A 115719-nucleotide genomic window follows, 5' to 3' on the forward strand; every position below is an offset into this window, starting at 1 on the left:
ACACTGATCATGCCATAACCACCATTTTGTTTTTTGTCCAAGCTGACATGTTCTTCTTAAACTAAGCTCCAACCAAACCTCAGTCCAAACAACCCTGAAAAACTTGCATAAAAACGTTCCTTTAAAATCTGCCAATTTTTTTTCCAAACGAGGCCAAAACCAATCCACAACCTAAATTTAACCTTAACCATCTCAAAGGGAGGCCTTAACCTTTACTTTAACCTTAACCCCAATCTTAACCCAAACCGCTATTGCTCAATTTTCCTGGCCAAAACGGCCATTTTGTCTCTTGACCAAACTGCTAGGTGGTTTGGTGGGGGTGACTGGGTAAGCAGTGTGCAATGGCGTCTCAACGAATGCCCTTTGTGCATATCGCCGCACATCTCTTATATAGGTGTAGGGGAGGCTAATTTTCGTTTCCCAGGAATGTGATGGAATTTCACAAAGGAAAAATGCTAATTTTGGCGTATTGGTTAAGGTTAGAGTTAGGGTGTGAGGTGGAAGAGAAAGAATAATTCTGGAGTGAGTTGGATAACATGGTGGAGAGTGTACCCAAGGAGGAGAGAGTGGTGATTGGAGCGGACTTCAGTGGACATGTTGGTGAAGGGAACAGAGGTGATGAGGAGGTGATGGATAGGTATGGTGTCAAGGAGAGAAATGTGGAAGGACGGATTGTGGTGGATTTTGTGAAAAGGATGGAAATGGCTGTGGTGAATACATATTTCAAGAAGAGGGAAAAACACAGAGTGATGTACAAGAGTGGAGGAAAGTGCACACAGATGGACTATATCTTATGTAGGAGGCACAATCTAAAAGGGATTGGAGACTGCAAGGTTGTGACAGGGGAGAACATAGCTAGGCAGCATCGGATGGTGGTCTGTAGGATGACTTTGGAGACCAAGAAGAGGAAGCAAGTGAAGGCAGAGCCGAAGATCAAATGGTGGAAGTTGAAGAAGGAAGACTTGTGTGGAGTTCAGGGTGGAGTTAAGACAGGCGCTGGGTGGTAGTGAAGAATTGCCGTATGGCTGGGCAGGCACTGCAGAAATAGTGAGGGAGACAGCTAGGAAGGTACTTGGTGTGTCATCAGGACAGAGGAAGAAAGACAAGGAGACTTGGTGGTGGAATGAGGAAGTACATCAAATTATACAGAGGAAGAGGTTGGCAAAGAAGAAGTGGCATAGACAGAGAGATGAAGAAAGTAGACAGGAGTACAAGGAGATACAGCGTGAAGCGAAGAGAGAGGTGGCAAAGGAAAAGGCGTATGGTGAGTTGTATGACAGGTTAGGCACTAAGGAAGGAGAAAAATACTTGTGCCGATTGGCTAAACAGAGAGACCGAGCTGGAAAGGATGTGCAGCAAGTTAGGGCGATCACGGATCGAGATGAAAATGTGCTGACAAGCGAGGACTGTGCTGAGAAGGTGGAAGGAGTACTTTGAGGGGTTGATGAATGAAGAAAATGAGAGAGAGAGAGAAGGTTAGATGGTGTGGGGATAGTGAATCAGGAAGTGCAGTGGATTAGCAAGGAGGAAGTGAGGGAAGCTATGAAGAGGATGAAGAGTGTAAAGGCAGTTGGACCTGATGACATACCTGTGGAGGCATGGATATGTTTAGGAGAGATGGCAGTGGGGTTTTTAACTAGATTGTTTAACACAATCTTGGAAAGCGAGAGGATACCTGAGGAGTGGATAAGAAGCATACTGATACCAATTTTTAAGAACAAGGGCGATGTGCAGAACTGTAGCAAGTACAGAGGTATAAAGTTGATCAACCACAGCATGAAGATATGGGAAGAGTAATAGAATCTAGGTTTAGAGGACAGGTAACAATTAGCGAGCAGCAGTATGATTTCATGCCACGAAAGAGCACCACAGATGCAATGTTTGCTTTGAGAATGTTGATTGAGAAGTATGGCCGAGACTGACGACGACTCCCAGAACTCCGGCAGCTTGAGAGAAACTGCATTAGTCATCATGTTCACGAAGAGTTGCCTCTGGAAACGTACAGTAGACAAATGTCGGGGTCACCAATGTAGGAACTGCAGAAAAGCAGAGACAGACAATTTCTCTCATTGACTACACGAACGCTTGTCTTTTGCTGTGTCCCAATTCAGGGTCTGCATCCTTCGGAGGGTGCATTCTTCGGCCGATTAAGTCATGGCGCTGCGCGAAGGCTGTCCCAATTCGCAGGCTCCGTCAGATGCAGCCCACAAATACGGCCTTCTTTTCCCTCTTTTCGAAGGATGCACCGCTACTATCCTTCGCGGACTTCCATATCCCAAGATTCTTTGCGCGCCGCTGCTCCGTCCGTTCTCCCCAAAAAAACAAAAAAAATGGACGGTGGACAAATGTCTATTCAAAGCACCGAGCAAGATTTCACTTATAAATCTAAGTATTGGGTTTCTACTCATTTGAACATCTAACACCAGATATGTTAAACTTCAGGGGACCTTAAAACCTCAAAATTTCTGTTAAAATACGTGGCGTTAGATGGAGAGGCTCTTCTCCCTGCTGTTGGATGGAGAGGCTCTTCTCCCTGCTCGAGAGGATGATAGAGAGGCGTTGATTTATCTTTGTGTGTGTATTAATTGTTATGAATAAGTTTATTGTGCAAAATGTTAGATGTTTTATAAATTAAAATATTGTTACTTTGTTATATGTGTTATCTATTCTTTTTACTATTTACAACTAAAGTACAACCATTTATAAAAGGGTTAACACACATTTCACAGACAGCAAAGGACTGATTTATTTTATTTTATTTTAATTAACAATTAAGCGACAGTCTTAAAATTTCCAACTATTTACAAATTAGAGAAAAAATTGCTATTTACAAATTAAATATTTAAAATTACATATAATTAACATGATTAGCTGAGCAGGAGTCCCTGGCGGTGCTGCTGGGCTGGATGGAATGCCACAAGAAAGACCCTGGTGTCTTCTGGCTGCCAGTGGGACTCATCAAGGGCGGTCCCCAGAGTTTGTTTGGTGGTGCATATCTCCACTGTCCACCACATCATCCATCTACCTATCTAATAATAACATTACCGTAGGTTAAAATAATAGGCTTACCTCTCCTTGGTCCTCTTGCAGCCGGATATAAATCAGCTGCTGGCTACGACGGCGGCACATCTCCTCTTCCTCCAGCATGAGGTAAATTTAAAAAAAAAAACACAAAAGCGGCAGCTCTGGCTCCATAATTTTTCAGTAGTAACTTCCAAGAGTAATCGTGACCTAAGGATAAGGTGACGCAACCGGGAAATCCACCGAAGTCTAGACCATCCCATTTAACAACCGTTGACGCGGTATACGGAGGAGCCTCCGGAGGATTCGGCTTCATAGACCGCGAAGGCTGCACCCTCTAAAGGATGCAGACCCTGAATTGGGACACAGCATTTTATTCTCCATATACAAAACCAACAGCCCGAGCAACATGGCGCTGCCTCAACCAATCATCGTCGTAGCTCACCCTGTCAACCCGGAAAAACTTGCTTAAAGCGACCAGAACCGTTTATGGTGAATTATTTTCAGAGTCCGCTACACGTTACTCATAAACTGTATTCCTGTCTAGATACGTCGGTAGGTAATTGCAAAAGTCAGTAAATATTGTATATTTCCTGTATGTAACTTGTATATAACTTTTGTGCAGAGAAGATAACGTTCAGAGACTGTTGTAACCAGCTACCTAATAACATTGGCAACATATTTTGACATCAATTTACACGCGGAACCGGTTTTACTGTATGATGGTATATATTATTTTAATTAAATGCAGGCAAATATTCTTTATGTTGCTTTTTAGTTGATAGTTTACCATTTACACTGTTCACCTCCATGGGTGCAGCCATTGTTGTGTGACATCAGACAACTGCTTCTCCGCGAAGTCGGGGTAGATGGATTTGCCTCGAGTTTACAAGTAGGAACTCTGACTTTGAGTGGCGTTCCATTGTATTTTTTGTAGTAGGAGGTCGGAAAATCTCGATTTCTGAGTTGTATGGAACGCAGCGTTAGACTGCAGTTGCAAATTCTGACCAGGGTGCCACTACTAAGTTATCACGTGGACTTTTAACATCCAGGTGTGCTCTCAAACTTTCCTTGAGCAAGTCAGCACACCCCCATGCCCAGAACTCATTGGAATTTGCTGTGAGTGAGGGTGTCATTAGAAATGCCTGAAATTCTAAATACGTGGGATGTGAATATGAATAACAGCTGAGTTTCACTGACTGCGATGTGTCACTCCGCAGGCTCAGAGAGTACCTGCCTCTAAAAGTTGTGCAAGGAGGATTGCAAGACCAGGAGGTAAGTAACACACCTGTTCTCTTTTAGACCTGTGAAACCTACTGTGTGTCTCTGTGACCTAATGCACTATGTCTTCATTCTGGTGTGGCTTTTTTTTCTTTTTTCAATCCTCGGCACTGGTTCTCAAAGAGACTCCGGTGAAATGGACGCCCCAGAGAGTCCCGGTTACCAGGACCCAGCCAATGTCGTCTCTGACCAGCACACATGTATGTCTATATCTAAATGTTGTCTAGGTTTAAAGACCTAGGGCTGTTGATTGATTAAAAAAAAAGCAACAAAAAACCCACACAATTTGCTATGATCAGTCGCGATTAATCGCTTTTTTTCTTTTTAAGACTGAAGCTTGTACTAATGGATATTTAAATATAAAATCGCGGAATTAATGTTGAATCACCACGAAGTATATTCAAATTCAAATACTATTGTTTAATAGCATCTTTTTAACTTTGAACACATATTCTCTTCTGTGATCTACAGATTTCCAGTAAAACCATCAAGGCCATCAAAATTGACTGTCAGGTTGAAATTTCTTAGATGCACTGACAAAAATAATAACAAAACCCAGGCCTATATGTTAAAGTACCTGTTGAATTTCGAAACCATCAAGACCATTAACATTAGATATCAGCTTAGAGGGCTATACTTCATTGTATGTGCTAATATAAATGGTAATTAACAACAAAAATGTGTTCCATGTTCAAGTGCCAGTTGAATTTAAAGTGTCATTAATTCACGACATTCATTATGTGTTCATCACAGAACCCCATAAAAGGCCCCAATGGCACAGCATAGTAGAATATCTAATATTCTCCATGAGGGGATGAGGGCTGGAAACAAATAAAAGCTTGGACATACTTCCTGTGTTCTGCATCCGCAGAAAGCTGCGGACTTGTATCGGTTGTGTGGACGCGCATGCAGTTCCATTCATACTACAATTGAGGGTCCATATCGGTCTGGCATTCTATGCGTGCACATTTCCTGATCCACACCCCAGCCAGGAGCACAGTAGGGGAAAAAGAAAGCTCTCCCTGCGCCGACAAGCAGGAGGGAGAGTGCACAACCGAAGCCCCTGATATCAAGAACACTCAGTACAGAGTGAGTCATGGAAAAACGGGAGACATCCCGCAAGTGAAAACGAATGAAAGAACAGGAAGAAGACCAAGAAGACCCAGTGCAAATGTCTTCCACTGTCATTGCTGCGTGCAAAGCCCTGGAAGATGAAACTCTTCTCGTGACATGCGCTCTGATTCACTCTGGGGATCCATCCCGAAAGAGAGATATGCCTGTGACACTGCCTCACACAGCTGCCACAGGAAGTAAACAAAATGTAGCTGTTAATTGAGTTTTGTTTTTTGTTACTTTTTAAATATTTCAAATTAATCGCAAAAATTAACATGTTAATTTTGACAGCACTATTAAAGTCCATGTAAAGCAATAATAAATATGTATTGTGGGTTTGTTACACCACAGATAAATATGTTATTAACCACTCAGCCAAATTTGAATGATTAAAAAAATTGTCAGATAAAATTAGCTTTCAAAATCAGGGAAAAAAGCAGTATTCTGTGCTCTGAAATGCTGTGGGTGTGTCAGCTGAAGGTGCAGGAAGGCTTTCTGCCAGAAAGCCTCAGGGCTTTCTGGCCTTTCTGCACTGAAGGCAAACTTCTCCCACAAACCCACCTGACAATGTGTGAAGCGGGTTTGGCTCATGCTGTGGCTGGGGGAGCAGTTGCCTGCCTTTCTCCGCCACTGGAAAATATGTTCCGCGGCCCATCTCACAGGACCCGCTTCCATCTGCGGCGCGGCAATCAGGGCATCTTCGTAGGGTGGTATCTAACATCATGCCAGAAGGCGGGCTGATGGAGGGGACTAGGTATGGTGTGCAGCAGCGACTCTGTAGGCACACTGGGCCCTTCTCGTGGATCTCCACACATCTCTTATGTAGTTGTAGGGGAGGGGTGCAGTGCATCATTCAGCCATGATTTTCAACCCTGCCCTAAAAATCTTAACAACAGTGGTGAAAAATTGGTCTAAATCCACTATCCAGTTCTACATAGTGCCCGGTCTTGTCACATGTTTTCATCAATTATTTTCCAACATTTATGGTTTTTAGAAACAGATCTCTGAATTTCCTTTACACATTCTTTAAAACAAGCTGTGCGTCTATTCTTAAATTTACAGTGCTATCTGGCCGACAGTGGCAATCACCCCTTTGTCTTTTTACACCTTTAGCAGGAGAGTCTTCTGGCCTCTGCACTCAGAATGCCTTACATCGCCAACTCCATGCAAATGGTACCTGAGGGCGGCAACACAGACCTACTGCCACCCAAGGAGGTGAGAAGAAAGAATGGGAGTGTTTATGATATGAAACAACCAACTGTATATAGGGTTTTCTATGGGATTTTCTGAAATATGATAGTCAGAATATTGATAATACACTGATATGATAATGCTGACAAATGATAATCCTACGGAAGTCTTGTCTTAATGCATATTCAATAATCCAGGTAAGAAAATCAAAGACAGTTGAATCAGTTCATCTGGATACGTTTATTGACGGATACATTTCGTCACTCAACTAAGTGACGACTAAGTCAAGTGACAACTAAGTCACTTAGTTGAGTGATGAAACATATCTGTCAATAAACGTTGTATCCAGATGAACTGATTCAAACTTCTTTGACTATTGAAGTCTTGCGTTAAGGGTCTACACAGCACTAAAACAACCTATTTTCATTGAATACTGATGTACTTGGACACATCCAGTGCAATCTATACGATCTATATGCACAGCAGTCAATTTCTGCTAAGTGCTGCTTCTGTGGTTATAACTGCATTATTACAACCATGGATTGTTATAGCCTTGACTATATGATGTGATACGAGTCACACAGCCCCAGCTACGCCCGTCCACCTTCTACTATAAACAAAAACAATTAAAATTCTTCCATTTAGGGGGGTGAGAGAGAGAGAGGATACATTTATCGAGAGAAACAGACCAAAGTTGCATATTTTTGTAGTTTGAGTTTCGATAGCTTTGTTTTGTTTTTGGATCCCCCCCCCCTTTTTTTTCCTTCCCAATTGTATTCGGCCAATTATCCTATTTTCCGAGCTGTCCTGGTCACTGCTCCACCCCCTCTGCCGAACCAGGGAGGGCTGCAGACTACCACATGCTTCCTCCGATACATGTGGAGTCACCAGCCGCTTCTTTTCACCCGACAATGAGGAGTTTCGCCAGGGGGACGTAGCACGTGGGAGGATCACGTCATTCCCCCCAATTCCCCCTCCCCCCTGAACAGGTGCCTTGAATGACCAGAGGAGGCGCTAGTGCAGCGACCAGGACACATACCCACATCCAGCTTCCCAACCGCAGACACGGCCAATTGTGTCTGTAAGGACGCCCAACCAAGCCTGAGGTAACATGGGGATTCGAACCGGCGATCCCAATGTTGGTAGGCAATGGAATAGACCGCTACGCTACCCGGACACCAATTTTCTATAGCTTTTGATAGATCGCTGATCAGTGCTGTCACTTCCCACCATGGTTGCTGTTGACTCGAATGTTGCCCAGAGTAGACTGAGCTTTTCTCAAGGGTAACAAAAAACCATGGGGCATGATTTGATAGAATAGAATAGAATAGAATAGAGCTTTATTTGTCATTGTAAAAATACAACGAAATTTGAAAGTGCAGTTCTTATCAGTGCAAAGATCAGTATAAAAAGATTTTTTATATTTTATTTTCAGTCTTTTGGTTTTATATTCAAGACACACACAAAATAAAACAAAACAAAACAAGACAAAAAATAACAGACAAAAAACAAAAACAACAAAAAGGAGGAAAAAAAGCTGCCAGACATATATAAGTATATAACTGTTCACTACAGTTTTCAAGAAATCACACAGGTATTACAAGAGTACAGGTAAAAGGTAAAGAGTATCGGGTTGCATCACTACAGACTGTAATTAAAAATTATTTTTCTTTTAGATAATCAATGAATGGACCCCATATGCTCAGAAACCTATTGGGTGCTTTAGATTTATGGAAGCGTATTCTCTCCATCTGTATGATTATTATAATTTCATTGAGCCATTTCTGAAAGCAGGGGGGCGTAGGTGATTTCCAATCTGTTAGGATCATTTTCTTGGCAGCTACCATGCAAACCATCAATGCCGATTGTTCCTCAGATGTATAGCTTAAAGCAGACTCCGAGCATCCAAAGAGTGCCAGCTCTGGATCAGGAGGAATGTCCCTTTCATAGACTCTGGAGAACCACTGGAATATTTCACACCCAAATTTGTATAAGTGAGGACAGAGCCAGAAAAGATGCGCGAGAGAACCTTCTTCAATTTTGCATCTATCACATAGTAGAGAAATGGACGGGTAAATTTTGTGTAGTTTGGTCTTTGAATAGTGGAGTCTATGGATGACTTTGAATTGGATCAGTTTATATCTGACATTGATCAAGCAAGTTTGGATTCTAGTCAAACCTTCATTCCAAATGTCGTCAGACACTTCAAGATTCAGCTCAGTGGACCAGGCTTCCTTCAGATGGTTAGTAGATATAGAGGTGGTAAACAGACACACAAAGCGAGATATCAGATGTTTGGAATCCGGAGGAAGCTGCAGGAGGTCATAGAATGGGCAACTCTCTGGCCTGTTTTCAAAATTTGGAATTTTGTCTGAAATAATGCCTAATTTGGCAATAACGAAAGAAGTGAGCGTTAGGGATGTTAAATTTTGTTTTCAGCTGATTAAGTGATGCAGACTTTTTATCTATATATAAATCTCTGAGGGTCGCAATACCCCTGTCTCTCCAGACAGTAAATGCCCCATCTGTCTGAGATGGCAAAAAGGAATGGTTATTACATATAGGAGTGTATATTGAGACATTAGGCAGTTTGTTAACACTTCTGATTTGATTCAGAATCCTAAGAGAGTTTCTTAGAATAAAATTATTACCAATCAATTTATCAGGGGATTCGGTCTTGGAAAAAAGTAGAGTACAAAGGGAAGACTACTACTGCTGTAGTTTCAGTGCTTATCCACAAGGGAGAGTTGTCTCCTTTCTGAGATGTCTTATCTGGGAATCCTCATTGCCAGTAAGTCAAAGCCCTTGCATTGGCTGCCCAATAATAGTTCTTAAATACAGGAAGGCCCAAGCCTCCCTCCTTTATTGGCTTTTGAAGATGTGCTTTAGCTATGCGATGAGCTTTGGATCCCCAAACAAATGGAAAGATAACAGAGTCCAGTTTCTTAAAAAATGATGACGTCAGAAAGATTGGCAGATTCTGAAATGGGTACAAAAATCTGGGGAGAGACACCATCTTAATTGCGCTAATACACCCCACCATAGACAATGGCAAAATCCTCCACTTCTCTTCTATGTTCAATTTGAGTTTTGTGAGCATATCGGCATAATTGAGTTTAAATAACAGTTTGGGATTTCGTTGTATTATAAGCCCTAGATATGTCACATGATCATATTTTAATTTAAATGGTAGAGTGTTAAGGAAATCTGAATCTATACTGTCCAATAGTGGCATGAACTCACTCTTACCCCAATTAATTGTGTAACCAGAGAGTTTGCCAAATAATTTAACAAGATCTAACAAGGGAGGAACAGAGGCTTCTGGGTCGGTGAGATATATCAATGTATCATCGGCATAAAGGCTCACACGGCTTTCCAGATCTCCTATCTGAATGCCTCTGATGCTGGAATGATTCCTAATTCCTATTGCAAGGGGCGCAAGGGCAACATCGAAAAGTAAGGGAGATAGAGGATCCCCCTGTCTGACCCCATGTTGTAGGTCAAAAGACCCAGATCTATCACTATTGTTGAGGATAGAGGATGATGGGCAGAGATACAGCATTTTGACCCATGCAAGAAAGGAATCCCCAAACCCAAATCTTTGAACTGTTTCAAACATGTAGGTCCACTCTATCTGTTCAAATGCCTTTTCGGCGTCGAGGGACAAGATAGCCGCTCCAGAGTCCCCGACCTGGTTGGTATATAAATTAGTCAGAACCCTATGAACATTGCAAAATGACAATTACCTGGGATAAACCCGGTTTGGTCAGGGTGTATAATTGATGAAATATGCCCCCCCAATGTGTTAGCTAGTATTTGCCTCGTATAGGGACTAAGGCAATCTGTTATTTTTAATGGAGTCGTTAATCATCCGGAGTAAAAGTTGGGCAAGTGTCTTATGAAATGCCTTGTAAAATTCACAACCAAACCCATCCGGGTCTGGCGCTTTACCAGAGGGAAACGCCTTAACTGCCTCTATTAATTTGCTCTCTGAAAAAGTTGAATCTAATTCTAACCTAGCTGACTCATCCAGTTTTGGCAAATTAAGAGTCGAAGAAGCCGGCAAAGTCTGCACTAATGGCCTGAGACTTAGCGGTGTATAATCCTGAATAAAATTCTTTAAATCGGTTGTTTATTTCTCTATGGTTAATTAACAAATCACCTGTTTTGGATTTAATTTTGTGAATTGCATGGCTCACCTGCACCCCCTTTAATTGTCTGGCCAACGGTCTCTCCGGTTTGTCGCCCAACTCAAAATGTCTCTGTCTGAGGTTGAGTAAGAGTTTGCTGATGTTTCCACTGAGAATACGGTTCCACTCATATTTTAACTTCAACATCTTATTGTAATCTTCTTGTAGAAGACAGTTCCTGTAGGACTGTTCAAACATTGGGAGTATATTTTCAGTCTCCACCAACCGATGACGCTGTTCCCTTTTTTTTTTTTTTTTGGAGGCTTCAAATGAAATTATATACCCCTCATTACTGCTTTGAGGGTCTCCCAGAGTATGGAATCTGACACCTCCGCAGTATCAGAATAAAAAGAATTTAAAACATAAAACACACACACATTCATTTCTTCATTCTACTGGACACCAACATATTGCACAAAAAGTGAGGAATCAAGACTTAGTAGTTTTTAGTGCGGTTATGGCTCGGGGATAGAAGCTGTTCTTTAGTCTGTTTGTCTGAGCTCTTATTGGCCTGTAACGTCTGCCCAAGGGCAGAAGTTCAAAAAGATGGTGTCCTGGGTGGGATGGGTCCTCGAGGATGCCATGGGCTTTTTTGGGACAGTGGGAACTGTATAGGTCTTCCAGGGAAGGGAGTGGGCATCCTATGATCTTCTGGGTGGTGGTGATTACCCTCTGGAGCGCTTTCCTCTCTGCTACTGTGCAGCTGGCAAACCAGACACAGATGCAGTAGGTCAGTATGCTCTCGATGGAGCAGCGGTAGAAGGACACAAGCAGTGAGGTGGTAAGGTGGTTCTTCCTGAGGATCCTCAGGAAGTAAAGTCTCTACTGTGCCTTCTTAACCAGCACTGTGGTGTTAATGCTCCAGGTCAAGCCCTCCTCTATGTGTATGCCCAGAAACAGGAAGTCCGAGACACTCCACACAGTCCCCGCCAATGAAAAGTGGATGATAGTCTGTTTTGTTCCTCCTGTAGTCTATAATCAGCTCCTTTGTCTTGGAAGTGTTGAGGATCAGGTTATTTTCCCTGCACCACACAGACAGCCGCTCCACCTCATCCCGGTATGCAGACTCATCCCCCCCAGAGACGAGCCCCACCACCGTAGTGTCGTCTGCAAACTTGACAATGGTGTTGCTGGAGTGAGCGGGGGTGCAGTTGTGTGTGTACAGGGTGTAGAGCAGGGGGCTCAGCACACAGCCCTGTGGGGAGCTGGTGCTGAGGCTGAGGACTGAGGAGATGTGGGGGCCTATTCTGACCCCCTGGGGGCACTCAGACAGGAAGTCCTTAATCCAGAGGCAGATGGAATAAGCAAGGCCCAGTTCTGTCAGTTTGGTCACCAGTATGTGGGGGAGGATGGTGTTGAATGCGGAGCTGAAGTCCACAAAGAGCAGCCTGGCGTAGCTTCCCTGCGGGTCCTCCCTATAGTCCCCGGGTCCTATAGTCCCCGGGTCCTATGTTCCCCGCTTTGTATGAGACCGGGGAATATCGGACCTTTTTGTATACAGAGGGCCCTATATTCCCCACTTTTCCCCAAAAGGGTCCTATGTTCCCCGTTTTGTATGTGCAGGGGAACATAGGACCTTTCTTTATAAAAAGGGTCCTATGTTCCCCTAGGGCACCCGGGGAACATAGGACCCTTTTTATAAAGAAAGGTCCTATGTTCCCCGGTCAGCAGGTTTGACGCTGTTTGGCGCAAAAAGTGCATTTTCAATAATGCATTATTTAGGGCAGATTATTAAGAAGACAATGAATCATACGATTTCTATTTTTATATCACAAAAACGAATTCACAAAGTCCAGGTTGGCTAAAGTATGTGGAAACTTTCGACACTACACCAATTTCAATTTATTAGGCTATAGCCTACATTTGGGCGCATAACCCACCCCGGTAGTTCTCTCATATTTATGCGCGAAATGTGTCACTTACCGAGGAAAATGCGCCTCGCCGAGTAGGTGAGCTGGCTCGTCTGTGTCTGAATGTAATATAGTAAGCCTGTGTTCCTTGGGCAATTGTACCCGGGCGTAGCTCAGTCGGTAGAGCTCTCGCCTATGGCTCGCAAGGTCGTGAGTTCGATCCCGGGTGCCGCCAACTCAGCGTATGAGTAGCACATTGTGCGAGAAGTGCTGGGAGCTGAGGATAAGTGTTGTGTTCCGTCCTTAGCAGTCCATCTCCCAGAGGTCTAGCGCATTGTACCAGGGATAGACTCCTGCAAAAGCTGGCTGATATCGACAATAGGCCAATTCCGACCCACTTCTATGTTCGCTAGAAAGCCGTCGTTCCCATCATAACCACACCAGCTTATTGGGAAAAGCATCTGACAGATATTAGATAGAAACCATCTGCTCAGTAAGGCCCTTTAAGCATCATAATTGTAATGATAATAATAATAACATAATAATAATGACAATAATAATGATAATAATAATAGCCTAATAATAATAATAGCCTAATAATAATAATAATAATGATGATGATGATGATGATGATAATGATAATAATAATAATAATAACAATATAGCCTTATATTAGAAATGCTAAAAATTGGATAATTGAAATATTTATAATTATAAAGTAGGCTAATATAGCATGGTAATAACAATAAAATAATAACAATATCTGCCTGGTCTCTTAAGATTCTAAGATGCTGTATGCTACAGAAATAACGGGACATAGGCCTAGGCTAATGAATACGCCTTTTTGACAAAATATGAATGAAAGGCTAATCAACAACGCTAAAGCTGAATCACAAAACACATATTGCTCGAAAAATAATTTATAAATAGCCAAATGCACACATGATTTCGAGTTTGGAAATATTTAAGACTTGTCGTGGATGTGTGGTCATCTGCACACAAGTTTCCTGGCGTTCTAAACCACATGATCAAAATTCACCAATGTCTAAACCGCCCGCCAACTTGCAACAATTTGCAACAATCGGTTGTTATCGGTGATAACTCGTGGACTCACTGTCATGTGCTTACTAGCCTACAAGAAGACAAACAATGGCGATAGTTATGGATGGTGATCGAGGGGGCAAAGTGTTGGTACATGAGAACTTCAGATATCAGAAGCACCGCACCAATCAAGACACCATTAGATGGAGGTGCTGGAGGTGGAACTGTAGAGTGCCACTGATCACAAATAGATTTGAAGTGGAGGACGTGGATGCTAACATTATTGTGCACGATGTTGGGGAACACGTGCATCCCCCTGATGGAGAAATGGTGCACCGTGCAGAATTCCGACAGGGGGTGGTTGCAGAAGTTGCGAGGGAGCCAACAGTCCCAATCAGAAGGATCTATAATGCGCAAAGGGTCCTGCAGTGTCGGCAATGTCAAATCCAGGGTTTTAGCCCCTCTTTGTTGAGTAGCCTAATGGACTAGGACTACTCATTTTGATTTTTTGAAGAAGAAAAAAGCCTTAACGTTAGCCTAGTTAGGCCTTGGAGATTTTTGTTTTAGACCATGCCTTTTCTGGGGGGCTTCTGCCATAGACCAACCCTTTTTCAGCCAAGCTTTTACTAGAAGCATTTTGTTATTAATAGCCTATTATCAGCATTACTATTGATAGTATTATGCCTGTAATTGTTATTTGTTATTAGGCCTCTTTTATAATTAGGCTATTATTATTATTATCATTATTATTATTAGGCTGTAATTATTATTATTATTATGTATTATTTCTTATTATTATTATTGATATTATTACTATTATTATTATTATTATTATTAAAGAAGAACATCAAAGGATGTAAGGTAGCACTCATCAAATGAAAAAAAAGACACAATTCTCTATTTTACCATTTCATTGTTTGGCATCAGTCATTAACTTGGCCGGGTGGTCTTCTTCAGAAACCTTAATGACTGATGCCAAACAATAAAATGGTGAAATAGAGGACTACCTCTGTTATTTTTTTACCATTTGGTGAGTGTTACCTTACATCCTTTGATGTTCGTCTTTGATTCATGTTTTTGGTTTAGCACCTCCACAAGCCTTTAGTTTTTTGAGAAGCACATATTATTATTATTAGGCAATTAGCCTATTGTGTAAGGTAGGCGGCCCCTGTTGATGGATACTTTGTGCTGGTCCTAAATTTCAAGTCCTGGTCTAAGTTCTCTGCCTAAAAAGTTCATCATTAAAGTCTTTTTGAAAGAAAGTCTGCCAAGTGATTTAATATGGAAAACAATGCAAAGTAACAAGAAAGTGGCTGAAGTGTCCAGTGCTGTGCAAATTGAACTTTGAGCGAAGGTGGAAATGGCTAGGTTATACTGGTAGGCGGGCCTACTGCAAGACAAACTTGCGTTGATTGCCGACTGTCCATGCTGAGCCGGAGAGCCAACTAACTAGGCCTACTGCAGTAAATATTGGTAAGAAATAACGATAAAGCAAATTACAGCCTCCTCTAGGCCCAATTTGGATACGCACTCAAGGTGGCCTGCGATATACAACAGCCAACAATGGTAATACGGCCTAATTTAATCAGCGGAGGAATAGATTGTCGTAGCCTACATCTCAGCCATGACCCCAGTTTTGATTATTTTGGACCCGTTAAGGAAATAATTTGCAAAAAGGGTTCTAAGTTCCCCGGTTTGTTCCTCGATTGGCAATAGCGGGAAATATAGGACCCTTTATTTGGAAAAAGGTCCTATGTTCCCCTGGAAACAGTGGGGAATATAGGACCCTTTTTCCAAAAGAGGGTCCTATGTTCCCCGGTGTCTATTGCAACGGGGATTATAGGACCTTTTTAGGGGAAAACGGGGAATATGGGACCCTTTTTTTCGAAAGGGTCCTATGTTCCCCGATCGGGGAACATAGGACCCGGGGAATATAGGACCCGGGGACTATAGGCACGGCCCCCTTCCCTGCTGCTCTAGGTGGGTCAGGGCGGTGTGGAGCAATGTGGCTAGAGCATCCTCTGTGGACCTATTTGCTCAATATTTCCCCCAGATTGTGGCATTTTTTTAAAATCTCAGTTGAGGTCTATCTAAACTGGGGTGTTTTGTTTACTTTTAAAGGATATTTCCATTTGTTGTTGTTGCTGTTTTTTTAAACAACCTAAGTTTTATTTTCATAGTTTTTGCCATTGTGCACATCAGTTGTATTTTTACCTGGCTTCAGTTTGAAGATTTTGGACACAGGACCACCGCTACACCAGCTTTACAACAAACGGCGTCTTATGAGGCAATTTGACATGAGCCTTAAATTTATCCTTTCAAAAACAAAAACAACAAAATTTTACTGCCTTCACCCATTATTTATGATGGCTCAATCCCCCCAAATAAAAAACAAACAAAAACAAAACAAAAAAACGGCAAATTCTGACTCAGTAATGGGGTGGTAACAAAATGATCATTAAGACCGAACACATTTGTTGTTTGTTTGTTTTTTTTACCTGAGGTAACCCAAAGTGAACATTAACCCTGAAACATAACACTGTTGTTATCATGTTCCACGCATTGAACCCATGAACATTTTGGATGCGATTTTTCTTGACTGATATCCCATTTTGTTTGTGTGCAGGCGATTGTACAGAGGCTATTTGATGAGCTGAGTACAAATGAGATGGCAAAAGACACTGGGACACAAGCCAAGCAGATCATTGACCACATCTCAACTGTATGATATCCTAGCCGATTTTTCCACCATTAAGAATCATGCCTAATGTTTATAGCACATTACTTAATGTGAATACTGTATGAAAGTGTCACACTATATGTAAATATTACCTATTTGTCTTGTTGTTTGCATTTTGTATCTAAAGATGTCTATCAGCTCTTACTTTCAATCAGCTAATTAGCCAGGCCAATAATCTTAGATAATATAAAAACTTTTCAGAGGTTGTTAAGACATATTTAGTTTTTATTTATTTATTTCTAAGTGTAATCATGTTTTGCGCCTCTCTGTCCAGCAAACCACCAAGACAAATTCCTAGTTTCATTCTAATTGTATTGCTCTTGAGACAGTTGGTGTGTTTACCAGTCCCTCTATTATTTTCAGTCCCAGCAGGTGTCTGTCAACAAGAGTCAACTAAAGGATGGACCCGCAACAGGTTAGCATGACAGCACCTTGTATGAAATATTTAAAATTATAACATAAGGCTAAGCTCTATTAAAGAGTAGGAGGAACAGAAATAGATAAATCTTTCCATTCAACTCTGTGCCCCCCACCATTCCCTCTGTGAAATGAAGAAGGGGATTACCATGAGTGCAAACGCATGCCTTGAATAACAACCAGAAAATGTTACTCAGTTTATATATTTAATTTTTACTAGCTGGCCAGTTGAGCAAGTTGATAATGGATTGACACCAATCATAAAAACTTGGAGGACATTATTCATTATCTGTAATCCTCCTGCTGCTGCCTTGATATTCTGCCGACAGGCTTTTTCAAAAATGTTTCTAATTGCTTGTCCTCAGATCTTCTACAAATTGTCAACACATCTCTTCTCTCAGGTCTCTTCCCACAGGCCCTGAAACCTGCAGTCATTAAGCCACTCTTAAAAAAAGAATAAACTAGACCAGGGGTCGGGAACCTTTTTGACTGGGAGAGCCATAAAAGCCAAATATTTCTAAATATATTTCATTGAGAGCCATATAGTATTTTTAACGTATAATAAATTAAATATGTCTTACTTTTAATGCGACTTCTGGTGCTGCATGGTTTTGCTGATGGCCTTGTAGTCTGGTTCATACGTGGTGAGGTTGAGCTTCATGCAGGCGTTGAGGCTTCCATCAGTTAAACGTGAGCGTAGGTTGGTCTTAATGTTCCTCATATGCGAGAAAGACTGTTCACATGCATATGTAGAGCCAAACATGGTCAATACGGCAATACTCACACGCTGCATTGTGTGGTATGTCACAGGAAGCTCGTTCCAAGTTTTAAGAATCAGCTGGTCTTCAGGTTGAAGATTTTTAATTTCTGTCCACTTGTGTTCCCTCGCCAGCTCTGCTCGCTGTCGCGCAAGACTTTCCAACTCTCCATTAAGTGACTTGAACTTACTCATCCACATGTCTGATGCCTTCAGGTCAGCAACTTCCAGCTCAAAGTCTCCGATAGAGACCCCGGGGATGCATGTCAGGTCGATTTTGTCCACTGCACACTCATGTGGATGAGTGATGAACTTGAAAAGACCAGTGCGCGCACGAAATTCTCCAAAACGTGCTTTGAATGACTGCAGGAGATTGAACGTAAAGCCAGCTAGCTGCTGGAGATCCAGATGTTGAGTGGAGTCACTTGCTAAGCATGCATCTCTAAATTGTTGCAGTCTTTCAAAGTGCAGAAGACGACCTGTTTCAATGTCCCTGAGAAAGACTTCCAGCTTGCTTTCAAATGCAAACACTGCTTGTTGAAGGGATGAGATTGTATTTCCAATACCTTGCATTTTCACATTGAGCTGGTTCAGATGGCCAGTTATGTCCACGAGATAGTGAAACTGCAGGAGCCAGTCAGTGTTGTCTAGCTCAGGATGCTTGACGCCTTTCATTTCAAGAAAAGTCCGGATTTCACTCAGGCAAGCTGCAAAACGGCTGAGCACCTTCCCCCTTGACAACCAACGCACGTTGCTGTGTAAAAGCAGACCGGGATAATGATTCCCAACTTCTTCTAACAGAGCTTTAAACTGGCAATCATTTAAAGCTCGGGCAACAATAAAGTTGACCACTCGAATGACCAGAGACATCACCTCGCCAAGCTCCTGGCCACACGTCTAAGCGCAAAGCGCCTCCTGGTGCAGGATGCAATGAAAACTTAGGATGGCTCTCTTTTCATGTTCACGGAGAAGCGCTACAAATCCTTTGTTCTTCCCCAACATACAGGGTGCACCATCAGTACAGACAGAAATAAGTTTATCCATCGGTAGTTTTTTTTCTTTAGCAAACTCCATGAAAGACATGAATAAATCCTCTCCTCTTGTTGTCCCTTTCATTGGCAAAACAGCCAAGCTTTCCTCACGCAGTGTGTCACCTGCAGCATACCTGGCAATGATACTGCACTGAGATAGATGGCTAACGTCTGTTGACTCATCTAACGCGAGAGAAAAGTATGTCCCGGCGTTTATGTCCTTAATTTGTGTTTCCTCGACTTGATTTGCCATCATGATGCTACGATCGTGCACAGTTCTTGCTGACAGGGGCATGTCTTTTATTCGTTTGATTATCTTGTCTTTATTTGGGAAGTCATCAAACAGTTCATTGGCCACATCAAGCATGAATGTTTTAGCATACTCGCCATCTGTGAATGACTTTCCATTCCTTACTATTGCCAAAGCCCCCGCAAAGCTAGCGGAATTCCCGTCACCTTGCTTGGTCCACACACGTAGTTGCTGCTGACTCGTCTGCACTCTCCGCTGTAGCTCCTCGCATGCCCTTTTCCTGCTGGCCCCCGCTGGATATTTCCATGCAAATGAAGCATGGTGCGTATCGAAGTGCCGCTTTATATTTGACCGTTTCATCGATGCGATTTTATCATTGCATATTAGACATACCGCAGATCCTGCTCTCTCCACAAATGCAAATTCCTCTGTCCACGCAGCCTGGAATGCACGGTAATCATCGTCTTTTTTTCTTTTCGCCATCTTTTCCGTTACAAGGGTTGAAGCGGATAAACTAGTTGGCTATCTGATAAAATTGATTTCTTCACCTTTACAATGACCCGGACATGCTCGCGAGCCATTGGTTCCCGACCCGACCCACGGGTGACCCGTGACCCGTGAAATTTATCTTCAAAACTAATTTCTGTTTACTTTAAAATGACACAGTATTATTAAGAAATATCACAAGTATTTTAAAATCAGTTCCAAACTGATTTTTTTGAAAAAAAATAATTTTCAACTCAAAATGGTCTGGGAGCCATAGGCCGTCACCGGAAGAGCCATATATGGCTCGCGAGCCATAGGTTCCCAACCGCTGATCTAGACAGTTCTCTAATGAACAATTATAGGCCCATATTAAAGCTCACATTTCTAAGTAAAATGACTGAAAAAGTGGTCCTGTGATGGCTAGTGCTGCAACTAACGACTATTTAGATAGTCGACTAGTCATCGATTATTGAAACAATTAATCAACTAGTCAGATAATGAATCGCACAAAACAATAGCTCATGTATTGACTCAGTGAGGGCAGTCGCTTGCTGCGGTGTACACATCTGCTTCTTTTGCATAAAGCCATCCATGGTACCTTTACTCTTCTTTGGAGTTGGACTGCATAAATTTGATTAAAAAAAGATATTTGTCAGGGAAAAGGGTAACATTACTCTTTTAAACTCTTAGAATCTTGCACGCAGGTATAGACGGAGTTGTATTGAATTTATCTTGATGTTAAAAGCCAAGACAGCTCCATTTATACTTAGCTAGCTAGCTAACAAGCTGACTGTCCGCATCATCCGGATGTCCAACGTGCCTACTCTTCACATGTTCATGCATTACTGAGGTGCTCCCATGGTAAGCAAGGTCCACCTTACAAATCTTGCATTTTGATCCTTTTCTTTGTCAAGTTGAGGGTGAAATGCTCCCAGACTTTAGATGTTTTAGGACACGATGGTGTTGCATCGGCCACCACCATTTTGCTGTTTTGTTTACCTGTCCTGTCGTTCTTCTCCTTATTATTATTATTGTTATTATTAATTATTATCCCATTATTATTCTTATTATATTATAATTATTCCTTGTCGCTTATTGTTGGGTCTCAGTGTTGCATTTGACACAGTTGACTACAACATATTACCTAACCGATTGGGAAAACTGGGTGGGACTTAATGGCACAGCACTAAACTGGTTTGAATCCTACTTAAAAAAGAACAGGGACTATTTCGCGTCTATAGGTAATTACAAATCTGACTGTACAAAAATGACCTGTGGAGGATTCATTTTGAGGCCACTCCTGCTTAACATCTATATGCTTCCACTAGTTCAGATTATGGAAAACAGCAAAATATGTTACCATAATTATGCAGACGACACACAAATTTACATAACCGTATCACCAGGGAACTATAATCCCATACAAGCACTGAGTAAGTGCGTTGAACAAATCAATGATTGAAGAAGTGAAGTAATTGTCTTTGAAGCCAAGGAAGAACGATTAAAAGTCAGCACTCAGCTACAATCGGTAATGTTAAAAACCACGATCAAGCCAGAAATCTTGGTGTAGTCATGGACTCGGACCTGAATTTAAATAGCCACTTTAAGATAGCCACATTAAGACAATTATAAAGTCAGCCTACTTCAGTCGACTCGACGACTGTAACGGTGTCTTTACAGGTTTTTCTAAAAAAAATGCATCAAACAGGTGCAGCTGATTCACAACACTGCTGCTGGAGTCCTTACTAAGACCAAAAAAGTGGATCACATCACTCCACTTCCGAGGTTGCTACACTGGCTTCCTGTCCGTCAAGGAATTGATTTTAAAACTCTGCTCTTGGTTTATAAAGCGCTGAATGGTTTAGGTCCAAAATACATTCCTGCTCTACTGCTATACTGTGAACCATCCAGACCGCTCAGATCCTCTGGGACAGGTCTGCTTTCAAGATCAAGATTCGAGATCAAGCTCCTTTATTGTTATGTCTCATTATACAAGTACAAGAGAGGAAAATTCTTGTGTTTCGGCTCCTCAACACTGCATCATCAATAGCAATAAAATAAAACAACAAAAAAAGTAGTAATAATAATAAATAGTGTGCAGTTTATTTAACGTGTTGTGTGTATGTAGGCTCTGTCTTAATAAATGTACATACTATGTGTGTGTAGTTGTTTGCATATTCGTGTGTTTGTGTATGCTGAGCTACATCTGCGTGTGTGTGTGTGCGTGCGTGCATGCGTGTGTGTGTGTGCGTGCGTGTGTGTGCGTGTGTGTTTGTAAGTAAACTGGCGATCCGCTGAAGACCAAAGGTCAGTACCAGTCAGTCCGGCAAAAGTCTTTAATGTTCTTTGTCCAAAAGCCTGGTTGCATGGTGGAAAAATCTGTTCCGGAGCCTACTAAGCACCCAGAGTCAAAACTAAACATTGAGAGGCAGCTTTCAGTTTTTATGCACCAAATATCTGGAACAAACTCCTGGAAAACTGCAGGTCTACTGCAACTCTTTTCCTGTTTGCTGCTACCTTTTATTAAATAAAACTTGAAGGTTTTGGTTTTCATCTTACACTGTAACTTTTACTCTTTTTGTTTTTAGATGTCTTTTTAGTGTCTTATGTATGTTGCTTTTCTTAACGTGTTTTATGCAAAGCACTTTGAATTGCCTTGATGCTGAAATGTGCTATACAATTAAATTTGCATTGCCTTGCCTTGCTTAGATGAGATGAGGAAAGAAACTAAAAGCTTAAACAGAAGTCAAACACAACGGATGCCAAACAACCCAAAATGCAGCTAACCTTCAGTGCTTACATGTCAAGAACAAACATTTCAGGCACTGATATTGTCTAATTTCCATCAGCTTTAGTTTTCATATTGTATCAGGCCAATTAGTAATAGATTAGAGATAATCACCCTAGCATGTTTCTTGTGTCAAATTAGTAATAACTGCTGTGGTCTGTTGTTGGTGTTGGTTATCGGTGTAATTGCTTTCACCTGCATAATTTTAGATGAACAACACCTAACTACTGGGATATTCACAGCGCCATGTGTTTTCTCTTTCTGCATTTCTTATAGAGTCATTGTATTTCTCTCCCAATCCCACTGCTCTGAGAAGCATCCTTCAGAATGAGGGGGTGAAGGCTGAAGGGGCCCTGGGGACCACAAGCCGCAGCTCAGTCTTTTCCTCAGGCAGAGGCACCTCCATCTACACAGTAACTAGAAATTAATTTTACTCATACATCTCTTCTTCCTTATATTTGCCATCATGTGACAAAAGGAGTGTGGGGTGCTTTTGTGGTTTGACAGTATGTCCCTCAATCAAAATGTCTCGAGTTCAATTTCCACCATAGCCAGTGTGGTCAATAACAGCCAGGGGTGCTCTCAAACAGATGGTGAGATAGGCACTGAGCCCCAATGCTCACAATTTATGGGATGTTGCTGTGAGTGGGACATTTGAAATGCCTAGAGTTATAAATACCTGGGATCTGAATATGAATAACAGCTGAGTTTCAATCACTGTGGTGCATCACCCCACAGGCTCGGCGAGTACCTGTCTCCAAAAGTTCTGCAGAGATGATTACAGGACCAGTGGGTAAGAAACCACACCTGTTGTGAAACTATGAAAACCCACTGCGTTGCTTAAGTCTTATCCGTTTGACTGACCCAATGCATTGATTATTCTTCACTCTGGAGTGACGTGTTTATTCTTTGTGTTTTTCTTTGGGGTTTTTCTCCCCCCCTTAGCAGTGCCTGTCAAAGAGAATCCAGTGAAATGGACCCCCCAGAGAGTTCCAGTCACCAGGAACCAGCCACTGTTGTCTGTAGCCAGGGCACATGTATGTCAAAGTGCTGTCTACATTTAGAAGTAGTATCTGCACATCTATTCTTTCGATTTACAGTGCTATCTGCCCAAAAAATGGCACTCACCCCTTTGTCTCACGATACTGCCGTTTGTAGAGGAATCCTCTGGCCTCTGCACACAGAACACCTTACACTGACAGTTTCCAGCAAAGAGCCTCCAAGGGCAGCTACACAGACCTGCTGCTACCCAAGGAGGTGAGAAGAAAAAAATTAGACTATGCTATGGAGACAAGCCATTGTATTTGTGGTTTTCTCTGTGATTTTCTGACATGGTGTTCTGAAGGCACTGATGATGAAGATGCTGACAAATGGTTCTCCTTTTGAAGTTGTGTGAAAAGTAAAGGGTTCTAAATAAGAATTTTGAAGCACACCTTGTTATACTGAGATAGGCCAAGAGCCAGGTCCAGCCCTCAGGAGGTTTTCTGCTACATTTTTTCTGCTATTATTTCCTGTTAGCCTATACCTCGGGCCATAAAAAGTTAATAATGAGCACCCCCAACTCTGGGCCATTTGGTCTCCAGGGGCTCAAAACCCCTTTTTTGGGGCATGTTTCTGGCGAAATGATGTAAATGAAAATATTAAGATACTACAGTTGCATAAATCATCATACAAGTATGAAATGTGGCAGGGAGTATCCTGAAACAAAAGGGAAAGTAGCAAAATAAGATTCTGGGGATTGCTGCCATTCTATTGTAAAATATTACCCACAACATCCCCAAAAAGACAACAAAAAAAAATTACTATCTGCTTGACAAATTCTGATCCATAATGATTATTTTCCAGCACTTTATTGTAAATATCACTGCCTCACTTGTATATCTAAAATTTTCCAAGTTCATAAGCTTCAATTTGAGCCCAAGAGGATCTTTCTATCTTGAAAATTACACTTGCTGTGGCCGAAATTCTTCACTATATCTTAAATCAGACAAAACAGAATTTTCAGTCACTACCCTTCCAGATGGGGTTAAGCATATTTCTTGCATTTAACAGTATATTCATATGTACTGCTACTACTGCTATCTGAAGGTGAAGAACATGAAAAGTTAATACTACAGTAGGAAAACAAATGCTTTTGAATGGTATTCAAAATATGTTGTATATGCACAGATAGCTTGTTCAAACCAATACATTCAAGTCGTGTGCAGTTACAATAGTCAGACTAGCTTGGTTTAGTCAGAAAGGCACGAACTGATGAAGCCTCTTGGATGAGAGGCGAAACGTCTTCACGGATATATAACCAAGTCCAGTTGCACTTGATTCAATTCCTTTGGATAACTATGACCTGGATGAATAAAAACATTCACAGACATATTGTAAATCAATGTGCACCTAAGTCAGGAAGAAATGGAAACGGATGATCCGCTGTGGCGACCCCTAATAGGAGCAGCCAAAAGTAGTAGTAGTAGAATGTGCACCCAAGTACTTAACATTTAACAGCAGACCTAGATAAACACTCTAAATACAGCCAAAGGGAGAAATAACAGAAAAAGCCAAGGGGGCATCAAAGTCCCTGGTGTACACTTTATAACCCCTTTAAAATCACCCTTTTTTCCATTTCATCATTGGCATACCCAAATAAAAAAGCTTTATATCAGAAGAACTGTAAGTTTGTGAAAATGTGCACATTTAGTATGGGGCTAAAACACAACCTACACGACAGTAGCTCAAACATGAAGAAAAAATAATTTTGGTTCTCATTTTCAGTAAGCTGTCTTTGAATAGCATTAACGAGGCTATGCTCAAAGTTACAACTGTGAAAAGCACCACATACCGTTTACATCGTGTCAACTACATTCTTGGAAAATGTTAGACCTGTGGGCCAAACTTTATGAGCGCTAGTGAGTTTTAAATTTGTGGTGTCACTGGCATCCCCAAAACTTAACCCTGATCTTCAGGCCCAATAATGTAATCAGTGATCTGAAAGCAGTAGCAAACCGTGATTCTTAAACCTTGGCCCTCTGACCACCCTTCCATCATCGGGGGGAAAAGAAAAAGCAAATTACCAGCCTAGCTTACAGTATCCCCTCTCCGATATTACTGCAAAAGTTACCTGTGATAATTCCAGCAGTGAAAAAAAATTTAAGATGCTAGTCCAGCCTTAGCAATGCACAAAGCAGTGGGAGTGAGAGTTATCACTAAAACAAAAAAGAGAGAGAGTGAGAGTTATCACCAAAGAGAGAGTACAGAGAGAGTGAGAGTTATCACCAAAACAAAATAAACCGCTAATTTCTAAAGCAAAATGCAAATCCTCACCCCCTCCTACCACAAAACCAACAAAATTTCATGTAAGCCTACATGTTTTGGATTGTAATTTAGTTTATTTATTTGTTTACTTATATTTTCCGTGTGTGTGTGTGTCTGTGTGTAAAGCACTTTGTAACTATGTTTTTTAAAAAGTGCTATATAAATAAAGCTTTTCTTACTTACATCATGACAGTGTGCACAACCAAGCAACCATTAGCAAGCGACTGGCCTCTCTGACATGAAATCCTGGATGTCCGAAAAATTTCTCAAATTTAATGATAATAAGTCTGAGGTCATTCTGTTCAGTCCTGAAAATTTCATCAGCCCTTTTGTTATTAATGTTGGTGGTCTGTCAGGTAGTCTTAAGCAGGCTGCTAGGAATCTTGGGATAATATTTGATGCTTATCTCAGTTTTGACAATCAAATCAAACATGTTGTTCTGTCATGCTTTCTCCAGCTCAAGCTAATCTCCAAAATTAGGTCATTATCATCAATTGCCAATCTGCAAAAAGTTGTACATGCTTTTATCTATTCTTGGCTTGACTATTGTAACCACTTTATTCTGGTATCAGCAAGGGCTCCCTCCAGCATCTGCAGTTGGTTCAAAACGCTGCTGCTCGGCTCATTACCGGGACAAAGAGGCATGACCATATCACTCCTGTGCTAGCCTCCCTACACTGGCTCCCAGTTATATTTCGAATTGATCCCCCCCCCCCTTTTCTCCCCAATTGTACCCGGCCAATTACCCCACTCTTCTGAGCCATCCCGGTCGCTGCTCCACCCCCTCTGCCAATCCAGGGAGGGCTGTAGACTACCACATGCCTCCGATACATGTGGAGTCGCCAGCTGTTTCTTTTCACCTGACAGTGAGGGATTTTGCCAGGGGGACGTAGTGCGTGGGAGGATTGCACTATTCCTCCCACTTCTCCCTCCCCGCTGAACAGGTGCCCCAACTGACCAGAGGAGGTGCTAGTGCAGCGACCAGGACACATACCCACATCCGGCTCCCACCCACAGACACCGTCACTTGTGTCTGTAGGGATGCCTGACCGAGCCGGAGGTAACACGTGGATTCGAACCAGTGATCCCTGTGTTGGTAGGCAATGGAATAGACCACTACACGACCCAGACGCCTGTTTCGAATTGATTTTAAAAAGTTCTGCAGCAGGTGGAACTTGTCATAAAGTTAGCAATAACAAAGCCCACCCATTTAGTGGGAAGATACGCTTGGTCAATTTTACTGTCATTTGAAATTACTCTCTCATTGCTTGGACCTCTGTAAAATGACAGCTGAACCACCAATTACAGAGCTGAGGCATAGCGTTTTCTTTCCAGCCACTGCAGAGGCAGCAAAGTTCTGATTGGTAGATGAAGGGGAGGGGGGCTTCTTTCATTTAACCCTTCATATTCAAACACAAACTGAATAGGAAGGTTTGAAGAGTTTACTTACTCAGAAACATTTTGTTTAGATGTTGATTATCAAATAATGAATTGATTAAATTAGAGCTGATGACTTTTTAAATATTATTTTTTAGAATATCTTGGGCACCTTCTAATGGCCTAGAGCAGTGTTTCTCAACCGGGGGTCCGCGGACCCCTAGTGGTCCGTGGTGTAATTGCAAGGGGTCCGTGAAAATAAAATATCTTTTAAAAAAAAGATCCTATGACATTTATAGAAATAGGATTATTTTACTCAAATGTGACTGAGACCTTTATCTACCTAAACTATAAAGGGTAACAGGACTTTTTTCTCTAATTACATCTGTTTCACAAGTGTAATTTATTGTATTTTAATAAGAGATCTTGCTCCCGTTTGCATTGTTAAAAGTTACTGCATAAAAATTCTGTTGTTACATATATCTGAAAGTTACTGAATACATATTCTGTTTTGTTACATATATCTGAAAGTTACTGCATAAGAATTCTGTTTTGTTAACTATATCTAAGTTACAACTGAAAGCTCTTATTTTTGCCCCAAAGAGTGAATAAATGCTATAATGCAATTTAAAATGCAGTTTCTACTGTTTCTACAAATTGCAACCCCCCTCCCCCAAGATCAGTTGGAGGGGTCCTCAGGGTAGATCAAAAATACACAGGGGGTCCAGGACCCCAAAAAGGTTGAGAACCACTGGCCTAGAGGACCCTGACGGTTCCCTTGTGGCTGAAAGTGAAGGCAAAGCCTGTCTCTTAAGGAAAACTGTAAACTATGCGGTGTTGATTTTCAATGTGATCAGCAGTACAAGCGATCCCTTTCACACTACAGGGAGTAATTTGATTCACTGTTAATTTCAGAAATAGCACTTAATGCAGCTTTAACATTTTTGCCGTAATTTTTTTCTTCTTTTTTTTTTTTTTTACTGATATCCCATTTTGTCTGTTGGCAGGAGATTGTCCAGAGGTTATTTGATGATCAAGAGGATGAGTCGAGTGAAATCCAAACAGAAAAACATGCGAGGACACAAGCTAAGTCGATCATGGACCACACCTCAATTGTATGATATCCTAGACAAACTTTTCACCCTTAAGAGTCTTGCCCTAATTTTGTTTAACATATTACTTAAAGTAAATACTGAATAGCAGATTCCCAATACATGCAGATGCTACTTTTTGTATTGTTAGTTATTGTTCTTTTGCACTCTGTATAGAAAGATACCCAACACTCCTTACTTGCAAATCACATATTTAGCCATTCTGCTAATCTTTGATAACATGGATACTTTTCTAGCCTGGGAACCAGATGCATTTGCAAATGCTAATTAGTCTGGCTCCTCTCAGTTCATTTTCGATTTCCAATGGGTGTTATCAACGGGTGCATATCAAAATGCCTTTGGACGCAATTGACCTTTTGCAAAGTCCTGCCCCCCTTAGTTACTGTTGCTATGCCCGTCAAGCATTTCAGAACTATCCAGGAAGTAGCTGGAAAACACCAAAACATGAAGGAAGAAATCAGCGCATTGTGTGGGTAAAAGTAACAGTAATAATACGTTAGCTGTATGAGCTATCAATAATAGCTAGTAGCAAGCTTAGCTTGGAGCAGACAGGTATTTTTGTTGATTTTTGGATGGATTAAGTTGGCCATGGGGTCTGCTATACTGCGAAATCTATTGCCGACATTGCGCTTCTTGCGTTCTGGGTTTCGGGAAGGGAAAGAAAATTACAACCCCCTCCAAACTTTTCAGATATCTAGTATCCGATTTGCAGATCCCATAAGCACACCGTTTCAGCATTTTGCTGTGTGTTTGAAAGCTTGACGGACCGTTGCTAAGGTAGGATTGGACAAGCACCGTTCTGGGGCGGTACTTTGCGAAAGGTCAATTGGATGGACCTACAACCAATCAGAGCAAAGAAAGATGTGGCGTAGCGCTAAAACTTTTACCAAATCCTGTCAGAAGTACAGCAAACACATCTTTGTTATCAACAAAAGCTTTAAGTGCAGTTGTTTGTTATTCTTTTAGAGAAAACATACCATCCAGTTTAGGGGCCTGCACAAACAATTTAGGGGGCAGGTGCTAAAGTGGAAAAAAAGGGCATCCCATAATTACTTATTTTAAAAAAATAACATTACAGTGGCACATCTTGGACTTAGATATTTATTTATTTCAATACCAATACACTCATGCAGATGTTTAAAACTCAGCAGGTTTCTACAAAATTACTGGATCAATTCACACAGACTATGGTCTTTAGCATCACAAAGACAGACATTGGCAACAACAAAGAAAACAATGCCACTGTGCAAACTTTAGTGGTCTGTAAAATAAATAACCATTCAAAAATCATCAACAACAGCGAACTTTTTTGTCTTGCAACAACTAGGCTAAGTGTGTTCTGTGTACTCAGATGAAGGCAGCAGGACCATTCTTCTGCTTTAAAGGAGCATCCTCCTCGGTGCCATGTATTGGAAGATTCTGATGACCTCACTATTGTTTATCTGGATGTCTTGCTCTATGGCAAGCAGGAGGAGGTCAGACAGCTGTTCTTGTCCACAGAGACCTCTCAGTTTGTTCTTGATAAGTTTCAGCTTTGAAAATGATCTCTCTACAGAAGCTGTTGACACCGGCAGTGTTGCATAGGTTATCATCTTCACTAAGGTTGGAAAGATGAGCTGGCCACTGTTTTCTCATTCAGTACGGCAAGGATTTCTTGCAGATCTTTTGAAGGAAAGCTGGAGTGGAAGACCTTTAGCTCTGTCTTCAGCTGGTCCTTATCTTCCTCATAGAAATCACAGAGAATGTGGACAGCGTCCTCTGCTTCTGAGTTTTGGGTGCTTACTCAGTTGACATGTACTGTTAAGGAGTGGAAGGATCATCAGTGGGACTTCCAGTGTTGCCCCCCTTGAATCTCCTGTTAAGCTCCTCAGTCATAGTATCCAGAAATGTGTAGTACACACTGCTCCTAAAGTATGCCTCTATAGACTCAAACTGATCACTGACTTGAGACACTGTTGGGCTGTGTTGGAAAGGCATTGGCACTTTCCATTTCCTCTCCTGACCGGGCACTAGTAGGTATTGGAATGTCAAGGCTCTCTGCCTTCTCTGATGTGCCTCTCCTCAAACTTCTCCTCAGACCTCGTTGTTTGCAATGTGTGAAGCAAGCCATCAATTACCTTGCAGGCAGTGGAGTGGTCCAGGCTTTCTTCCTGCAGAGAATATGATGCTAGAGCAGTGACTTGGAACACTGGGGTGGTGATTTCCAGGCAGAGAATAAATACAAAGTTGATCACATTTCTATACATCTTAGCATCCCCTTGGGCCAGGTCAGGTGGATCGCTTTCACTGATGTCATCAAGGAGCTTCATAACAGCTTTCAGAATCCTCTGAAGGGTTTTCAGCTTCTTGAGCTCCACAACACACTGTCCAGGATACGGAGACTGCTGCCATTTCACCAAAGGCAGCATGGCGCTTTGGGGAGCGAGTGCAAAAAGCATAGTTTCTCCACAAGATTGAAGAATGTCACAAAATGTTTGTTAGACTTTGAGGCTTCCACCAGGACCAGATTCAGACAGTGCACTTTGCAGTGCGCATAAAGGGCCTTCTCATTGTGTGCACGTATTCTGGCTTGAAGACCTTATACATGCCACTCATGTTGGCTACTCCATCGTAGCCTTGGCCACACACATTCTTCAGCTCTAGGTCATTCTTCTGCAGAAGGGAGAGCACAGTATTTTCCAGCTCCTGTCTTGTAGTTGTATCAACATTGCACATCTCAATGAAGCTCTCCTTTATTTGCATATCATGAAGATATCGCACAACAAATGACACTTGTTCTTGGTGTGAAACATCAGAGGTGTCATCCAGTAGGATGGAGTACATTTCAGCTGTTTTATATCACTTTGTATCTCCCTCCTGATGTAAGTACCCAGTGCTGCAATTATGTCATTTTGGCTTCTATTAGACAGCAATGACACCTGCGGCCTTGTCTTGGTGACTTTCACACTGGCAACTTTTTCTATATTCATCTTCAGCACACTGTCATAGCAGGAAAATACATCCACCAGTTCAAGGAAGTTACCACAGTTGTTACTGGAGTTGCTGTCATCTCTACCTTGGAATGCTTGTCCCTGTCGTGCAAGCTATACTGTCAGATCAATTAACCTGGTAAGGATTTGTCTGGCTTTCTCATGCTCTAACTTCTACCCCCTTACATCTGATACATTAAATGAAGACTGTAGTGCCTTTTTTTGGTAATTGGTCCATCTCACCATGCTTGTCATGTGCATCTCTGTGACTGAGTGTTGCTGGATTTTTTTTCAAGAGCAGTGTTCCGCTTTCTTGTGCCAATCCTCCATGCTTTTCTGCTTTTATACTTCTCTTCAGAGAGGAAAATACAACAACTAAAACAATGAATTGAATCAGCAGTAGGTGAGTACTCCAGCCACACATTTCCAGAGAATCATTGTTTTTGGAATGACCGCCCCTCAGCATTTTTGGGATATACCATATCTGGTTGACAGGGGCCTACACTGCAGCACATGGAAATGTAGCTGTCATTGCACCTGATGTGAAATGTCTCAACATGGGAAGGATCTGTAGGGTATTGCATAGTAGCTATGTTTGCGATTACTTCCTCTCTGTCATTAACAGCTGGTTCTTGCTCATACCCTTCCTGTGCTATAGAGGATCCTCCCTCCATCTCCCCTTCATCTTGATCATCAGAGTACATTGTTTTTGTAGCTGTCCCTGAACATGACTCTGCTCTGGACTCTGACATTTCTGCTTCATCTGTGATATGTTCTGGCAATACATCTCCCTCATCCTCCTTACTGGTAGGTGGCCTGTTGCAGGATGGCAGAGAGCTGCTTCCCTGGGCTGCCTGCTGTAGCTTCCTAGTATGATATGATGTTTACTTGGGTAAGACTATTTGGTGACAGAGTTGATGTATTACAACAGTAGGCTTCACTAGACCATAACTGGCATGGCCCAACTTAAATACCATACCACATAGCTACTTTTTCTGCAGACAATTGTAATGGGCTATTTGTCATTTGGCAGTGTTTTCATAATATTTAAGGTAAATACAAGATTACTGCAAGTGTTGTAATGCAGACCTAACATATAAGTTTAGTACAAAATAGCCTACTAATATTCAGCTAAAGTAGCTTCATGTCTGATTTAGAATTGCCAAACCACTTTGTGTAGTTAAAATACATTACGGACCTATAATAAGAGATTGCAATAAAATGAGACGAACAGTTAAACTTTCAAATCTGAGCTTGTAAAGGGACAGTTGTCCCTGAACATGACTCTGCTCTGAACTCTGACCTTTCTTCTTCATCTGTGATGATGGGTTCTGTATCAGGTGGCAATACATCTCCCTCATCCTCCTTGCTGGTAGATTGTCATGGTTGTGTTTGGGTTTCCTGTTATATTTTGAAGGCTCGCTGGTCTTGCCATTTCTTTTCCTGCCCCTGCCTTGCTCACCTGTTCCCCATTTCCCTGATTGGCTCCCCAGCCGTTCCATTTCCCCTGGTTACCCTGTGTCATTGTCGGATTGTTGAATGTTAACCTATGTTAGCTTATGTTGTCCAGGAGCTTCATGCCTTCCTTGCTGTTTCTACTTGCTGCTCCAGTTTTTGTAAGTTAATTTCTTTCATTAATGCATCACTCTATCCCAGCCTGTCTCCGCTGTCTGCATTTGGGTCCTTAGTTCCTGCTCCCAGCGTGACATAGATGGCCTGCTCCAGGATAGCAGAGAGCTGCTTCCCTGGGCTGCCTGCTGTAGCTCCCATTATTTTTGTTTCCTTACCGTCTTTTCTTGGCATTATGCCTGCTGCAATTGGTAAATGAGCAAAAATAAATGTTGTGCAAGATAATTAAGGGTTCCTCTCCCAAAAATAGACAGAGTATGATATGATGTTTATTTAGTTAAGACAGCTTGGTAAAGATTTTCGCCTATCAGTGCTCATGTTCATCAACTAAAACAACTCTTAATTTGTTAAATACTAAGCGTGTTGTAGTCAATTTTGTAACTAGTGTTAGCTAGCTTGCTAGCTGGCCCATTTCACTTAATGAACTTTTGCTAGCTAGCTTTCTAACTGGTTAAATATTAAGCGTGTTGCAGTCAGTAAGACTGCTTGGTGAGAGAGTCGATGCATTTCAACAGTAAGCCTCACCAGACTGTGACTGTCAGTGGCCCTCAGTTTCCCTCGCCAAAATTTAGCTCAACTTTGAAGCGTTATTTAGTCCCCTTCCCAACAAGCAAACATCACTGCGTTGATACCAATAAATGCCTTAGGTCTTCTAGTTTCATATGAGTATCATATCTTCACTCTAGCTTTAAAAATGAGCTCTACACCGGGTCTGCGGTGGTGTAGCGGTCTAAGCATCAGCTTTGTGTTGATTCAGTTGCCCACTGGGGACTGGGGTTCGTGCCCTGGTCTCGTCAGATCCGACTATGGCCAGACTCGATGAAGCAGCAATAATTGGCAATGCTGTTTTCGGGAGGGGGTGGAGTCGACTTGTGTTCGTCACATGAATGCGTCTCTGTGTGTGTCGGAAAAAGCAGTGGTTCGGCCTGGACTCGCCTTGTCACGAAAGTGGGGAGGCATGTCCTTTGAGACTGCCAGCCAGAGAGATGCAGTTGGCGAATGCATGTAGTACAAGGGTGGGTGTTTGGACTAAAATAGGGATCGATTGGCCACCAAATTGGGAGAAAAAAAGGGAAAAATCAGAAATAAATTAAAAAAAAGAGCTTTACATCTTCTGACAGTAATGTTACCTGGCTGGCTGTCATGTCACCAAAAGGCAGGGAGAAGTGGATGCTGCTTTTGTGGCACAGAGGGCGGTCTCGCAGAATTACTCAAATGCAATTTTCAGGCATTATTACATGCTTGTAATTGAGAATTGATGCCATGGGCCACTTTATGTATATATATATATATATATATATACATATATAATTTTGTTTTCAAAAAGGGCACTTATCTGGTCAGAGGGCAGAAGGGCAGGTGCTTTAGCACTACCTGGGGTCTATCTGTGCAGGTCCCTGATCCAGTTCATTTAATACTGTTGCGATAGTGGATTCGGCAGACCGTTCCACATCAGCAACAGCCAACGGTGCTCCTCTGTACGTCATTATTTTTTCCCACGCACATTCCGAGAAGACCCATCCCTACTCTGCCTCTGATTGGCTAACCCTAACCTTAACCAACCTAACCGATAGACTCAGTGAGTAATAGCCAATGTTGTTAGTGCTTCATTATTTTCCAAACCATACACTTTTCTTTTTTTTCCCGTTACCTCTCATCCTGCCCCACTACTCAACTTGCTTGACCAACAGTACCCTCTAGTAGCATGATGCCATAACCAGGCCATAACATCTACAGGCAAATTTACAATTTCACTTAGCAGACGCTTTTATCCAAAGCGATGTACATCTGAGAGTTAATACAACAAATAATAGTACAACCAATTAATACAATACAATACAATACAATAATTGTTATTAATTATATGATTATAATTATAATGTTAATACAACAAATGCAGTACAACACAATCTGAACACATCTCCCTCTTTCAATAAAGGTAACTTCCTACTTAACAGTAACATTCTCTATGTTGTACTTACCATAACACTATGTACTCTTGTTTACAACAGACAAATCAACCAGCCTAATTGAATTCAACAGTATGTGTGCTTTTTTATTTTTTTTTCCTAGAACAATACAATTACAATTTACAATTTCATTAAGCAGATGCTTTAATCCAAAGCGACATACATCTGAGAATTAATACGACACAAGCAAGGATCTAGTCAGGAGGCATAGTAAGTGCCAAAAAACTAGGTTCAAGTCTGATACGACATGGGTGTCAACAGGCAGTGCACAAAGGCGGTGCATAGAAGCGACATTTTTTATTTATTTATTTTTTAAATAATACCATCAGGCATGGAGGTGTTCAAGAAAGAGCTGGGTCTTTAGCATCTTCTTAAAGATGGAGAGGGACTCAGCGGATTGAATGGAGTTTGGTAACTTGTTCCACCACTGGTGGAGTCTGGCAAGTGACTTAGGAACCCGTTGTGGTGGAAGTGCCAGGCGCCTTTCATTGGCAGAGCGTAGTGAGCGGGACTGAGTGTAGACCTGAACGAGGGAGGGAGTTCAGACAGGTGAGAGCCGTTTTAGTTGCTGTCTTGTAAGCGACCATGAAATTTTGAATTTGATACGGGTGGCAACTGGGAGCCAGTAGAGGGATATGAACAGCAGAGTAACATGTGCTGTTTTGGGTTGGTTCAGGACCACATGCGCTGCCGCGTTTTGGATCATTTGCAGAGGTTTGAAAGTGCATGCAGGGAGACCTGCCTGTAAGGAGTTAAAGTAGTCAATGTGTGATATAACAAGAGCCTGTACCAGGAGTTGTGCTGCATGCTCAGACAGGTAGGGTCTAATTTTCCTGATGTTGTACGGGGCAAATCAACATGACCGAGCAATCGAGGTCACATGAACCTTAAAGGTTAGTTGGTCATCAATCATGACACCCAGGTTTCGGGCAGACTTTGTGGGCATGAGTTGGGTTGATCCGAGCTGGATATTGATCTGTTGTTGTAAAGATGGACTGGCTGTGATGACAAGGAGCTCAGTAGGTTAGGCTGAAGGTGGCATTCTTTCATCCATGCAGAGATATCAGCAAGGCGTGATGTATCCGTGCCAAGACTGTGAAGTCATTGGGCGGGAATGATAGGAGGAGCTGGGTATCGTCACCATAGCAATGGTATGAGAGGTGGTGTATATTGAGAGGAGAAGGGGACTAAGCACTGACCCTTGAGGTACCTCTGTGGATAAGCCATGCTTTTTGGACACGATTTAGCATCTGCTAAATCCAAGATACTCTGAAAGATCTTCCTGAGAGGTAGGACATGAACCAGCGGAGGGCAGATCCTAAGAAACCAAGCTCAGTGAGTGTGGAGAGGAGGATTTGTTGGTTAACCATGTCAAAGGTAGCTGACAGATCAGGCAGCAATAAAGCTGAGGACTGACCAGCAGCTCTAGCCAGATGCAGTGATTCTATTAACGACAGGAGTGCAGTCTCGGTAGAATGACCCTGCTTAAAGCCAGACTGATTTGGATCATACAGATTGTTCTCAGAAAGGAATTCAGGAATTCAGAGATTTGGTTAAAGACCATGCACTCAGGGAAGCCAGGTGGCGTGGTGGTCTATTCCGTTGCTAACCAACACGGGGATTGCTGGTTCTAATCCCCATGTTACCTCCGGCTTGGTTGGGCGCCCGTACAGACACAATTGGCCGTGTCTGCGGGTGGGAAGCCGGATGTGGATATGTGTCCTGGTCACTGCACTAGCGCCTCCTCTGGTCAGTCAGGCACCTGTTCGGGTGGGAGGGGGAAATGGGGAATAGCGTGAGCCTCCCACGCACTATGTCCCCCTGGCAAAACTCACTATCAGGTGAAAAGCAGCTGGTAACTTCACATGTATCGGAGAGGGCATGTGGTAGTCTACAGCCCTCCCCAGATCGGCAGAGGGGATGGAGCAGTGACCAGCACCACTCGGAAGAGTGGGATAATTGGCCGGATACAATTGGGAAGAAAAAAGGGGGGGGGGGGTCCAAAAAAAAAAAAAGACCATGCACTCAAGTATTTTTGAAAGAAAGGGTAGGCATGAGACTGGTCTGGAGTTTTCAACCTGGGCTGGGTTGAGTATAGGTTTTTTGAGTAGTAGGGTGACCTGAGGTTGCTTAAATGCGATGGAGAACACACCCGTTGTAAGCAAGGAGTTTATGATGTGTGTGACTGCGAGGTTAGGTGCAGGGGAAATGGTCTGCAGGCGATTGGATAGTATGGGGTCCAGCGGACAGGTAGTGGGACGAGAGTCCAGCAGAAGCTTGAAGACTTCCTCCCTGCTCAGGGGGGTAAATGTGAGTGTGGCACTGTTAGCTGGCAGCAGCAGACCGAGTTGGTCAGGTTCAGAGAACTGGTTACTGATGGCAGAAACCTTATCAATAAAAAATATGAGGCAAACATGTCAGGAGTGAGCAGAGTGGAGGTCAGAGGAGGAGGCGGATTGAGGAGTAAGTTAAAAGCAAAAAACATTTTTCAAGGCTCAGTGGCACCACTGATCTTGTTCTGATAGTAAGGGGTCTTAGCTGTTTTTAAGCTGGAGGAGAATAATGCTAGGTGACGCTGATAGTCACTGAGGTCAGGACCAACAATATGAGGTCAGGACTCGATGGTTTTATGCCATTTTCTCTCTGCCGCTCTGAGCCCCGCCCTTTGCTGTCTGATGACCTCAGTGAGCCTTGGACTAGGGGGGGCGTTACAAGCAGGTTTGGGTGCTAGAGGGCAGAGATTTTTAAGAGAGGAGGCTAGTGAGGAACAGTGTGTGTCTGTAGCCTCGTTGACAGGGAGTGAAGAGAATTCATTATGAGGAGGTATGGAAGCCAAGACCTCATTGGAGAGCTGGGTTGGTGTAAGGGACCGAAAATTTCGGCGGAAGGAGACCCTTCGTGGAGGACCATGAGGATGTTCCAGTAAGGAGGCTATAAATTGAATAAAGAAGTGGTCTGACAGATATAGGGAGGTGAAAGTCAGATTTGCTGTGGAGCAGTTCCGAGTCAAAATCGGATCAAGAGTATTACCCGCTTTGTGTGTGGAAGGGGTGGGGACCTGTCTGAGGTCAAAGGAAGACAGAAGAGACAGGAAATCAGGCGCTTGGGGGTTTTTTTCAGTAAGGATATTCATGTCTCCCATGACAATCAGGTGTGTCGGGAATGGCTGAGAGTAACATGTCTAGTTCGACTACAAAGTTCCCCAGTTGACACCCTGGTGGGCGGTATATGACAATCACAAATAGCTTAAAAGGAGCTATTTTAATACCATGATTGCATGGTATTCAAGGGGGGAGTTGTTGCCTAGCAGAGAAAGATAAGTGAATTTCCAGTCTTTGGAAATGAGGACACCTGTACCACCTCCACGCCCAACAGAATGGGGTGTGTGTAAGAAAGCAGAGTCAACAGAGAGTGCAGCCAGTGTGACAGTGTTTTCTGGAAGTATCCAGGTATTAGCCAGGGCTAGTACCTGAATGTCTGACAGATTAGCAAGTGCTTGGATAAATTCTGTTTAATTTGCAGCCGATTGGCAATTCCATAAGCTAAAAATAAAGGAGGAGTGAGTAGAGGCTTTCCTGAGTGAATAGAGGTTCTCAGGGTTGCATTGTCTGCGATTTTTTTTTTTTAGATAACCGTGAATGACAGGGATGTCTTTGTAGCACATGGTGGGTGAGGCAGGCAAAGGGAGAAATAGTAGAAATGGGAATTACCAGTCAGTGTCCTTGCTCAGTGGACTTGCACAGGTAGACTCGCTGGTCTTTACCCAATTCAGTCTTAACCATGGATGTATTATAGTAGAGGATGTCGGATCTAAAAATGGCGCCTGTTCATTCCTATGAGAATTGCTTGCCTGGCGCATTCACTGAAAAAGTTTCTGGCTTCCAGATTACTTCCGGGTACATGCAGCCCACTGAATATGCACACTAGTGTTAACTCCGATCATGCCTCTAGGCTATGAGAACGAGCGAACCACGTTCAGGATCCGGTGTGGGTTCCGTTTCTGCTCGAGTGGGTTCCATTTCTGCTCGGGTACAATATCGACTGAGGGTCCTTTGACTACATATGACGTCACGGATTATGTTGCTAGCTAGTGTTGTTTAACGCTAGCTTTATAGTTATTTAGCTGTGTGTTTTGTCCAATCCACGTTGACATAGAGTTGGTTAGTAAAGGTGCGAGTGCTGAAGGCCCGAGCTGCATCTAAGGAGCAAGGCCTCGGGCTCAGGACCCCCGAAGGGGGAGGGGGGTCCTGGACGAGTTAACGCGTGTGAGGGCTGAAGCCGCTTCTAACGTCAATCTACTGTTTCCCGCTGTTCCTAGCCTTTCAACTTTTCTATGAACACGGGGGTAGTATACAGATGATTTCAGGCACACAATTTCTCTTTGTTTGAGAAAGTCCTTGAACTCAGCAGAGGTAAACTGGGTTCCATTATCATTCACTACTTCTCTTGGATTTCCTTCTTGTGAGAAGATTGCTGTTAGGAACTGAATGATTGTTGCAGTATCAACATGTGTGACAAAAGCTACTTCTGGCCATTTGCTAAAGTAATCCACAAGTGTAATTGCAAACCTGCAGTCTCTTGGTGCAGTTTCAAAAGGACCAACAATAACAGTCAAGACCTTTTCCCATGCAGCAGCTGGTAATGGTACAGAATGGAGTGGAGCATTGTGAGTTACAATTGACATATTGTTTTGTCTACATGTAGTACAGTCCTTGATAAGCATTTCCACCTGTGTGTCCATTTTTTAGCCACCAGTACAGTTCTCTTTGGCGTTGTTTTGTGCTGACAATGCCCTGATGGGTCTCATAAGCAATGTCTGAGTCTTTTGCATTGACTCTGGTACAAGGAGTCGGAAAGTACCTCTGACAATAATAATAATATCACAATAGTTAGTAGTGACACAATTGTCTGTTCATCACGTATCAAGTAATATGGCTGTAAGTCAGGATCAACGGCCTTCTGTTTTGACCAGGGTTTTTGGATTTATGCACGGAGTTTGGTAAACACAGGGCAGGAGTGGCATTCAGCTTTGAAATCTGCCTTAGAGACTTCATTGTTCCGTCAGTTTTGTTGCAACTGATTCCACAGTCTCAGCATATTCCATGTCAGTTCCAGGGATTGGCAGCCTAGATAAGCAGTCAGCAACATAGGAACAGTGATCCAGATCTGTACTGAACATCATAGTCAAACTCCATGAGATGAATAGACCACCTGGCTACGCGAAGTTCAACACGGTTTTTCCCTTTGGTAGTCAGAAGTGTAATCATTGCTTGATGTGTGCAACAGAAATTTTCGTAACAGTAATTTTCTTCCCCAGAACTACACACGCCACTTTTAAATAGCTCAGACACATGCTAAAGTCTGTTTTTCCACGAAGGAGTATTTTCTCTCAGCATCAGATAAGCTGCAAGAGGCAAAAGCAACTGTGTTCTTCGCCAGCATCGTTCACTTGCGCTGAAATGGCTCCAAGTCCATATTCAGAGGCATCGGTTGAGACTGCTGTCAGTTTATTTGGATTGAACAGTGTCACTGCAAGGCTGTTGACAACGATGCTCTTGACTTCTTCAAAGCTCCCTGATGAGGCATCATTCCAATTGAATACATTGTTCTTCCACAACAGAGCCCTCATAGGTTCTACCACGCTTGCATCGTTAGGCATAAACTTGTTATACCAGGCACTTAGGCCCAGGAATGAGTGCACCAAATCTACATCAATAGGTGCAGAGGCATTCAGGATTACCATGACATGGACACCATTTGGCTCCAAGCCTTTAGGTGAGAGTCTGTTGCCCAGTAATTCAGTGTAGTCTGACGGAAAAGACATCTTTCCTTACTTCAGGCCTGCGTCCTGGATGCGGTGCAGAACTGCCTTCAGATTGATGTCATGATCGGTCTGTGAGGATCCATAGATGATGACATCATCCAGGTAACACTTGTATGCCTTGCAATCCACAGAGAATTTTTTTCATCATTTTTTTAAATGCAGTTCCAGCTGATAGTAGGCACTTTTCAAGTCCAAGGTGGAATACATTACAGATCCATGCAGTTCGGACAGTAAGTCTTCTATCAGTGGTAAGGTGATGGCTGTCAGTAACCACTGCCTTGTTAGGTTCCCTCATATCCACACACAGATATCTGTTTCTCCAACTGGTGACAACAATGGGGGACATCCATTCAGATGAATCAAATTTTTTCAATGATTCCCTGATCTTCCAGATCAGTCAGTTCTTTGGAGAAAGCATCTCACTCTGAAAGCAGCAAGTGGTGAAGCTTTTGTTGTACAGGTTTCACCTCTGGACAGATTTGTTGTACTATATGCACAAAGTTTTTAGCATGTCCAGTCTACTTTTCCATTTTGCTACCCATGGATGAGAGTGGAGGTTCTGGTTGAGAAATCACTACACATTCCATCGTAGGTTCAGGTGGAAGTTCCACCAACGTTCCTCCTTTAATTTTGATGTCAAGAGCTTTACACGGATCCAATCCAATCAGAGGTGTACCAGACTATGTTGAAAAATCCAGTGGTAGTCCTCTGTTGGTAAGTAATTTTGGCTTCAAGACGTCCAAGTACTCGCAGCTTATGTTTTGAGTCTGTCAGCAGCTGTACTGCAGGCAGACTTAGTTTGCTGGTCTTGAAGTGTTTCATGTATACTTTTTTTGGAAATGTTGAAACACCAGATCCTGTTTCAACTAGCATATCAGTGTTAGAGCTTTTTTTTTGTTTGTTGCATTTTCCATCTGTATCTGAAAGCGATAGAGAGAGACAGGAAAGACGGGGCATGGGCCTGATTCGAACCCAGGCCGCTGCAGTAAGGACTCGGCCTTATATGTGGTACGCGCTCCACTAGGTGAGCCACCGGGGCGCCACCCAGTGTTACAGCTTTGAGAAGGTGGTGTGGCAACAGTGAAGTTTCCTATTAGTTTCTCTTCAGCTGACTTTTTGCCAACACAGCACAGTCACCTCAGGTAAATCCACTTCATTCACTGATTTAGCCAATGATTTGCATACTCAGGAGAAATGCCCTATTTTCCCACATGTTTTGCATTTGCAGTCCTTAGCAGGGCAAGACTGGTCATTGACAATGTGACTTGAAGAACTACATCTGTAGCACTGTTGAAAAGCATCACTTTGTTTGTCCTCTGTTTGCTGTTGGGATTTTTTATTTCCTGACATCTCATTTCCTTGTCTGTACACTGCATTGACATGTTTTGTTTCACCATCCGTGAACGTCTTTACATCAGCCATTGCAGTTTCAATTCTTCTGGCTAAGATAAGAGTTTTATCAAGAGTTAACTGGTTATAGCAGAGGCATGCATGTTTTCTCAATGACTTGATCACGAAGCATTTCATTTTCCAAGATGTCGAAGTCACATGTCTTGAAGATCTCACATAGGGCTGCCAAATAGTGATCAGTTGACTCACCCACAGCTTGAGCGCGCTGCCTAAAACGGTACCTCTTGGCGACAATGTTGACTTTTGAATGGAGAAGGTATTCAAAGCCATGAATGTTAGGAAAACACTTTGTTCAAGATACCTGCTTTCAAGCCTGTTAAAGAGCTCTTGTCTTCATTGACATAACCCCATCTGATGTTCTTGTGATGAGAGAGTCTATCCACCAAACTGTTTTGCAGTCGGTCACATTTAGTTTCAGGTGCACAGCAGTGGAATGAGGGTGGGATGTACTCACTGTACTTACTCCTTCTCTTAATTGGCAGGAACCAACTGTTATTCATAACCTTCATATGCCAATAATTTGCCTTTAATGCCTCTTTATAAATCAACACAATGGGTGGTGTGCTGTAAAGGTAATACTTTCAGTTGCTTGGATGTGTTATTAACAAAGTGTATGGCTGTTTGTGCCATGCTTTAGTTTTGTGTTTTGATGATTCATATTTAGGTACACAATTGAACAATTGAAAGGGTCTTTCAATTTCTGCTTTTGTAATTTCCCCCCCATTCACTTCAACTTAAATGTCTGGACTGACCTTCCAACATTAGTCTCTATAATTTCTTGATATTTGGTGGTCAGGTGAATTGGCTGTACTAAATTGTCCCTAGTTGTGAATGTGTGCGTGTGTGTCAGCCCTGTGATGGCCTGGCGGCCTGTCCAGGTTGTCTCCCTACGTGCCACCCAATGACTGCTGGGATAGGCGCCAGCATCCCCGCGACTTTAAGCAGGATAAGCAGTTTGGATAATGGATGGATGGAAGGTATTCAAAGCCAGCAGGTATCCATCGTAAGTATCAGCAGTAAGCTGCAAAGTATTGTATATGTCTCTCTGTTCCCAAACAGTGAATTAGTGGAGCTCTTTTCCTCTCCAGAAAATCCATCCCCTCCGATAGCTAGCAAGTAGATGTCACAAAACTTTATCCAAGCGTCAAACGCTGTTTTCAGATTTCCCGGGCACTCCGGGAAAGCAGGAAGAGGTTGCAATGGAAGTAAATCCATCTTCTTTTCACTTATTTATCCTCGTCGCCACTTGTTTTATTAGTGCTTAGTAATTACCACCAACACAACTATGTTTTTAACAAGGCCTCTGTCTTCATTCTCCACACCGTACATGTTTTTTTTATACCTCTTGTCCTGCCCCACTACTCCACTCGCTTGACCAACAGCACCCTCTAGCAGCAGGATGCCATAACCAGGCCACAACGCCTACATGCAAATGCAGTACAACACAATCTGAACACAACACCAATCAGAGACACAATTCCTGGAATGTGGGTGGGAAAAAATAAGGCTGTATATCATGGTATCAAACCTGCCCCATATTAGATAAACAGTTGTGATTGGTCTGACCAGAAATCTGTCTGAATGGGAGAGTGGCCAGACATATATGCCAGAGCAAATGTAAAACATCAGCTTGCGGATTTGTCTGGTTCTCAGGCTAATACTTTTCATAGTTATGGTGAGATTTTCTTGTTCTTTTTGCTACTTTAAAATGTAATGTAATGTGATTTTATTTGACAATAATAATATTTTTTAAAAATAAATACAGGATAAGGGCTCCATGTACAAATTTCAGAAATTGTCAAGGATAACACAAGAAAGCTAGTATGCTTATTTCCATTGTGGTCTATGATGAAAGAACGTACAAGGATAGTCATCAGCAAATGACAAACTTGACAGCTCATGCATTTAAAAAAAACACTACATTCTATTCAACAAACACTTGACACAAGGGGAAAATGTTTTAATTATGTAATAAATACTCAAAATGGGTGGTTCCTGACACACACATCATGAGATAATTTAATTTAATCTGACCTGTTCCTAAATATTTTATAGCTGTTTTGAACCTACCCACTCTATCAATTTTCTTCATGACTTTGGGTACCCTTTTCCACAAAACAGCTGCTGAGTATAAAAATTTGCCTTGCCAGCAAGTGACATAACTGTGTGTGTCCCTAACCCGGAAAAAATGTTAATAAGATATTTGATCACATCACAACAATCCTCAGTACTGTACACAATATAATCTGATCCACCTGTCCTGTACCCTAAGCCAATTTACTCTCAAAATGAGAGGAAATTACATGAGTGTCCACTAGTAGCCTCAGAACAATTCTGACAAGCTTGTTCTGTGACGCCTGAAGTTTAATTGTGAATGCCTTTGGAATACCATCATACCAAGTACAAAAGGCGTAGTCAAAGTGACACTGAGGTAGAGCCCCAGCTAGTATTTTCACCGCCCCAAAGTCCAAAAATGTTGAGATCCTAGCCAAAAAAACGTATCCTATGGTTAACCTTTGTAAGTACCCTCAAAACCATGTCCTCTCCAGATAAATGATTATCCAGTACACAGCCAAGGTAATTAACTGTGGATTTCTCTACTATTGTGGTATCATCGACCTTGATTTTAAAGCCATCAGACTTTTTTAAATTACATCTAGAACTGAATAAAATGGACTCAGTTTTACTAAGATGGAGAGATAGTTTATTGTCACTTAGCCATCTACCAACTGATGTAAGCTCTGAGCTGAAGGTTTTTTCAATCACACTTTCATCTTTGTTGCAGCATAAGCAAGGCAGAATCGTCTGTATAAAGAAAGTGATCACATGAACATGCTGATTTTAAATCAGCTGCATGGTGGTTAGCACTGTTGCCTTACAGCAAGAAGGTCCTGGGTACGAACCCCAGGCCGTCCCAGGTCCTTTCTGTGCTGAGTTTGCATGTTCTCTCCGTGTCTGCATGGGTTTCCTCTGGGTGCTCCTGTTTCCTCCCACCATCAAAGAGATATGCATGTTAGGGTTATTACTCCTGCCTGTACCCCTGACCAAGGTGTAGGAATTATATTCCCTTCTCGAACAGCAAAGACCACAAAAACCGGATTATAAAACGAAGCTTCTTTATATGAAAATGGTTGCAGACATACATTCGACAAAGCTAATGGTAACGTTTTTCTTGCTAATCTCTGAGCGCACTGCTCTCGCACGAGTCTCGACTGTCAACCGAACCAACTTCCTGTTTCCTTGTCGCTAAGCCTGCTGGGAGTTTGAGTTTTACATTACAAAATACAGTAGGCTTTTCTAATATGAACTGTGCAATCTGAACATTCGATCTATTCTTTTTAACATCACAAATAATATTTCTGTAATCATGTATCACATATAGTATTCAATCATATCTCTAATCATGTATTCAATAGAATAATCAATTAATCAAATAAACAATATAATTCACTTGTTTTCATGAACTAATTATTGAACTACTATTCAACTCAATCATGTGACCAAATAAGTCACAACACAAGGCTATGGAAAGAAGAACTGGAGTTTGTCCCCGGGCACTGCAGCTGCCCACTGCTCCTATACATGGATTAAATGCAGAGAACAAATTTCATTGTAACCAAGACAACTTTATAATGACAAAATAAAGTAGCTTCTTCTTCTGGCTTCTTTGTTTATTTACAGCAGGAAAAAAGAGGCCCTAGGATGCTTCCCTGGGGAATGCCGCACTCAAGTATTTTGGGACTGGATAGTAGTCCATTAACATCCACTATTTGTACTCTGTCTTTGAGATAAGAAACTGCCCATTTGACTGTTTGTGTTTTTGAGTCTGTATGTCCAGCAACACTCCAAGAAATATATTAGTTTGAGGAAATTTACTTATGGCTGTTGGTAAACTTGAAGTTAACTGACGGTTCGTTAGCATAACATTGCTGTATGTCCTTTTGTGTCTTCCTCTTTCCCATCCAGAATGTCTCTCACTCTGGACAAAAGGAAGAGATTAATGGGAGCCGTGAGGAGGTGGGGGAGGTGAATAGGAAGGGGGAAGAAGAAGAGCAGGAGCAGAAGAATATAGGCTCACAGCTGTTCTTCCAAGCCCCACACAGGGAATCGGTGATTTTGTTCTCGACAGGCAAAAAGCTGTTTAAAGTTCCATGTTTTGAGACGGTGGAGAACTCTGTGCAGCAGGAGCAACGTAGCACTGTGTTGGCGGTCCAGAGGATGGAGCAACATGGCACTGTGTTGGCAGCCCAGAGGTTGCAGCTGCCAATAAATGAAGAGTACCCATCTGGGTCAGAACCAGCCTGGCAGGACAACCCCTCCATACTGAGTCTCCCAAGAGGTAGCGCTGAACTAACACTCATGTTACCAAAAGTTGTAGCTCATTGTGTTGGGTGTGCATAGTGCTAGACAGAGGTGGACAAAGTACTCAACTCCATTATTTAAGTCAAAGTAGAGATACTCCTGGTTAAATATTACTCCAGTACAAGTGAAAGTTTTTCAGTCAAATTTTTATTTGAGTTAAAGTATTGGAGTACGAGTGTCCGGGTGGAGTGGCGGTCTATTTCATTGCCTACCAACATGGGGATCGCCAGGTCGAATCCCCGTGTTACCTCTGGTTTGGTCAGGCGGCCCGACAGACACAATTGGCCGTGTCTGCGGGTGGGAAGCCGGATGTGGGTATGTGTCCTAGTCGCTGCACTAGTGCCTCCTCTGGTCGGTCTGGTCGCCTGTTCAGGGGGGAAGGGGAACTGGGGGGGAATAGCGTGATCCTCCCATGCGTTACATCCCCCTGGCAAAATTCCTCACTGTCAAGTGAAAAGAAGCAGCTGGCAACTCCACATGTATCGGAGGAATACATGTGGTTGTCTGCAGCCTTCCCAGAATCGGCACAGCAGGTGGAGCAGCGACCGGGAAAGCTCGGAAGAGTGAGGTAATTGGCCGGATACAATTGGGGAGAAAAAAGGGGGGAAATCCAAAACAAACAAAAAAAGTACAGGAGTACTTGCTTTTAAAAATACTTAAGTATTCAAACGTATGTTTTCTTTTTAATGTCAACGCATTGTTGTATTGTTGCCACAATTCATTTATAGAACCTAATCACTGTGAAACAACTACAGAATGCACTGACTTGCTTGTAGAACCTGAGGAAGAAAAAGCTTGTAGAATATGCTACAAAGCCTATAGAAATGCCTATAGAAACACAATTGAATTAACAAAAGGACAGCCATTATTGTTTTCGTTTTTTTATTTAACACAACAATAAAACAATTTAATAAAACAACCAACCTACCTTAAAATCCCAGTTATACACCTCTAGCTTTATAACTGCCTAACAGCGACACTACTTTAAGTGAGACAAAAAACAAAAACAAAAAAAACTCAATAAAGATTGTATTAATTCACAACCAAACAAAACTTTCAGACAATTAAGTATTGGTTAATTTTGAGGTAACATCCACAGCCAGTTTTGAAGTGCACTTCTGCTGCCAATACAAACAATTTGTTGTGGTTGACTTCTACTATACTGTCCATCTCACAGGTCTCTAGTGGTGACAGGTGAGAAAATTCTGTCTCATCAAACTTGAAGATGTTCTTTTTCAGCTTCAGTAGAAGCTAGTTTTCTAAGTTGTGGGAATGAATTCTTCCCCTTCTTGGGCTGAAGATCAATCCAGCTTCACTAAAAAGCCTTTCGCAGGCAGCAGAGACAGGCAGGGCTTTGTTTAGCTTGAGTGACAGGCTGGGTACAGCTGGGTAAGCTGTCAACATAGCCATGCCTTCAGCTGTACATGTCAGGTATGCATCCAGTTGTCTGGTCATGACCCATGTATATGCTTCATATTAGAAAAGAAATCCTCTTCATCAGAAGCACTTGAGGAGTTGTCAGCAGGCCGCAGCAGAGGTTCATCGTGGTCATGAAGATTTTCCTTGATGTAACTGAAGCCTAAATCAGAAACAATTATAGTTTTTTTATCCATCCATCCATTATCCAAACCGCTTATCCTACTCAGGGTCACGGGCCTGAGGAAGATAAGCGGATATCCATATATCCATGACATATATGGATATCCATATATGTCCTGGGGATATCCATATATATGGATAAATGGATATCCCCATGACAAATATGGATATCCATATATATGGCTATATGATAAAAAAAAATAGATAATTAATAAAAATAGATATATAGATAATAATACATAGATAGTATACATATATAGATAATTATCGTTTAATGCTTTTAACTGTTCCTTTAACTTATTGCTGTCGCCTTTACCCACATTGTTGGCATTACCCACACTGTTTCTCTTGGCCATGCCCCTGGGCATGTTGTTGCTGGTTTTGTTGTAGTAGGACAACAGTAGAGCAACACCTTTACTATGCTGTTAGTTGTTGCTAACTTGATTTGACTAACGCAGATTTGCATTTCTCAATCAATGTAATCGATTATCGGGTAAAAATCCATAATAGGCAAACTGTAAAATCAATTAAGATAATCCAAAGGTCTACGGGGTCCTTAAAAATAGTTAAAAGTTAAAAAGTAGGCAGAGCCTCAAACAAACAATCAAACTGTGTTTGTGTGTATATTTATATAAAATAGAATTATAAGATCCATGAAGAATATGATGAGGACGATGCCAAGCAGTGTCCAGGTGCCACCGGAACAGCCTTGGACCTGAGCCACGCGACCACAATCACTATGTGGACCCGACAGGAGAACAGACTACACATGCACACAGTGAAGAATCACATCCCACCATTCACATACATGGGAAAAGAGGCAAGAAAAAATACTAGTCAAACATCGGCATGAGAGAAGGATACATTGAAACAGGATAACAAAATTTATATGGATTTATAAGATATATAAAAAAATGTGATGAGGAAGATGCCAAGCAGTGTCCAGGTGGCAACCACCATGACCGTGGAGAACGTAACACCAAGTGTTTTGGCTGCCACACTTCCTTAAATCACAGAGTTGTCAGTTGTTATTGTTGCTTGATCAAATTGTTGTCTGTGTCTTGCAGGGCCAGCGACCAACATCTCAGTTTTATCTGAATTTAAAAGCAGGAAATTTAGCGACATCCAGTGTTTCACAGCAGTCAAGCAGGCCTCTAAATTAGTCATTTGAGTACGATCATCAGCCCTTATAGGCACATAAAGCTGAGTATCATCCGCATAACAATGGAAATTTATTCCATGACTGCATTTAATTTGGCCGAGTGGTGAAATATAGAGAACAGTAAAGGGCCAAGAACTGAGCCCTTGGGTATGCCATATGTTAACCAGTCAACTAAAGGATCGGACCCTTTAGTCAACCGGTTAGCGCATGTGTCCGTGGTGCAAGAGATCCAGGTTCATTTCCCGGCTGCCCTCTCAATTCGCTACATTGGTGTCAGAAGTGGGATGGTGAGACCTTGAGGCCATTGGAAGCACGTGCGCCCAGGAGCATGAGGGAGCTCATATGCTGAAGCGCGGGGACGCACTTCCCGGGGGGGTAGTGTAACAACCACGGATGTGTAGACTCGCTAGCCCTTGGCTAACAGTTCGGACTCGTTAGTCGACTGGTTAACATAGTTGCCCGTGGTGCGGGAGCCCCAGGTTTGTGTCCCAGCTGCAGTGGTTCCCGGCTACCCCCCCCCCCCGAATTTCACTACACGGGAATGCACCTGATTTGTGGGTTCACGCATATATTTGGCGATATAGTAATAGGCCTCCCTTTAAGAAAATACAGACATACAACTCCAAGATGAATATAGCAAAGAAGATGTAAATATAACATATAAATAAATATAAAATATATATTTATAATATTTATTAGTATATACATTTTTTTTAGAAAATTGATGCATCTCCTGGCAATACATTTGTAGCCCACCTCCTCAAAACTACGTTAGCAATGCCCACAAGCTGGCTGCAGCAAGTGACAGCGACATACAGTGATAAAGCCACTGCCAGTGTGAGCACAGGGTAACAGGAACGTTCATAGAAATGTAGTGGAATCAAAAGTTCAATATTTGTCTTTCTTTTTTTTTAATATATATTTTTTATTGGTGAAAAACAAGCAAACAACAAGCAATACTGGGACTACAAGTCACCATTTTTCCTATTTCCTTTTTCCACCCACCCCCACCCAACCCCTGCATCTCAACAAAAGCACACAATCCAAAGAAGAAAAAATATATATACGTGTATAAAAGGGGAAGACATTGATAACCATTGTCTCCCCCCTAATAGCTAACATCACAAACAACCACAACAACAGCAGTAATAATAATAATAAATGAGTGAATTAAATAAGCAAAGACAAAGTACAAAATACTTGTACATACATAAAACATACATAACCAAAAAAAAAAAAGGTATGGACAATTGGTAATACACCAAGTCAACATGACAATCTGCCCCCAAACACCGCCTGCACCCCGCGAGGCCACAGTCCAAGGTGTACGCACCCACACATTGTTATATTTGCACGCATACCCACCAACATAAACGCATTCCCAATGCACCTATATATACATTATATGTATGTGCATGCAAATGCATATCTCAGAACAGTACACCGTTGTCTAAACCAAATCACACATCCACTGCTTTATTCCAATGGGATAGAGCACATCGTTTCAAAGTGAGAGATAAGAGGCTGCCAGTGTTTGTAAAGTTTTTCAACTGAGCCCTGGACAGCAAATTTGATCTTTTCCAATTTCAGAAATGACATTAAGTCCCGTAGCCAGGACATGTTTGAGGGGGATGAGCGATTTTTCCATAGGAGGAGAATACGGCGACGGGCAATTAAAGAGGCAAAGGAGATTACATTTGTTTAGCAGTCATTTTAACTCCCTCCTCAGGGACACCAAAGATAGCAATTTGAGGCGATGAGTCCAGATTCGATTCCAAAATCTCCAACATAAGGTTAAAGAAGGACCTCCAGTATTCCGTCAAACTCGGGCATGACCAGAACATATGAGTCAAGTCTGCTGGTGCTTGAGAGCATCTGTGACAAACATCAGAGAGGTTTGGGTAAATTTTTGATAATTTTGCTTTGCTAAAATGGATCCTATGGAGGACTTTGAATTGAATGAGACTAAGCCTCGCACAAGAGGAGGATGAGTGTATTGCACGTACTGCAGTGCCCCACCAATCATCGGACAGAGTGATACCTAGTTCAGTCTCCCAGCTTGTCTTGATCTTATGCAGAGCAGGGGGAGTCGTTGCTGATAAAAGATTGTATATAAAAGAAATATGGCCTTTTGACAAGTCAGTAACTGCAAGAAGATGGTCAATGCCCGAAGCCGGCGGAGCCTATGGAAATGCTGGGGTGCTGGATTTGGCAAAGTTGCGAATTTGAAATTACCTAAACAGATCAGAGTGTTCTAGTTTGAATTTGGAACGTAATTGTGCAAAGCTAGCAAACAGGCTATCAACATAAAGATCACCAAGGCAGGATAGGCCTTGTCTGCGCCAGAAATCTCGAATCAATCTTGGCTGGTTGAAAGAGTTGATTGTTGCAGATAGGTGTAGCTAGGGGCAGAGAAGTCCAGCTGAGCTGTTGCCTAATTTGTTGCCAGATTTTCAAAGTGGTAATTACTATGGGGTTAGAGGAGTGCTGTTTAGTCTTAAATGGAAGACTGTTACACACCAATGCTTTTAGGGATGAGGAATGACAAGAGCTAGCTTCTAACTGAATCCAATTATCATCAGTGTCTGACATCCAGAGTGCAATTTTATGCATGTTAGCGGCCCAGTAATATAATTTAAAATTTGGTAGACCAAGTCCCCCTTGTGACCTCCCTCTCTGGAGCAAAGATTTACGAATTCGTGGGATTTTACCCCCCCATATAAAATTTTAAATTATTGAATCCAATTGACGAAAGAAATGTTTAGGTAAAAAATTGGTAAGCATTGAAATAAGTATAAGTATCTGGGGAGCACGTTCATTTTAATGGATTGTACTCTACCTGCTAGGGAGAGGGGTAGGCTGTTCCATCTCTTCAGATCAGTTTTGTCCTTTGCTGTTAGAGCTGTAAGATTTTCCTCACATAGAGAGTGGATGGAAGTTGTAATATTTATTCCTAAGTATTTAAGCCTGGTGCTAGATAATCTGAAGGGAATATTAGACTGGGGTATTTCCTGGGCCAATTGATTAATAGGAAAACATTCACTTTTCTGTATATTTAGTTTGTACCCAGAGAAGTTACTAAAGGATTGGAGAGTGGCTAAAATATGCGAAATGGAACTTATTGGATCACAAATGTAAAGGAGTAGGTCATCTGCATACAAAGATACTTTGTGCTCGGCACCACCTCTTTTGATACCTGAAAACAACTTATCACTCTTAAGAGCCATTGATAGAGGTTCAATAACAATGGCAAAAAGGAGGGGGGAAATCGGGCATCCTTGAGGTGTCCCGCGTGAGAGGGGAAAGAATTGTGATCGCTGATTGTTGGTACATATGCAGGCCTGTGGGGAAGCATACAGTAAGCGTATCCAAGATGTGAATTTCTCTCCGAACCCAAATTGCTTTAATGTGAAGAACAGATGGCTTCACTCAACTCGATCAAAAGCTTTTTCTGCATCGAGCGATATAACCACCTCAGGATTAGACAGGGGCTGGGGAGTGAATGATGTTAAGAAGTCTCCGTATGTTTGCGAAGGAGTGACGATTTTTAATAAATCCTGTTTGGTCAATTGAAATTATAGAGGGCAAAATAGTCTCGATTCTAGCTGCAAGGACTTTAGCAAGTAACTTTTCGTCAACATTAAGAAGCGAAATAGGTCGATAAGAAGAGCATAAATTGGGATCTTTGTCCTCTTTAAGGATCAGTGAAATAGGGGCTTGGGTAAGTGTTGGTGGTAGTGTGCCTTTTTGGAGAGAGTCCTCGAACATCTCCAAAAGCAGAGGTGCCAACTGATTGGAAAACTTCTTATAAAATTCAGCAGGATAGCTGTCCAGTCCCAGGGATTTCCCACTTTGCATTGACTTGATAGCATCCATTATTTCATTTAGATTCAGAGGTGTCTCCAGGTTTTTGTGTTGTTCCGGCGTTAATTTAGTAATATTGAGCCCATTAAAGAAATTTAACATGTCAGTATCATCAGGTGAGTCAGATTTGTATAAATCAGAATAATAGGCTCTGAAATTCTCATTAATTTCAGAGGGGTTAGATGTCAGTGAACCTGAGTTATTGGTTATTTGAGAAATTTGCTGTGAGGCCATCCTCCCTTTCAACTGATGTGCGAGAAGGCGCCCTGCCTTATCCCCATGTTCGTACAATGTTCCCCGAGCTTTAAGCAGCATCTTCTCTGCATCCTTTGTGGACAAACTATTGGATTCAGTTTGGAGAGCAAGTCTCTCCTTGAACAGTTCAGGAGATCGTGAAATGGAACATCGGCAGTCTGCTATTGCCTCTGTAAGCTCACGTTGTCGTCTCTTTTGTACCTTATTATGGTGAGCGGTATATGAAATTATCTCACCCCTAAAGAATGCCTTAAGGGTTTCCCATAGTAAAGATGGACTGGTATCATCAGTTTTGTTAGTCTCCACTAAGAGGTCAATAGACTGGGTGATAAGATTACAAAATTTAGCATCAGACAGAAACGTGGAATCGAATCTCCAGAAGTGACTCTCTCTATGATGGTTTTCAAGGCTCAAGACCAGTATCACAGGGGAGTGGTCAGAATTAACTATAGAGGAGTATTCAACTGAGGTTACTGCGGGAAGAAGCGTCTTATCTATAAAAAAAATAATCTATACGGGAGTAAGAATTATGGACATGTGAATAAAAAGAATAGTGCCTATCAGTTGGATTAGAGAATCTCCATGGGTCGACACAGCCGCACTGATCCATAAAGGCAGCCAGCGCTTGCAACATCTTGGAAGATGTAACTGTTCTCGAGCTAGATCTGTCTAGACTGGGATCCATCACACAATTAAGGTCTCCTCCAAATATTAGCTTGTGAGTGTGTAAATCGGGAAGCGACGATATAAGTTTCCTCATAAAATCTACATCATCCCAATTTGGGGCGTACACAGAGACAAGAACAACCGGAGTTTGATAAAGGGAGCCAGTTACTATAATATATCACCCGTTAGAGTCATCGACTATGTTAGAGGGAATAAAATTTACTTTTTTATTAATCAAGATGGCTGCTCCTCTCGTTTTAAGGTTGAATGTAGAGTGAAAAATATGACCTATCCAGGGTCTACTAAGTCGTTGGTGGTCTATTGTACTCAAGTGGGTTTCTTGTAAGAATGTGATGTCTGATTTCAAATGTTTCAGGTGAGAAAATACTCTAGCATGCTTCACAGGTCCATTCAGGCCCCCTACGTTCCACGAGATAATTTTGATGGAGCCTCTCACTCTCACCGAACTGCTTGGGTTATTCGTCATAACAATCTCTGAAAGTCAAATGATAATGGGATACGGTGACTTGGTTCAGTTGAAAAGTCGTCAGGCATACGTGCAAACCCAGTACGGTACTGCAGCAAGAAGAATGACAGACACATGCCAATCCGAATGCAAAAAACAGGTAATGGGCAAAAACAACCCCAAAACAAAACAAAAAACAAGCAAAACAAAAATATACCCCCCTGTACCTATGCTCATCTTCCCACCTATGATGAGCTGCAGGCAAAACTATTTATTAACTTCCGGAATAACTAAATGAAAGCACTATCCTTCTTATTCCTCTATCCTTACAACAGAGAGCACTACCGAGCTTGCATATGTACTGTAAACACACATCAACAGATTTAGAAATAAAACAGGAACTTACCAGAGTGGCACAAAAATGCCAGAAAAAAAACAACCTAATATACGTATGTACTATATGTGTGCACGCACGCCTACATCTACATACCCATACATACATATGCACATGCAACTGTATATACACACAAACGCACACATACACGTATGCACACGCAAACACACACAAACTCCACACCATTACCTTGAAGGGTCAAAGCCGTTTAAGAAGCAGGTTCTGATTTTGAGACGACTGCAGTTTGAAAAAAGAAAAGTCCGAAGTAGACTTCTATGTTCAGTGGGTGGCGTAGTTGTCCGAAGAGACTCCGTTTTTTGTTTACTTGGTTTGAGGAAGCCGATATCATGGCGATCGCGGCAGTGGTGGAAAAAGTCCAAATGGAGTGTCCAGAATTAATGTTTAGTCCACATGTCCATATTCCAATGGCAGAGGTCCACAATCCAAAATCAAACGTTAATGTTATAACGAGGAACTTTCGTCGGGTTGAAATGATCACATTTCAACAAAAAAAAAGGCCGAGGTGCACGGTAGCCAAATCAGCCGCCCACCGTGACACCTGGGATTATTTAATTGTTTATATAACTGATGCCTGGCCCGGACCGAATAGGAAAGCCTCAGCAGTATTTCAGGAGCCGTGTACGTTGCGAGCTTGTTTACTCGATATCAATTTGCCAGGTGTCGGTTGTAGAACATTTCAGCCTCTTCTGCGGTGTGAAACTTGTGCGCCACGCCCTGGTGTGTTAGTGTAAGTACAGCTGGATGGTGGAGTGTGAACTTAATACCGCTCTTGTAGAGTTTGGACTTGATTTGTTGATTGTGAGGAATGTGGCGCGCTTCTTGGCCAGCTCGCTGCTCATGTCTGGAAAAATACAGATCCCTCGACCCTGATATACAAGTTGCCCTCGTTTTCTCGCTAGGGCGAGTACCTGGTCCCTCTGTTTGTAGCGTAGAAAGCGAATTGTCACGGGTCGGGGCCGTTCTCCTTCCCCTGGTTTCGTTCTCAACGTGCGGTGTGCCATTTCAAGCTCTGGTGGTGAGGTGAACGACTCGTCTTGCAATATGTCAACGAAAAATTTAGACATAAAATCTGTGGCCGAACGTCCCTCGTAACCTTCGGGTAGTCCAACTACTCTGAAGTTGTTCCGACGAGAGCGATTTTCGAGGTCTTGTGTTTAAGATGAAGGTTTTCAGTTTGGGGGTTGTTTCAGCTGTGTTTCAATGCTGGTTAGCCTGTCGCTATGGTTGTAGAGGGCAGTATCCATTGTACTCATACGAGAGCCCAGATCTTCCACCTTGATTCGAACCGCATTTAAGGTCGCTTGAATAGGAGACAGTGAAGCTTGTATTTCGGCAGAAATCGCTGCTCTATTCTTCTCCAGTTCAACTATCAGGTCGGCGATGGTCCGAGCGGAGTTAGCTACTTCTGCGGTAGCCGTTGTTAGCTTAGGCTCTGGAGGTGTGGTAGGGCCCGTGGTCGTAGTTTTTCCTCTCTGGGCGCTGGTCTTATTTTTGCCAGACATTTTTTAAATTTATATTGTAGCCTGTTCCTGCAACACTGAATAAATTCAAGATTTACTGTTGATGTGAATAGTAAGGATTTACGAAATCGCTCGAGAGCTGCTCTCTCTACGTCTGCTTCACTCGATCGCCATACCAGAAGTCTCAATATTTGTCTTTCAAATGTTGTGGAGTAAAAGTCATGTTTCCAAAAAATATATACTCAAGTAACTAGCCTTGTTGAGCCATTTTCAGTTGAAATTTGTCCATTATAATTTTATATAGCTGACAACATCAACTGTTGTGTTTCAGACTTTTTCGTCCCGAAGAACTGTGCCCACAGCCCAGCCATGGCATTGCTACGCAAGCGTCTGCCCCCAGTAGAGGAGTTGCGTCTGGATGCGGAGGTGGCCACGTACGCCTCAAGACCTGCCCCTGCCCCTCCCACACTCCAACCCCCTCGGCCCCGCTGCGGAAACCCTCTGGCATTCATTCTGCACTTCCAGGAATCCACTGTAAGCTTAGTATTAATAATGTGGATGTATGGGATGTTTGTATGTCAAAAGAAAAAAAAAAGGATTAATTTTAGCCTATGAATCAAAGTCCAGAAAGTTAACCAGGATTTGAAAATACTACTTTATTGTGCTGCAATTAAGAATAGAACTATTAACACAATATAATATACAAGAAGAAGCAGATCAAAGAAAGTTGAATCAGTTCATCTGGACACAACGTTTGTTGAGAGAGAAACATTTCATCACTCATCGAAGTGACCTCATCAGTCTCAACTGACTGCAGGTATCCCCACCTATATAAACAATACAGTGGCATAACAACCGAAAACAACGATCAGTTTCATATGCAAATTGCTGTGAGCATTAACTAGAGATTCAATGGCAATGTGTACTATTCACAGAATATTTGGGAATGGATGCAATCAGCAATCACAGCACTGTAAGATGATGACAGATGTACTCTTAGCCCCCCCGGTGTTCAGGGATGGCCGTTCCCTGTTCACATAGATGGCCTCTTTGACTCCTCATTCAAACCAGCATTCCTGTCTATTAAGGATGTGCACATCCTTATCCTTGAAAGAGTGGCCACTGGCCTGCAGGTGGGTGTAGACTGCGGCGTCCTGGCCTGACGTGTTAGCTCTTCTTTGTCATGCAATCCTCTTGGCCAACGGCTTGTTTGGTTTCCACGACGTACAAGTCACAGCAATCCTCCCGGCACTTAACAGCGTACACCATATTCTGTTTGTGCCGAGGGACCGGATCCTTGGGGTGGACCAATTTCTGTCGCAGCGTACTTTGGGGTTTGAAAGCAACTGAGACGCGATGTTTGGAAAATGCACGCTCAATTGTTCTGACACTCCCGCCACATATGGAATCACCACTAGTTTACGCTTAGGTAGCTGTTGTCCTGCTCTTCTCTTTGATCAGCTGGTGCACTGTTTGGGCGTCTGCCTGGCTTTGACAAACGCCCAGTCAGGATAACCACACTTAACCAGGGCCTGTTTAATGTGGGATTTCTCCCCTTCCCCGGTCGCTGTGTCGGTGGGGACGTTGTCAGCTTGGTGGTACAGTATCCTGATGACTCCTAGTTAATGCTCCAGTGGATGATGAGAGTCAAACCTTAAGTACTGATCAGTATGAGTTGGTTTACGGTATACATCAACAATCAAATGTCCCCCATCACCAATTGCAGTAGTACTGCCCCCCTGTATGTGAAGTACATGGACTGAAGACACAGCTTCAGGAGCAGACACACTTGGTCAGTGTTAAGGGTGGTCCTATTGCTAAGGGTGGGATTGTTTTGTAATTTCATATGGACAACCTCCACTGCTTCATCAACAGGAACACGTGAAGAGAGTTAACATTATAAGAGACCATTGTTTCATCCCCCTCCATAATGATGTCCCTCACCTTATCCACAAAATCCATAGTGTTCTGAATGTGATGTTCATTACTGCCTACCAACGGGTTAAGAACAGATGCCAGAAACTTAGAGATGTTATAGGTCACTGAGTTAATCATACAAACAATAGACCGTAATGGCACATCCTGTATTATGTATCTTAGGTAAACCATACAGACTAGGTGTAGCTTCCCCTGGGTATAAGCTATGGTACAAAATTCTGTGAATAGCATTGTCCTGTTATAACAGCTTCACACAATCTGTCACCTTTTTCTTGTAACCACCGCCTGGATCTCGTGTCAGGGGCTCATAAGTATTCATGTTGCTAAGTTTAACTTTCTCATGTTAGTCTGTCTGGTTTAATACAACAGCGCATCTGCCTTTGTCTGCCAGGAAGATGATGATGTTATTGTCCTTATTAAGCATCATAACTGCATTCTTCTCATCTCTGCTAATGTTGGACAGCAGCACCAGCATTGTTGAGGCAGGCTGAAACTTTTGTCCGCAGTTGCTCCGCTTAATTTGCAGGCTCTTATGTATAATCCCGCTCTGTCTGCAACTAAGGCTGAATCTCAGGTGGTTCCTGTAGTCTGCCATCTTACGTGCTGTTTGCTAGTACTCAAGTACAAGTTTAAGGCAATCCTCGCCAAATTTTGCTGCCACGCTGGGGCAAATACTGCTAGTGAAACTGATCACAGCCACAGAATCAGCGATTCGTAAAAACATCGCAAGCCTGGAAGCTGTGATTGCAACCATCCCCAAATTCACTGTGAATAGTACACATTGCCATTGAAACTCTAGTTAATGCACACCGCAATTTGCGTATGAAACCGATCATTGTTTTCAGTTGTTATGCCACTTTATTGTTTATAAGAGGGGATACCTGCAGTCAGCTGAAACTGAAGAGGTCGCTTAGATGATTATTGAGTCACCTCGATTATTGAACATGCATAAAGACAATAAGAAGCAGAGATCAAATTCTCTTCTACCGATAGATTAATATGTGGATTGTCTTTTTTTATATGTGCATTGTCCTTATATTGTTCCTTTTGTCATTTAGACATTTGTGCCAATTGACTGCGGCCCTGCCTCCCCCAGCGCCTCTGCACTACCTGACAACATTTGCATGATGGGAAGTTTTTCCTAAGGCTGCCAGCTGAATTACATTGTTTCAGCCGTGAAGAGGATAACGGGAGTAATTACTCCTGTTAGTAGCAACTGTTAGTACTCCCAGTAGTGACAATATTTGGGAGCTTGGAGTAATGTGTATATACCGTTTTGTTGAGTTGGAAATGTTTGTTTGTTTATTTATGGACAAAATAAAATTGTATCTGATGGTGAAGATGGTGGTGTGTTTCATGTTTGCCGCGGCCTCACCCAGTAGGGGAGACCGGGGCATCTTGTCGCACTTTTCACACTCTTTTATATATCTTGGGATCAATATATCATATTGTTAAAAATTGCATACCAAATGAAAGAACAAAAGTCTCCGGCATATATTTTGTATTCATTTCATTTTCATATCTTGTTTCAGTACAAATGAAATTGAAATAGATCGGCATGAGGTGATTAGATTTACAGAATAGCTGATAATGGTTGATCTCCATGAAGTCCTGTTGAGGTTTTCACTCTCACACCATATTCAGTCTGATCCGCGCGTCATTGAGTCTTGTGCGGGTGATGATTTTATACTTTTGTTTTGTGTTAACTTTTTATTGTCTACCCTGCTTTCTTGTTTTTTAACTGTGCTCTGTAAGGTGTCCCTGAGTGCGCTGAATGGCACCCACAAATAAAATGTATTATTATTATAGACCCTTTTCTTCCACAGAGAAACATTTTTTCTACATCAAAAAAAGAAAAAAATCAAAATCTGAATTCATATTAAAGCTAAGTAAGAGGTGTCAGATGAGTCTGAGTTAATGTGTTTATGATCACAATAACGTTTTGGTTTTACATAGCATAAGTGTGTGTGCAGTGCAGGGTGGTGCAGTGGTTAGTGCGGTCGCCTCACAGCAAGAAGGTCCTGGGTTTGAGCCCCGGGGTATTTCAACCTTGGGGTTCGTCCCGGGTCGTCCTCTGCGTGTAGTTTGCATGTTATCCCCGTGTCTGCATGGGTTTCCTCCAGGTGCTCCAGTTTCCTCCCGCAGTCCAAAGACATGTAGATCAGGTGAATCAGCTGTACTAAATTGTCCCCAGGGTGTGTGCGCGTGTGTGTGTGCGTGCGTGCGCGCGCTCCCCCCCACCCCCGCAACCCCGTGATGGTCTGGCAGCCTGTCCAGGGTGTCTCCCCGCCTGCTGCCCAGTGACTGCTGAAATAGGCTCCAGCATCCCCATGACCCTGAGGAAGGATGAGCAGTTTGGATAATGATGAATTTTAGTACAGTTATAGGCATTTAAATAGTAAGTGTGCACATGTGACACATGGCCCCATCAGTAGGAAAGTTGTCATACTATGTGGGGTAAGATGTCACTGGATTTTGCAACAAATAAAACAAGAACCAATTCATTGTTGGTTTTTTTGTTTTTTTTTTACTTAAAATTCAAAATTAAATTCAGCTACAGAAAATAGATTGATTAATCATTGAACTTGAATCAATACTGGAACGTGGCCATTAAGTCCCAGCTACAACAACTGGAAAATCATTTAAAACAAACTTTCAAATAAAACGTCAAGGATTCAAACAAATTTCAAACCAGGTCTCAAACCTCATTAGTCAGACTCATCGTAGCATGTTCAACAAAATGATTAAAGAAATCTACAAGGTGTGTTTGTTTCCTTCATCCAGCCAGAGGGGTTTGCTCCTCCTTTGCTGCCAGGTGGTCCGTTGTTGAGGAAGTGATCAAGGAAGTTCACCTGAGGGAATATTAAGTAGGGGGGAATATTGTTCCCTGTTGCTGAGACTGCACATGCTAGCGTCACTAAAGGTACCCCTTTCACCAGATCTCAGTGACCCTACCTGTTTAAATCTGCACCTGGCTACCAATTGGTCTGGTTTCTGCACAGTTGTCACACCAGTTTCATCCATATTCCAGATGTCCCCTGGTCCCAGTGAATGTCGACCCAACACCTTCTCCAGATTTTCAAAGAGAGCCTTGACATTCTGCTTGTTAAAGGCACCTGCGCTGGCAAGGCAGTGCCACTGTTCAGTCCAGCCTGGTGGAAACTGCAGCTCCCGTGCCACTGCAAATGTGTACGCTACCTTTCTCACGTCAGTTGGTGACAAACCAAAATAGATGTCAGCTGATCTCATAAGGTACTGCTCAAGCTGCAGCTCCAAGTCTGGGCTAAAAACGTGCCGTGGAGATTTATACCCAACCACCATAGTTGGGATGGCTGTCTTGAGTTTATGTTTCAGCTGCAGTGAATATCTTACAATATTGAGCCAGCGTACGGGAGTTAATGTTGTAATCCTTCGCTGTACTCCTGATTGATTTATTTGCCAACCTAACCTGCCTCACTGCCCATTTTATTTTTTTATTTATTTATTTAACCTTTATTTGACCAGGAGGATCCCGTTGAGATTACAAACCTCTTTTTTCAAGGGAGACCTGGCCAAGATAGGCAGCGCAGTCACAAAATCACACAGTTGTGAAATTACACATTTTTTAGCATCAGGTCAGGTGGTGTGCTGCCATTTTCTCTTTTTCTTTTATAAATCCTGACCATCTCATCCGTCTCCCTTCCTTTTTTCCTCCCTTCCTTTCTTTCTTTAAAAACACATTCACAAAATTCAAAATTACATATGACAACAGTTGACAAGCAGACTCTGTGTCTATATAGACTGGCAATTTGTCTCAGTGATTTTGGAGCAAGTTGTCATGTGATAACTTACCCCAAAATTACTGAGACAGTTGCCCCCAAACTACCATGTTTTCTGATGTCTGCTATATCTGAAAGCTAGCTTAAAGCAAGACATTAGCAAAAGTATAGCAAGACACTTTATTCTTTCCTCTACCAAGTACAGATGTATAACTGTGAAGATTTTTAAATAGAAGATTAGGACAAAAAATGTCAAGTTCATTTTTTTTTTTTTTTTAGAATGTGAAAAATTGTATATCAGTGCTCACCTCTGTTATCAGTGTGCTTTAATTTTCCCAGACAGGATATGACATCAGATAAAGTAGACACAGAAAACTAGAATTCAGCTTTTATGGGTGTCCGGTTAGCGTAGTGCTATATTCTATTGCCTACCAACACGGGGATCGCTGGTTCGAATCCCCATGTTACCTCCGGCTTGGTCAGGCATCTCTGCAGGCACAATTGGCCCTGTCTGCGGATGAGAAGCCGGATGTGGATATGTGTCCTGGCCCTGCACTAGGACCTTCTCTGGTCACTCGGGGCGTCTGTTTGGGGGAGTAAACTGGGGGGGGAGCAGCGTGATCCTCCCGCACACTACATCCCCCTGGCGAAACGCCTCACTGTCAGGTTTTTTTGGGCCAGGTTTCCCTATTTGGTCTTTGAAGGATCCCTATTTGGGAATTGGGTCAGGTGAAAAGAAGCAGCTGGCGAAGTCTGCAGCCCTCCCCGGATCGGCAGAGGGGGTAGAGAAGCGACTAGGATGGCTTGGCCAGGTGCAATTGGAGAAAAAAAAAGGGGGGGGGGGAGTATTCGACTTTTATGTAGCATCATCTGATGGTGAAAATATTAACGATGTGACAAGAAGCCCCAGTCTCCCCTACCAGTGTGAGAAGATGGTGGCATGAATTCACATTTGCGGCGGCCTCACCCATTACCATCCATGCACTGTCTTTGTCCACATCTGTGTCTAAGTTTTGTCTTCGTCTGATGGCTGAGAGAGCTTGGTGTGCTGTATCTTGTGGGCCCAGGGACCACAGCCCTGCCCAGAGCTGTGCCCAGGGAGGTAACACCGAGGGTGGTCTGACAGGACACGGAAGAGGAAAAGGCTAATCTAACTGCTATCCCATGCAGATCAGCAGTTCTGATAACACTGAGGGCGGTCTGGTGGTGGCCTCGCCTGGCGTTGACTGTGGTGTTTTTTGGTGTCGTCGTGTGGAGTGCGAGGAGGTGTGTCGAGGGTGTCTGACTGGGAGAGCTGGCGTTAGATTGGCTGAAGGAGCCTGGTCTGCCGCGTCCGGTGGGCCCAAGGACCATGGCCCCTGCCCGGAGCTATGCCCGAAGAGGAAACACCAAGGGCGGTCTGACAGGACGCGGAAGCGGGGCAGGCTAAGCTAACTGCTAGCCCATGCAGACCGGCAGTTCCGACAGTCATCCTGGCTGGCGTTCGTTCCCTTGGACAGTAATTTTTTTTTGTTTAGTTTGGATATATGTGTTAGTCTTGATATGTGTGTTCTTGTAGTTCTTGTTAATTTTGGATATGTGTTTTTGTCTTTGTGTTGCACTGCTATGGGCTGGGGGAAACTATTTAATTTCATTTGTTGTACGCAATTACAAACCCCAATTCCAATGAAGTTGGGACGTTGTGTAAAATGTGAATAAAAACGCAATACAATGATTTGCAAATCCTTTTCGACCTATATTCAATTGAATACACTACAAAGACAAGATATTTAATGTTCAAACTGCAGGCATCAAATTCAAAATGCCTGAATATTTGCAAAAAAAACCAATAAAGTTTATCAATTTGAACATTAAATATCTTGTCTTTGTAGTGTATTCAATTGAATATAGGTCGAAAAGGATTTGCAAATCATTGTATTCTGTTTTTATTCACGTTTTACACAACATCCCAACTTCACTGGAATTTGGGTGTGTACATTAAGTCAAGTCAATTGTATTTGTATAGCCCAATATCACAAATTACAAAATTTGCCTCAAGGGGCTTTACAGCAGCATAACATCCTGTCGTTAGACCCTCGCATCGGATAAGGAACAACTCCCTAAAAAAAACCTTTAACAGGGAGAAAAAATAGGAAGAAACCTCAGGGAGAGCAACAGAAGGGATCTCTCTCCCAAGACGGACAACGTGCAATGGATGTTGTTTACACAATTTACAGAATACAGCATTGAAAGAGGATAACAGAATTATAATGGAATTATAAAATATATGAAGAATATGATGAGGAGGATGCCAAGCAGTGTCCATGAAATAAAATGACAAAGTGTTCCTGATTCCTGACTTCTTACATTAAAGACATTCAGATTGTTGTTACTGCTGTTTTAACGTCTTAACTGTCCCCACTATCATCATACATACCCTGGACAGTCAGTCTTGCATTCTCCAAATTGTCTTTAGGCCATGCCAAGAGTTGAAACCTTTTTCTGGAACCAAGTGCACATGTACTGTAAAAAGGGATATGTACACAAGTGACACCGTATCCAGTCTGGAGAGCAGTGGTGGGATCACAGATATCTTCCAACAGATATCTGAAATATAAACCCTGCTGCTGCTAGGCTCCAAATGGCACCACATTAAGGAATCATCACTCTTGGTTTCAGGCATTCATGAATTGTAGCTGATTTTATATGTGGTCCTTTTTTTTCATGCATACAAACCACCGAATTACCCAAAATATTCTGCGTTTGAGCTCATAAAATGTTTTCAGTTATAATGCTCACAGTACAGTTGACTAATTTTGCACGTGTTTATTCATTTTAAAGTCTGTGTTATCATTGTCCAACAGGTTACATTACTGGTGTGTACATTTTATGTAATCCCTGCTGTGTAACTGTCCAGTGCAGGTGGTTCCCGTGACTGTTGTATATTTAGTTGAGTTGTGCGTATGTGAGTATATGTGTGTGTGCTTATGCAAGTGGCGGAGTGTGTCTGGGGCGGGGGCTGGGGGCAGGATTAGGAACAGTGGTCTATAAAGCTTGCGCCTTCACCAGTTCCTCCCCTGAGAAGCAGATTGTATTGAGGAAGAGTAGAGGCACGCTTTCTTCTCCTTTTTCTTTTTCTTCCTCTGTCACCATTCTGTCTGGCTCCTCTGGAAACATGTCCAATGCTTCACAAGCAAACATGGACCCCAGCAAGATGGGGACTGGTCGCTCAATTGCTGTACTGACATCAGGAGGAGACGCCCAAGGTAAGTGGAGGACTTTCAGAAGGCACAGTAGTAGTATTGGACTAGCATCACAATGTAGATCACAAGTTTATGTCCAGCTAATAAAAAAAAAGACAATGGACATCCCTGGGAGTGTGGATTCAACGTAGAATGGAGCATGTTGACATCCAAAGTGCATTTAAGAGCCAAAGGCAGAGAACATGTTTCCATGATGCCAGAGTAACACATTTGAAGGCCGCATGTCAGGGGTTGAGTCACGTTTGGTTGTGAAGCCTGCTAGTTATGACACTGCTGTAATAGGAGCAGAATGGTTTCATGTGGTCACAACACAAACAACCTAAACACACACTGGAATATCTGTATTTTGAGTTCGCTGGCAGTTTCTTGTAAATGCTAGGACAAGCCTACAAACCCTCATAGTTGTGTTGAGTTTCCCTTGGATTTATTTCATTCTGTCTTTGCAATATCACTTTTTATCTGTTGTACCTTCAAGTCATTGTACCTGTGGACCATGTTTCCAGACTCTTACTCTACAACTATAGGTTTTATGATCAATGGGTAATGTGTCCTATCCATCCCTCTTTTATCATTACACAGCAGTTTCATCACTAAATAGTTCCAAATGCACCCCTAACCTTTTGCATGGAAACTTTATCTGCCCCTTGTCCCTTTGTGAGTCCCCTGTTTCACATCTTTGGGGCTAATTTTAGTGGCGGTGACCTTTTTCTGGAATGGTGAAAAGGTCCGCCCCTTTCCACAGCTGCTGTCTAGTGAAACAAGACCCCCTATATGTAGACTTGCAACAACACAACCCTCACACTTTGGACTTAAGTGTACCAAATATCTAGGGGCAAGCTAGTACATAGATATAATTCATGACATTAGTCTATATGTCAAGTCAAGTTTCTTCGCATAGCCCAAATTCACAAGGTAGTCCCGAAGGGCTTTACAATCCATACAATATACTACAGTATACCACATACAACACCCTCTATCCTTGGACCCTAAACCTCAGGAAGAGCAACAGAGTAAGGATCCCTCTTCCAGGATGGACAGACATGCAATCGATGTCAAATGCACAAAATACACAAATATAATGTAACCGGTTACTTTCTTGCCCGGTGCGGGATTCGATACGGGGTGTATTGCGCCACATGGCGACATCACTAACCGCTCGACTAAAGGGTCAGACACGTTAGCTAGGGGCTAATGTGTGTTATTAGTAGTTTACAATAACAATTATAATTTAGAATAATTTACGCAGAGCAAGGTAATTTAGAATACATAGTTAATGCATGAAATTTAGCAAATTTAAATTTGTTGAATAATAAACTTGTAAAGAGAGTGCAAGGCAAATTTAGTTGAATGTCCACCCAAGATAACGTCAGGAACCCTATAAACGCCCTCAAGAGCCTACAGGACCCCGCCCACCACCACCACCACAAACCCAGCTTGGCTCAGTAGGGCCCTGAAAAGAGAATAGACTTCACATACACACAAGAGGCAAGGCAGACTTCAACACAGCATTCACAAAGAGAGAAAGAAGATGAGAGAAGTGATGAGTGATGCCGATGTTGTCATAGCTAAAACAAATAGTACTGTAATGATCACGGATGAATAAGCTCGGTAGCCCCTGGCTAACGGATCAGAACTTTTAGTCGAGCGGTTAGCGATGTCTCCCACGGTGCAGGAGATACGGGTTTGCATCCCGGCTGCGGCGGTTCCTGCGGTTGACCCCCGAGTTCGCTAAAGTATAAAGACAATTTTAAACGAGAACAGCTCGAATGATAGTATAAATCTCCAGGAAGGTGGACTGTGACAGGAAGACAGGGCACATCACAAACAGGCTCCGAATTAATCAGGCGGTCGAAAGAGAGCGAGATGATCCATGGTCATCAGACAGTCCATAAAAGAAGGAAAATTGTCCTGGAAAGCGAGAAAGAGCGCGAACGGGACAGGGGTACCATATGGGCACATGTGCTCAGAGATACAACTAGAAGGTTAGAACAGTGCGATGCATTCAGGAAGTTTAGAAACATTCTCGTGGGCAGGGCAAAACCAAGAGATTACTGCTAAGCCCTACAGTTATACATACATTGAGACTTAAACCCTCCCAAAAGAGGATAGTTGTGAAAACGCTCAAAAGGAAGTCAAACTACTAAAGAAATAAGACTAGTTGAAAGCTAATGAGAACAGATCGATTTTAGTTTAGAATTGTAAGAGTCTATACTGTGAGATTCTCTGATGATGGTAGCTGGATGACTATTCCAAAGAAAGGGGGCGCGGTAAGAGAAGGCTCTGTAGCCTGCAGACTTCTTTTTAACTCTATAGACAGAGAGGAGGCCTGCACTTTGAGAACAGAGGGCACAAGAAGGCACATAAGGCTGTATAAGATCTGACATATATGAGGGGGCAAGTCCATTAAATATTTTATAGATTAAAAGTAGCACTTAAAAGTCAGATTTAGCATGACCGGAGCGCCAGTGAAGGAAGGCTAAAATCGGCGTCATATGGTCAAACTTCTTTGTTTTAGTTAGTATTCTAGCAGCAGCATTTTGAACCAGCTGAAGGTTTTTAGTGCTAGTGCATGGTAGGCCAGGGGGGAAAAAACAAGACATTGCAGTAATCTAAAGTTTCGTAGGTGGAAGAGGGGAGTCTTGATTATTTCTTTAATGTGAAATTCAAAAGATAGGGATTGATCAAAAATAACACCAGGATTTTTGAATGGGGAACTTTAGGAGATCACACAGTTGTCAAGAGATACCAGTTCTTTGTCATGAAGTTGACTTTGTCTTACAGGGCTGATAACCAGCATCTCAGTTTTTTTTTCCAGAATTAAGTTGAAATAAGTTATATGACATCCAATTTTTCAGTGCAGACACGCAAGCCTCTAGATTTTTGTTATGAGAATGATTGTCTGACTTGACAGGTACATAGAGTATCATCAGCGGAACAGTTGAATTTTATTCCATAGCTCCCTATAATATGGCCAAGATGAGAGATAAGGGACAAGGGAGAGTAGCAAAGGACCAAGAACTGAGCCCAGGGATACTCCATATTTCACTTCAAAGAAATCAGATATAACATTAACATGGAAGAACACCACTGTGTTCTTCAGATAACTAAGACTTCAGATAACTAAGACCTAGTGTATCCTTAAATATTTCTTGTTGCCTAGCTGTTTTGACTTAGTTATCCTTTTAGTTTATAAATATATTCCTTGGTAACTTGCTGTTTGCAGTTTTAATTGTATTGTGTGAGGTTTGATAGAGTTTTACATAAGTGACCGATTTCTGGGCAATAGACCTCTTTTCAGTGTACCTCTCTGGCCAATTGGGTGTTAAGTGGCCAGGGTTTGGACTGCACTCCTGGCAGACAATTAGCAATCAGTGTTCTTTAAATCACTGCTGCTACTTGGTCAGTTTCCAAGCGTCAGGCAAACAAGCCGAGGGCAAACAGATCTAGGCGAACGAATGCTAGAGTGAACCAAAGCAAGCCAAGACTTCGTCAAGCAAAGACTGCTCTTTTTATATCCGGTCAGTCATCTGTATTTTGTGTACCTAGTATAGACTATGTGTTTCCTTCGCATTCCTGTCCTTTCCTCTTCCTGAGGCTGGCATAGACGTTGGGTCACTTCTAGGCGCTACGACCCTACCAATCTCATCTATCCCACTCTCTCCACTCACGTTGAGCAGGTGGTGATGGGAGGGCTCTGGAATTGCCAGTCTGTGATGCCAAAAGCTGAGTTTATCTCAGGCTACGCATCCTTGCTCTCCCTCAACTTTCTTTCTAACTGAGACCTGGATCATGCCAGAAAACACTACCACACCCGCAGCTCTGTCTGATGTGTACTCTTTTTCTCACACTCCCAGAGCTGGGAGGCGAGGTGGTGGTACTGCCTTGCTAATCTCCCCGAAATGGAAACACTCTCTTGTTTCCATTCCACAATTTTCTCCACCCTCTGTTGAATTTCATGCTGTTACTGTCTCTTATTCAGTCAAACTCACCATTGTGGTTGTGTACCACCCACCATTCCCTCTTGGTGAGTTTCTGGAGGAGCTTGACACACTTGTCTTGCACTTTGCTATTGATGCCTTTGCACGTATCCTTCTCGGTGACATCAACATCCACACTGACAAACAAGATCCTCTTCTCTCTTTCCTCTTCACCTCTCACCCTCTCCTCCTACCCACAAGGCTGGCAACCAGCTGGACCTTATCTTTACCAGACACTGTCCTATTTCTAATCTCTCTGTTACACCCCACTTCTCAAGAAACCATCACTTAAACCCTCTGATGTCAAAAACTACAGACCGGTTTCCCTTCTATCCAAAACTTTCGAACGTGCTGTCTTTAACCAACTTTCTTTGCACCTCCACCAGAACAACCTCCTGGACCCCAACCAGTCTGGGTTCAGGGTGGGTCACTCGACAGAGACAGCCCTCCTTGTAGTGACAGAATCACTTCACTCTGCGAGAGCAAACTCTCTCTCCTCTGTCCTGATACTCCTGGACCTGTCAGCTGCGTTCGACACAGTGAACCATCAGATCCTTCTCTCTACCCTCGAGGGGCTGGGTGTCACAGGCTCTGCACTCTCAATGTCTGCATCCTACCTGACGGGTTGCTCCTACCAGGTGACAGGGAGGGGATCTGTGTCGGAGCCTTGCAAACTGACTACAGGCATTCCACAGGGTTCGGTTCTGGGTCCTCTACTTTTCTCCCTGTACACGACATCCCTGGGTTCTGTTATTCGCTGGCATAACTTCTCTTACCATTGTTATGCCGATGACATCCAGCTGATCTTGTCTTTTCCTCCATCCGACACACAAGTAGAGACACGCATTGCTGCGTGCTTGACTGACATCTCGGTGTGGATGGCGACACACCACCTGAAGCTCAATCTGGACAAGACGGAGCTGATGTTCCTCCCAGGGAAAGGTTGCCTGCACCGAGACCTGGCCATCACCATTGACAACACCATGGTGACGCCAGCTCGGACTGTGAGGAATCTGGGTGTGATCCTGGACGACCAACTGTCATTTGCTGCAAACGTTGCATCAGTTGCTCGCTCCTGCAGATTTCTTCTCTATAACATCAGGAGGTTTCACCCATTCCTCACCGACGAGACAGCACAGGAGCTCATCCAGGCTCTGGTCATCTCTCGGCTGGACTACGGCAACTCCCTCCTTGCTGGCGCCCCAGCGTCGGCCATCAGACCTCTGGAGTTTGTTCAGAAAGCTGCAGCTCGTCTGGTGTTCAACCGCCCTAAGTTCTCCCACACAACTCTCCTTCTCATGTCCCTACACTGGCTCACAGTAGCCGCTCGCATCCAGTTTAAGACTCTGGTGCTAGCCTATAGGGCAGTGAAAGTAACAGCTCCTTCCTATCTCCAGGCCATGGTCAAGCCATACAGCCCTGCCCGACCACTTCGCTCTGCTGCCTCAGGACGCCTTGTTTGCTCTGTCGCTCAGAGGCCCCTGCTGCTGATCGACCTGGTCACAGCTCTTTTCTGTCCTGGCCTCACAGTGGTGGAATGAACTCCCCACTGATGTCAGGACAGCGGAGTCGCTGCCCGTCTTTCGGCGCAGGTTGAAAACTCACCTCTTCAAGAGCTACTACCCTGTTACTTGTTCTTAACACTTATTGCATTCACTCATTTAAAAAAAAAACCTTTCTTGCGCTTTTATTTTAGCACTGGTTTTGCTCTTAGGTGCTTGTTTAGATGCACTTATAACCTCTGATGACTAGTAGTTCCCCTGTTTTCCTACATTAAATGCACTTATTGTAAGTCGCTTTGGATAAAAGCGTCGGCTAAATGGCTGTAATGTGATGTAACTTAAGCTAAGACAGAGTCATACCTGAAACACTTAGGTAATTCCCAAGGCTGTCCAAAGTATGCCATGATCAATGGTGTGAAAAGCTGCACTAAGATCAAGCAACAGTAGCACTGACATGGAATTGGAATCCATAGCAAGCAAAAGGTTGTTCACAGGTAGCGTAGCAGTCTATTCCATTGCCTACCAAGACAGGGATCGCCAGTTCGAATCCCCGTGTTACCTCCAACTTGGTCAGGGATCCCTACAGACTAATTGGCCGTGCCTGTGGTTGGGAAGCCGGATGTGGGTATGTGTCCTGGTCATTGCACTAGCACCTCCTCTGGTCGGTCAGGGTGCCTGTTCAGGGGGGAGGGGGAACTGGGGGGAATAGCGTGATCCTCCCACGTGCGACGTCCCCCTGGTGAAACTCCTCACTGTCAGGTGAAAAGAAGCAGCTGGTGACTCCACATGTATCGGAGGAGGCATGTGGTTGTCTGCAGCCCTCCCTGGATCGGCAGAGGGGGTGGAGCAGAGACCGGGACATCTCGGAAGAGTAGGGGTAATTGGCCAGGTACAACTGCGGAGAAAGAAGGGGGGCAAAATAAAACAAAAAACAAAAAAAAATGTCGTTCACCACTTTTGTGAGTGCAGTTTCAGTTTAGACAGGCTCTAAATGCAGATTGAAATAGTTCAAAGAGATTGTTGTTTGCAAGATAGGCCGAAGGTTGATGAGCTAAAACTCTTTCCAAAATTTTGGAAATGAAAAGTAGGTTGGAGATTGGCCCATAGTTACTGAGAAATTTCAGATCAAGATTTGATTTCTTTAAGAGGGGTTTAACTATGGCAGTTTTAAAACTAGTAGGAACACTGCCAGATGTAAGAGATACATTTATGTTATTTATTATCGGGGAAACCAGGAAATCACCAAAGTTCTTTGAAAAGTTTTGCAGGGAGGGGGTCAAGAAGGCTAGGTGAAGGTTTGGCTGCTAAAGCCAGCTTCGACAATATTTCCAGTGTGTCAGTCTCAAAAGGTGAAAGTATAGGGACAGTTTGAAAGTATAAGAAAGTGGTAGATTACATATTTTGTTTCTAATATCAATTATAGTGCCAAAAATTTCAAAGAGATAATAGGCAGTAAAAGGGGAGCATTTAGCCTGTTTGCTTTTGAGTAAGTTTAGCTACATTATCAAAGAGAAAGAAATCTAGGCTTATAATTATTGACATTAATTAGGTGAGAGAAACATGCTGCTTTAGCTGCTGACAGTGCTTACTTCTAACTTAACAGTGTCAAGCCATGCAAGATGAAAGACTTCATATCCATATCTATACATATTGTAACGTGCATGGATAAGTAGACACGTTGGTCCTTGACTAACGGGTCGGACCCTTTAATCGACTGGTTAACGTTGTCGCTTGCGGAGTGGGAGAGTTCGCGTCCCGGCTGTGGCGACGGTTCCCGGGATGCCCCCCTAATTCGCTACATTGGTGTCAGAAGTGGGATGATGAGACCGTGAGGTCATCGGAAGCGCGTGCCTCCAGAGGCGTGAGGGAATTGATATGCTGAAGCGCGGAGACGCGCTTCCCGAAGGAGGGGGGGGTAGTGTAACGTGCATGGATAAGTACACACGTTGGTCCTTGACTAACGGGTCAGACCCTTTAGTCGACTGGTTAACGTTGTCGCTTGCGGAGTGGGAGACATGGATTCGAGTCCTGTCTGTGGCGGTTCCCGGACTTCCCCCTTAATTCGCTGCAATATCTTCTCTGCTTCCGGTGTGGGAAGTTGGCGGCGCGAATTCAAGTTTGCAGCGACCTCACCGAGTACCGGTGTGGGATGATGGCGGCACAAATTCTCATTTGCGGCGGCCTCCCCCAGTACTGTCCATGAAGTGTCTTTGTCCGTGTCTATGTCTAAGTTTGTGTCTTTGTTTGATGGCCGGTAGAGCTGGCGTTGGATCGGCTGGGAGAACTTGGTCCGCTGCATCTCTGGGTCCAAGGACCACAGCCATGCCTGGAGCTGTGACCAAGGAGGTAACACTGAGGGTGGTCTGATAGGATGCGGAAGCGGGGCAGGCTAAGCTAACTGCTAGCCCATGCAGACCGGCAGTTCCGACAATACCGAGGGTGGTCTAGCGGTGGCCTCACCTGGCGTTGACTATGGTGTTTTCGTGTGGAGTGCTGGGAGGTGTGTCGAGGGTGTGTAGCTGGGAAAGCTGGCATTGGATCGGCTGGGGGAGCCTGGTCTGCCGCGTCCGGTGGGCCCAAGGACCATGGCCCCTGCCTGGAGCTGCGCTCTAGTGGGAAGCAACGAGGGAGGTCTGACAGGACACGGAAGCAGGGCAGGCTAAGCTAACTGCTAGCCCATGCAGACTGGCAGTTCCGACAGTCATCCTGGCTGGCGTTCGTTCCCTTGGACAATGATTTTTTTTTTTAGTTTGGATATATGTGTTAGTTAGATGTGTTATTTAATATGTGTGTTCTTGTAGTTTTTGGATATGTGTTTTTATCATTGTGTTGCACTGCTGTGGGCTGGAGGAAATGTGTTCCTGATTCCCGATATCCATTCCTTCTGGCTATTTTTGTCCAATCTGATTCCAATGTAATGGTCAAGTCACTTTAAATTCATGTCTTGTAAAGTCATCCATTGCTTTGACTCACCTGCCATCGTTGCAATATCAATAATATATTAAATTATTGTTTTCTGTACTCTGTTAGTCGTTGCAATTAGGCTTTGACTCTCACTCAAGCATGTGTTTATTCAGCCTCACTTATCACAAATGCCCCGGTATCCACTTTCTCCCAGGTATGAACGCAGCTGTAAGGGCCACGGTCCGTGTTGGTCTCTACACTGGAGCCAAAGTCTACTTTGTTCATGAGGTAAATTGGTTTATCACCTTGTTTATAGTGTGAACCCTGCCTACACTCTGTTGACACTCAATTTCATTGCCATCAAACACATTGACACAAACCAGTGATATAAATATAATGAGTATCAGTACTAACTACTGCAGCTACAGGCATGGGTGCAGGTCCATGAATACTGGGATGGCATCCAGCGCTTTAGCTGTGCCCCCGTCCGTAGGGTTAGTGGTTGTGTCAGGAAGTGGTTGTGCCTATGTCTCTGACCAAGGCAATAGGAAAAAAGAACTGGATTTGGTCCCCGGGTGCTGCACCACAGCTGCCCACTTCTGCTATACAATAAGATGGGTTAAATGTAGAAGACAAATTTCATTGTAACTGTACAATGACAAAATAAAGTGGCTTTCTTCTTCTTTCTTAAAGCTACAATCCTAAAGATTTAACATGAAAACAAACATCCCTTTTGATATTTGGAGTACACATTGGAGTATCTAACCCACACATATCCAAACCATGAACTCTTCTGTAGTTAGTCATTTCACTGGCTACTGTTGAGTTGGACATTCCCAGGGAAACTGATCTGGTTTATAGTATTTTATGCTTTCAACTTGGCAGCAAAATTTGGAAGAATATGACCATAAGGTAGCCGTGAGTTTTAAGAAGAAGTGAAATTGTCAACCAGCATGGAAGACTGAGCTTTTAAAGGCCTTCACCGTCAGGTGCTATAGCAAAACCTGGATCATGTTTGTTTTGATGGTGGTGCTGACATGACAGTACTGGTGAACGTGATATTTCGAGTGGATCTTTGGAATCTAGAGTGGTCAGACACCAATGCAGTTACCAATATCTTGAGGGTTGTATCCTCAAGGAATAAAGAATGAAAGAGAATTTTTGTTTTCATTTTTTACTATGTCAGTATATTGCTGCTGATGGTGATTTGGTGGTGTGTTGAACTGGGCTGTAGGGCTACCAGGGTCTGGTAGATGGAGGAGACAACATCCGCCTTGCTACATGGGAGAGTGTGTCCATGATGCTTCAGCTGGTAAGTACATACCATAGTAACATATACACACACACACACACACACACACACACACACACACACACACACACACACACACACACACACACACACAAACACATCACCCTATACTTGTGGGGACCTCTCATTGCCCTAGCCCTAACCTTAACCAGCATAACTACATGCCTTACCTGAACTGTTACCCTAACCTTAACCTAATCATATTTCTAACCTTAACCCTAAAACCAAGTCCTAACCCCAAAATAGACTTTTTTCCTCATGGGGACCCATAAAATGTCCCCAAAAGGTAGGTGGTTTCAGGTTTTTCTATCCTAATGGGGACCAAACCTGGTGCGCGCATGTGCCCATGCGCCCATGCACGCGCAGAACCAGAACTTGGCCAGAAAGTTTAAACAAGCAAGGAGTTTGGCTTGGTGGGTTGTTCACATGAGACAAAAGATGTAACGCAGGAAGATAACAGTAATTTGTAATCTGCCACAGTAATATCTGCATATGAGTAGGAAAGAGAATTTGGGGAATGATGAGCATCTGCTATACACTATACAAATAGTGTATAAAATGTCAATAAAAGTCTCTGTATGAGATACCATCTATCCAGTTAACTATTTGAACAATAAATGAAAAAGACACCAGGGGAACCATATCTACTATTACTACTTTTGGCTGCTCCCGTTAAGGGTCGCCACAGCGGATCATCCGTTTCCATTTCTTCCTCTGTCACACCAGCCACCTGCATGTCCTCTCTCACCACATCCAGAACACCATGTATTAAAGCACCTCATACCACAGCCACGCACCTAATGGGATTTTTTAAACCCCGGATGTGATGATTTTTTTTAACCTTACCGTTCAATTCAAAATTGCCTTACTGGGTGCGTCCAGGTAGCGTAGAGGTCTATTCCGTTGCCTACTAACATGGGCATCGCCGTTTCGTATCCCCATGTTTCGTCCGCCTTGGTCGGGTATCCCTACAGACACAATTGCCATGTCTGCGTGTGGGGAGCCGGATGTGGGTATGTGTCCTGGTCGCTGCACTAGTGCCTCCTCTGGTCAGTTGGGTACCTGATCGGGGGGTAATAGCGTGATCCTCCCACACGCTACGCCCCCCTGGTGAAACTCCTCACTGTCAGGTGAAAAGAAGTGGCTGGCAACTCCACATGTATCGGAGGAGGCATGTGGTAGTCTGCAGTCTGCCCCGGCTCAGCAGAGGGGGTGGAGCAGTGACTGGGATGGCTTGGAAAATACGGCAGTTGGCCAAGTACAACTGGGGGGAAAATCGCCTTACTGGTATGAAAAACAACAGCAAATTTGATTTGTCTGTAAATGGACTGCACAGTACATACTGTCAAAGCAAAGTCAACACATACAAACTGAATGGGAGTCATGAAACTCAATAACTTACTTGACTGTTAATCTTCACCTGTCTAACTCCTATTCGTTCAGTCATAAATCTTACTTGCAGGCTGTAGCTACACCGATCCAATGAAATAATGGCCATGCATCGTACAGATGTCTTTTGAAGATTTATTTTCTCTCTCTCTCTCTCTCTCTCTCTCTCTCTCTCTCTGTCTCTCTCTATCGTCAGCAGACATCGTGAAAACTACAAGAAAATAAAAGACAAAGTTTGAAAGATACATCTCTTGTTCCATTTAAAGTCTCTCAAGCTAGTGTCCGTTGATCAACAGGCCCAAATGTTAACACAACAGAAATGCAATGAAATCAAGTAAAATTGCTGAAAACACTGTCCATGTAAAGCCACATCAACAAACATTATACACAAATATAAAACAAATGAAGGACAATTACCGTGTGCGCCTCTTGAACCACGTGCAGAATAAAGTTATTTTGGGGGCTGTATATGGAGATGTCTTTCCTCTGCATCTATGTTGGTTCTGACCCATAATGCAACGGCTCCGCCCTTAACGAAACGCTGGTCATGTGACCCGTTATACTCTAACATCAAATATACCTTGCATAAAGGGCACTACATTTTTTTTAACTAAACATTAATCTACCGTGGTATATTTCAAATACATTTTTATTAATGTTACCCCTTTTAACCACTTAGTTATTACATTTTTAATCGTTTTTTAACGGCTGAATGAACTCAGTAACCATGAATTTATTACAAAAACGTAAAATAAACATCTCAATATAACTATCTCTGAGACAGTTACGCAGGCTTTAAGTCCAGATAATTCACGTGATAAACTGACAAGCAAGGATGTGGCCTGTGTTTAATTGTAGACTACACACTGTAACTGAACGTGTGTAGAGGGGGCATGCCGGGGCAAAGATGATACCCATTTAGGCCTCTCATCAATGTCAAATGAAAAGGGTAGGCAGTGAGGTAAGCATTAAACGCTGAGCTTCACAGAACGAGTGAAACTGATCTAAGGGATGGGCCAGGTGCCAAAAACTAGAATACCCACTCACAGCATGGTAAGCAAATTTAAAAAAAAAAAGAACTTGCTCAGCCTAATTGCATCTCTGATCCACATCCCGCTGTCAGAATTAATACCAAAGAAAAAGAAATAAAGGAAATCTATACAACTAAAACACGGGTATGTTAGTGATGTAGGTGTAGCCCGTGGAATTAGATACCACACAGGACACAATTACTTCCGGGGTTCTTGTAGCTTTAATTTTATTGTTTGAACCTTCGAATGCAGATCGTTTTACTGAGTGCATAAATTCCTGTGTCTTTCGAGCAAACAGCTCATAAATGTTCACAGATGTGGCAAGTTTAACAGAAAAGATTTTAAAAGGAAAATAATAAATACAAAATACAAAATACGGTGCAAAATACAGCAGTGGACTATGTATGTTAAACAGGGTTTAACAAAGACATGCGGAACCTCCTTAAGATTGCGCAACTTCTCACTCTGTCAGTTACCTTTAAACAGAATTAAAATGCATATAAAACCTTTACATCCCAAATACAATGGCATGGTGTGGCTTTATTCACGCCAACATTACCTTGTCATGCCTGCAATGGCGAACAGTGGTCGACGGCTCGCGCCCAAAATCACCGAACATCAACTCCAGTAGCGTCTAAATCAAACCATCTTGTCAAATTACCGACATACAATATTGTAATGTCCGTAGACGCCTTGTCTTACTGACATAAGAATAATTCAAGAACGAGCCGACTTCGTAGGTTCTTAACTGCGTAGCTTTTACTAGCGTTCATCCGACATACAACCTTCATAACATGCGCTTCTCACTTCCTGTATACGTCACACGCACTGCACGTACACCCGTGAGTGGGTCAAGTTAAACACGTGACAGGACCTCCAAAGTAATAACATCTTTCATTCATTACATCTCCCCCTCTAAGATTATTTTCTAAACATTTCTCTGAACATTTACTGCCAACAATTTTAACCTGTATATCACCCCCCTTTTCACAAAAAAATAAAAAATCTCCCACAGTACACAAGTCCATACGCCTCACAAATCCAGCCGGATTGCTGGCTTGCTCACCCTGCCAGAGCGAGTAACATATGGTGTGGAAGTTGGCATTTCTGCTGCTCGGGACTCATCCGTGTTTCCACTCTCCCCTGGAGTGACATGGTCAGGATCCCTGCTGACAAAGGTGAGTGTTTTAGGTGTGGCCAACAGGTGGCGCCTGTTCCTTCTGTAATGTTCACCTTGAGCTGTCTCCACTATGTAGGATCTGGGAGTGGAGCTCTGACTGTGAACAACTGCTGGCATTGTCCATGTTTTCTGTCCATCAAGTTTGGTGAGTACTGCGTCACCCGGGTTCAGTGGGCGCAGTGTCCGCACGCCGTTCCCGCGGTTGTAGTAGAAAGCCTGCCTCGATTTGGCTGCGGCGTCAGCGGTTTTGATCCGTTCCTCTTTAGGCCAGGCCGGTTTCAGGTTATGCTGCAATGTGGGTAAGGTGGTTCTGAGTCTCCTACCCATGAGCAATTCCGCTGGACTGGCTCCAGTGGAAGAAGAGGGTGTAGCTCTGTATGTCAACAGGGCGAGGAGAGGGTCTTCCTGCCTTAATATGCTTTTGGCTATCTGAGCAGCCCTCTCTGCCTGTCCATTACTCTGGGGGTAGTGTGGGCTTGAAGTCACATGGATGAAATCATAATCCTCACTGAACCTCCTCATCTCTTCTGAAACTAGCTGTGGCCCATTATCGCTAACTACAATTTCAGGGATACCAAAACGTGCAAATGTAGCCTTCAGCCTAGCTACAACCTGACTGCTAGTAGTTGTTGGTAGATTTAGGATCTCCAAAAACCTGGAATAATAGTCAGACACTATCAAGTAGTTTTGCTTTTTGTACTCACACAGGTCTATGCCAACTTTCTGCCATGGTCTGGATGGGAGCTCACTTGACATTAAAGGCTCTTTTCTCTGTGTGTTCTTGTGTTCTCTGCAGAATTGACATTGCTGTATCTTTGTTGTAATGTGCTCTGTCATTTTGGGCCACCACACTGACTGGCTAGCTCTCTCTCTGCACTTAACTATCCCCTGGTGCCCGTCGTGTATTCTGTCTAAGATCACCTCCCTCATCTCTGTGGGAATGACGATACGACTGCCTCTGATGACTAAACCATCTACCTCAGATAACTCCCCTCTCACCTGATAAAAGTCTCTGACTGTCTCCGGCACTTTATCGACATACTCAGGCCAGCCGTGTCTGATGAAGCCCAACACTGTCTGGAGCTGCAGATCCCCATCTGTGCTCTGTTTTATCTCCTGCATCCTTTGAGGTGTGGCAGGCACCTGGCACACGATGGCATCAATGTGCGCTGCAACATCATCATGAGAAGCACCATCTCCGTAGCGCTGCTCTGGGCCTCTGGAGAGTGCATCAGCCACAGCTAAAGTTTTGCCTGGTGCGTATTCAGCCACTGCATTGAAACGCATCAGCCTCATTAACAGTCTCTGGCACCTAATGGGCACATTATCCAAGTCTTTGCTGTTCATGAGAGGCACTAGTGGTTTATGATCGGTGACAAGTCTGAAATTGTCAAGCCCAAACAAGTACTTCTCGAACCTTTCACATGCCCAGACGCTGGCTAAGCACTCTTTCTCGATCTGTGCGTACCTTGTCTCTGCGTCACTCAGCCGTCGGGAGCAGTAGGCCACGGGCTTCCAGTGTTCCCCGTGCTGCTGGAGCAGAACGCCTCCCAGCCCGTAGCTGCTGGCATCTGCTGACACCACCGTAGCCTTAGTGACGTCATAAAAGGTGAGTACCGGGGCGGTGGCGAGTGCTGCTTTAAGGTCTTGGAATGCTGTGTTCTGTGCAGGTCCCCACAGCCACTCTGTCGTTGCTTTAAGCAGTCCATAAAGCGGCTGACCTACAGTGGACAGCTCTGGGACGTATTTTGCCAAATAGTTCACCATCCCGAGGAACCTCTTGAGTTCCGTCACGTTCTGGGGCTGAGGAAAGTTCTCTATTCCGGCCACTTTGTCCGGGTCAGGTCTGATGCCTGCCTCGTTGATGATATGACCAAGGAAGCGGACTTGTTTCTGTTTGAACTTGCATTTCGCTTGGTTCAGTTTGAGACCTGCTGTTTCAATGACCCCCAGCGCCTCTGCTAGGCGCCGGTCATGGATTTCCTCAGTCTCTCCATGTATAAGGATGTCATCCATGTACACCTCTGTGCCCTCTAGCCCGGTCAGAGTTTCCGCCATCTTTCTCTGGAAAATCTCTGGAGCACTCGTTATACCAAATGGAAGGCGGCAGAAAGCATACCTCCCAAATGGGGTGATGAAAGTTGTGAGCCCCCTGCTGTCTTCATGCAAGGGGATCTGGTAAAACCCACTTGCTGCATCCAACGTTGTGAAGAACTTTGACCCTGCGAGCCTTGGCATTATTTCCTCCATAGTGGGCAGCACGTATTTCTCACGTTTCACCGCTCGATTCAGCCTCCTGAGGTCAGCGCAGCAGCGAACCTCTTTCTTGTTCGGTTTCAGCACCGGCACCATAGCGGCGCACCATTCTGTGGGCTGAGTCACTTTTTCAATTATGCCCTCATTTTCCATGCGCTGCAGTTCTTTCTTAACCAGTGGTACAAGTGGCAGCGGTATCCGTCTGGCTGTATGCACCGCGTATGGCTGGGCACCCTCCACCAGAGCTATTTTCACTGGGTCTGTTTTCAGCAGTCCACTTGAACCGAAAACTCCACTGACCTCATTCATCCGCTTCACTAGACCCATCTCCACTGCCTCTGGACGACTCAGCAGACAGCTGCCTCTCCCCTTGATCACATACACTGGAAAAGAGTATTGTTTCTCCTTGTATTTGGTTGTGGCTTGAAACTGTCCTATGCAGCTGATGTTTCCACCTGGGCTTATGAAGCATGTGTCAGGAGGTCCCAGTTTTATGTTTGGCTTCAGCTTTTTAAATGTCCCTTGGTTGATAACAGTAGCGTCAGCCCCCGTGTCAATTTTAAAGGTTATTGGTACATCACTTATTGTTAAACTAACAGTCCAATCTTCCTGACTGCTCTCTTTGCCAACTTCTCCCAGAAAGTACAGCTGTTTAACCTCTTCAGTGACTTCTCTCACCGCTTTAGAGTGACATACACGCTCCCAATGTCCCTTTTTATGACACTTGTTGCACTTACTGTTCGTTGCAGGACACTTCCGCTCATCGGTGTGCTGCGTCTTGCCGCACCTCCCGCATTCATCTACTTTGTTGGTTGCCGGACTGCCGCCACCATGACGCTGTCCGCCCTTTTTGTTTTGGCGTTCGTCCCGCCATCGGACAACATTGACGTTAGCCAGCAGGGCCTCTGGTTGGTTAGCTTGGAGGCTGAGCTGCTTTGTTATTGCCTCCGCCTGGCGCACTTGTTCAATGACTTTCACCAGAGTAAGGTCCGCTGTGAGCTGGAACTGACGGGAGAGCACCTTATCTTTTATGCCCACTACCAGACGATCTCTGATATGTTCATCCCTCTTGTCCCCAAACTCACAGTGTTCAGACAGCTCATACAATGTCCGGATGTACATCTCCGCTGTCTCTCCTGGCTGCTGGCTACGTTGATAGAAGCACGCCCTCTCATGTATGATGTTACGGCGGGGAATAAAGTAGTCGTCGAACTTTTTCAGTACGATATCATAGTCCACTTTATCACCCTCCGCCGCGAAGTCAAACGAGCTGAATATCTTTTCAGCCTCGCTGCCCATTGCATAAATCAGCGAACTCACTTGAATCTCCCCGTCGTCTTTATCCAGCATTGTCGCGAGCCTGAAGCGCGAAAACCGTTGTCTCCACTCCGGCCATTCAAAGGGGCAGTCAAACTTGAATTCACTCGGCGGATTAAACTTCGGCATGACCGCTCGTGTTCAGATACACAGACTATTCTGACACCATGTAATGTCCGTAGACGCCTTGTCTTACTGACATAAGAATAATTCAAGAACGAGCCGACTTCGTAGGTTCTTAACTGCGTAGCTTTTACTAGCGTTCATCCGACATACAACCTTCATAACATGCGCTTCTCACTTCCTGTATACGTCACACGCACTGCACGTACACCCGTGAGTGGGTCAAGTTAAACACGTGACAAATATTGTTTGGAATAATGTTACAGGTATATTTCACAAGATATTTACACCTACTTACTACGGAGTCACAGCACCGTCACACCGCAATCTTCAGGTGGTTCACACAAGAAAAAAGAAAGAATACCCAAGATGCACTTGGATAACTTGCAGAAAGAGTACCCAAGATGCACTTGGATAACTTGCACGGAGTTACAATAAAAGTCCGCAACGCTCCCACTTACTGGTCAAAACATGCAATGACAACCAAAACTATAAAAATACACTCACAATCTGCTTCATAATTTAAATACATCAAATGACATTTTACATGGCTTGACAGTGTAACAATTACATATATTAACAGTTAAACTATACTAAATTTAAGTGGAAAATCATTTAACATATTTAACAGATTTACCACCCGGCTACATAGGCACTGCTAATAACATTGGTATGTTACTCCTTTTCCATTTAAGCTGTGTGTGTGTGTGTGTGTGTGTGTGTTAGTTAGTGATTTTGACAACAACTCCGTTTCTCACTTTGTGTGCCAGGGGGGCACCGTTATTGGCAGTGCCCGCTGCCAGGACTTCCGCACCAGAGAGGGTCGTATGCGGGCGGCCTGCAACCTGGTGAAACTGGGCATCACCAATCTGTGTGTGATCGGTGGTGATGGCAGTCTGACTGGTGCCAATCAGTTCAGGTCTGAGTGGAGCGGACTGCTGACCGACCTGGTCAAAAATGGTGAGAAGCAGACGGAGTGAATGCAGCTGTTTAGGTCTTGATATCTCCTAAGTCCTTGTTTGACACCACCCTTGGCTGTATATGTCAAAATATCTAAAACACCGCGTTACCTTCGGCTTGGTCGGGCGTCCCTATAGACACAACTGGCCGTGTCTGCGGGTGGGAAGCCGGATGTGGGTATGTATCCTGGTCGGGGCACCTGTTCAGGGGGGAGGGGGAACTGGGGGGAATGGCATGATCCTCCCACGTGCTACGTCCCCCTGGTGAAGCTCCTCACTGTCAGGTGAAAAGAAGCGGCTGGCGACTCCACATGTATGGGAGGAAGCATGTGGTAGTCTGCAGCCCTCCCTGGCTCAGCAGAGAGGCTGGAGCAGTGACCGGGACGGCTTGAAAAATAGGGTAATTGGCCAAGTACAATTGAGGAGAAAAAGGGGGGGGTAAAAAAAAGTCTAAACACATGAAAGCTATGATCTCCTCTCTGTGTAGCCCCTGTGGACCATGATAATATTTGAGAGAATGGAGGAAATCAGAAAAAAGGTCTGTATCACTCAGAAAGTGTCTATTTCCGGTGGTCTATTTTCTCTTCAGGTAAAATAGCCAATGAAGAAGCTAAGAAATCCTCCCATCTGAACATCGTGGGCATGGTGGGATCCATTGACAATGACTTCTGTGGCACTGACATGACCATTGGTACAGACTCTGCCCTACATCGTATCATAGAGGTGGTGGATGCCATCACCACAACTGCACAGAGGTTAGTCACCAAAACGCTACACATATATGTGCACATATCTCTGCACAAGATGAGATATGAACGTAACTGCACCCCAAAGGAAAGTTTGTTCATTGCAGCACCAAAGAAATGTTAATATTAATGGCAATTTTAAGAAAAAAAAAGGACTGAAGATATAACGTCATTCAAACAGAATTCCTATTAGAAAATAGTCTTACTTTTTTAACCATGGACACATTTACGGGTTTTAAATGCAGTACATTACATTACAGTCATTTAGCCGACGCTTTTATCCAAAGTGACTTACAATAAGAGCATTTAACGTAGGAAATCATGATGAAATTAGATAAATTCATGAACTTATCATTTGCTTCAAGAAAACATGATTGAATTTATAGAGCGAATGTGTAAATGTGCACCATTAAAGTGGTGTTTTGGCTTCTTCAAACCCATGTATCAATGGAAGAGAACAGTTGTTTTCCATTTATTCACTTCAGCTGCTGTTTCTTGGTCTTGATGGTTTTTTCTTCTGTCTCGGGGAAGTTAATGTGCTTTCTGTCTATCTACAGCCACCAGAGGACGTTCATCCTGGAAGTGATGGGCAGACACTGTGGGTCAGTAACTGTGTGTGTGTGTGTGTGTGTGTGTGTGTGTGTGTGTGTGTGTGTGTGTGTGTGTGTGTGTGTGTGTGTGTGTGTGTGTGTGTGTGTGTGTGTGTGTGTGTGTACGCGTGCATTCAAGCATGTGTGCGTGTAAGTCAGTGTGCATGCATGCATTTGTATGCACATGTCCTAGACTGATGGCATAAATTAGGCATCTCCCTCATGTGTACTCACCTTTGTTTGGATGGATGTTTGCTCTCCTCAGCAACCTAACATTTTCCCTGTGGAGGTTTCAAGTATTGTATATATATTAAGTGTCATGTTAAGCAGGGAAGCTATAAAAGCCGGCCATGATACTATATGAGATATACACTTTTCAAACTCCAAGACAAGGTTTCAAATTTACCTGTTTAATTTTGTCTACCTGTACGGTTTGAGTTACCTACAGACACTGTAGACAGTACATCATGTACATTGGTTTGCCTAAATGTGTGTGTGTGTGTGTGTGTGTGTGTGTGTGTGTGTGTGTGTGTGTGTGTGTGTGTGTGTGTGTGTGTGTGTGTGTGTGTGTGTGTGTGTGTGTGTGTGTGTGTGCACGCACGCATCCTGAAACAGGTACCTAGCTCTGGTAACAGCTCTGTCCTGTGGTGCAGACTGGGTATTCATTCCAGAAATGCCCCCAGATGACGGCTGGGAAGAGCACTTGTGCAGGAGGCTGGCAAATGTATGGTTCTATTTCCTCATCAGGACACCCGCCAAACTACTCTGGCAACTTTACTTGAATTTTATTTTGCTTAAAAGTATACTATGTAAGACTGACACCCATAAAGGTGCAGGGGTTGTGAATCACAATAAGAACTGCACACTCCTCAACCCCTCTCCAAACTGCATGTTTACATACATGCCTCTCAGAAAAGTGAACAGAGAACATTATTGAATACACTAGCAATTCTTAAATTGAGGAACTATAATTTATGACTAGAGAGAGTGAGAGAGAGGAAGAGAGACAGTGAGCATGAGAGAGCGGGAGAGAGAGATTTGAGTTTTAAAAGTACATTTATTCAGATAACGTTCCAGTCCAACGGCTGACATTCAAACATAATCACCTTGAAAACAGTTTTTTTTGGGGGGGAGACCATTGAGTAGTCTAAACAAGTATTTGTAACAACAAACAGAATTTCAAACTTAAATCGATTCTACTTGCATACCCCAACGTAACAAACACAAATTCGCCTCAGGGGGGATTTACAGCAACACAACATCCTGTCCTTAGACCCTTGCATCAGATGAGGAACTCCCTAAAAAAGAAAAACCTTTAACAGGGAGGAAAAATAGGAAGAACCCTCAGGGAGAGCAACAGAGGAGGGATCTCTCTCCCAAGACAGACAACATGCAATGGATATTGTGTTTACACAACTTGCATAACAAAATAAAACAAAAGCCAATAATGCAATCAGGACTTTCCCTCGTTACACAAATTAGAAAAAAAAAGAAAACCAGATCTTTATGATCTCCCACTGAGCACAATACTCCCCCAAGTTCTGGAAAAAAGGTCATTTCTGTGTGGATGCTCTGCTCCTCTGTCGTAGTCCCTCATCATCTTCAGCTCCTCTTCAGACAGTTTTTTAATCCGTAGCTTTAAAAAGTTTCTAGTGTGGCATGTAGACCTCATGCTGAGCTACTGCCTCGGTGTTGTGAAGGCCCGATCCTGCTGCAGCCACTATGCACTGTAGGGTGATAGCCCTGGTGGAAACCAGTTTTTGGGAAAGCCCTGGAGAGCACCAATCATGGACATCTAGCCTGGCCCCATGAATCAGTGGCTATTCCAGCAGCAGTAAGAGGAAGATCCCCCAGTGTAACACACTCATGACCTAACTTACTTAGTCTTTAACCTTTTAGAACCTTTTTTTTATTGGTCTTACACATCTTTCTGAGAGTTGTTACGTGTTGACAGCTCTGCTCCTCTCTTCACCTGAGTTTCCCAAACATACAGCCGCAGATCTGATGATATGACCACAAAGTCTATCATCGATCTTTGGCCTAAGGTGTTCTGGTACCAAGTACACTTATGAACTACCTTATGTTCGAACATGATGTTTGTTATGGCCAATCCATGACTCACACAGAAGTCCAATAACAAGGCACCACACGGGTTCAGATCAGCGAGGCCGTTCCTCCCAATCACGCGGTACGCCCTTCCAGGTTTCTCCATCGTTGCCCACGTGAGCATTGAACTATAGAGCAGAATTATAGAGTCCCGAGGTGGAGCCCTATCTGGGACCCCACCCAGAGACTCCCAAGAAGGCCGGATACCTCAAACTGCTATTCGGTGTATAAGCACACACAACAGTCAAAGCCTTCCCCCCAGCGACTTGCAGTCATATAGAGGCAACCCTCTCATTCCCCGGGGAGCACTCCAACACAGCGGTGCTCAACTGGGGACTTGTGAGTATCCCCACACCCACCCGGCACCATTTCACCTTGGCCAACTCTGGAAAAGTAATGAGTCCAGCTCCTCTCCAGGAGTTTGGTACCAGAGCCCATGCTATGTCTGGAGGTGAGCCCAACTATATCTAGTTGGTACTGCTCCACCTCCCACACCAGCTCAGGCTCCTTCCCTGCCAGACAATTGACATTCCATGTCCTGAGGACCAATATGCGATGCCGGAAGTCGGTACGCCCCGGTCCCTGCCTTTGCCTAATGCCCGGCCTGCATTATATAATAATAATAACAATAATAATAATAATAATAATAACAAAATAAGCTCCCTTCCCAATTCTGGCTCCAGGAGGGGGCTCTGGTTTCCCTTTTCCAGGGCAAGGTGCTGTAACTATGGTCATGTAAATTGTTACGTGTTTTCTCAAACGGAAACATTTTTTTCATCCAACAAATCAAACTCAACTAATTTCTGCAAAGTCAACATGCTTTAAATAAATTTTTCTGTATCTGGAAAATACTCAGATACTTTCACAGATTTTCCAAAGGTGTCATCTAGAAAACCATTAATTTCCTCTAGTGAATACAGATCTCCAATTTGTGAATGTGAGTCTGTAACAGAGATGCAGTCAGTCAGTGTCATACCCCATTTCCTCCACCTTATCCTCACCAGCAACACTCTCCATAATGCCCGACTCACCCTTTCTCCCCTTTGCACCACCAGCCTGACTGTGGTCAGGTCCAGCTGCTGGCCCTTTTCCGCTGCTTTTCCCTGCTGCCGGTTTCTCCTCTACTCCTTTCCTGTCATCTGTTGCGACACTCGGGACAGCCGAGCTGTCAATAATTGCATTCTTACTGCCCGAATCAACTCGGTTTCCCTTCCTGATTATCTGCCTGCCCGCTCCTCGGCTGGCCCGGTCCCCGGATCAGGCTGCCCCTCGACCGGCCTATGAGGGCAAGCATTCCATTTGTGCCCCACATCCGCACACTCAAAACATGCCTGTGCTGGCGTACACCATGTAATGGCCCTCCCCATGTGTTACTCTGAAGGAAACCTCCAGCGTCTGTGACGGACAATTCAGATGCATGAAAATCTGTCTCCGGAGGGATTGGACATGTTTAAATTTATCGTCCGTACAGCCCAACCTCAGAGTCCTAAAACTGCTCAACAGCTTCTCAAAATGCTGGAGCTCCCGTTCCAATGCCTCATTGGGAATGAATAGGGGAACACCAGAGATGGTGACCCGAGTAGAAAGCACGGCGAGTGGGGAAACCTGCAGATAGACGCCATTCAGAGAGACGCCGTTCACTATGAGCTCAGCCACAAAACATTCTTTTTTTCAGGAAAATAATCTCACTTTTGTTCATCCTGGAGACAGGACAGGTTGGCATGTCCCACACAGTCTCCCACAGCCAGGAGAACCGCCTGTATTGGAACAGATATATCAGGCTGAATGTAATGTGACTATAAATGCCATAGTAGACTGGTTAAGTTTTACACACTCGAAACTGCTTTAATCATCCTTCTGTGCCAAGTTACAGCTGAGGTCGCCACTTGTGTATGTCATAAATCCTCGCCTGTAATTTAAAGTGACCACACCATAACTCTATGTAACCCGGTTATTATTATGGTTTTATAAAGTTTATTATTTTGGTACAGTTGTACTATATTGAAATATGTATATGATTATATATGTTTTCTTATTTGACTTGCCTGTTGTACGTCCCGGGTGATCCGGGAGGGTGGGACAGATGGGGAAAGACAGTTGGAGGATGCAAATGAGTCTAGTGCAGAGAGTGTAGAGCAGGTGCCTAGTAGGCCCCAGAGAAGCACACGGGGTAAAATCCCCAGTAGGTATAAGGAAGAGACAGTTAATGTCAGATCTGAGCCAAGGCCAAAGAGAGCTGTAAAGCCAACAATCAGTCTTACCTGTGATGAGCCAGGTAGATCCAGCGACCAACCTCTAACCATTGTGCACAGAGGTCTTGTAATTGAGATCAAACAAACTTAGAGCAAAACAGGTCATACACTCCTACTACTCCTCACACTAAGTACTCCTTAGTTTGACCAGTTTCTTAGTGTCTTATGAGGACATACAGACATTTAGAAGAGGGAGGGTGTATTATTTTGGTTTCATAAAGTTTATTATTTTGGCACAGCTGTACTGTATTGAAATATGTTTATGATTTTATATGTTTTCTTATTTGACTTGCCTGTTGTACGTAAGGCCAATCAGGAGTAAGGGGGAAGGGTCACAGTGAAGGGAGGGGCAAGCAGTTGTGAAGAGGGGAATAGAAGAAGAAGAAGAAGAAGAAGAAGAAGAAGAAGAAGAAGAAGAAGAAGAAGAAGAAGAAAAGGAAGAAGAAGAGAGATGGGGTGAGACGGTAGATTGAAGGCTGCTGAAGAGGAGATAGTTGGAAAACGTAGCAAACGTCAGTCTCATCGTTTACAAGTTTAATCGCACAATATTCGAAGGTGTAAGCTATAAGTGTGATACTGGTGGGTGTAAAGTGAACTTCGGTTAGATGTTACTGCGTCATTCTCCAGTTCACCGTGACTGTCGTTAGCCAGCTGGTTAGCTAAGCTAGCTGATGTAGTAGCCTTGTTTGCTAGTTCAATGAACATATGCAGCTATTAAAAGAAGACTCGCACAGGATCAGACACACCAGATAGTGGTTTGAGCCACCAGGGTTTGCTCAGACTTCCTCTGGCTATGTGGGATTCTCATGTTGGAACAAGTCATCAGCAGTAAGCCTTTCGTCTCGTTTTCACCCGCGCCTGGGCCGTTGCGCGCACCGCCATTTCCTGAACATTCTGGAACTGCCATTCTCCTGAAGTGAGTGAGTACGTTTGTCCGTTTAGCGTACAAGAGTGAAGATAACATCGGTTGGACACGTGAAATCAGGCCTGCAACGAGGGTGTGTGTTTGAGGACCTCTTTATTAGTTTGATAGATGCCGGCTTTAGTTCAGTTAATGTTTAATAAGCTTGATTTGGAATATTGAAAAAGGTACCTACTTTAATTTTGTATTTGAACTGCCTGATATAGTGAAATTGCACTATATATTTTGGGTTTTGTTTTTTTTGGGGGGGGGGGTTTAGTTTTTTTTTTTTTTACAATAACTAAATATTTCGAATTGCAACTTTGTCTTGTTTGCTCATTCATCTAAAGGTTATTCATTTCATGGGAATCGGTATAATTAGGGAACCCAAACTAAGATTAATATAAATTGGATTATAGTGAGAGAACCTAGGGCCCTTCCCTCTATCGTCACGGGGTAAAAGGGGCTACTTAAAATGGAGGCACCACTGGGATAGTTTGGGTTTAAAAAAATAGAATCAGTTAAAAGTCAAGACAAATTAAAGTTGCATAAGGAAAAATCTAATCGGAGAAAATGGAAGCTCAAGCTGAGCTAGTGACAGAGCTGAAGGGCTGATGTCGTGGTGAGGTTTTAGATGAGGCTCATGCACTTACGGTCCTTATCCCAGAAGATGTGGATGTCACTAAAATTGAAAACACTCTGCAGACAGTGAAATGTTTGGGTCGTGTGCGTGCAGAGACAGTGGTATTGACGTGACTCAGACTCTTGGTGTCCAAGCTTTTGATGAAGAAGACCAGACTACACTTGATGGCATGGATGTGTTGGTGGAGGGAGAAGATGATGTAGGCTGTGTGAGGTGGCAAGGACCCGGCCCTGTAATTCTACCCCCTGGTGGTGATGTGCAAGTTGTGTGCAACGTTGAGCTTAAGCATGCTGTTGACCAAGAAATCCTGGTGGTAGATTCCTCATCGATAGCCTCGATCCCTGCTGGTGTGACACTTCAGGCCATGGTGGTGTGTAGACAGGCAATGGACATTAACAGCTTCAGAGTCTTGGTCAGAAATGACTCTTTGAGAGAGACAGCCATTCCAGTGGGAACTGTCATTGGGCATATGCACCTGGTAGATTCAGTCACTACCATCCTGCCCAAAGAGACAACCCCATCAGAGTTTGATGAGAGTAAGATCAACTTCGGAGACTCATCTATCTCAGCAGAATGGAAAAACCGACTTTGCCAGAAATTGTCGCAAAGATCTCATGTCTTCTCCATGAATGAGTGGGATGTCGGATTAGCCAATGGGGTGGAACATCAAATCTGGCTCCCCGACTCTCGACCATTCCGTGAGAGGTCACATCGACTGGCACCTACAGACATTGAAGATGTGCGAAAGCATCTCTAAGAGCTTCTGCAGGCCGGCATCATAACAAAGTCTCGAAGCCTCTATGCATCCCCAGTTGTTGTTGTGAGGAAGAAAAACTGAACTATTAGGATGTGCATCGATTACAGGGTGTTGAATAGTTGGTACCATCCCGGACCAATATACGACACCCTGCATTGATGATGCTCTGAACGCCTTGACAGGAAGCCAATGGTTTTTTGTTCTTGACTTGAGAAGTGGCTATTATCAGATAGACATGTCTGAAGAGGACAATGAGAAAACGGCATTTATTTCCCCTTTAGGCTTCTATGAGTTTGAGAGAATGCTGCAGGACATAAGTGGAGCCCCAGCGGCCTTCCAGGGGTTAACGGAGAGGGCAGTAGGTGATATGAACTTGCTTCGAGTGTTAGTGTACCTCGACGACCTGATTGTCTTCAGGAGGTCTCTGGAAGAGCATGAAGAAAGATTGCTCAAGGTCCTAGACCATCTCAGGAAGGTTGGGCTGAAACTTTTATGTGGACAAGTGCCAAATCTGCTTGCCGAGGGTGAAGTACCTGGGGCACATTGTGCCCGCAGAGGGTGTCACGCCAGACCCCGAAAAGATAGAAGCAGTTACCAGCTGGCCTCGACCAACCAACCTGAAGACCTTGCAGTCCTTCTTAGGATTCTGTGGCTATTATCACCGTTTTATAGCCAATTATGCAGCCATTGTCCGACCACTGACAGAGCTCACAAAGGACTACGCTCCAATTCAGAAGAGCAGGCAACATGCCTCAGATCAGAGTAAAGGCTACTGGAAAGAGTCTGAGCCCTTCGGGGACAGACGGGATCAGTCCTGCACAGATGCATTTCACCAGATCATCCACTGCCTGACACATGCACCTGTGCTGGCATTTGCAGAGCCTCAGAAGCCTTATATCCTGCACGTAGATGCCATCTTAAAGGCACTTGGTGCAGTACTCTACCAAGAGTATCAGGAGGGTTTGCGACCAATCGCCTTTGTGCATCTGAGAAAAATTACCCAAACCACCAGTTGGAGGTTTTAGCTCTAAAGTGGGCTGTGGTCAACAAACTGCATGATTATCTTTACAGGGCGAGGTTCACAGTACGTACAGATAACAACCCTCTTACGTATGTGCTGTCCACAGCAAAGCTCAATGCAGTAGGGCACAGATGGTTGGCTGCCTTGTCCACATACAGGTTCGATGTGCGGTATCACCCGGGCTGACACAACGTAGATGCTGACCTACTGTCAAGGGCGGTGCTTGATGAGGAGAACAAAGATGAACGGGTGACTTTATCGCCGAGTGGAGTGAAGGCCATCTGTCAGCAAGTCTGCATCCCTGAGTCTCCTAACTGTCCACTGAGATGTGTTGATCAGTTGGGAGCATCTGCCGAATGTGTGCCAGACATCTATGCTTTCCCCATGCACTTGGATGTGAGTTCCTTAGGACAAATGTCACAGCCAGAGCTAATAGCCACACAGAACAAGGACCCTGTGATTGGGCCAACCATACAGGCTCCAAAGCATGGAAAATGGCCAGCAGATGTGGAATCAAATCCAGAACTGATACAGAGGAAAAGGGAGATTGGAAAAGTAGAAATGAAGGATGGCTTACTCCATCTAATGCGCAAAAGACCTTCAGGAGAGGAGGCCTCTCAGCTAGTTCTTCCAGCCGAGTTTGGAGACATGATGCTAAAGTCCATGCACGATGATCTTGGTCATTTGGCATTGAGAGAACAACTGACCTGTAAAGGACCAGGTTTTACTGGACAAAAATGGCATTGGACACAGAACAGTGCGTAAAAAACTATGGAGAATGTGTCATATGCAAAAGTCCTTGTCAGAGAGCACCCCCATTGCACACGATAGTGAGCAAAGGGCCCATAGATCTGGTTTGCATCGATTTTCTCAATATGGAACCCGACACAAAAAGCATACGCAATGTGTTAGTGGTCACTGACCATTTCACACGTTATACTCAGGCCTTCCCAACAAGAAGCCAGAAAGCTCAAGTTATCCCGAAGATCCTGGTGGAGAAGTATATTGTATATTATGGACTACCCACGAGGATCCATTCGGATCAAGGAAGAGATTTTGAAAGCCGGTTAATCCGAGAGCTCCTGACCTTGATGGGAATTCGCAAATCGTGGACAACTCCCTACCATCCGCAGGGAGACCCTCAACCGGAGCGGTTCAACCGAACCCTACTCTCCATGCTTGGGACTCTGAGCCGAAAGAAGCAACACAACCGGAGCCAGCATGTGGATTATCTGGTCCATGTCTATAATAGCACAAAGTGTGATGCCACAGGATATTCGCCGTTATCATCTGATGTTCGGCAGAGAAGCCAGACTCCCTGCTGACTTGTGTTTCAGGACCTCTCCAGATGGCATAGAGGATGGCAGTCATTCCCACTATGTAGCTAGGCTAAAGAAGGATCTAAAACAAGCCTACAAGCTTGCATCTGCAGCCGCAGATAAAAGGCATCAGAGAAACAAGAAGGCTTATGACCAAAGTTGGATTTCAGTCCTTAGAGATTGGTGACAGAGTGCTACTCAAGAACTGGGGCCTGAGAGGAAAACACAAGTTGGAAAGCAGATGGAGCCCTGATCCCTATGTTGTGGTGGGGAAGATGCCCAACCTTCCAGTGTTCAAGATCAAACGCGAGGATGGAAGAGCTAGTACCAAGACTATTCACAGAGATCATCTCCTTCCCGTTGGTCAGCTTGTGAGAATCCCGAACACAGACCTGGTAGACGAACCACCTATCAGACCAAGAACCAGAGCTGAGATCCATCAGAATAAGAAAAGAACCTTACCTGAGACTCAAGAAGCTTGTCAAGAGTTGCAAGAAGTTTTAGATTTGTCTTCTGGCCTTGAGTATCATGTGCGTCAAGGTATTTACCAGAAAGAGTGTTTTTGCAAGAGTCTGGATGCTGTTAGAGCACCAGTCATTGTCAAAGATGAAGACGACGCTCCTTATCAGACAGATGGGAGTGTTTCTGATGACCGATTCTCATCTGATGATGATGCTGAGTCAGAGCACTACAGCTTAGGATTCCAGGAGTGTGATTAAGAGTTAGCTCCTGGTGTCACCAGTGATCCTGAGTCTGACTCTTATGTTGTAGGGAATGTTCCCCGTAACTACCCCCACACCCCTCAGCCTTACCCTGACACCTCTGACACAGACACAGGGGATGGTCAGGGTCAGCAGCAGGCCCGGGAGGGTGGGACAGATGGGGAAAGACAGTTGGAGGATGCAAATGAGTCTAGTGCAGAGAGTGTAGAGCAGGTGCCTAGTAGGCCCCAGAGAAGCACACGGGGTAAAATCCCCAGTAGGTATAAGGAAGAGACAGTTAATATCAGATCTGAGCCAAGGCCAAAGAGAGCTGTAAAGCCAACAATCAGTCTTACCTGTGATGAGCCAGGTAGATCCAGCGACCAACCTCTAACCATTGTGCACAGAGGTCTTGTAATTGAGATCAAACAAACTTAGAGCAAAACAGGTCATACACTCCTACTACTCCTCACACTAAGTACTCCTTAGTTTGACCAGTTTCTTAGTGTCTTATGAGGACATACAGACATTTAGAAGAGGGAGGGTGTATTATTTTGGTTTCATAAAGTTTATTATTTTGGCACAGTTGTACTGTATTGAAATATGTTTATGATTTTATATGTTTTCTTATTTGACTTGCCTGTTGTACGTAAGGCCAATCAGGAGTAAGGGGGAAGGGTCACAGTGAAGGGAGGGGCAAGCAGTTGTGAAGAGGGGAATAGAAGAAGAAGAAGAAAAGGAAGAAGAAGAGAGATGGGGTGAGACGGTAGATTGAAGGCTGCTGAAGAGGAGATAGTTGGAAAACGTAGCAAACGTCAGTCTCATCGTTTACAAGTTTAATTGCACAATATTCGAAGGCGTAAGCTATAAGTGTGATACTGGTGGATGTAAATTGAACGTCGGTTAGATGTTACTGCATCATTCTCCAGTTCACCATGGCTGTCGTTAGCCAGCTGATGGTTAACTAAGCTAGCTGATGTAGTAGCCTTGTTTGCTAGTTCAGTGAACATACGCAGCTATTAAAAGAAGACTCACACGGGATCAGACACACCAGATGGCGGTTTGAGCCACCAGGGTTTGCTCAGACTTCCTCTGGCTACGTGGGATTCTCATGTTGGAACAAGTCATCAGCCGTAAGCCTTTCATCTCGTTTTCACCCGCGCCTGGACCATTGCGCGCACCGCCATTCCCTGAACATTCTGGAACTGCCATTCTCCTGAAGTAAGTGAGTACGTTTGTCCGTTTAGCGTACAAGAGTGGAGATAACATCGGTTGGACACGTGAAATCAGGCCTGCAACGAGGGTGTGTTTTTGAGGACCTCTTTGTTAGTTTGATAGATGCCGGCTTTGGTTTTTCACAATAACTAAATATTTCGCGTTGCAACTTTGTCTTGTTTGATTATTCATCTAAAGGTTATTCATGTAAACTACTAATAAGACACGTTAGCCTCTAGCTAACGGGTCTGACCCTTTAGCCGAGCGGTTAGTGATGTCGCCTTGTGGTGCAGTACACCCCGTATCGAATCCCGCACCGGGCAAGAAAATAACTGGTTACATTCATTTCATGGGAATTGGTATAATTAGGGAACGTAAACTAAGATTAATATAAATTGAATTATAGTGAGAGAACCTAGGGCCCTGCCCTCTATAGTCACGGGGTAAAAGGGGTTACAGCTACATTCCCGCTCTTCTAGATGTAACACAAAATACATTACAGCAACACAAACAACAGCTATATTGCATAACTTGAGTGGCACAGATCCGTGAACACAACAGCATGAGTGGAGTACAGCACATAACAGGAAACTGACAAACTCACATGCCAGAAAAAGATGAGATGGCGTGTGTAACTAATAAGGTACAAAATAACCAACAAGGAAACTCAGTAATCACTCAATGGAAGAACAATATTTCTCAAAGTGCACACATTAGTTTTATCAGTCACTGGGGCTAAGTGGTGATGTAATCCCGATAACGCTGGTTGGGGTGGCTGACTCTTCCTGAGCGAGTCACCACAGGTTGTCTACCACCTGAATTACTTCAGGTGATTTCTGGTGTGGCAATGGACAGTGTGAGTGGTGCGGTGTTAGCGCGGACAGCTTCTGTATCAGGTGCTGCTGAAGCGGGAATTTGTGGTAGGACGTCCTCAGAGATGGCCGGTGGGGGTTCATCAACTCGGAGGAGGTGTCACCGATTCCTGATATAGTTGGATCCTTGGGATGTTATGTAGCTGTTGAGCTGAGGGGCTGGGCCCTCTACTCTTGCTAACCTGTCAAAACCATGTGCAGTCTGCACCCTGACGGTCTGACCTGGACTTAATGCAGGGAGGCGCCGGGCATTGCGGTCATGATATGCTTTCCCCCTCATCCTCTTTTTTGTGATGCTGGCTTTCACATTAGTGTGGACGGCTGGCTGGAACATGGCTTTGATCACTGGTATAAATGTTCTGGTCTGTCTGGACAGAAGGCACTGAACGGGAGAAGGGAGTCCATCATGGGGAATGTTGAGAGCATGGAGGAAAGCAGCTTGGATTTCCGCGCCATCACGATAGCACTTTTCCAGGAGGTGCTTAGCGGATCGCACAGCACATGCAGAAAGGCCATTTGATTGCAGGAAATGAGGACTACTCCACATGTATCTGAAGTCCCAAGTGTGTGCAAAGTCTGAGAAGTCCTTACCAGTGAATTGGGTCCCATTGTTAATCATGAGGGTAAGAGGAACACCATGTGTTGCGAAGTGTCGTTTCAGCTTTGCAATGACTGTGATGCTTTTCATATCAGGGAGGTAGTCCAGCTCCGAACCACCCCAAGTAAGAGTCCACAACCACTAAATGCATTTTGGCATGCCATTCGAATATATCTGCTGCAGTGAATGACCATGGTTGGTCTGGGATTTCATGAAGGTGCAGTGGTTCCTTTGTGTGGTGAGGCCAGTACATGGTCTCCCGAGCTCTGCATTTGGTGGCATCGATACCAGGATGGCCTTGGTGCAGCTGGCTAACATAGAACTTTTGCAGTGCAGGGGGTATTATTAGTCTGTCCACGGAGCAGAAGTCCGTCTTCGACAGTCAGCTCTTCCTTCATTGGAAAGAAGGGACGCAGAGTTTGGGGTAATTCCTTTGAGGTGTTAGGCCAGCCGTGCAGGATAACATCAGAGAGCGGTTGACACATTACTTCCCTCTCCACACCATTTCTCAGTTCATCTATGCGACATGAGAAGAGCACTTGGACTGTCGTGACGTCCAACAGGTGGTCAGTAAGCGCGGGCTCAGTCACCGGTAGGTGTGCACGTGATAAAGCTTCAGCAACAAAAGGTTCCTTGCCATGTTTATAAATCACATCGAGGTTGTAGCAATGTAATTTCAATATCATGCCCTGCAGTCGGGGTGACACAGTGTGAAGCAGTTTCCTCAGAATTGTTATTAAAAGGCTGGTGGTCGGTTTCAGTTGTGACAGGACATCCATAGATTATCAAGCTCAAAATGATGAAGGACCCAAAAAGCAGACTGACACAAGTAGTGAATGTTCCAAAAGGTTTAATCAGGCAAAAGGGCCAGAACACGGGATTTAGTCAGATTAGGTAGAGGCATCAAATGGCAGGCAAAAGGCGGAGTCACAAGAAACAGTAAAAGGTCAAAACATTCACTGGGAAGACAAGAAAATAATGCTGAACGCTTACATGGGGGTAAAGATTAACCGGCAACATGAGGGAGCAAACGCATTGCTTAAATATACACATGGAGGAGACAATGACACACAAGTGGAACACATTAGGGTGGGACCGGTAATCATACAGGAGGGAAACCTGACAAAAAGAGACATCTAGGATCTGGAGCGGGTCTGACAGTACCCCCCCCCCCCCACGACCAGCACCTGACAGCCCAGGATCTTTAGGATGCTGTTGGGGAAATCCCTGATGAGTTCAGGTTCATAATGAACCTGGCGGGGACCCAAGACCTCTTCTCCGGACCGTAGCAGGTACTGAAAGCCATGTCTTCGATGACGCACAGCCAGGAGCTTCCTAACTGTGTACACTGGGCCACTATCCACGAGCCGGAGATGGGGGGTGGGGTCGGGAGGCAGGGACCAAAGTGCTTTCCATGACTGGCTTGACTTGGCTGACAGGAAACGTAGGGTGAACTCTCATGGACCTGGGTAACTTGAGCCTTACAGCAACAGGATTAACCACCTGGACACAGGAAATGGGCCAATGAACCGAGGAGCCAACTTACAGGACTCCGTGTGCAGAGAGAGGTCCCGGGTCGAGAGCCAGACCTTCTGGCTGCTCTTATAGAACAGTGCCGGGGTCCGATCCCGGTAAGCAGCCTTTTTGTATGCCTCCGGGCTCTTGAGCAGGATCCAGTGAGCCCTGGTCCATGTCTGCCAGCAGCGATGCACCAGGGATAACGCAGAGAGGATGCTGACCTCATTCTCCAGGGATGGAAACAGTGGAGGTTGGTAACCATAGGCACACTAGAAGGGGGACAGGCCAGATGAGGAACAAGGTAATGCATTATGTGCATATTCAATCCAGATGAAATGCTTGTTCCACGTAGAGGGGTTCTGCAAGGTCAAACACCGTAGCCTGGTCTCCAACTCCTGATTTAACCAGTCTGTCCGTTAGTCTGGGGATGGTGGCTGGACGAGAGGCTAACGGTGGCGCCGATGAGGTCACAGAATGCCCTCCAAAAGTGAGCCACAAACTGTGGCCCCCGATCAGACAGGATGTTTCTGGGGAAACCATGGAGATGGAACACAAGGTGTAACATATCATCCGCCGTTTCCTTGGCGGAGGGAAGCTTAGGCAGGGGAATAAAGTGAACTAATTTGGAGAAGCAATCAACCACAGTGAGGATGGTGGTGTTACTTTCTGAGAGAGGCAGCCCAGTAACAAAGTCCACAGTTATGTCTGACCAGGGGCAGTGTGGCACAGGTAGAGGGTGCAGGAGACCCGTAGAGGGATGCTTGGAGGACTTGTTCCTGGAACAGGCAGCCACATACTCCTCTACCTCCTTTCTCATGGCCGGCCACCACAAGCATTGACAGATGACGAAGAGGGTGCATTTAACTCCAGGATGACAGGAGAGGAGAGCGGTATGGGCCCAGTGAATGACCTGCGAATGGAGCACAGAAGGCACAAACAACCAATTTGGGGGAACCCTCCTGGCAAAGTGGTCTTTTAAGGCCTCTTAAACCCTTTTTTCTATCTCCCATATGACTGCTTCAAAGAAACAAGTATCAGGAAGGATGGGAGAACTGGCCTTGGGTTCAGACTCAGGGGAAAATAGACTGGAAAGAGCATCTGTCTTAACATTCTTGGACCCAAGGTGATATGACAAGGAAAAAATAAACCTGTTAAAGAATAGAGCCCACCTAGCTTGTCGGGCGTTGAGTCTCTTGGCAGATTTCAGATACTCAAGGTTCTTGTGATCAGTCCAGACAAGAAACGGTTGCTCCGCTCCCTCTAGCCAGTGTCTCCACTCTTCCAAGGTCATCTTGATGGCTAGTAGCTCCCTGTCTCCTACATCATAATTTCTTTCTGCTGAGGAAAGTCTTGTATACAGTAAGGCACAAGGGTGTAGTCTTTTGTCTTTAACAGATCTCTGAGAAAGGATGGCTCTGACTTCCAGATCTGAGGCGTCAACCTCCACCACGAACTCAAGACCCGGATCAAGAAAGGAGAGAACAGGGGCGGTGGTGAATGTCATCTTAAGTCTCTGAAAGGTGGTCTCAGCCCGTGAATTCCAGGAAAATTGAGACTTGGCAGAAGTTAGGGCATGCAATGGAGCAGCAATAGCACTGAAGTTTCTGATGAACTTCCTGTAGAAGCTAGCGAAACCCAAAAACCTCTGTACCGCCTTTCTTGATCCAGGAGTGGGCCACTCCTGAACCGCACGAACCTTCTCCGGGTCCATTTTCACCTCCCCCTCAGACACAATGAACCCCAAAAATGACAGTGGAAACATGAATTTCACACTTCTCAACTTTAATGTAAAGCTGATTTTCCAGCAGGCGCTGGAGAACCTGTCACACACGTCTCTCATGGGTGACTTCGTCAGGGGAAAAGATGAGGATATCGTCCAGATACACAAACACAAAATAGTTTAACATGCCTCGGAGAACATCATTAACAAGAGCCTGAAAAACAGCTGGAGCAGTAGTCAAACCAAAACGCATTACAAGATACTCATAGTGACTACTAGAAGTGTTAAATACAGTCTTCCATTCGTCCCCCCCCCTGATTCTAACCAAGTGATAAGCATTACGTAGGTCTAGTTTTGTAAATACGTACTTTAGCTCCTTTAAGGAGCTCAAAACCAGGGGAAATCAGAGAGAGGGGGTACCTGTTCTTAATGGTGATGTCGTTGAGACCCTGATAGTCAGTGCAGGGTCGGAGGGTCTCGTCTTTCTTTCTCACAAAGAAGAGACCAGCCCCTGCTGGTGAGGAGGAGTGCCAGATAATCCCAGCTTCCAGCGCTGAATCAATATACTCTCTCATAGCCTGTGTCTCTGGATCAGAGAGAGAGTACAGTCATCCCTGGGGAGGGGCGGTGCCTGGCAGAAGATCTATGGTGCAGTCATAAAGTCGATGTGGAGGTAGAGACTTGGCCTTAGACTTGTTAAAGACCTCCTTTAAATCCCAGTAGTATGAGGGAACACTGGAAAGATCAGGGAAATCAGTCTCTGAATCTTTACTCCCAACAGGAAGTGGAACTGAAGAGTGGCAGGGAAGAACAATTTCTTTCTCAGGAATTTTCACAGGGGCCAGAGAAACCGGAATAGTCTCTTCCTTCAGGAAGCAGCGATGAGAACAATCACCTCCCCATTCAGTAATCTTACCTGTAGACCAATTAATGTGAGGATTGTGAAAGACCAGCCAGGGGTGCCCCAAAATCAGGGGATGTTGGGGAGCTTGATAGAGGTGAAAACTAAGCAGTTCAGTGTGGGCATCATCAAAGGTGAGATGAATGGGAGGTGTTACGTGGGTGATCCTGCACAATAATCTGCCGTCCAGGGCACTGGCGTCAATAGGATCAGATAGAGGCTAAGGAGACAGATCAATCTTTGGGCGAGTTCAATGTCCATAAAGTTGGCATTAGCCCCGGAATCCACCAGGCCTGGATGACAGAATGGGGGAGGGAGACATGAGAGACACTGACGAGACTGAGCGAAAAAACTTGGAAGGTAGGGAGGTTTGACTCACCATCTTGTTCTGTCTCTCTTGTGTGCCTCCTCTCCTTACTGGGCAGCTGACTTGAAAGACTCCCAGTTGAACACAATACACGCAGCGTCCCTCATCCGTCCACCGCTGTCACTCCTCAGCCGACTGCCTGGTTCTCCCGATCTTCATCGGCTCCTTCTTAACTGAAGAGGGAGGCTCAGAAACCTGGGTCTTGGGGGACCGCCGCCAGGAGGACTGTGAATGACTCTGGGAAAGCCGTTGAGGACTGGTGCACTGGTGTTGACCTGATACCTCGCCTTGCCATGTTCAGACAGTCTTTTGTCAATCTTAGTAATAAGGGCAATGAGGACATCGAGCTCAGCAGGCAGGTCCAGGGGAGCCAGCTGATCCCTCGGGACTTCAGAAAGGCCGTTAAGGAAAGCACCAGAGAGAGCAGATTGATTCCAGCCACTGTTGGCTGCCAGGGTGCGAAACTCTATGGCATAGTCTGTACACGTCACTTACCCTGCCTTAAGGCAATGAGGGACCTGGGAGCCTCCCGACCTGGCGATGTAGCCTGAAATATCTGAGTAGAAGTCTCAATAAACAGAGCTTGTGTGTTACAAACCACCGAAACCCGGCTCCACTCCACTGTGGCCCAGGCCTCTGCTCTGCCCGTGAGATGAGATGATGTAAGCAATTTTGGCTTTTTCGGAGTGGAATGAATGTAACTCACATTGTGTCAAAAAGGCTCTGCAGTCTCCGGAGTCTTCGGAGAATCGCTCTGGGTTGGACAAGTGGATGGAAGTGGCCACGGATGGTGCAGCAACAGGTGGTGGCACAGGAAGAGCAGGATCTGGACTCACTCCAACCCTGGAGCCAACAGCTATATCACTGGAAGCAGGAAGTGTGTGCATCTTTTGCATCTGGTCGACTAAAAAAGTTCATCTGGGCACCAAATGCAGACAAACTCTCTTGTCGATCTATCATTTCTCACATTTCATGTCGTAGCATACTTAGCTGCTCCTATTGGTGATGAATCCGCTGTCCTTGAGCTTGCATAGCAGTACGAACTGGTCTGAGTCTACGGAGTCCATATTTTGGCCAGTTCGTACTAACAGGCTCACAATGACGAAGGACCCACAAAGAAGGCTGACACAGGCAGTGAAAGTTCCAAAAAGGTTTAATCAGGCAAAAGGGTCGGAACACGGGAGTCAATCACATCAGACAGAGGTATCAAAAACAGCAAGCAAAAGGCAGAGTTACAAAAAACAGGCAAAGGTCAAAACATTCACTGGGAAGACCAGAAAATAATGCTGGAACGCTCACACGGGTAGAGACGAACTGGTAACATGAGGGAGCAAACACATCGCTTAAATACACACATGGGGAGACAATGACATGCAGGTGGAACAAATTAGGGCGGGACCGGTAATAACACAGGAGGGAACTTGGCAGGAAGAGACATTTAGGATCTGGAGCGGGTCATGACATAGATGAAATCATGGAACTTCTTGGTTGCAAAGACGAGAGCCAACATTTCTTTTTCAATCTGTGTGTACCTTGACTCAGTGGGTGTGAGAGCACATGATGTGAATGCCACAGGCCTCCCTTGCTGGAGACACACCGTGCCCAGACCATGTTGTGATGCATCAGCTGATATGACCACTGGCTTCGATATGTAAAAGAACTGTAGAACTGGTGGGTTTGTCACTGCTTGTTTCAGCTTGTTGAATGCCACATCGTGGGCTTCATGCCAAGTCCACTCCACACCTTGGTGTATCAGTTGTCTTAGGGGAACAGTAACCTCACTGTATTGAGGGATAAACTTTGACAGATAGTTTGTCATGCCTAAGAACTGCTGTGGGGCTTTTTTGTCCTGAGGTTTTGCCATGTCACACACTGCTTTAGTTTTTTTCAGGGTCTGGCTTGACACCATCAGAGGTTAGCAGGTGGCCAACACAGTGGACACAGTGGACTCTGAATTTGCATTTGTTGGGGTTGAGCTTCAAGTTGATGGCCCGAATTCTGTTCAATACCCGTCTCAGACAACCATGCTCTTGCAGTGTACGTCCCCATATTAAAATATTGTCTACTACAATCTCACAGGGTTGTCCAACGAACAGTTGCTCTGTCGCTGCCTGTGCAGATGCTATATGGCATTCTCAGGAACCTATAGCGGCCATAGGGTGACATGAAAGTTGTAAGCTTTGAGGAAGCTTCATCAAGGGGTAACTGCCAAAAGCTGCATTTGGCATCCAGAATACTGAAAACTTAAGCATCGGGCATGTCTGCAATGATTTGTTCAATTGATTTCAGGGGGTGACGTGGTCTGAGAAGGGCCTTGTTCAGGTGCACCGGGTCGATGCAAATTATCACAGTTCCATCTTTCTTTGCTGCCACCATGGCAGACACCCATTCTGTGGCTTCTTTTTCTGGCACTATGACACCAAGTGCAGTCATTCAATCAAGCTGTGCCTTAACCTTTTCTTTCATGGCTATTGGAATCTTGCGAGGTGCACACACTGTAGAGGCAATAGTGTCGTCTAACCTCATGTGATATATGACTGGCAATTTACCTATAGTGTTGCTGTCAAAGAGGTCTTTGTATTCCCATACCTCTGGTGCTTCTTGTTGTAGGGCAGGGGTGCCCTACTCCAGGCCTTGAGGGCCACAGTGTCTGTGGGTATTTGTTCCAACCTTGCACTACACGCCCTGATTTAACTAATTAGCTCACCTCTTGAACCAAGGAGGGAAAGGAATTAGTTAAATCAGGTGGTGTAGTGCATGGTTGCAACATATACACTACCGTTCAAAAGTTTGGGATCACCCAAACAATTTCGTGTTTTCCATGAAAAGTCACACTTATTCACCACCATATGTTGTGAAATGAATAGAAAATAGAGTCAAGACATTGACAAGGTTAGAAATAATGATTTGTATTTGAAATAAGATTTTTTTTACATCAAACTTTGCTTTCGTCAAAGAATCCTCCATTTGCAGCAATTACAGCATTGCAGACCTTTGGCATTCTAGCTGTTAATTTGTTGAGGTAATCTGGAGAAATTGCACCCCACGCTTCCAGAAGCAGCTCCCACAAGTTGGATTGGTTGGATGGGCACTTCTTTGAGCAGATTGAGTTTCTGGAGCATCACATTTGTGGGGTCAATTAAACGCTCAAAATGGCCAGAAAAAGAGAACTTTCATCTGAAACTCGACAGTCTATTCTTGTTCTTAGAAATGAAGGCTATTCCATGCGAGAAATTGCTAAGAAATTGAAGATTTCCTACACTGGTGTGTACTACTCCCTTCAGAGGACAGCACAAACAGGCTCTAACCAGAGTAGAAAAAGAAGTGGGAGGCCGCGTTGCACAACTGAGCAAGAAGATAAGTACATTAGAGTCCCTAGTTTGAGAAAACGCCTCACAGGTCCCCAACTGGCATCTTCATTAAATAGTACCTGTTAGAGCCTGTTTGTGCTGTCCTCTGAAGGGAGTAGTACACACCGGTGTAGGAAATCTTCAATTTCTTAGCAATTTCTCGCATGGAATAGCCTTCATTTCTAAGAACAAGAATAGACTGTCGAGTTTCAGATGAAAGTTCTCTTTTTCTGGCCATTTTGAGCGTTTAATTGACCCCACAAATGTGATGCTCCAGAAACTCAATCTGCTCAAAGAAGTGCCCATCCAACCAATCCAACTTGTGGGAGCTGCTTCTGGAAGCGTGGGGTGCAATTTCTCCAGATTACCTCAACAAATTAACAGCTAGAATGCCAAAGGTCTGCAATGCTGTAATTGCTGCAAATGGAGGATTCTTTGACGAAAGCAAAGTTTGATGTAAAAAAAATCTTATTTCAAATACAAATCATTATTTCTAACCTTGTCAATGTCTTGACTCTATTTTCTATTCATTTCACAACATATGGTGGTGAATAAGTGTGACTTTTCATGGAAAACACGAAATTGTTTGGGTGATCCCAAACTTTTGAACGGTAGTGTACATGCAGACACTGCGGCCCTCGAGGCCTGCTGTTGGGCACCCCTGTTGTAGGGTGTGGATGTCAGGTCCAAGGCGTATGAGTCCCATGGCAACACTGTCTTGTAATCCTAGCAATGCTCTCACATCCCTATTGGCCACATGAAATTTGAACTGCCACCGCAGAGTGTAGTATTGCTATGCCCTCTGTGTTAATTGTCTCACCCCATAGGCCACGAGATTGACTCTCTCATCTGCATTCACAGGGATTGTGCAGTCAACTGCATGCAACATGCATTTAGACATCACATTGCATTTAACCTCAGTCTCCACTTTTACCTTCAGTTGCCCCTTTCCACTTTTCAGTTTCAGCATTGTGAAGATTTCTCCTCTCTGAGTGGGTGAATCGACTGGGTCACAATAAAAAGTATCATCCAAAGCACTGTCTGGTTGCGTGGTCAGTTCATTCACTCTATCTGGCTGTCTTTTCTGTATTGACTGGAGGCTTTGGCGCTAACTATGGGCCATGCTGGTGTGGATCTGCAGCATTTAGCAAAATTATTAAACTAAAGAGTCCGACCCGTTAGCCAAGGGCTGGCGAGCCTATTTATCCATGATCGTTACATTACCCCACTCCTTCGGGAAGCGCGTCCGCGCACATCCCACTTCTGACACCAATGTAGAAAATTCGGGGGGCACGCGGGAACCGCCACAGCTGGGATGCGAACCCGTATTTCCTGCACCGCGGACAACAACGTTAACCAGTCGACTAAAGGGTCCAACTCATTAGCCAAGGGCTACCGAGCCTACTCATCTGTGATCATTACATCCCACTTCTGACACCAATGTGGCGAATTTGGGGGGCACTCAGACGATTGTGGCGATTCGCGGGGACGTGAATCCAGAAGGAAGGGGGCAATGTAATGATTACGGATAAATAGGTTTGCTAGCCCTTGGCTAATGGCTTGACCCTTTAGTCGACTGGTTAACGTTGTCGCCCGTGGTGCGGGAGCCCCAGGTTCGCGTCTGGGCTGTGGCGATTCCCGAAGGAAGGGGGCAATGTAATGATCACAGATGAATAGGCTAGGTAGCCCTTGGCTAACGGGTCGGACCCTTTAGTCGACTGGTTAATGTTGTCACCCACGGTGCAGAAAATACGATTTCGTGTCCCAGCTGTGGCGGTTCCCGAGTACCCCCCAAATTCACTACAGTACATTCTTCTGATCCAGCCTATGCCCAAAACCAAATTTCTTTAAGACCTTGTATAAATATCCGTGATCTACCCTATCAAATGCTTTATTCAAATCTAAACTAATAACTATCCTTCTTTTGTCTCCCTTCAAAGTCAGTAGTGTCTCTGTTATTGTGTCTGCTATGTCCCTACCTGGTGTGCTGTAAGCCTGTGTGCTTCCCACCACCGTTCCTATAAGTCTTTTTATTCTGTTGGCTAACACTCTTGCTAATATTTCATAGTCATTATTTAACATGCTAAGTGGCCTATAGTTTTCTAATCTATTCCTACTCCCTTTCTTGTAAATAATGCGGACTAACCCTGTTGACATACTACCTGGCATCTCGTTCTTTTCTTCTATCCACCTAAATAATCTATGTAAAACTGACACTAATTCCTCTCTAAATTCTATGTAAAATTCACCAATTAAACCATCTATTCCTGGGCTCTTGTTGCTGCCTAACCCTGCTATTGCTGCCTCTATTTCTCCTGTCCCTATGTCTCCCTCACACATCTCTCTATCATCATCACTTACTCTGGCCTTCACCTTATCTAACACTTGTCCTATGCTGTCTTCATCAATCTGTTCTTTCCTAAATAAATCCTTATAATAATCTTCTACTCTTTCAACTATCCCTACAGTCTGTAATCTATTTACCATCTTTTCCTACCACCTTTTCTAAATAATTCTTTTCTAACCCTAAAAATACCTCATACATTTCTCTCCAACTACATATTTAACCCTGCCTCTAACGATTGCTCCCATACACCTCTTCTGTTCTATTTCCTTCAGTTCATCTTTTATTCTGATTTATTCCCCTAAATCATAACCTACCCCCCATTTGCCCTCTCTGCCTCTCTAGTTAACTCTTCCTTTAGTCTCCTTTCTCTTTTTCTCTCTATCTTATTTCTGCCTCTGCTATAATCTGTACTCAATATCTTTAATTGTTCTTTCACTCTCCCACCACCTCCCAATGTTCTCCTCATACATACTCATTATTTCTTCTCATTATACACTCTCTCATTATCTTCTTATATTTATCATCTTTCAGCAATTCACCATTCAGACACCCCCCCCTCCTCTCTACACTTTGGCCTGTGCTAAAACCTAACATCAAGTGATCACTAATTATTGTGTCTTTGTATTCTATTTCCCTTATCTTATCTACTATGCCCTTCGTGCTCAAAGTTAAATCTATCCTACTGTTTTACACCCCTTTCACCACTTGTCTCCTGGAAAAAGCCCTCCCCTCTGGATTCCTCTCTCTCCACATGTCTATCACCCCTTTTACTCTCATCATTTCTTTCAACACACCTCTCAATTAGTCGCTCTTAAATCTCACACTCACAGTTGCATCCAACCTTCCACACCATACATTAAAGTCACCCACTACAATACAGTTCTCACCAACCATCCCTCCCAATTTCGCAAAAAAAAAAACCTCTCCCATCAGACTTACATACCATGACGGTTTGCTGTCTCTTAATCTTATCCTGTTGCCCATTTGTATTAAGGGGGTGATTTGAACCGTCAAGAGTATAATAGGAAAGAGATGGCCCATTTTAACCTCTTTTTTATTTTCTACCAGATTTTCTCCCTTTTGGGGTTTTCCTATTTCTAGCCAGCTGTACTTATTTGTTCTCCTTACTGTCTGTATTGTTCGAAATAACCCACTGCCCCCCTCCCTTCTCTAACCCAGAAGCCTCCCCTGCTTCCCCACTGTTCTTTTTCCCTTCATTCACTCTCACCACCACTTCATCTTTCATCTTCTCTCCTTCCTCATCTTACTGTCCTTGTTGTTGCTGGTCTCCCTATTCTCCTTCTCACCTTCCGCCTCCATGGGTGCATCCTCAGCTGCCGTCTCATCTTCCTCTCCTTCTCTCTCCATCTGCTCTCCATCATCATCTTCTCTTACACCGTTCTCCTCTGCTCTCAGCTCTTCTTCTCCATTTCCTTCTCCTTCTCTCCGCCACTCTTCCTTTTCTCTCTCCGTCTCTCTCCACTCATCACAGTCTCTTGCGTAGTGTCCCCTCTTGCCGAATTTAAAGCAAGTGAACCCTGGGCACTCTCTAAAAATGTGCTCAGAGTCTGCACACATGTACTTGTCTGTCATGAATGACTAAAAGATTCTGGACCTTTTAGAGTCTGAAATTGTGTGGAGTAAGGGAGTGTACAGACCTGGTCGTTGCAACGTACTTTTACGAATCTCCTTCCGTCAGCTATTTCTGTTCCAGGCTACATGCATTGTTTAATTAGCGATAATGCCTTCACTCCCCATTCTCCCAGCTTTGCCACTATCTTCCAGTCCTCCAAATAGACAGGCAGGTTGATGAAGGACACCACCATGTCATTGTTTGTGATGTCTTTGGCATGAATCATTGCCCCTTTCACTCACACGCCGTCCATCAATTTGGATTTCCTGTCCTCGTCCTTCATTGTGACTTCAAAAATCTTCTCTCCTCTAACTCTGCAACCAACTACCTCTCCACACTTTCTTCACCTCCTTCAATATTTCCATCATGGGAACTCTTTCACCTCCCTCCACCTCCACTTCCACTGTCAATTCTTTGCCGTATTTCTCTCTCCTTTCTCCACATTCTTCTCCACTCTTTTTCTGTCGTTCGCCATCTGTTCGCTCGTTTGTTCCGTTTCCTTTCTTATTGTCATCGTTTTCTTTCCGGTTTTTGTTTATTTTATTACCCTTCATCTCTTCACTTTGCATGTTTTTATCATTCTTTCTGTCCTTGTTCTTAATATTCATCATTTGTTCCTTTCCATTGTTCATGGCCATGATTCCCATCCAGAAAAAAAAAGTAGACCGGTTAAGTTTTACATGCTCGAAACTGCTTTAATCACCCTTCCGTGCTAAGTTACAACTAAAGTCGCCACTTGTGTACGTCATAAGTCCTCGCCTGTAATTTAAAGTGACCACACCATAATGCTACACTGAACCCGACCTCCATGTCTGATAGAGAGAGAAGGCATCGCTGAGAACATCATGTCGCTCACACTGAAAAAAGAAGAAACTGAAAAACAAGCATGCAGACTACAGCAAATGTATCCCACGACCAATAAACAAATTTAATCTGAAAACGTCAGCCCTAAAGACAAAAACTGCCCTCTAGAAATTGGATAATCACATCAAATTTACTAACAGCAGGTCACTCTCACCAAACACTCACTCACATACAGAGAGAGAGAGAGAGAGAGAGAGGGGTCCTTCTGCTGCACATTGATAATCGGTAATAACCCAGCTCAGAATGATAGCACGTCTATACCAACTAGATGTAGACCTATTGGCCTACTTTGCCAGTTTCCTTCTCCTGGATTGCCACCTTGCCTGGGTGGAGAAGCTTGCATGTACTAATGAGCCTAAGAGCTATTCCATCCCGAGCTTGGCTCCTGGTAGGGTCACCCAAGGCGGGTTGGTCAAAGGGGAGGTTCAAGACGAAGCGCGATCCAACAAAGACCTCAATGGCAGAACTGGTGGAGGACGTCTTCAGGTCACAACGGCAGTGAAGGTGGATGAAGGCTGCAACAGAGGTTGGCCCCCAATCATCTTGGATCTCCATGCCATTGGACTCTGGCCACTCCCTGCCAAGGACCATGTGGTGGCTGCAGGTACATCAGCCACTCCACGTAAAAAGCTGTCATGCGCAGGCATCCTCTGATTATGCAGCTCCAGGATTGGCCTCTAGGCCCACCTGAGGCCCCCGAGGGACCTAGAGGGAGGATGGTCATACTCGAACTCAAGTGACCGCGAGTGATGACTTTGCCAGTGTCACGGTTGTGAAGTGTGGGCATCAGCAGCACCAACACTCCCTTTCTTTGTCTGAGGCAATGTTGAAGGGTGTATTGCGGCTTTTTTGGTCTGACAACAAGCATCTCTTTAGTCCTTCTCGCAACTCACATTTCTCTTCTGTTGAGCTGGACTAATTTGAATAGTTATAAAGGAGGTTAGGGCTCGACAGGAATGAACTTGGTGGGAGAAGCTGACTTATGGTTTGATATTCCAAAACAGAGCCAAATACAGTCATAATAACTGAGCAAATGGAGAGAGAATTGGACAGAGGTTCATTCTACAAACATATCATTATACTTTGAGGGTCAAATATAGGCTAGATTGAGGTGGAAGTCTTACATTGTATACCTTTAAACTTTGCTTAAATCATTTTAGTACTACCATCATAGTCATTCTCCTCATTATCCTCCTAGTCTGGTGTTCATCTATGTCTTGCTGATCCTGAGTTTTGCCTCTTCAAACATCAACATTGCACGTATCCTTTATAATCCACAAATAAATTCCTTTTCACTCTGACTTTATAGCAAAGGACGAGGGGCTCTCGTCTGAATGTGATCATTGTGGCCGAGGGTGCCATGTCCAGAGATGGCAAACCAATCACCTCTGATCACATTAAAAAGGTAAGCTCCTCCTCTTCTTGTCAGCAGAATAAACATTTTTTTCCCAAGAAGTACAGACAATGTAAGATACTCAAAGTGTGGTTTCTTTGTCTCTAGCTGGTGACTGATAAGTTAGGCTTTGACACTCGGGCCACTGTTCTTGGACATGTACAAAGAGGCGGCACACCCTCCGCCTTTGACAGAATCCTGGTAACTATCTCACCTGGATAACGAAGTGTAAAGTCTGCTTTTCTACTGCTTTTTTTTTGGTCTGTCTCTACACACCTAGACCTAATGATTTGACTATGTGGTGTGTATGTAAATAAAGTTATTATTATTATTATCATTATTATTATTATTATTATTATGTGCTGTGCCATGCAGGGCAGCAGGATGGGCGTGGAGGCTGTGATGGCCCTGCTAGAGGCAACTCCAGAGACCCCTGCGTGTGTGGTCAGCCTATCTGGGAACCAGGCCATCAGACTGCCCCTCATGGAATGTGTGCAAGTGGTGAGCCATGATCTCTGGCACACTTTTTTGGGAGTTGAGTCCCAAAAATTATTGAAAATGGGATAGCAGGTCTATCCATATTTCTATCTCTTAACTTCACTATGTCCCACTTTCCCCGAAAGACCAAGGACGTCGCTGCCGCCATGGCTGAGGGCAAATTTGAAGAAGCAATCAAGCTAAGGGGAAAGTAAGAATATTTCTTATTTCAAATGTGTATTTACAAGTTATAGCAATAGTGTCATAAATGATCAACAATGTAGCACAGAGTCAACAAAAACTGCCTTTTTGCATTATGCAGGAGCTTTGAAAACAACTGGAATACATACAAACTACTGGCCCACATTAATCCTCCAGATGTGAAGGTAAAGATGAATGACTGATGATGTATCTTCCGAACAATATGCGGATGCCCTGTGGAAACATGAATTATCTATTTAGTGAAATGGTGCACTAACAAGTTCTTTGAGACAATCTCTATGTCTCTTGTCATCAGAGCAACATCAACGTGGCCATCATGAACATCGGCGCTCCCTGTGCTGGTATGAACGCCGCTGTCCGCTCCGCAGTCAGGATGGGCCTTATTCAGGGTCACAATATGTTGGCGGTTCACGACGGCTTTGACGGTCTGGCTCATGGACAGGTGAGTGAACATTCCCATAACCCCCTTCACTTCAGACCTCATAGTCGGACACTTGGACTAACTGATTCTGTTAAACTTAGTTTATACTAGAAATATTACAGCAGCTAGCATAGCAGTCTATTCCATTGCCTACCAACACGGGGATCGCTGGATCGAATCCCCGTGTTACCTCCGGCTTGGTCGGGCGTCCCTACAGACACAAGTGGCCATGTCTGCAGGTGGTAAGCCAGATGTGGGTATGTGTCCTGGTCGCTGCACTTGTGCCTCCTCTGGTCGGTCGGGCCCCTGTTCGGGGGGGAGGGGGAACTAGGGGGGAATAGCGTGATTCTCCCACGCGCTACGTCCCCCTGGTGAAACTCCTCACTATCAGGTGAAAAGAAGCAGCTGGCCACTCCACATGTATCAGAGGAGGCATGTGATAGTCTGGAGCCCTCCCCTGATCGGCAGAGGGGGTGGAGCAGCAACCGGGACGGCTTGGAAGAGTGGGGTAATTGGCATTAGCCGGATACAATTGGGGAGAAAAACGGGGGGGGGGGATTACAACAGCAATGCTGGACATAACCGCAGTTCAATGGCCAAACCTCACTCTGGGTGAACCACCTTTTTGATCATAGTAGCTCCCCTGCCAGGTAAGTACATGTGAAAACTGTACAGTTCTTTTATTATGATCACTATCATTATTATTGATGCTGTTGTTTCTGCTGCTTTTGTTGTTATTACTGCTATCATTTTAAGTTAGAATGTAAGTTTTAGCATCTTTTATTCTCAGGATAAGTATCAATTTTAGCATTAACATTAGCATTATGCTTGGTATTTTCTCCTCCAGATTGAACCCATCGTATGGACTAATGTGAGTGGCTGGACTGGAAAGGGAGGATCAATGTTGGGAACCAAAAGGTGAAATATTAATGTTATTGTAATCATTTCCACATTCATGACAGCGGGATTGAGGAAAACGAAAATAGGACTTTGTGTGTCTGAAATGTTCTCCATGTTTTTATGATTTGCTTTCTTGTTCAAAGAACTCTGCCAAGTAAGGTGATGGAGGAAATCAGCCTGAATATCGCGAAGTACAATATCCATGCTATGGTGATCATTGGTGGCTTTGAGGTAAGATTAAAAAATAAATGTCATTATTCAAAACCAGAATTATTTCAGGGTAGGACAGGCAAAAATCCCCCTCCCTTTAATGTGGGGGTATTAGTCATGGGTTTCTTCCCTGATGGGGAGTTATCAACACTCCTACCATATTTCACGACTGTTTATTCATTGACCTCTCTATATTCATTGCTGGCACCTGGACAAAACTTCGTTGTCACAAGCTTGAACTTAATTGCTTTCTTTGTTGAACACATATTTAGAAATGATATTCATCCACTTCTGGTTGCAGGCCTATGTCGGTGGTCTGGAGCTAGTTCAGGCCAGAGAGAAGTACGAGGAATTGTGCATTCCCATGGTGGTCATCCCTGCCACAGTCTCCAACAACGTCCCTGGCTCCGACTTCAGCATTGGTGCTGACACTGCTCTCAATACCATCACCTCTGTCAGTAGTGTAACACCACAAAAATACACACACACACACAAACACAGGGGACCTTAAAATGCATATCTTAAATTCAGGGGCCATCTTCTTTGTCTTGCTATAGACCTGTGACAGAATCAAGCAGTCAGCAGCAGGGACCAAGCGTCGTGTGTTCATCATTGAGACTATGGGTGGATATTGTGGTTATCTGGCTACCATGGCTGGTCTGGCTGCTGGAGCTGACGCCGCCTACATCTTTGAAGATAAATTCGGTATTCGAGACCTGGAGGTGGGATGATGACCCTTAACGCACAATTTATTATCCAATAATACAAGTCATTATTCACTGAGTGGTGGCATGTTCTATGTAGGTGTTTTTCCCAAATGTACAATAAGTGTACTTGATTTCCAGATGAACGTGGAGCATCTTGTGGAGAAGATGAAGACAACCGTGAAAAGAGGTTTGATTCTTAGGTAGGTATCTTGCTGGTTTCATTAAGACAATACTTTACAGCAGTTATCATGACCTCAGAAGACCTTTCCAAGAGAAGTCACATTCTTCAGATAAAGGGCCTTTCCCCTCCCTCATTTCCTCCCACCACATCATGGCCACAAAATAATCATGTGGCGAGTTTCAATTCCCTATATTTGGGAGCTTAATCTTAGGTTTATAAAGATGTTCTGAAAAATGAGATGAATAGTAATTGAACATTAACGGCCGGGATTCCTAGAGTTTATAGCAATCAGTCTAGTGAAATAAAACTCGGTAGCCTCTTTAAAGACATCTGAAAACTCATTTTAGTGAGCTGGAATCAAATGGTAGTTATCATATTGTTACTATAGTGATGAAGTTGATTTGTTTTTGTTTTTTTGTATTATCTACGACTTCTGACAGAATCAGTATTTAATGGTATACTGCTGTAGTTTTTTTCTTTGCATATTAATGATGGTATATAAATATGATTGTACTACGACTACCACCCTTTCTTTTCTCTCCATCCTTGGACAGAAATGAGAACTGCAATGCCAACTACACCACTGACTTCATCTTCAACCTGTATTCAGAAGAGGGCAAAGGTATCTTTGACTGTCGCAAGAATGTCCTGGGACACATGCAGCAGGTATGCTATCCCCTAGAGCAGTTACTGGTCATATCATATAATTTACAATATGCACCTGTCAAATGAAAAAATGTTTTTTCTTTTTTAAGATTTAAAGTAAATGATTTTCATTCTAAAACAACAAGTCATCTTTCTTCTGCAGGGTGGTACCCCGACACCTTTTGACAGAAACTTTGGTACAAAGATGGGGGCCAAGTCTGTCCTGTGGCTGACTGAGAAACTAAAGGAGTGCTACAGACACGGTACACCGAGCCTTAGGGTGTTGCCGTTTTTGAGGGCCCAACCTAAAACCAAATGACTATCACTGGTTATGAAGATTGTAATGCTTTCATACTTACAGAATGTAGATAATGGCTTGTCTTTTGGTGGTGGTTAGCAGTTGGTGCTACACGGTGCGTTAACTGAGTCTTTTCTCTACTATGCCCTTCAGGTCGTATCTTCGCGAACACACCAGACTCTGCCTGTCTGTTGGGTATGAGGAAGAGGGCGCTCACTTTTCAGCCTCTTGCTGACTTAAAAGAGGAGACTGACTTTGAGTGAGTCTTGTATATGTCATTTGTGATATGCTACAATTCAGATAGGTTGAAATAATGATATCTGAATGGTTCCTCTGTCCCCTCTTATGTTTGGCGCAGACACCGCATCCCCAAAACACAGTGGTGGCTGAAGATCAGGCCCATTATGAAGATCCTCGCTAAGTACAAGATCAAACTGGACACATCTGAACACGCCGACATGGAGCATGTGATCAAGAAGGGAAGTTCGGTTGTGAAGTCTATGTAGTTGTAGGTACAACAGAAGTCTACATACAAATATTTATAGGAAAAAGAGCATTTTTTTCTGTTCCATTAACAGCATTTGCTTGTTTCCCACATCCTGTCGATATGCCTTGGTAGAGGAGCTGCCATCTTCCTTATCAATAATGACAGGTTTTCTTGCACTTCCACTTTTCCCTAATTGTGCAACAGGTTCTTGTGCACTTCTAGAGAGAAATTAAAGATACATGTGTATTAAAAACGTATATATTCTTATTGTTTCTTGATTTCTTGTCATTTGAATACCACATGGGAAGTTTGCTTAGTGCTGACTTGATCTGAAACCTAGTGCTGATACCATGAAACCCTGAAACCAGATAAAAAAAACTTCATTGTACAAACACAGGCTGGAGGTAAGGTTACCTCCAGATCTTCTAAAATGGACTACTTTCAGGTAAATGATGAATTGGGAGCTC

At 43.8% G+C, this 115719-nt stretch overlaps 2 protein-coding genes across 2 annotated transcripts; both read left to right on the forward strand.

Moving 5' to 3' along the window:
- The first annotated feature begins 44306 nt into the window (after nucleotides 1-44306).
- troap (trophinin associated protein) lies at nucleotides 44307-59147 on the forward strand. Its single transcript, XM_056298963.1, has 4 exons — nucleotides 44307-44330; nucleotides 45720-46092; nucleotides 56334-56536; nucleotides 58999-59147. The coding sequence occupies exons 1-4, from the start codon at nucleotides 44307-44309 to the stop codon at nucleotides 59083-59085; spliced, it is 687 nt and encodes a 228-aa protein (XP_056154938.1). The 3' UTR covers nucleotides 59086-59147.
- Nucleotides 59148-64771: 5624 nt separating this feature from the next.
- On the forward strand, nucleotides 64772-115501 carry pfkma (phosphofructokinase, muscle a). Its single transcript, XM_056274532.1, has 22 exons — nucleotides 64772-64943; nucleotides 73538-73611; nucleotides 74558-74635; nucleotides 82702-82891; nucleotides 83480-83645; nucleotides 84194-84238; nucleotides 84842-84950; nucleotides 110621-110716; nucleotides 110813-110905; nucleotides 111080-111205; nucleotides 111328-111392; nucleotides 111504-111567; nucleotides 111699-111845; nucleotides 112672-112742; nucleotides 112868-112955; nucleotides 113236-113388; nucleotides 113492-113656; nucleotides 113780-113841; nucleotides 114377-114488; nucleotides 114631-114730; nucleotides 114919-115024; nucleotides 115124-115501. The coding sequence occupies exons 1-22, from the start codon at nucleotides 64853-64855 to the stop codon at nucleotides 115269-115271; spliced, it is 2349 nt and encodes a 782-aa protein (XP_056130507.1). The 5' UTR covers nucleotides 64772-64852; the 3' UTR covers nucleotides 115272-115501.
- Nucleotides 115502-115719: the final 218 nt, after the last annotated feature.

This window comes from Lampris incognitus, chromosome 2, assembly GCF_029633865.1.
Source record: "Lampris incognitus isolate fLamInc1 chromosome 2, fLamInc1.hap2, whole genome shotgun sequence".
NCBI lineage: Eukaryota > Metazoa > Chordata > Actinopteri > Lampriformes > Lampridae > Lampris > Lampris incognitus.

Excerpts from the sequence above, each read along its gene's own strand:
- troap (XM_056298963.1), top strand. The coding sequence starts at position 44,307 with ATGATTATCCAGTACACAGCCAAG. Across the intron at positions 44,331-45,719 it reads TTATCCAGTACACAGCCAAG|AATGTCTCTCACTCTGGACA; the intron begins GTAATTAACTGT and ends TTTCCCATCCAG. Across the intron at positions 46,093-56,333 it reads CATACTGAGTCTCCCAAGAG|ACTTTTTCGTCCCGAAGAAC; the intron begins GTAGCGCTGAAC and ends GTTGTGTTTCAG.
- pfkma (XM_056274532.1), top strand. The coding sequence starts at position 64,853 with ATGTCCAATGCTTCACAAGCAAACATGGACCCCAGCAAGATGGGGACT. Across the intron at positions 111,846-112,671 it reads ACGGTCTGGCTCATGGACAG|ATTGAACCCATCGTATGGAC; the intron begins GTGAGTGAACAT and ends TTTCTCCTCCAG. Across the intron at positions 112,956-113,235 it reads TGATCATTGGTGGCTTTGAG|GCCTATGTCGGTGGTCTGGA; the intron begins GTAAGATTAAAA and ends TTCTGGTTGCAG.